Genomic DNA, 144179 nt, shown 5'->3' on the forward strand with positions numbered 1-144179 from the left:
TGCTCTATCCAACTTCTTTCACACCAGTACAGACATTCACCCCAAGAGCACACCTGGTTACACCCTGTGCACATCAGCAACACTTTCTAAAGAATGAGAGTCCAGTAAATTACATTTTAGATATAACATGTGTGAGATGTATGTGAGATGACATCAAAATGGAGGAAGAGGTGATGATGATGATGATGATGATTATTATTACTGAGGGATGATAGGAGTTAGAAGGAGGTGCTGAAGAAAGAAGTGGCCACTTATAGCAACTTTAATCCCTGGCTTGCCCTGGACCTTGAGTATTTTAAATTGTGGGCCCTTTAATACAGGCTCTGCGCCCACATATACATAGTTTCCATCACTTTTGTCCAATGAGGAGTTGCAAGCAAGGAAAATGAAAGAAATCCTGACATCTCCTGCCTATGGCATGCTCTTGGGGAAGCTGGTGAACCCTGTGTTGTGGTCATATGTATCCCCTGGCAGGCAGTGATTAAGTACTGGACTGCACTTTTATTAATAGAAAAAGGGCAGTAATATTAGAAACGGCATATTACCTGTCCATATTATGTTAGAATTTCATTTGTAAATGATTTATTCTAGAGAAAAATCCATCAAACAACTGAAGCTAAGAGGTCTTAGTTATTAAACTTGCCACAAGGGTCTAACTCAGCTTACATTAATTATTAGCATGGATGGGACAGCTGGTTTTCATTGGTTTGTTTTAACTATAGAATATGTCATAGTTTTTCTTTATGAATTACAAAGGAAACATATATTTTTCTGCATAAAATACATGCACATAAAAATTAAACAATATAGAATTATACAGATTAAAAAGTGGCAGATCTCTACCACCTCATGCCCCAGAAGGTCAAACTCATCTGAAACAGTCATCAGGAGGATTTTGGTGTACATTTGAGAGAACGGGTTTTACAAAACTGTGAAACTAACACGAAAACATGGATAGTGAATCTAACTGTTCAACTTCTTAAGCTAATATAGATACATTAAAAAACCTCTATTCTTATACCCATCTTTCTGTTGAGTTGGGTCTCCTGTGTACATAACACAGGAGCCTCACTTATTGCTTGAATATAGACAGTTATCTTTTTGCTTCTTTCCCAGAACAACTTCATGGGAAATCACCAGTGGAATTGTGAGTTTTTTGGAAATTCAGCTGCTTTTGAGAATGGTGATAACTGATCATATTGCAGCCTAGTTAGAAGGACTTCTTATTTCCCTCTTTTAAATATTTTGAGGCCCCTAACTCCTGTGCCACCTAGATTTGCTGCTTTAATTCATTCATATCACTATCAATTAAATAACAACAGAGAATTAGAAACTTTCTGCTTCTTAGACCATTGCAAGTATTTTTTTTCAGTTTGTTGGTACCTGTCAAAACTTGTGTTCTCTTCTGTCCCAATATTGACTGTGTTTCCTTGGACAGATGACAAGAAAAGGCTTCAGTCAGAACTGGAGAAATGATTAAGAAAGAACTCCAGATTTTGAGGTTTGTAAACCATAAAATACACTACTATTGAAAATGATACTGTTTCCTTGACAATTCTAAAACACATAAAGAAAGTATGAACATAAAAGAACTCATCTAATCTCATTTTACTACAGATGAGTTTTTAACAGCACAGCAGAGTAATCTAATATTTAAACAGAAAATGTGTCGGAACCATGAGTGGCTGAGATTCAGATGAATTTAGAGACAAGAATTTAGACAGTTAAATCTGGATGAATAGGTTCAACAATTTGATGATAAGACTGAGCCCTTTCCATCAAGAAAGCAAATGTTAATGCTACTTTAGAATGTTTCCAGCAAACTGGACAGAAACTAGCCAGTCTTAAATAATGCCAGATATGTGAAGAATTTTTTTGAAAGAGGCTTGGCCATAGCTAGAATTGTTTAATTTGAGCTATCCATGTAGATTTTTCAAGTTTAAATCAAAATATATGGTTCCTAATTACAGACAACCACTGTTTTTTCTTCTAAGAAACAAAGGGCTAAGTTATATTTGTGTTTTCTTTCTCATAAAAATTAGGTATAAACATGAAATTGTTCTATCTGCAGCACTGACTATACATAGGATATTTTTTCCAGTTTCTATGAGTCACTTGCACGTCTTTAAAGCCTTGCTTTGGAGTTAGCCTTGTCATTAGAGCCCCTCCTTCAAACAAGTGGGACCTCAAACAAGTAGAGCCCTCTCAGGAGTGCAAAAATGCATGCGTTTTCCTCTGCGCTGGGGGAAGCTCGGTAATATCAGCTGACAACGAAAGGATGCAGCTATGATAGCAATTTCAATGTAAAATGAATCTGTAAAATAAAACTGAAAAACATCAACATACTGCAAACTTAATGTGCCGTATGGTAGAACGCTTGAGAGGGAAGAACAAAAAACTGCAGTCAGTCTGAGAATTAGTGTCTCTGAGACAGGAGACCTGATAAACAGCCTTTTGCGTCATGCATCCCGTAGGCCCAAACCTTTTATCTTAAAGTAGTCATCCTTCCTAAAACAAAGGAGCTGGTAGTCAGGAAGGTGGGTAGTGATCTGCAGAATAAAGATAAGCTACAGGTTTCTGAATTGCCACCATACTTTTGTAACCAGATACCATCTGAATTTTTTCCCTAGTCTAGTATAATAAGCATACTTGAGCCAGTCAAGCACAAGCTTTCATACAATAAATGTTTTGAATGTAGTGGTTATTCAACTTTGCCTTTTATTTACTCATACCTCATGCAGTTGACCATGCCCAATTTAATGGGGCACATTCCTCACTGTAACCATCAGCACAGTCGCTGCCTGGGACAACTCACAACAAATCTGGTTTCGGCTGCCCCAAAGATCAAGGCTGAAAGAATGGTGATTCTACATCGATATTCTGCAGCGATTTCCTGGCATTCATGAGGTTAGAATCTCAGGACACTTAGAAAGAAAAACAGTAAGTACTTCTGAAACAAGGCTGGAAAAGGGCTAATAAATTCCTCAGAATTAACACCTGCAAGACTCATGCAAATGAATTTAATCCCCTTGATGTTGAGGGAGAAATTAAAACTAATGAATTATATGCAAGTCCTCTTTTGTTGCAATTTTCCTTTGCAAATATTTTGATAGCCTTGCATTGTCAACATTATTGGAAATCTACTTTCTAGATACTTTGAATATTTCCACACTGAGCATCTATACAGTTAGAATTTTGATGAGGACTGCATTAATTATTTTTCAAGATCCTGAACTTTTTCCTTCATAAGGTTTTGCTTTTAGAAAATAGACAAAAATATTTTGGTATATTTGTGTGTGTATCACTATTAATAGCTTTTGAAATAAAAATCTTTTACTTTTGCTATAAACATATTGAAAGTTTTTCCCTGCTGTTTTGAGAAAGATATACTAACCATAACATTTTATAAGAAAGCAAAAGAGATTAGGAGTTTTTAGACTTTCTGTCCAGTACCAAAGTATTCACAAGATGATGAGAAATGTGTTCTCATAGTAAATATTTTTTGTTATTGTTTATAGCCAAATGTTTCAATAATGTATTTCAAATTCTGGAATCACTCCCATTCATCTGAAGTCCAAATATATATTTCTCAAGTCATTAATTTGTTAACAAATAGGTGGATTATATCCATGTCATTTGATCCATTACACTTTCCACTGGTAGCACGCAAGGGACTCAGAGAAGGATGAGTAGTTTTTGTGAAGTGGTTGTCCTGATGCAACACGGATTTGAATTTAGTCTAGCGCTCTGCCTTCAAACTGGGGGACTGGATATGTTTGGTTTTGTAGCGTAGCTTGTAATAAAGGCAGAACACGTCCCTTTTCCTCAACCATATTAAAAAATTAGTATCTTTGATGATAGCAGTTCTCGGGCTGGTTGACTTGTTGGTTAAATTTCTTAATCCAGGTTTGGAGAAACCAGAGATTATATCCTCTGGAAAGGTCAATGGGAAGCTGGGAGACAAGATTTTTCCCCAGTGTGTGAATAAATACTATACCTAATAAAATATTCAATGTAGGGATCTTTTAGCCAAGTTCATTAGACATCGCATTTCTTGGTTGGGATGCATGTCACTGTGGAAGGGTTCCTGTGAGTCTGCAGGGATTATCAGGGAGCCGCAGCATACTGGTGCTAGCCTATATGTAAGAAACTGCATTACCTGGAATTATTTTATTTTCATCAGTGAGACCACATAAAGGAGCTTTCAGAACTTTAGCATCCCAATAATGGTCTCTTCTCACCACCCTTCTTTTTCTTGCTTTTGCCTTCATTTTTTAAAACATAAACTCTTCCCTAGAGCAATCAGGGGAATAGTAAATAGTCTCTGCTATTTATTAACTTCTTAAGTGTTACCAACAATGTACTTGGGGATGTTCTAAAAGGTGTGGTAGGAGAGCTCTCTGTGTGCTTTTCAAAAGTGAATTTCTCACCACACACTTCACATAAGATAGTCAGGAAAAATCTGATGGGGGCAACCTCCCCACAGTGTGACGCCTTGTGGCACCAGTCAACTAAAGACTGGAGATTATTCCCTCTGCACTGGCAGGACCGAGCCCCAACTAGGAGGGTTCTCCAGGAACCGAGCACTCGGGCTGGGCCGGGTCCACCTCAAGGCCCGTATTCCCTGGCCTTACTCAGTGTGTTCCTCTCATGCTCAGTGTGAAAGAACCAGGTGGCTCTTCTTTTCAGTTGCTGCCATCAGGAGTCACCTGATGGATCCAGTATAGTTTGGAAACTGGATTTGGAGAAATATCAATCCTCTGTAGAACACTTTCTTAAATTCTCACCTCCTCTGGAAGGTGAGTCATAATGAATCATATTCTAAAAGGGATAATAGTGTTTAAAAAGGAAGTAGGGAAGCAATTTTCTCAGTTTAAGAATACAAATTAAAAATATTATTTTTTCCTCCAAAGAGAATTAAGGGCATTAGGGCTCAGTGCCTGACGGGAGAGAGAGGCACACTGTAGACACTTCCAAAAATATGATAAGTGTATGACTAACTTGTTCATAGGGAGCTCTGGGAATCCGGAGGAAGGTCTCTGAGTTTAGCCTGGTGATGGAAGGTGGGTGCTCTCAGACCAGTGTGCTCTGAACAGTGTTCATAGTATGAAAAGGTGGTTGCAGCCTAAAGAAGCCTGGGGTGTGGAAGGGGAAAGAAGTGTGGCTGGCAAGGTTAGAAGGCAATTCAGGCAGAAGGGACACATTGGGGAGACGCAGAACAGAATTTCCAAGTGGAGAACTGTGAACAGCTATGGGGAATGCAGGGGTATGGAGCTGGAGGGACAGGTCCACTCAGGCCACTGAGGGCCTCATATGCTAGGCCAAGGTAACTGGACTTCATGCTGTAGGTGATGGAAAGGAATAGAATGGGGCTGAATGTTAAGAACTGTGAAGGGTCTGAGATATTACACCTCCTTACAAGCTAACAAGTTAGGTTGCAAGAGTTTCGTGAATACTTGGTCACAAGACTCCTGGGTGAGACACAAAAGACTTTGTTACTCATGGCACAACATGCAGCATGAAGTCCAAGTTCATTTTGGCTCTTCATATCCTCTAAGTTCCATGTATGAAACTGGAAGGTGGGTGCAGGTGGATGTTGTTCACACAGTGGGTTTGCATCACTGCCAGAAAACCCAAACTCTGGATTCCTGAGTATTTCATAAGGGAGAGGCATGCAAACCCGGTGGCCTTCTGCCCTGGGGGGAGATATTATTTTATTGTACTGGACAGCAAACAAATCTTCTCTCTATCCTGGAGGGAGACTGTGGTCGTCCAAGGATGTTTGCTATACAGATGCTCTTGAGAAGACAGTCTGCAACAACAACTGTTGGTAATTCTGCATAGAAGATGTGCTGATGTGTTAGAGACCCTCAAAGAGCTGTCTCCCAATGCTATAACAATCAAATATGGGTTATAATTGTATCACTCTGGTGGTAGGTGTGCAGTTGTCCAAGTGAGAGATCATGGGCCCCAAAGCTTGAGAGGTGGTGGAGCAACGAATTTGAGAAGTGTATAGGGGAGAAAATAGGCAGCTTTTGCCTTTTGAGAGAGAATAGTCTAAAGACGGGTCAGCAAACATTTTTTGGTAAAAGGCCAGATAGCAAATATTGTATGCTCTGTGGGCCATACATCCTCTATTGAACTCATCTCTGTCATTGTATTGTGGGAGCAGCCACCAATAATACACAAACAGATGGCCTTGTGTATTGATAAACCTTTATTTACAGAAACAGATCCATGGACTATAATTTTCCAATACCAGTTCTGGAATAAATGCTAGATTTTTGTCTTTTATAACTAGATAAATGAAAATGCTAATAATTGAGAGGAGACATTTAGCTCAATTTTTTAGGGTACAGGGTATGTTAGGGAGTGGGGAGATATGTTTTTGAAAGGTTTGCATTTAGAAAAGTAAGATGTATTCAGCTATTAGATGTTAAGTTACTAGGCAGCTGGAGATAAATATATATATGTATTTATTTCAAGACATGTCTATATATCTATGTCTATATGTAGTTCAAGACAAGGTCAGTGTTAGAGATAATGATCTAGAAGTTCTAAATGTATAGCTGGAAGTTAAAACCATGGAAGTGAATCTCATCAGTGAGAACATGAAGAGTAGGTAGAGAGGCAGGCCAAAGGTAAAACCCAAGGAAGCACCAACAGTTAAAGGCCAGGTGTAAGTTAGGAGTTACTCTAAAACTTCAGATGTAACACCTCTTTTGTGTGTGTGTGTGTGTGTGTGTGTGTATAAAGAAAAGATTAGAAGATACACTCAATGTTCTAACAACAACCCTCCCCAAGAACTTCAACTCTGACCAGCAGCCTGCTCCAAACTCAGTCATTTATTCTTCATCCGAATAATAAAAAGCTGCTAAGAAATTTGAGGCACAGTCATACTTTTTCCTCTTTTCAATGTGTGAATTTGAGAGTGAAGTTAATTGTGAAGGACCTTAATTAGTCACAGTGAGTTCCAAACTACTTCCAGTAGAATCTAGTTTTCCATTGCATCTGGGAAAAGTGTAGAGGTGGGTTAGTTCGACTCTTCTCTTAGAAGGTTGGTTGCAGTCACTAGTTGTTCATTTATTTGGTCAGTTGCTTAATAAATATGTAGCATGCACTGACAATGTGCATCACTGGCTGCAAGACACAACCTGCCTAGGTTTTGACAAAATAACGGAAACACCAAGCAGAATATGATCGGTGTCCTAAGAGATGGTCACTAAAGCCATAGCAATGTTCTTGGTGTGTTTTGTCTGCTATTCTTTGTAATTACACTTAGAATTTTCCAGAAGAAAAAGCATGAACACATGCTTTTAAGTTGTAGTGATTTATGAGTGCAGGAAGGGGAAATTGTAAATAAAAACCCCACATGATTACACATGCTCCATCAGAAGAATTTGGAGTAGGAGGGGTGAAATTCAGTCACGCTATTGCCATCTATTTGAGTTATGACAATAGTTCTCTTTGGTAGCTTGTTAAATATACTCATATTTCAAGGGTAGAAAATGTGGCTTTAAAAAAGGAAATATAAAATCACGTGGTGAAGATAATGATTGTGCTTACATACACAAAATGGGTTTAACTTTAGTTCAAACAACTACTTCTTAATCTATATGGCAACAAATAACATAAAATCTTTAAAAATATTTTTAAAATTAAAAAATCCTTTGAATGTTTTAGTTATATAAAAAGCAAACAAAAATCAAGCATTCTTTCTTGTTTGCTTTAACTCTAATATGGAAAAATCTAATATTTAGGAGATAGGATAAGTTATATTGCATGGGGGTTTCTTATTTTATTATCAGTGCAACACAAGCCAGATTTCTTAATGTCAAAATCATGTATCTACATTTGAATGTGAAACAAATCCACATATTTCCTTTCTTGAGTTATTACTCTTTGGATCAGATATCATATCTTATTTATACAAACCAATGAGAATTTGTTTTACTGTGAGTACATTCTTTGGTAGTTTACTATTAACCCTACAGAAGAAGAAGCTATAATTTTTAGTTCTCAATTTTGATTTTAATTCAAATAACTGGAGAAGCTCCCAGTTTATGAAAACCTCTTACATGTTCAGTTAGAGAGTCTACAGATTCATTCTCCTGAACACTCATTATGGAAATAGGTAGTGTTAAATCACAGCTGAGTTTACATTTCACACAGGTGTGCATCCATGAATAATGACGATTTTGAAGAATGCCTATTTGTGTCCGGCAGAGTACATTTCTTTGGCCTACTAGTTGGATCACAGATCTGACTGGGCCTTTGGTGAGGGAGTTCTTTCCAGTTTTGAGAGAGGATGGCTCCATCGCCTCACCCCCAACTTTGTTATCTCAAAAGCCGGTTTTGAAACTGCAGGCTAATTCCATAGTAGCCATAACCTGGTCCAGCATGATCAGAATCTTGCAACACATTAGCTTGTTATTCACTGAATTAGTAAAAAAAAGAAGAAAATAAGTGCTATAGTTGTTTTTATTGCTTTAGTAATTTTACTTTTAGTTAAAGTAATCATACTTGTGGGGAATTTAGCCAGAACATGAAAGTGTAGAGAGAAACAGTCATTATAATTTGTTTGGCATATTTGTTTTCAGATTTANATCTGACTGGGCCTTTGGTGAGGGAGTTCTTTCCAGTTTTGAGAGAGGATGGCTCCATCGCCTCACCCCCAACTTTGTTATCTCAAAAGCCGGTTTTGAAACTGCAGGCTAATTCCATAGTAGCCATAACCTGGTCCAGCATGATCAGAATCTTGCAACACATTAGCTTGTTATTCACTGAATTAGTAAAAAAAAAAAAGAAAATAAGTGCTATAGTTGTTTTTATTGTTTTAGTAATTTTACTTTTAGTTAAAATAATCATACTTGTGGGGAATTAAGCCAGAACATGAAAGTGTAGAGAGAAACAGTCGTTATAATTTGTTTGGCATATTTGTTTTCAGATTTATTTTTATGTATATATTTACATGTAGTTGAACATACACAGATAAACAATTTTACTTTCAGCCTTTTTCCTTAACATTGTCACATAATAATTTGCCTATGTTTTTAATTTCTGTTGACATTATTAACAGCTTTGTTGAGATTTAATTGACATAACATACAAGTCACCCATTTAAAGTAGACAATTCAGTGGTTTTTAGTGTATTCACAGTGTTGTGCAACGATCGCCATACTCAAGTACAGAACATTTTTCTGAGAGAGAAACTTCAATTGGCTGCCTCTTGTACATGCCCCAGCTGGGAACAGATTGGCAACCCAGACATGTGCCTTGAATGGGAATCAAAGCAGTGACTTCTCACTTTGCTGGATGATGCCCAACCAACTGAGCCACACTGGTCAGGCCAATTATAATAATCTTAAAAAAATACAGGAGTAAGTATTTGCGACCTTTGGTTAGCCAAAGGTTTTTAAGATGTGACCCCAAAACCACAAGTGATAAAAGAAAGAAAAAGGAATTTATCAAAGTTAAAGACTTTTGTGCTATGAATGATGCCATCAAGAAAGTGAAATGACAATCCTTAGAATTGGAGGAAATATTAACAAGTCATTTGTCTGATAATATACTCATATACATATATTTATCTTAAGTCAGTAATAAAAAGATAACCCATTTAAAAACAGGCTAAGGACCTAAATATATAGTTCTTCAAAGAAGATATAAAAATGGTCAATAAGTATACTTAAAGAACAGAAAAAATTATTCACCCGTGAATAATTCCAGCCCATTCTTTCTGTCTCTCCTAATCCTCTACAGCTCCCCACTCCTATGCAATCATTAATCTACTTTCAGTCTCTATGGATTTACCTGTTCTGGACATTTAATATAAGTGGAATCATGCAACATGTGATCTTTAGTGACTGGTTTCTCTCATCCAGCATCATGTTTTCAAGGCTCATCCATGTGTGGCCTGTATCAGTACTTTATTCCTTTTAATTGTCAAATAATATTCCATTGTATGCCTATATCACATTTTATTTATCCATATGTCAGGTGATGGGTACTTGTATTGTTTCTACTTTTTGACTATTATGACTATTTCTACGATGAACATTTTTGTATAAGGTTTTATGGCAATGTGAGTTTTCATTATCTTGGGTATAAACATTGTAGTGTAATTGCTGGGTCATATGATAGCTCTACGTTTAACATTTTGAGGAACTGCTAAAACAATTTTCCTAATGAACTGAACCATTTATACTCTCCAACAATGTTGAGGGTTGCAATTTCTCTGTATTTTTGCCAATATTTGTTATTATCTGTTCTTTAAGTATACTTATTGACCATTTTTATATCTTCTTTGAAGAACTATATATTTAGGTCCTTAGCCTGTTTTTAAATGGGTTATCTTTTTATTACTGACTTAAGATAAATATATGTATATGAGTATATTATCAGACAAATGACTTGTTAATATTTCCTCCAATTCTAAGGATTGTCATTTCACTTTCTTGATGGCATCATTCATAGCACAAAAGTCTTTAACTTTGATAAATTCCTTTTTCTTTCTTTTATCACTTGTGGTTTTGGGGTCACATCTTAAAAACCTTTGGCTAACCAAAGGTCGCAAATACTTACTCCTGTATTTTTTTAAGATTATTATAATTGGCCTGACCAGTGTGGCTCAGTTGGTTGGGCATCATCCAGCAAAGTGAGAAGTCACTGCTTTGATTCCCATTCAAGGCACATGTCTGGGTTGCCAATCTGTTCCCAGCTGGGGCATGTACAAGAGGCAGCCAATTGAAGTTTCTCTCTCAGATCGATGTTTCTCTCCCTCTCTTTCTCCCTCCCTTCCCCTCTCACTAAAAAAATAAATTAAATCTTTTAAAAATATTTTTATAATTTTAACTTTTACATTCAGGTCTACGATCCATTTCGGGTTAATTTCTGTGTTTGGGGTAAGGAATGGTTCCAACTTCCTGTTTTTGCATGTGGCTATCTGGGTGCTCAACACCATTTGTTGAAAGGACTGTTCTTTCCCCCATTGAATTGTCTTGACTTGTTTCTCAAAATGAAATTGATTACGAATTTATTTCTGGATTCTCAATTCTATTTCATTGATACATATGCCTACCTTTGACAGTACCACACTGTCTTGATTAATGTAGTTTTGTAGTAAGTTTTGAAATCAGGAAAGGTGATTCCTCCAATGTTTTTTAAAGATTGTTTTGGCAATTCTGGGTTCCCTGCATTTCCATATGAACTTTAGGATCAGTCTGTTAATTTCTGCCAAAAAAAATCCAGCAAGGATTTTAATGGGAATTGTACTGAATTTGTAGATGTGTAAATAATTCTCTTTCTTCCTCTTCAGTCTGGATTACTTTATTATTATTCTCAACTCTGTGCCCTGACTAGAATTTCCAGTGTAATATTGAATAAAGTAGTGAAAGTGAGCATTCTGACCTTGTTCCTGATTTTAGAGGAAAGCATTGTCTTTCACCATTAATCTGTTAGCTGTGGGTTGTTCTTAGTTTGAAAAAATTCCCTTCTATTCCTAGTTTGTTGAATGGTTTTAATCATGAAAGGTGTCAGATTTTGTCAAATTCTTTTTATTCATCTCTTAAGATGATAACATGGCTTTTGTCCCTTATTCTGCTAATTTGTTTATATGTTGCTAAATTTGGCTAGCTAGATGTTTTGTTGAAGATGTTTGCATCTATATTTATAAGAGATACTGTTTTCCAGTCTTTCTCTTTTTCTTGTAATCTCTTGGTCTAGTTTTGGTAGCAAGGTAATTGGATTCATAGAATGCATTCTGCCTCTTCTTTTACATCCACACATTTTAAATATGTATATTTGCAAATCAAACAATGTTATTTCTCCTTCAGTGGTTAAACACAATTTAGAAAAAAATCAAGAAAAATACTCTAGTGCGTATACTCATATTTCTATTTGTTCGTTGTTTTTCTTCCTTCCTGATATTCTAGGATTCCTTCATTGTTTACTGTTTCAGGGACCTCCTTTAGTCATTCTCTTAGAGAAAGTTTATTACCAAATCCTCTTTGTTTTTCTTTCCTTTTTTAATGTCTTGATTTCTTCGATTTTACTGAAAGACTCTTTTACTGTGTGCAGAATTCTAGGTTGATGGTGCTTTACTTTTAGCACTTGGGAAATGTTGTGCCACTTAGAAGCCCTCATGGTTTCTGATGAGAAATTTCCTGTCATTTGGATTGTCTTACCCTCTAAGTAAGTTATTTATCTCTTCCTGTTCTTAAGATTTTTTTCTTTGTCTTTAGTTTTCAGAAATTTGACTATCATGTGTCTTGTGGAATTTTTTGAGTTTCTATTTGGAGTTTGATCAGTTTTTTGAAAATGCATGTACTTTGCTGAGTTTCAGAAATTTTTAGCCATTCTCTAAAAATGCTTTTGTAGTAATGTCTCTTTCTCCTCTCCTTCTGGGACAGTAATGACATAAATGTTAGCTCTTAGCCCTGGTTGGTGTAGCTCAGTGGATTGAGTGCAGGCCTGCGAACCAGAAGATGGTGGTTCAATTCCCCATCAGGGCACATGCCTGAGTTGCAGGCCAGTTCCTAGCAGGGGCCAGTTCCCCCAGCAGGAGATGCACCAAAAGCAACCATACATTGATATTTCTCTCCTTCTCTCCTTCCCTTCCCTTCTAAAGATAAATAAATAAAAATTTTTAAAAAATAAATAAATGTTAGCTCTTATCCTTCCCCAGCTATCAGAGTCTGTGCTCATTTTTTAAAGTCTATTTTCTCTGTTATTCAGATGAGGTTAATTCTGTTGTTCTAACTTCAAATTTACTTCCCTGGTAAGTTTATTTCCTTGGTTCTCTTTGTTCTTCTGTTGAGCTTATCCATTAAGTTTTTCTTTTGCTTTGCTGTGATTATTGTATCTTTCAGTTCTAATATTTCCATTTGGTTCTAATTTATATCACCAGTTTCTTCTGTGAAAATGTCTATTGTTTTTATTTGTTTTAGGAATATTCATGATTGTTTAAGTATTTTTATGATGTTGCTATAAAATCTTTGTCAGATAATTCCAGCATCTGTGTAATCTCCATGTTGGCATCTGTTGAGTGTTTTTTTTTTCTCATTCACATTGAGAATTTCCTGCTTTCTGGTATGGCTAGACACTTTTGATTATGTCCTAGACATTTAGAGTATTATTCTGTGAGACTCTGGATCTATTTGAATCTTCTGGTTTAGCAAAGTTTACCTGACGCTGTTCCAGAGGGGAAGGGTGTGGGGAGCCATTTCCTTACTGTCAGGGGCTAACACAGCCTCTATTGACACCAGAGGGTGAGGTGGGGAGAGAGCCCTCTATGTGATGGTGGCCATAGAAATCATATTTTTTGCTACATCATCTCAGCCTGAGGTAAAGCCCTTGTTACTATTCCTACATTTATCTCCTTCAATATTGTTGCAGGGGAGGGATGCCTTATTAACACTAAGTGTTCAGTTCACACGGCCTCCACTGATATCACTACAATGGGCAGGTGAAGGGGTGCTTTATTACTGCCAGGTAGCAACTGAAGACTTGGCTCTGCCTGTGATCTCTACACTGAGGGAAGGGGCTTATTACTGTCAGGCATGGATGAAAGTCCCGGCTCCACTAGGGGAGAGGGTGTGCCTTGTTCCAACCCAGCAAAATCTGTAGTCCTCGCTTAGCCTTTGCTGGCAGTGGTGAAAGGGGGATACACATTTTTTCACCATCACGGGGGTGGTGTCAGTGGAGGCCATGAGGACTGCCCCCCCTGGTAGTGGTAACACGGCACTCCCCCCACAGCAGTGTTGGTGGAGACTAATTGGAGAGCAATAATGAGGAACCTCTGTCCCTGGGGCCAGACTGGTTGGGATAGGGGCAATTATTCTATCTTGCTAGGCTATTCCTTTCCTAGTCCTTTGGTTAGCAACATTGGCTCTTCTTGGGGCTTTATTATTTTGTTTTCTATTGTAACTCCTCCCCCAGACATAGAGCCACAACACAGTGAAGTGGGTTGCCCTGCCCTGTTGAATACCTAAGGCTTTACCCCTTACAATGTAACAGGTGCACCGAGACAAAGAAACATGGCCCAAATGAAAGAACAGATCAAAACTCCAGAAAAAGAACTAAGTGATGAAGAGATAACCAACCTATCAGATGCAAAGTTCAAAACACTGGTAATCAGAATGCTCACAGAAATGGTTGAATACAGTTAGAAAATCAAGGAACAAGTGAAGGCTTTGCAAAGTGAAATAAAGAAAAATATACAGGGGACCAGCAGTGAAGGGGAGGAAACTGGGACAGAAATTCAATGATTTGGAACAGAAGGAAGAAATAAACATTCAACCAGAACAAAATGAAGAAATAAGAATTCAAAAAAATGAAGAGAGGCTTAGGAACCTCTGGGTTGTCCCTCTGTGACAACTTTAAGTGTTCCAACATCTGAATCACAGAGGTGCCAGAAAGAGAGCAGCAAGAGCAAGAAATTGAAAACTTATTGAAAACATAATGAAGGAGAACTTCCCTAATGTGGCAAAGGAAATAAATGTGCAAGACCAGGAAACTCAGAGATTCCCAAAGAAGTTGGACCCAAGGAGGAACATACCAAGGCACATCATAATTACATTATCTGAGATTAAAGATAAGAAGAGTAGCAAGAGAAAAGGAAACAGTTACTTATAAAGGAGTTCCTATAAGACTATCAGCCAATTTCTCAAAAGAAACCTTGCCATAGGTTTCCAGGGGCTGGAAAGAAGTATTCAAAGTCATTAAAGGCAAGGACTTCCATCCAAGATGACTCTATCCAGCAAAGCTTTTATTTAGAATGGAAGGGCAGATAAAGTGCTTCCCAGATGAGGTCAAGTTAAAGGAGTTCATCATCACCAAGCCCTTATTATATGAAATGTTAAAGGGACTTATCTAAGAAAAAGAAGAAAATCAAAACTATGGACAGTAAAATGACAAAAAATAAATAAAAACAACTATCAACAGCTGAACCTAAAAAACAAAAACAAACTAAGCAGACAACCAGAACAGGACCAGAATCACAGAAATGGAGATCACATGGAGGGTTATCAGTGGGGAGGGGAAGAATGGGATGGGGGAAAATGTACAGGGAATAAAAAGCATAATTGATAGCTACAAAATAGACAGGGATGTTAAGAATAGTATAGGAAGTGGAAAACCTTAAGAACTTATATGTACAACCCATGGACATGAACTGTGGGGATGGAGAGATGCTGGGGGGTGGGGCTAGAGGGAAGATGCCAAATTTTCACCGTAATTGCAGACTAGTAAAACTTTCAAATCAACATCTAGTTTTAAAATACGAAGGATTTCTCTCCTAAAAAGCACAGTCCAGAAATCTGGAAACAAGCTGTGCTCAAACTGAGGTTTGGTTGAGGTCGATGTGACTGATGCTTTATTATTCTAAGGGACTAAAAAAAAGGATTTTTTGCTTCTTAGAAGTTTTTGCTCAGGTCCTTTACAGACAAGCCGTGACTACCGTTAAAGCTCCTGTTCTAATGACTGATAGCACTTTGAGATACTCAGTGGAATGAGCCAACAAGATGTTGCCTTTCCGATCTCATCTAATACATTATTAAAATTTGAATCTGAGCCAAGGGTATTATAACAATTACACAAAGTCAAATCCCAGGAAAACCAAGTTTTATTCCTCACATCTAGACTCTCATTTAGTGATCCCCTGAGGAGAGTCTTAGGGTAAGTAGAATGTCCTAAATTAGTGCAGGTCTTTATGCAAAGTGGACAGAGGTATGGTAGTTCTATAAAAAAGAATGTTTATCTAATAATTTGAAAGTCTTGTTTGAAAAATATATCTTTACATACAAAAGGTTAATTAGATACACCTGAAAGTTTTAGTTCAGCTAATTTGCCAGTTTATTAATTGACCCTAAATATGAAGAGATCAATTATTTCTAGTTGCAGTTCTGTGGTATCATTTGAATAGCTCAGATTTGTCTTTTGTGTCACCTGTTAAAAGGCATTAAAATGATGAGGCCTTGTTAGATATAAATCATGTTATAATGAAAATACTGAAATCCAATTTTAATACCCACTCTATTTGCAATAGAAGTGTGATAAAATACATAACCTAGTACATCTAAAGAATAAGTCCATGTAATCAGAGTTCCTGCTGCTGTTAATTACTGTTTTTACATTTAATTTTTGTTGATGACAAGTATTTATTTAGAGAAAAGATAATACCTCACTAAATAGCTTTTTCATGGAATGAAAAGAGAAAGATTATTTGACAACCAGTTCTGGCAAAATGCATATGTTCATTTGAGAAAGTGTTTCAGAGAAATCTTTTGCCTACAGAATATTAAATAGAGTGTTTGCTTATATATATACATATTCATTTGTATAATTTTATATTTATTTTTTAAAAACAGATAATCTTCTGTCCCTGTGAAAATCATTAATATTTTTTCCAGGCAAGGAGGTATTTATTCATGTATTATAGAAGAAATGATATGAGTAACACTTCAGATATTCATTTCATGCTACAATGACATATACTGTATTCCATTGTGACCTTGGGGTGATGGTTAACCCTGATGAAATTTGTCATAGATAAAATGAGGAGGTATAGTCAAAACATGAAAAATGCAAAAGAATCTGATTAAGTTTTGCTTCCTTCAAAGAGATGACATTTTATGTGTAGGAGCTAGAATAATTTATATTCAATATTCGTTCACTGTATTTAAAACTTTAAATGAAATATTTATTTTGGAAAAAATTAATGTAAAATTTGGAGAAATGATATATACAAGTAAAATGACTCACAGCACATTTAGTTGGCAGACTACTTGTCCATAGTTCATAATACCTATGTATGTTTAGGAGGTCTATATATATGTATAGTCTGACCTGAAAGTATCCAGCCTTGTGCTATGAAAAATAGAGGCATTTATTGAACAAAAACCAAGATACCAGAAACATTGTACATGGGACGATGATGCCTCAGTCCCCTATAGAGTAGATACCTTGGACCTCACTCACCTCTCCTAGCATGGTCCACTGTTCAAAGCACTGCAAAATCCTTTGCTGGAATCACCATCAGCTGCCTCATCATAGTTTCCTGAATCTCATCATGGTCTGAAATCTTTTCACTTTCAAAGGTGAATTTAGTTCTGGGAAAAGCCAGAAGTTGCAGGGTGCCAAATCTAGGCTGTAGGGGGCTGAGTCACCTGGGAAATTTGGTGTCTTGCCAGAAAACTCTGCGTAAGATGTGATGCATGAGCAGGTGTGTAGTTGTGATGAAACTACTAATCACCAGCTGCCCATAGCTGCAACCATCTTTGTCATGTTGTGTCTCTTAACTGGTGGAGAACATTGAATTAGTGCTCCTTATTAATTGTTTGGCCTGGAAGTGCATACTCATGGTGGGACAGCAGCCTGTGCATGTTTAACATTTTCAGGTGTTCTGCTTGTTGCAGGCCTTTCAGGATGCGGATCACTTTCAAGAGATTCTCAACTATCTTTGAATTTGTGCAGCACTTGTTGCATCATCCCCGAAAGCCTTCTGAATTATCTTACTAGTTTCTACAGAGGAATGTTCAAGCTTAATGCAATATTCGATGCAGATTCCTTGCTCTACTGGCTCAGTCATTTTGAGTGCAGTAAGCCACACAGTACACATGCTTAGTCAGCAGTGTCTACTGCCCCTACTGGCTAGTACAGTGAAGTTGTCATCATTCAGACATGCCTATTCCAGTCCAATCTCCTTGGCTGCCAGGTTACGTTGATATCATGCAAACTGTTCTCGTTACGTGGAGAGTGACTGGCATGGATTTTTCCCAACAGACTAAAAATACATATGAAATCTCCATTCCACTTTGGAAGAAAAGTTTGACACTGTGCCTTGAGTTTTCTGTGTTTTAATCATTTTTTGAGAATCAAAATATTGATGAATGTAGATGCGGAATTGGTACTTTTTTCCTCATGCTACTGAGAAAAATAAGTAAAATACTGGGAGAAAGTATTTACAACTTACATATTACATTTTTAAAGGTTTTTTAAATTTTATTTTTAGAGAGAGGGGAAGGGAGGGAGAAAGAGAGGAAGAGAAACATTAATATGTGGTTGCTTCTTACATGACCCCACACCAGGGACCTGGCCTGCAGCCTAGGCATGTTCCTCAGCTGGGAACCAAACCCACAAACCCTTTGGTTCTCAGGCTGGCACTCAGTCCACTGACCCACAACAGCCGGGGGTATATATTATGTTTAATATCAAAGAATACCTACACAACAATAAGAGAAAAATAATCTCATTGAAAAATGTGCAAAAGATATGAAGTAGTATGAAAAACAAAAATTGAACCTAAATTGTAAAACATAGATTGTGAAACATAGATTCAAAGGAGAATGAGATATGATATTTTGCCTGATGAATTGATCAAAAATGTATAATATTTTGTGTTGGTTAGTTAGGGTATGGAGGTATGGGTACTGTTGATGAAAGTAGAAAATGGTATAGCTTTTGAGAAAACAACTTGATAGCGTATAAAAATATATAAATTATATACCCTGAATCTCACAATTGGGATTACAGAATTTATCCTTTAGAATTCATACACATGAACAAAGATATGTGTGTATGGATCTTCATTGCAACTTGGTTCATAATACCAAAGAGTATAATAACTAAATGTTCATTTATAGGGTAATGATGACAAAAATAATGGCTTTATAGACTGCTATGAATTCACTAATGAATTAGCTTTCTATTAGAAGAACGTATAATTTATTGTCCACACTAAGCTCCTTTTGATAGTGAAATAGGGCACTGTTAATAATCTAAGAAAACAGGACAGATCTAAACATATGATTGCTGACATCAGTGTTCACCAATGTGGAAAAATGTCCAAACACACTGCTAGGTGAAGAAAGTACTCTGCAAAACTATATATGTATAAATCTCCCTAAACTAAAACTGCATTTGTATTTGTATAAATGCATAGACAAAAACATGGAAAAATATACATCAGAATGCTAACATTCGTTACATCTGGCGGGGGGTGGGGGGGAGTTCCCAGAAGTAACAAATGAATAATTCCACAGTTACTTCTGTGGAATTGGGGAGAAGGGTGAAGGTTTTTTTTTAAACCCTGTGTAAGCCTTCATTAATTTATTTTTTATTTTTTTAAATATTTATTTATTTTTAGAGAGAGGGGAAGGGAAGGAGAGAGGGAGAGAAACATCAATGTATGGTTGCCTCTGGTGTGTCCCCTGCTGGAAACTGGCCTGCAACCCAGGCATGTGCCCTGACTGGGAATCGAACCACGATCGTGTGGTTCACAGGCCCGTGCTCAATCCACTGAGCTACACCAGCCAGGGCTAATTTATTTTTTTACAATAGGCAATCATTTAGGTATTATAACATCAAATAGCAATAAAAACTTTCCAAAAATTAAGACCATTAAAAAAGTGTCCTTGGATGCATTACCTAATAATTTAGCTTTGTTACTTGTCATGATTGCTTCAACTGATATGGTCACCTTCAAGTGAAGAGCCTAAATTATCTAACCACAGAACTGAAGGTGATGGAATTGCAAAAAGCTTTCTCAGTGGCAATGAACAATGAGCATTTTGTTGTTGCCAGATAGAATAGAAAGTTGCAGTTATGAATAAGCACAGATTCTATATTATGCTGAAGAATTTAATGCAGCTTTATAGTCATTAAATGTCAGGTGGAGACTGCTTATAAAGTAATTATTCTTATGAACCAAGTCTTAATTATAGTGCCTTGTACAAAATTCTGTGTCAATGGAAGCAGTTCAGACTGTATCTGACTCTGTTAGTGGCTTCCTGATGGGAGAAACAATAACTAACTGCAGGTTTTTTCCCATGGTGATGATTCTGCCAGTCAGTGGGTGAGGTCTTTAGGACACCATAATTGACAGTCATGCTGAAGTAGCAGTTTGTTTATTTGGTTTCTACCATGTGCCTGACACTAGAGAAACAGTAAAATATTAAAAATCCCAGAGAAAGCCCTAGAGAAACAGTAAAATATTAAAAATCCCAGCCCTAGTGGTATTTGCTTTTTAGTTGTTGCAAATTCGGAGATGAATGCAAAATAAGATAGTAAAATACAAAGTTCAGTAGATTGCGATGACTGTTACAGGAAAATAGAAATGGGCCAGGCTGTGCTGAGTGGGTGGGATATTTTATTTTTATTTATTTATTTTATTTTTATTGTTGTTCAAGTACAGCTTTCTCCATTTTCCCACCACCACTTTCCCCCACCCCTCCCACCTTCAATCCTTCCCTCTTTTGGCTTTGTCCATGGGTCCTTTATACATGTTCCTTGAGGACCCTTTTCCTTCTTGGCCTCTGTTATTCCCCTCCCCTTGCCCCTCTGGTTACGGCCAGTTTGTTCTTCATTTCAGTGTTTCTGGTTCTATTTTGCTTGCTTATTTGTTTTGTTGATTAGGTTCCAACTATAGGTGAAATCTGATGGCATTTTTCTTTCACTGCCTGGCTTACTTTACTTAGCATAATACTCTCCACTTCCATCTATGTGTTTAAATAAAGTAATAAGGGAAGAAAAAGACCTGAAGGAAGTGATTCAGCAAGCCAGGAGGATAACTGGGAAACCAGAGGGGCAGTGCTCACTGCCCAAGAGCACCTGCAGACTGAGAAACAAGGAGGCCAGTCTGGCTTCTCCAGATGAGTGAGGGGAAAGGGTAGGAGGAGTTGAAGCATCAAATTCAGAGAGTCAGGAGCCTGCTTATAGGGTGTTGGGGGTCATTATAAAGATTGGCTTTCAATCAAAGTGAGATGGAAGATAATGAAGGATTTTGAGTAGGAATGAGATGATTTAGTTTGCATTTTCACAGGCTCACTCTTCAAGCCTTTTCCTCTACAAACTGCTTTCATTCATTTCAGTCGACTTGCTAGGGTTTTGATTGATTATTAAATTCTTTTATAGCATATACTTTCAGTTAAGAGTTGATAAAGAATGTTTAAAAATGTGCTCATATTTAGATCTTAATCTCAAATAACCACAGATGAGAAATAACAGACAATCCTATCCAGCCCATGGAACAGGAAAGCCAAAGTAGGTTCTAAGGAGAAATTCAAACTAAGGAGAAATTCAAACAATAGGTATGTTATATAGCAACTGAGAGAGATAAAATTCCTTAAATCCATCTCGCTGTTTCTGTCTCCTCTCTTTTTTTCCCATCTCCACTGCCCCAGCCTTGGTTGAGGACAACATCGTTTCTTCCCTGGAGGACTGCAGTAATCTCCTCCTAAATGGTTAGGGTGCTTTGAACTAAACTTCCCTTCTGCTAAGTACCGTGATTTGGATATCATTTCTTTCCTAAGTACTACAGAGTTTCCCCTAACCTGTCTTTCTGCCTGCATTCTTGCTTTGCCTTCAATATATATTCAGTTGTGTTATCAATTTTTTTAAATTATAGATATGTTATTCCCAATTAAAATGTTCCAATGGCTATGTAGAGGGTTCAGGTTAAAGTTGATCTCTTTAGAAAGGCATAAAGGCTTAACGATCTTGTCTAGTCCTGCCTACCTCTATCTAGCCTGCTGACCTCATCTTAGTATATCTATGGGCATCTTTAAAGAACTACTAAGCCTCCTGAATGTGGGGCCCCTGGATTCCGTGCCTTCTCACATGCTACTTCATTCGTTCGTTTCTCCTTGCCATTAGAGATTCAGTCCACGAGCTACCGCTTTGGGGAAATCATGGTTACCTGCCTTTCATATATGCAACCATAGTACCTTTTACAATTATTATGATTGTTGATTTATTTTACTTCAGAGGTTTATAGATAATTTGAGAGGAGAGTCTAAATACTATTTGCTTCTGCATTTCCAAGACCTAACACATAGCAGGTGATAAATAATTGATCCCTGAAAGAGATAAGGAAAATACCAGGAAGAACAAAGTAAGGAGAGAAGATTAATATGTAGTATAAACATGACCTCTATTCTAGATTATAAAGACAAATTTAATAGAGAGGTTAACAATTGACTGACGTGTGTAAGGCCAAAGCAAAAACAAAATAAAAAATAATAACAAAAGCAAAAATACCTGGCTCGGCACTTTTCCTTTGCCCAGTTTTTAGCTATTACTAAAAATGAGCATATTGAAACGTGCAAGTTGTGGCTGTTTTTACCACCTTTTCCACCAATGTTTAAATGAAGATTTTTATAACACATACACACATCTGTTAGATCTATATTTTATGTGTTTTTTCCTTAAAATTCCAAAGAATATGAAGATGTCACAATCAGTTAGACTAACAGAAGAATTGCCCCTCTAATAGTTTTACTACATTAATTAAAGATATTTCAGTAGCTGTGGGATTCCAGTGTAGGTTTGCAGAGGAATTATGGGAGTCTTCTTGTGACAATGAAAGTCTGTGACAGGTAAATGGAGTTTGTCAATAGAAAACAAAATGCATTCTTTTTTTTCCTTCTTTTTTTTCATTTTTTTTTAAATTTAATTCTTGTTCAAGTACAGTTTTCTGTCCTCTACTCCCATCCCAGCCCACCCCCCAGTGCTCCCCACCTCTCCCATTTCCACCCCCCTTAGTTGTTCTCCATGTGTCCTTTATACTAGTTTCTGTGAATCCTTCCCCTTTTCCCCTGAGATTCTCTCCCCTCTTCCTCTGGTCCCTGTCAGCCTGTTCTGAATTTTAGTGTCTTTGGTCATATTTTGCCTGCTTGTTTGTTTTATTGTGTAGATTCCTGTTAAAGGTGATATCATATGGTATTTGTCTTTCACCGCCTGTCTTATTTCACTCAGCATAATGCTTTCCAGTTCCATCCATGATGTTGCAAAGGGTAGGAGCTCCTTCTTCCTTTCTGTAGCATAGAATTCCATTGTGTAAATGTACCATAGTTTTTTGATCCCTTCATTTACTGATGGGCATCTAGGTTGCTTCCAACTCTTGGCTATTGTAAATTGTGCTGCTATGAACATTGGGGTGCATAGGTTCTTTTGGATTAGTGTTTTAGGGTCCTTAGGATATAATCCCAGCAGTGGAATTGCTGGGTCAAAAGGCAGGTTCATTTTTAGTTTTCTTAGAAAATTCCATACTGTTTTCCATAGTGGTGGTACCAGTCTGCAATCCCACCAACAGTGAACTACGGTCCCCTTTTCCCCACAACCCCTCCAACATTTGTTGTTTGTTGCTTTGTTTATGATGGCCATTCTGACTGGTGTAAGGTAGTATCTCATTGTGGTTTTAAATTGCATCTCTCTGATAGGTTAGGGATATTGAGCATCTTTTCATGTGACTCTGTATCCTCTCTATGTCCTACTTGGAGAAGTGTCTGTTCAAGTCCTTTGCCCATTTTTTTAATTGGGTTGCTTGTCTTCTTAGAGTGGAGTCGAGTAAGTTCTTTGTATATTTTGGAGATTAAACCTTTGTCTGAGGTATCATTGGCAAATATGTTTTCCCAAACAGTTGGTTCTCTTTTTATCTTAATGCTATATTCTTTAGTTGTGCAGAAGCTTTTAATTTTGATGAGATCCCATTTGTTTATTCTTTCCTTTATATTCCTTGCTCTAGGGGAAATATCGGTAAAAATGTTGCTGTGTGAAATATCTGAGATTTTCCTGCCAATGTTCTCCTCTAGGACTTTAATGGTGTCACGGCTTATATTTAAGTCTTTTATCCACCTTGAATTTATTTTGGTGTATGGTGTAAGTGCATTCATTTAATTTAACAAATATTTGACTAGCTGCGATGGGCAAAGTGCTGACCTAGGTCCTGGAGAGAGAATTTTAAATTACACAAAATTCTGCCCTCATGTAACATGTATCAGGATGTCTTCAATTTTCATTCCGATGAGGAAGGGATTAGAAATGGTGTGACACCAAAATATTCAGCAGATCAGATTTGCCCTTGAAATTGGCAGAGAAGTAGGAGAAATCTGAAAGCTTTCTCTCCCACCCCCTGGCAATTTTCCTGTAGAGCATGACTGACCCAAAGCAAACTTCATTCAAAGGAGTGCCCCCTGTGGGTGTGCTTCTCTTGTGAAAGAGACCTCTTTACTTTCAACCCAACATTTTGTAATTCTGCTTTGCCTGAATTCCTTCTCCCATATATGGTTTTTGGTGTTTGTGTTAGAATTTCCAGAAGCTCTTATTTTTTCAGTTTCTCATCTTCATGAATTAGGCTACTTTGTACTTGTGTTAAAATATTTGAAATGTGAGTGATACTACTTCCAGTAAACAGAGTGACATCTTGACATGTTAAACTTTTTTACTTTATATTAAATTCAATGAGAAGCTCAAAAAGTTAAACAACCAATAACTTTTGTAACTAAGTTATAAGGTAAATAAATAGTCTGTTCATAGAAATAAGAAATCCTGTGTATATTTTGCCCATTATTCCTTTGTCACTCATAAACATTCAATTTAAAAATCTAACTAATGCAGTACTTGCGAGGTTATCAGCAAAGCAATAACTGGAAGTAACAGGCGATGTGTTAAATTAGTGAATGGATACAAAGATTTGGTCGATTCAGTTAGAAGTATCTGAAGTGATTTATTGATTTTAGTCATTGTCTAATCTCCAGGAAGAATCTGTAGTAATATTACCAAAAAGGTTTAGAAAGAATGATTCAAAACAAAGATCATAATAGCAAAATATGCTGTAGCTGGTATTCTTGGCCTAAAGGATGACATTATGTTGCACTATGATATATATTTTCTATTCCACTATTCTGTATTTTCTAATCCACTTTTTATATTCTATTCTTTCTGTTATTTTTCTATTACTGTTATTATTTTATTTCTATTACTAATGTTTTCTATTACTGTTACTCTTCCTATTACATTTTCTCATGACAGGCCTGTTAACATAGATTGATAAATTAAAAAAAATTGTTCTGGTTTACTCATTATCTGAAAGAATGTCTAAGACAAACTGCCCCATTCATTTTTATCTCATTAAATTCTTAATTCATAGCAAACTTTGCTCCCATGACCTTAAGAATTGATCATACTTATGTTTTATTTCATTTTCTCTGTTGGGCTTAGATCAATATTTCTAACAGCTTAAAAGGCACTTTTACTTGAAAAGCCTACAGATTTTCTGTACAGCTTGCACACAAAATCTACATGTGCAAAATTTAATTCATTATCATCAGTCCAACACCCAAAACTGTTCTCATCCCCTGAATTCCTAATCTCAGTGTTCACCATTTATTGGTAATCCCATAAGTCAAAGTCATTCTTGAATCCTACCTTTTCTCATTTCCCATATCCTAAGGATCAGTGAACCCTATACATTTTAACTCTATAAACTGTCTCCTAACTTTGTATTCACCTCTTCATTACTAGTGATGTTGCTTTAGTTTAGGAGTTACGTGTGTATTCCTACCTCTATTCTTTTGCACAAAATCCTCAGTCTGCCTGTATGCACTTTTCTTCCTTGCCTGCCTGGAAGGCTCTTATTTATTTTTAAAATTCCAGACTTTGTCTTCTTTAAATGTTTCTTGTTTCCACAACTCTGTTTCCCACCAGAGTTAGTCACTACTTCTTTGTTGCTCCCATATCTTTTGAGACATACTTTTATGGAACACTAATCAATTTAAATCATGGACACTCTAGCCACACAGTAATAAATTACTGTAAAATTTAATAAAGTAATCTTTAACAAGTCATTCTCTGGGTACTAAGTGAGTATTTATTGAACAAAGTAATGAATTACTTATTGAAGCTGGAAAATCAGCAAATTGTTCATTCTGGAATAGAAATAAACCCTGACAGAAGATTACAGACCGTAAATGCTTAGGCAGGAAACTAGTGGGGTAGAGGTCACATTTCCATTGTTTTCATGGGTGTAGGACAGTTGAAAGATAGAGCAGTCTCTGGGGAGGGAACTACAGTTAGTGCTAATAAAGGGGGCAGCTAGTGTTGATGAAACGGTCTTAGATACCTGGACCATGACTTAATATCCTGGTGTGACAGGCCCTTGGCGAAGGTGATGTGCATGCTGCAAAGTGGGGAAGAACAAGCATGTTTCCCCAGAGGTTAGCTGACCTATTCAAGAGGACTCTCCATTGGAAATGTAGAGAAAGCAAAATAAACTCCAGATAAAGCCATGATGCTGATTTCTTTGGAGAACAACAGATGGGGCATGGAAAGAAAAATAGGAGTGAAGGAACTCTTCAGTGATTCACACGAGAAAATGATTAGAAGAGACTGAAAACAGCACTTAGAAATTTGGGCACAAAAAAAGTGTACAGCACATGTGTTGTCAATGAAACAAATATGCGTTGCAACATGTATACACGTGGGGGGGCAAAAGTAGGTTTACAGTTGTTCATATGGAAAATAATACACTAATTAATAAATAATAAGAACAAACTGTTTTGAGTACTTACAATTGCAAACTCACTTTTGCCCACCCTGTGTTTAAGCAGATGGGAAATACTAAAATTTGTTGGAAATATTTTCATGAAATAGTTTATCTGATGCACCAAACAAGTACTAACGAAATCTGGTAGGAGGGAAGGTATAACAGTACTACATGTCAAGAAGATGCACCTTCAGGGAAATCCACAAAATACATGCCTTACAAACATGTGAAACAGGCAGAAATGATAGTGAACTGACCTCAGAGAGGAAAGAGGTGATGTGTCCTTGATATATTTTATATTTTATAAAACTGGCTCAGGATCAAGATATGGTAGTAATAGGGCTATAACCCGGCCATCTGCTGGAAGGCTTAGTCAGCTAAACACAGAGCATCTGACAAGTTCTTGACCTGCTTGATGAAAAGTCTGTCTCCAGGGGGTGAAAAAAATGCCAAAACTTATCCTAGAAGCAGCAGTACTAGTATGTAAACTTTTTTTATTTTTGTAAAAAGGAAAATAAAGAATGTATATTATTATGTGTTTGATATGTTTGTGTATTCATTTATAAAACCTCTCTAAGGACACAGAAGGAACTGGTGACATTGGTCCCTTCTGGGACATGGGGCTGGAGCCTGGGGAACAGGAAGGTCAGAGATACTTCTCACTGCTTGTTTTACTTTAGAAATGCTGAACTATGGAATTATATTGCTTATTCCCAAAGATAAATTAAAATAATCGAAGACTGAAAAAGAGGTAATAAAAAATTCCCGAACAACACTCATGGGATCAAAGAAGCATCCTTTTTTTAAAAAAAAAATTATTTATTTATCTCTAGAGGGGAAGGGAAGGGGAGATAGAGAGAATCATCAGTGTATGGTTGCCTCTCATGAGTCCCCTGCTGGGAACTGGCCTGCAACCCAGGCATGTGCCCTGACTGGGAATCGAACCGTGATCATGTGGTTCGCAGGCCCATGCGCAATCCACTGAGTTACACCAGCCAGGGCAAGAAGCATCCTTTTAAGATATCACATTTGCATTAGCCTTTATTAAACCATTTATATTGTATTGCAATAACATACTATGAGCAGATCTCTTAAGCAACCTGGAAGACTGACCAGAGCATCCCCTGCTATCTGTGAAATAGAGTGCTAGATACCCAAGGCTCACGAGTGCTCCCAGCTGCCAGGCCTCCCTGTCTCGTTCTCATGACTTTTGCCTCCCACCCCAGGGGGAGTATGTTTGCTAAGAGTCAGTCGTGCTTGTACTCAAAACTAATTATGTCCATTGTACTTGATGTTTTAAAACCTGCAACTTAATTACATATTAAACTGGTGAAATAATTAATGAAAGAGTTGTTTCTTGAAAATGTACTTGAATAGTTTGGAAAGACTATAAAGATGAAATGCTAAAACCAGTTCCTGTCAGAATAGGTATGAGCAAGATAATGGAAGAGGTTGAGGAGAAAAAAAATCACAAAAAAAATGGTGTCGGTGCTCAGATATTTCCACAGTGCTGTTATATTTTTACTCTCTTTTAAATAACATGAGACCAGAAATTATAAATGACATGTTATGGCTGTGCAAGAAAGACCATGACAAATTCCAATGGTCAATGAAAGGAAAGTCCTTGACCCCGGTCTAAAGTTTGGTGACTGAATATGTACTTAAGGGTTTAAAGTTAAATTTAAACACTTCAGTTATTTATGTGTTGTGATTCTCCACTCTAACAGTTTTTTTGTTTAACCAGGTGACCACAGTCCTTATTCAGTGCTGACTTAAACTCCCGACTCTCCCACAGCACTGCAAAATTCTTTAGAAGAGGCTGCCTTATCTTGTTATCTTGGTAACCCCTGTGTATCATATGTGGATCTTAGAACACAGCAGACGATCCGTAAATGTTTGTTGAATAATTAATATGCCGACAGAGTTGAAAGCAGCACACATTTCGATGAGTCCTGATACTGGGAAGCCACCAGGCCTGCCAACGAAACTTGAGGAGGGTAGAGTGCAAGAGGCATGAGGCAAACTGAACTCAAGAGCTGAGTTAAGAGAAAGACTATCCAGGCTAACGAAAGGAGCTGGAAAATCTCATCTTAAGCTAGACCTAGTTCTGTAAGTTTGTCGTTAAGGAGGAAATGAAAAATTTCATGGGAGAAAATAACTAATTCATTTTGGAGCTCATGATAACCAGGGCGGAGGAGACTAGATGCACGTGAGAAATGAGAATTTCCCAAAGTGTGTTCCGTGGACTGTAAGATCGAATTATGTTACATTGTACTACACAGAGTACATGTTCTTGTTTATTTATTTTTCCTTTGTTTTCTTTCTCTCCTTCTGAAGTATAATCCTCACAAGATAACTGGCTCTTCTGGTCTGACTTGCTCACTGCCACAGGTCCACAGTCTTAAATAGTGCCTGCTGCATATAAGGTGCCTAGGAATGTTTGTCAGATGAAGATCTAGTGAGCAGCGGGAAGAACCGGGGATCCAGGCAGCACCTGGAACATCAGGGGAGGAAGTTTGCAAACAGGATCAGCTGCAAGTCACTGTGGAGCAGGAAGTGGCATTGATTACCCAAGCCTTCACCACCAAATGGGGGTGTTTTTATTTATAAACAAATAAAATGAGCTTGATTTTTGCCTAGTCTCAGACACTGTGGGGAAGATGCAAGAATCAGGCATGGATGCCGGAGCAGCTGGGGGGGATGTTATTAGGTACAAAGTATATCTCTTGATGGAAGCTCAAAAATGGGCTTTGATTACTCTTGCAGAAATTCTTGTCTGCTTGGGTGTATAGCAAAAAATATATATTTTTAGCTGGTGACCATAGTTTCAATAATTTAAAAATACAATTTATGAAACCATTTCATAGTAACTGTAGGAGTTACTACATCATTCTTCTCTAAGTCACTCAAATGAAAGGACAGAATCATTACGCCACCATTTAAGTATTTTTAATTAAAGAGATCATATTCATGTCATAACCTTTCTTCAAAGCACTGAACTGTGAAACTAAAGGACAAAAGCAAGAGAAGAGCGTTTCCTGCTTGTGCGTGTATAATGCTGCAGAGAGCAGTGGCTCTCTACTCCACTAGAATCACCGAGAATTTTAAGAAACAAACCAGTGACAAACCACCCCAAGGCCAATGTACGCAGGATCTCTGGGGGTGGGGCTCTAGCATTGGAATGCTCCCTGGTGATTCCAATGTGCAGAATGACCGAGGACGATGAAGCCAAGCCTGCTGTGGAGGGCAGAGTAGGAGACTGTCTTTACTACTACCTTTGACCAGTCAAACTGAACTATAGTGAGAACTTGGAACTTAAATTCTCATCCGCATATTCAAATCTGCAGAAATATGACATTTTGTGTGGGACTCTCACTTGTACATTTTTCTCATGAAGGATTCAATGTACTGATCTGGAAGTTGGTCAAAGGAAATAAACCCTCCAAAAAGTGAGAATCGTCAGAGGCAGAATATCATTATGCATTAGAAATGATTGGGTAGAGTATCCTATACCCAATCAGAGTTTCTATCTTTTTGAGGTAAAGATTGTGCGCTTGTCAGGTGAGGTTGTGAAAATTATTTGTCTGCAGATATTTGACTTAAACTCATATCTTTTTATATATTTAAATTGAGTCCTGCCTCGTGGAAGGGAGACAGAATTGATGATTTAGAAAAATTATTTTCAAACCAGAGGGTCTATTTATTTTCTTTCTAAATGTGTGACTGAGCTCCATCAGGGGACTTTCGAAGTCAGTTCAGTGCTGTCTTGCATAGCAACCACATGCTCCATTTTTAGAAAGGCAGCTGACTGGCTAACAGGCCACCCAGTGTGGGTGGGGCCAGATGCCTGTTCTTTGCCTGCTGTGACAGTGTGGCCACTTTCAGTAAAGGGACATGCCTTTTCCTTACTCAGCTCCTCACCTCCCCTGTCAATCAGCTTTCCCAACGTTACTGTTAGTTTTGGGCCACTGTTTTACCTCTACTCCAGGGCAAATACTTAATTACATGCCAGGAACTCACAATAGCTCTGCAATAGAGATACTATTATTATTACCTCTACTTTCCAGATGAGGAAAGAGGGTCATGGACATTTGGAACAACTCTCCTCAGCCACTCAGCTGGTGAATGGGAAAGATACCCTTGGATTTTAGGGTGATCTGACCCAAGCTTGTAAGCACTATATTTGCTCCCTCATCCTTTCACTGTGGATGGGTTTCCCACATCATACTCTGGGCTGCTGCCCACTGGAGTCAGATCCTGTCTGCCAAGTCTGTAAAATGGGGAGAATTCTGTCCCTTCTTATTCCCCACCCCATGGATCAGTCCCGCTGGCCGTGGACACCACAGCAGGATAGGTAGCGTCTAGGGCAATGCCTCCACATGGGATGGATGACTGGGGGTTGGCTGGAAAGTCAAACCATTTCCTGCTGCCCACAGCCCCTGGCGTTGTTCTGAGGGCCAGTCCAGTGATCTTTGGTTCCTCTCAGCAATAATCCTGTCTTATTCCTCCTGGAGAGGTGGTTAGGGTCGCCTTCTGGCTATTCTCATTAAGTTTGCTCCATGTAATGGATCTCATCACTTTTGCTAAGATTTGTCATGTTAGAGTGCCCCATGAGCCTTGTCTGTAATCAGGTCTCCCCACAATTTTTATAACTACATATTTACAATATAAATATATAAGCTGTTACAGTTCTGCAAAAAACAGGTGGTTGGATTTCTTCCAGCATTATAAATATTTCATATTAGAACCATTGATTTATTGGAATGCCTTTACATGTTTTACCCAAAGAAGCAAAAAGTCACCTACTGAGAACCTGGTTAACCATCAGGAGAAATAAAAGCCATGCTCCTTTAAAAAAAAGCAGGGGGAGAGGTATTACTTGTTCTTTCTGCTGACTAACCCTGGTAAATTGGTCTCCTAATAGCCTAAAGGTATCCAGTGGTGCTTAATTGCAACATAAAACTTGTAGGAGGCTCAGAATATCTGGTTCTGTGAGTCACATAAAACTCCAATCCATTCTCATTTGTATCTGAAATGATACCATTCGCCTCAAGCGCAGTAGATCTTGTCTGAGGAGGCTCACTTCGGTGAAGGGTTCTCTAGAGACACAATACCTTAGAGTAAAAATATTTTGGATGAATTACGAAAATGATCAATTATATGCAGTTAAAGTGCTGAGGAAAGTAGAGGTATGACTTTGAATCAGGGCCCTAAATTTGTTTTTGTTATTGGCAATTTCAAATATATTTTAGAGAAGCTTACTTAAAAGGTTCATTTGCTGAAAATTAATAGTTTTAGAAGTACTAAGTGCATTAGAATCCAGCTGCCAACAGGTGTATGTCTATCTGGGCTCTTTAGTGGGTAATGCAGGGATTTTATTATAAGTAGGTAGGAGCTGTAAGCGGATTTCGTAAAGCAGATCCTTGAGGAGAATATGGCGGCAACTATACCAAACAGTTTTTTTCCTATGAAGAGCTTAGTAATGAAAGAATTAGAGGATAAGTAGAAAATTTACTGGGTCCCAAATGTTAAAACTTTGAAACAACATTCAACCTGTCAAATTAAGTTATAAATTAGACAATGCCAATGTAGAGGAGTTGAAAACAATGTATAAAATATTAATACAAGAAATTTTTGTAACATAATGCATTTTATACTTGTTTCTAAAATGTGTAGCATATAAGGTACTACACTATGGAAAATATCGAGTCGATGCCATAAAATAAACACGTTGGACTCGACGGCATTAACCACAGCTGCACGAGCAGATTGGGTACTAGGGAGTGTTGTTCAGGGACTCAGGTCCATGAGGCAGTCTTGGGAGCGAGTGCAGCGGACGCGTGGCAGTTCTGCCTGCCCAGTGTTCCCTTTTCTCCTTAAACATGGCACACCTCCTCTTTGGGGGGATCATTTCTCCACTCTGAGTCCACAGAGCTCCAATCAGAGTGGCCATCGTGACTACAGTAGTTGACAAAAGGGATAGGGTATGTGATCCAGGTGTGGTAAGTGAGAATGCAAGTCTCGGCCACTGGAATTGGTTGAGGTTTGGCAACATGATCCAGGTCAGGCCAGTTAGAGTCCATCCCAGGGGTCCTGGAACTCTCAGGAAAAATGTCCAATTCTGTAACAGTGGGGTTACCTAGTTCACGGGATGTAAAGACCATTAAGACTTGTCTTTACAAGTTTCTAATGGTTGTCATGTTTAATGTGATACATAATATATATGACTAGAAAGAAACCTAAAACAGAGAAAAATAGAGCACAGACTTGGAGAGACAAATACTGAGGACATTTGAACACTTGGTTTCTGCTCTTCCCAAACCTAGTAAGCCCTTAAATCTCCCAGATATGCGAGCCATCATTTTTTGTTTTTGTTTAAACTAACTTCTGTCTCTTGTAAATAGATATCTTATTAATACATCTAATTCAATTAGTAGCAGTAATAAGTAGTTAATTAATAGTATAGTTTCAGAGAAAGTTGGTAATTAGGCAGAAATTTTATTCATTTTTGGGGGGTTCTTTTTTACAAATACATTTTGTTGATTATGCTGTACAGTTGTCCCCTTTTTCTCTCCCCTTTAATCCCCTCCACCCTGCACTGCCCCTCCCACCAGCATTCCCCCACCTTAGTTCATGCCCATGGGTCATACGTATAAATTCCTTGGCTTCTCCATTTCCTATACTATTCTTAACCCTCTGTCTATTTTGTACCTACCATTTATACTTATTCCCTGTCCCTTTTACCCCAATTCAACCCACTCCATCTCCCTGCTGATAACCCAAGTCATCTCCATTTCTGTGATTCTGTTTCTGTTCTGCTCTAAGTTGTTTACTTAGTTATTTTTTAGAGGTTCAGTTGTTGATAGTTTTGAGTTTGTTGTCATTTTACTGTTCATACTTTTGATCATCTTGTCTTTCTTAGATAAGTCCCTTTCATAACTCATATAATAAGGGCTTGGTAATGATGAACTCCTTTTTCTTGACCTTCTTTGGGAAGCACTTTATCTGCCCTTCCATTCTAAATGAAAGCTTTGCTGGATAGAGTAATCTTGGATGTAGGTCCTTGCCTTTTCATGACTTGGAATACTTCTTTCTAACCCCTTCTTGCCTGTAAGGTTTCTTTTGAGAAATCAGCTGAGAGTTTTATGGGGATTCCTTTGTAGGTAACTGTCTTCTTTCTATTGCCGCTTTTTAAAAAATTATTTATTTATTTATCTTTAGAGGGGAAGGGAAGGAGAGAAGGAGATAAATATCAGTGTACAGTTGTTTCTCATGGGTCTCCTGCTGGGAACTGGCCTGCATCCCAGGCATGTGCCCTGACTGGGAATCGAACCACAACCCTCTGGTTCACAGGCCTGCGCTCAATCCACTGAGCTACACCAGCCAGGGCTATTGCTGCTTGTAAGATTCTCTTTTTATCTTTAATCTTGGGCAATATATTTATGATGTGCCTCGATGTATGCTTCTTTGGGTCCAGCTTCTTTGGGACTCTGAGCTTCCTGGATTTCCTGAAAGTCTATTTCCTTTGCCAGACTGGGGAAGTTCTCCTTCATTATTTGTTCAAATAAGTTTTCCATTTCTTGTTCTTCCTGGTCTCCTTCTACCACCCCTATGATTCCTAAGCCTCTCCCTGATTTTTTTGAAGCCTTATTTGTTCTGTTCTCGTTGAATGTTTATTTCTTCCTTCTGCTCCAAATTGTTGACTTGAGTCCCAGTTTTTCCCCTTTACTGTTGGTTCCTTGTATATTCTTCTTTATATCACTTTTCGTAGCCTTCACTTCTTTCTCTATTTTGTGACCATACTCAATCATTTCTGTGAGCATCCTAATTACCAGTGTTTTGAACTGTGCATCTGATAGGTTGGCTATCTCATCATTGCTTAGCTCAGTTTTTTGAACTTTGATCTGTTCTTTCATTTGGGCCATAGTGTTTTGTCAGGGCATGACTGTTAAGTTGTAAGAGATGGAGCCTTAAGTATTCGTCAGGGCAGGGCAACCCACGTAGTGGCATTGTGACTCTGTGTGTGTAGGAGGGGTCCAAGAGGGAACAATGTTGCTTACCTGACTTTCAGCAGGCTTTCAGTCACTTGCTCTGCTACCCACAAATAAATTGGGCCCTTCTGGTGCTGATTCCAAGTTTGATGGGTTTGTGTACATTCTAGGACCTTGTGAGTCTCTCCAATGAACACTCCTGTGAGGCTGGTAGTTTCTCCTGCCACTGCAACCCTCACAAGTTTTTACCAACAGAGGTCTTGAGGCTTTATTTCCCCATGCTGGAACCCTGGTTTGCTGGTTTGTCTTGCTCCCCTGTTGTTCCTCCTGGTTTATTCCCATGCAAATGTGTGACTACCTGGTTTGCCAGCCGCTGCCTTGCCGTGCATCCTCTCACCCCAGCAGCCTATCTCCACCCCTCCTACCAGTCTGAATGAATGCTTCTTCTTTAACTCCTTGGTTGTTGGACTTCCATACAATTTGATTTTCTGGAAGTTCTATTTACTTTTTGTGTTTAAATTTGTTGTTGTCCTTCTTTTGTTTGGGTGAGGAGGCAAAGTGTGTCTACCTATACCTCCATCTTGACCAGGAGTCCCCATAATTGGCAGAAATTTTAAAAGAAAAGATCCATGCACATCAAAGAGCACATGAAGCAAAAATATATTTTTATTAGACTATTTAAAAATTTAGATATAATTATAGGATTTTAAAACTATAGAGGTTATTTCTTCTAACTTTAAATTTATAAGTAAACTTGGGTTCAGAGGAAACATCTAAAATATTCAATGAAAATTACTGACAAATGTTTCTATGTGGTATAATAATGTAAATAAACAATGGACCTGCAAAAAAAAACTTAAAAAAATTAAATTTCTCAAGGCTAACCTTGGATATTAGGAACCATAATTAATGTTATTTTTTAAGCAACTTGAAGTAGCCAAAAGAGAACCATGGGAGTGAAATAAGATGCATTTACTATTTTAAAAATAGTTAATCCCCTTTCCTAAAAAGTGACATCAGTCTTCTCTCAACTAGGAAATGTAGATAAAGTTACAATCAGATACACATCCAAAAACATGAACCAGTTTATTTCATATTAAAATATTAATTTAGTTTTTTTACTCCCTAAAGAAATTAATAAGTACTTACCCTATTGAAATGGAACTATGGTTAAAATTATAAATTGATATCATCTTAACTTTAATTTCTAACCAACTATCAGTATTTTAATGTTACCAAAGGTGATCAAGTCATTAGGAAAAATGATCAACCCATTGTTTGACATCATGTTGCACCGACAGCTGGCTGGCTCAGATAAAGGTTCCACTCTTCCATAAACTGACTGTTGTGATACGCTAGCATCACAGAGGAGGATTTGGGGACACTGCATTTGTCTTTAAAAATTACACTTGGGAAAAATAAAAACCAGATAATAAAATACAGATAATCTGTATTTCGAAATGTGTTTTGTTATATATTTTACTCATTTACCAATTTATAATTGTGTATCTGAGTGGTAGGATTGTGGTTTGTACTTTTCATGGGCAGTTTTGAAAGGTTTTAAAACAGAAGAGGAAACTATTCATCGTGTCTTTAAAAAACAACAAGCAGTGGAAATATTTCACACCATATGGAGATAATACATAAATAGCAAGAGGATTGTGTCAATTTATTATCAATATAAAACACAGGGCACACTTCCTACTCTTTATCTTTTATGAAAAATATACAGATTCAAATGAAGCTAAGCTAATTGTTAGCTTTAATAACTAAAGAGGATATGGCAAATACATGTGCTCTACTGTGAAAATAAGGCTAGTGAGTCTCATTTAAAGTAATTATGTGAAACTCAAAAACTGAAAAATCACAACAACTGAGAACATGAACATCGATCAGAAGAATGTATAAATAGACTTTCAGTGAGAAAGATCAAAATCACTCATATTCATGTTGGAAACCCCAGGATTAGCAGCATCGTTGGTACACAGGCCAGTGATTTGAGCTACTGTAATTATTTTGCAAATGATTGACCACTTTCTGTGTTATTAAAGAATCATTAAAATTTTGCTGAGCTGATTACATGGCAATTATACAGAAACTGTGACCTGGAAGAGCTATTACTAATAAGCACTGAGCACATAATATGAAAAATACCAATAGAAGCAAGTGTGATTACTTACACAATAAAAGTGCTGGCAGTTTTTTCTCTGTTCAGAGTATTAATAAAATAAATTAAAATCCTCGGTAATTATGTGGAACTAAACATGAAAGGCAGTTCAAATATTAGCATGTTGCTACACTCTCCCTAGGCCAACGCAGGTCTTTTGCTGCTGTGCTGTCTCCACTGGCCCCTTGGGTATAAGCCAAATAACTTGCTTCAGGTCACATCCTTTCTTTAAAAATATCAAATAGTAAAGTGAAAAGGGTTAAAGGAAATACTCCTGGACTCATATATAATTCTTCTAAAGGACCTTTCTACACACATGCAAACATATCACAGCTGGACAAAGGTATGGTGAGTGCAGCATCTTGGGTGTAAAATTTAAGGAGGCACTGAGATTGAGTGCCCAAATTTTGCACCCCGGGCACCTTGCTTACATTCCCCCTGGTCCTGGTCTTGAAACATGCAAATGTGTATATACAAGTTGATATAAATTTACATATAATTCAAAATGAAAATGGGATCATACTGTATGTGTGTAACTTGTTTGATATACTCAACAATATATGGCCAACGTTCTTCCTTGTGAGTCTGTATAGCTGTATGTCATTCTTTCAAATATATACATGATGTGTTATAATATAAATGTTAAGGGATATCTTAAGGTGTATGGACACCTATCCCTTAAGATAGGACACTTATCCTTTAAGATACCTATCTTAAGGAATAGGTGTCCATGTGTATGTGAGCGCAGAACTTGTTGGCAATTCTTTTCCCTACATCCAGTCTTGTTGCCTAGAGCTGTGGCAGACCCCCCATTTATCAGCAGCCAGCATGCAAGTGAAGAGCTGACACTAAACAGGTGAGAACACAAAGCTGAATAAGCCTGAGTCTTGGGTTATATTTTTAGCTCACTGATCCAATTCTGAGACTCTTTACTTCTGAAATTCTTGTAAGATAAACACAAAATGTTTTTATAGCTTAATACACCATTTGTATAGTTTTGTTACTTTCTATCAGAATCATTCTTATTGATACAAGAACACTTTTTTTCTATTGTTAGTTTTATGGGTATTATTAAAATCAGAAATAAATGCCATAATTAATCACATATATTTTTGAAAATAACTTTCAAATAACAATAGTAAACACTTAAATAGTGCCTAATATATGGAAGACACTGTTTTAGATTTTTACATTTATTAACTAATTTAATCTTTACATAGATATTATTATTATTAATATCTTAAAGATAAGGAAATCGAGACACAGCAATTAGATAAATTGCCTAAGGTCACATAGCTAGTAAATGACAGAGCCAAGATTTGAATTCATGTAGTTTGTCTCCAGAATCCTGGCTCTTCGTGTACCTTTAGTACTTTCTGTAGTATTGAAAAATAGTGCATGGAATAGGAAATTTATTTTTCAATGCTGTCATTATTTATTACAATCATATGCCACTTAATGATGACGGTATGTTCTGAGAAATGCAGGGTTAGGTGATTTCTTCCTTGTGTGAACATCACAGAGTGCACTTACACAAACCTAAATATTCTAGCCCTCCACACACTTGGGGTACATGGTACAGCCTATTGCTCCTAGGCTAGAAGACTATACAGCCCATTGCTGTGCAAAACAACATGAGATTAAATCAAGCATAAGAAAAAATGATACAATCAAGAGACAATGTAAGCAGGAGCTGTATAAGGCTGCTGCCTGTATAACAGACATACTGTTTTACAGCAAACTTTATACAAGTAGAAAGAATACACTCTAAGGATTAAAAGTACAGTATAGTAAGTACATAAAGCAGTAACATAGCCATTTATTTTCATTATTAAGTATTATTACTGTGCATAATTGTATGTGTTACACTTTTATACAAGTGGCAGTGCAGTGTGTTTGTTTCTACTAGCCCTAATGCAAACCTGTGAGTAAATGTGTGGCACTACAACTTTATGACAGCTGGAGTGTCACAAAGCAATATGAATGTTTCAGCTCTGTTATAGTTATGGGGCCATTACCTGTGCAGCCCGTTGGTGACCAAAGCATCATGAAGTGCACGACTGTAGTTGTCTTTATCCCGAGAGTGGCCAACAGAGCTCTTTGAGTAAATTGACGGCAAGTGAATATGAAGTACTTTACCATGTTACATAATGCACCGTAAAAAGAACACCAGTAAAATTCAATTGATCAAGTTGAATGTAAATGTTAGCTTTTTTTTTTACTCATTTTCTGATTTCACAAATTTATTTCTTAGACTTCCTTTTTTTTTCTGGGACTCAAGAGAACAATATCCTTTTCTTATTCTTCCAAAGTCTGGAATTGTAATAGATGAATTAAGGCAATTTTTCCCGTTGCTGTGACATGTCCTGACTTTGGCCACATTTTCTTCTTTTTCCTACCCTTTGTCTTTGATTGAGCACAGTGATGCTTTTGTTCTCTGTTGTCCAAGAGCAGAGCAAAGAGACAACCAACAGAAAAAGAACATACGGGTTTAATACTCCCACCTGGTCCTGGGTTTTTATGTTCCTCTCATTTGTCCTATTTAGACTGTGTGTAACTCAACACACATAGACAATGTTTTAAAATCCTTCTGATACTCCACAGATAAGAAATGGTAGTAATAGCTTCCTGACAGAGTGATTGTGAAAGTCAATGTGAACCTAGATTATCTACAACACAGAACACAGTGGGAATTACTTTTCAGCCTCCAGAAGTTGACAATAGAAAATTATGTTGGTAATTGATAATCTTGAAAGGCCCTTGGTCTGTTTTTTGTCTTATGTGTCTTTTATGTGTTCACTGGCATCTGGCAATGTCTTTGGAAATACAGTGACATCAAAATCACTAAGTAGAAGCTGTGCCAAAGACAATATTAGTGGCAGGACTATAGTCTCACCATCATCGTAGGCCCATTCTATCTACCATCGCCTAGGGAACATAAGGTTTTTTTGCCCATACGCAAGTATAGTGATATTTAGTTCATAGATTTATCATTACTATTGTCATCATCATCTTAGCATTATCAAAGTGATAATGGTATTATAAATGATTATAATTATCCCCAATATATGATGTTTTTGTGTATTTGCCATTTAATAGAATTCATTTTCTAATAATTTGTAAAAAGTCATTGCTAGATGTACAATTAAATGTCAAATATTTTTATAATTAGTTTATATTCTAGAATAAACACTATAATCTCAATTGCAGATAAGTTCATGAGTTAACAAATATATACATATTTTTTGGCAAATATATGCATAAGAGATTATGTAGTTGTTATCTATCATGTAAATGTGAGGGTTTATGTTAGCCATGCCAGACAGAAAGTTAGAAAAATTAAGATGATGCAGGCAGAGGATTTATAACATTTACAGGGACAGGGGCAGGGGTGGACATTGATAGAGTTCACAATCACAGAAGAAAACAGAAAGAGTAAGATGGACCGTCACAATAAAAGCTATAGAATAGTGAGAAGAAATCGAATAAAGGTGAAGAGATTTAGAGACTTGAAAGAGAGGCTGGAAACCATTGCTTTGATGTAGAATGCAATGGAACCAAATCAAGAATAACATAACAATAGGTAGGTTGAAAAATGAGACATTCTAGGGAATCCAGATAAGGAACTCGGGTTTATTGGGTGTGACAGTGTTTGGAAATGCACGTGTTCTCTCCTTTCAGTCTCATCCATACAGGAAACTGAAGGGAAAAATCAAAGTGGAGCCTATAGTCGGGGGCTCTAAAAGTGTTACCTCATTTTTGTTATTCCTGAAAGAGCACCAACTTTCCATGCTCTTTCGTTTTCTTTTGTTTCAAATGGAATTTAGGTAAATTGCCTGTGTAATACCCTCATTGACCAATTAAGCTTTGGGAAAATTCATTTTCCCCTTCTCTCTGTCATAGATTCAAGGTGGACCAAACTTGGAATGGAATTTGCTGTGTTTGGACCATCGTCATGCACAGCTTCCCATATGAGGGAGTCTAAAACTAACTCTAAAGTGCAAAGGACTGGGTTCAAATCCCCTTTCCGTATGATGCTAAGAGTATGTCACGTAGACGCTCTGTAAGCTTCTCTTCCCTTCTTTGTAAAATGTGGAAAACAATTACACCTAACTCAGAGGCTGTAAGATACGAGATAAGCATAGTGAATGGAACATTGTGAATTCAGCAGCTGATATTATTTCCTTCATATGAACCATCTTACAGCCATGAATTGGGTCTTTATCTACTTATGGTTTTGCTTAAAGGCCGAGTATTGCACCGATGGGAAAGCTCACCCTGCCTAATTAGTTGTTAATTTTTTTTCTGGCTACAATGGGGCATTTACCTTGTTTGTTGCCTTAGGAATATAAGTAATGTTAGTGCATATTTTTGAAAATACTAAAATTACAACGAATCAGAAAATACTATATGTTAAAAGGCATTTGTTGTTTGGAATGGCTCAGAAACTAATCAGTGTGAACTTAGGACTCCAGCAAGATGAAATTGGAAGTATTATGTGGTGTGAGGATGCAAGATGCAGAGAGGCAGGGCGGGGGCGGGGGGCAGGGAATATACTGTGGGAGCTCTTTCCAGCCTAACTGGATCCCACTCAATATTTGGAAATAAGAGGAGCACACTCAAGGAATGAGCAGTTTACAAGGCTGCTTGCAGAGCTGTTTGGGCTGGCAGCTTAATGGAGTTATCTCTTCATTTTTCTTCAGATCATCAAGTTAGTAAAACAAATGCAGGCTGATACGGCTTTTCAGACTGCAACCATTTAATCTGAAAGACATTTATTAAGAGAGTTGTTTTGGGATAGAAACATTTCTTAAAGATTAGGATCATGCTTTTTTCTCACACGGACTGTATATCATGGGCTTTTACAACTGCATTAATGTAATTTTTTAACTTGTGACAAAATGAAAACCTTGCTTTAAAAAAGATGAGTTTATTAAATTATTTGAATTTATTTTTGCTTTTAAAGTTCCAGTGATATATTAGCTTTAATGATAAGGGAATTTCAAAATCATCCTTGTGTTCTCTCTTATCTGCCTTGTCAACAGATTTATAATGCATACAGACTACATGTATTGTCTTTGCTAGTCCAGAGTCAAGATGTATTGATTCCACGTCCTCTTTAGAGCATGCATAGCAGAGACAGTGAATTAGTGTGTAATTAGTCTCTTCACTTCAACTATATTGAAAGTCTCACCAATATTTTCTTTCTACATCTTAGCGACATTAAATAAAAACATAATTAAAGAAAGACAGCTACCAAATCCCTAAAGTTTGTTTTTTAATTTTTTTTAATAGAAGTATTCACAATAAAATCAGAATGTAGATATGTCACCCAGAAATCTCTCAGAAGTCTCTGTAGCTTTTCAAACTGTGGATCAAAGTAAAAGGTCTGGGATTATCATTTTTTAATCCTTGCCTGAGGATACGTTTTATTGATTTTTTTATAGAGAGAGGAAGGGAGAGACTGAGGGAGAGGGGACCAAACCCAAAACTTAGGTCTGTGCCCTGACTGGGATCAAACCCGCAACCTTTCAGTGCTCAGGATGACACTCCAACCAACTGAGCCACACTGGCCAGGGCTTGGATTATTTTTAACATATTTAAAGGAATATGAAAGTTTTGTAAATATGATTTTATGGGGTGTCTTTTTTTTGGTTGGGATGTTCTCAGTGGCCTCAAGGACAATCTGCCTTTCTCATTCATCCTCTTGTAATAAAGTGACAGGCGTTTGGAGAGCTGAGAGTCAGGCTGCCCACTCAGAGGCTCTATCCTACCCATCCGGAGCAGCACCCAAATTAAAGACCCCAGAGATTCCATAAAAAACAATGACATGACAAAGAAGCCAGTACTGCAGAGGGGATCTTGACCCAGGGAGAACAGGAAGATGCCTACAAAAAAAAAAGTAAGTCTGTAGTTTATAACACATGTTCTTTGTTATCTTCTTTGCAGAATTTTGTAACTGCTGTTAGAGTTCACTCCTCCTCCAAGGATGAATCACCACTCATGTTGACTAAAGAAAAATAGATTTTATCAGTCTCAGTGAAAAAGGTAATTATCAGAGTGTACAGACCAGATGGCTTAAATTATTTTGGGGGAATTGGGTTTTGTCTTGGGGTCTTGCTTTTTAACTTACTGGCTATTTTATCTTGGTCACTTTTTAAGTGTCTGTCTACCTGTTTCCTGATGTGTAAAACTGAAATAATAATAGTACGTACAAGCACTTGATAATTGTCAGATGTTAGTGTAAGTATTGTTTTAAATCAATATGCTGGAGTAGTCTTTCTACCTGATGACTTTCTGGTAGAAAATGCCAACGTCTGGTAGGTAAAGGGAAGTGACGTTAACACTGAGCATTACTGTTGGGCCTGGGATCGAGCGAGTCGCTGAGAAAATCAAAAACCTGGTCCTTACTTAAAATCTAACTGTTTTCATGAAAATGTACAGGGGCAAATGTATTGAACTATATAGTTAAGATATTTTTACTTTTATGCACATTTTAACAAATAAAAAATTAGAGCAAAAAATAGACAATTGCTATGGCCCTCCTATACTGTAGAGTATGAAAAAAGAAAGATGCTTGCTGCCTAGTTGAAATTAGTTGGAATTAATAGCTCCCCCTTTTTGGAACCACTGTCTTGGTTATGAAGTAGAAATTATCACGAAACACCACTAACCTGGTTACCTTTCTAGAACTGGGCTCGGTTGTTAAGCTGAAGGATAACCAATGCCTACTTACAGGACAACCAAAGCAGTTGGTTTGCTCTGTGTCTCTGCGCTAATGGAACATGGTCTCTCAGAAAGTTTCAAGGAAATGTCTTACAGAGGAGCAGGCTAAATTAATCTGTGACCCACCAAAAGAAAGAAAGAGGTGTTTTTTTCCCCCCTGTAACTCTAGCAGAAAACCTCTGGGATAGAGTGTTTATCCCTATTCGTATCATGTGCCTGTCCCTGAACACTTGTCCTCAAACGTAGGGGGAGTGAGAAGAACACAGGCAGTCCCCAAGACCGCGTGGTTTGGGGGGGGCTGATTCCTAGAAGGAAGTGAAGCTAGGCAGGCGGCTCAGGCTCATACCTGTTCACATAGTATGTAAAGAAGTTTCGAGACATTCTCCTGGCCGATCACAATTTCAAAGTGGAGACAGGGGTGCTGACTCAGAGATAATTGTGGCTATTTAAGTGAGACCGCTGAGCACAAAAGCTGGGGAGAAGAAAGAGCATGGTGAGGGAGACTGATATTAGGATGTCGTGTCTAGAGCTGCGATTTTCAACCTTTTTCATCTCATAGCACCAATAAACTAATTACTAAAATCCTGCGGCAGATGTGACAAACAAAATAGGTATAATTTTGATTCATTCACATCAACTGGCTGTTGTTGTGTTGTCTGTTGTCATTTTTTTCATTCAACAGTTTAAGGGAAAATAGGTCAGTGCTCCTGACTAAATAGTTAGTATTGCATGTTTTAAAAATTCTTGTGGTATGCTGCTTTAAAATTTCTGGTCTATAACAATAATCAACTCACTGGATGCAAGAGCCAGTGAATAGAGGGAAGAATGCAGGGTGGTTTCCAGACATCCAGCTTGAGTGACTTGGAGGGTGGCAGTGACATTCCTACTGAAAAAGGAGGGCAGGAAGACAAGTCGAGGCAGAACAGAGGACAATGAATTTAATTTGGGACATGTTGTGTTGTAGAAAATAATAGTGAGTTGGAAAAGCATAAGTGAAACCAGGCTGTGAAGTTTTTGAAAACTAGAGTCTTCCAGAACTTTTAAGACGTACTAATTAAAAACATCGACAGAATGAAAAGAAAGGAGAAAAAGAAGAGATCAGTAACTGAGTTTCTTCTGGTAAAATAAACCTATTGTGCACTCTGTTAACTTTGGTTAAGCTAAGCAGTTTTGCCTTCCCTTCAGAATATCTTTGTTCTACTGCATTTTGTTATTACTAAGAATAGTTCTTTAAAGAATATTACTTTTCTCATTTAAAAGTAGTAAGAGGTATGATCCCTTCAATCTCACTCCTTTGAGATAGCCGTGATCAGTATTTTGAGGCATCCCAGGCACACACTCATACACACACAGATTTATTTAAAGGGGGTCTTCTCATCTATGTTCTTTTTTACCATGGACATTCCTATATTTTTAAACTGTCTTATTACTTATATTTTTATGTCCTCTCCCTTTTTTATTTCTTTATTTTCTTTATACTCTCTCCAGAACAACTTATATTAATGTTATATATGTATATACATACATATACAAATATTTAGTAAATTACATATGCACATATTTTATGTTTACTGTATACATACAAAACTGTGGAGGAAATGGTCAGTGTTTTAAAATCATTTCAGAAAACTAGGGTCACATCAATACACACATTTATGTACCTGGCTTTTCTAACTTAACAATGTATTGTAAAAATTGCCCCAAAGTCAGTTGCTTAGGTATCATGCAAGAGTGTGTCATCTACTTGAGACTGATTTCCTTAAGAGCAGAGACAGTGTCATGTTCATTTACTATAAAACCTCATATATCACAACATATAGTAGGAATTTAAGAATGAATATGTTGATATTATCAATAGTTTGAAGCCAGGCTGCTAAGAATGAAAATATTTTGACTGAACAATTTGTGAAAGCTCCTTTATGAAAAGCACAAAGTGACAGAATTCAGTACCCTGTGTGGTTGGTAATATTATTATCCCCATTTCACACATGAGGAAAATGAGGTGCATAGACTTAAAGTAACTTTTCCAAGAGCACAAAATCTATGCACTGTAAGGTTCTCCACCAGGGTCCCACAAGTGCCAGCCAAATGTGTTATCCCTCACGTTCTGTGAAGTGTACAGCAACTGTGATAAAATCAACACTCTCCAAGAGAGTAATTCAATCTTGAAGACTGACAGCGTGCTCTCTGCCTGGAGATTTCCTGTGCTGCTCAGTCTCCCCTTTACAGGTTTTCTCAGTGAATAGTGGACATGAATGCTCACATTCCATTTACAGAGAAAGATGAGATACAGTGAAGTGAAGTCACTTTATCAAATGACATACAGGAAGTCGGTAAAGGAAAGAGAGGAACTAGTTCTCTTGATCTCCAGGCTAGCATTCTGCCTTTCCAGAAAAACCTGATGTCTGGAAAACCCCACTAAGCTTAAGTTTTGTTACAAAAGTGGATCTCAACACTTGGTTAATTTATGACTTTACAGAGAGGAAGTGCAGGAAATGGGGTGCTTCACTCGGAGCTGGGAACACAGGGTCAGGCAGTGTGTGCTGTGCAGGTGACCTGTGTCAGGCTCTCCCAGAGAACATGCTGAAAGGCAGAGCCTAGGTCCGTCCACCGAATTGGAATCAGGGAGGGAGTCTGGAGTCTGGGTAGGGACTCTATGGGCTTCGCTTTTAATAAGCTTGTCAGACAACTTTTATGCATACTAATGTTGGAAAACAACTGTTTTGTTCTCCAAAGGGTATCCTTGGGCATTTTGGCTTAGTGGGAAAGGCAGACACTTATTGTGGGGCTCTTGGGGAAATGACTTAAATTCCCCAATTCTTATTTTTTAATATCTATAACATGGGGATCATAACACTTGGCAACTTATAGGGTTATCATAATAATTAAAAGGAATAGGTTAAAGAGTCTGGCACCCAGTGATTAACTATGATCTAGCCCAAATTAACCATCATAAGAATGGAAACTTATGAGGATATTTTGAAAACATGAATCTGATTAATTTGGATTTCAGTTTGGAAAGAATCTTGAAGAAAGAAAATCAGGAATTCGGTGATACACAGAGATAATCTCTAATGAAGATCAGGATTTTAAAACTCTGTATGATGTACAACTTAGTGACCAGACACATATAAATATCTCATAAAGCAATCACCCTGATTAGTCTAACATGTATCTGACACCACACATAGTTAATAGAATATCACCAACTATATTCCTTCTACCGTACTTCACATCCCTTGACTTTTTATAACTGGTGATCTGTGTGCCTTAACCCCCTTCTCCTTCTGTTCTGCCCATCCCCCAGACTCCCCCCACTTGGCAACCATCAATTTGTTCTTTGTATCTGTGAGTTTGTTTCTGTTGTGTCTGTTCATTTATTTTGTTTTTTTAGATTCCACATATAAGTAAAATCATATGGTAGTTGTCCTTTTCTGTCTGACTTCTTACATGTCAACTGTAATTGGGAAAGAAATTAATTTTTAAAAACACAAAACCAATGTATATTGCGGAAAGGTAAGGAATTATAAAAAGTATTTATACTGCCAATCTACATGTAAAATTCATAATTCCTTAATAACGTCAAATATGCAGTATAATTCTATGATTATTTCATGAATGTTTCTCTTTTATTTTTAAATGATTAGCTTTTTACTTGTTTGACTCAGTATCCAAATAAAGTCCTTGCATTATGCATTGTGACTGGTCAAAAAAAACCCCACACACAAAGCCCTATCTATGTGATTATGTGATGCACCGTCACTCCCTCGTGACCTTCTCTAGGAGCAGGTGGATGGGTAATGGGTTGGGAGAGCAGACCCAGGCAAAGGAATGGAGCAGAGGAGGGCAGCTGTGAAATACGTTCAGATGAGGCGGTGGTATTTAGATAGTGGTGATAAAACTATGACGAGTCATGCCAAGTGGCAAAGCAGTGAGGCCAAAACAAACTGGAAAACAGCAGCACAAACACAGACCTCTAGGGAAAAGCTTAGGACATGCCAATTCGGGACAACAAGAGGAAATGAGGTCTTCACAAATTACAGCTATGTACATGCATGATATGGAAAAATGCATATGTTTTCTCAAAAAGGGATATAACTCAAAAATGAAATTTAGAGCCAATTCTAATGAGCAATGTGAGAATTTTTATCAAGGGAGTTTTTTGGATGTGGTGAGTAAGTCACGCTCTCCCTTAGCTTTAGAGACCTTGACTGTGAAAATAATAATTGTGTCTCTTCAGGCCTGTTTCAGGGGGAGGAACCCTGATTCTCTAACGACACAATGGCACCTTGGCTTTAGTCTCATTTAATTTAAGTCCTATCTGAATTAGGGATTTTAACAAAATATTTCCATTAGTAGGTTTGCTGTGTTATATATCTTGTTTTATGTGCTATTGTGCATTGTTCTTTTATCCAAAAAAAAAAATTAAGTAGTGGGAAGAAAATAATGCCCTGACCGGGTAGCTCAGTTGGTTGGAACATTGTCCCCTTATGCCATGGTTGTCGGTTTGACCATTGGTCAGGGCACATACAAGGAAGCAACCAGCGCATGCATAAGTGGAATGACAAATCTCTCTCTCTCTCTCTCTCAAATCAATAAATACAAATTCTAAAAAAAGAAAATAATAAGTTACCGTTCACTGAGTACTTAGCCAAGGCTGGTTAAATCCTTTTCATATGTTATTTAGGCCCCATAAAAACCCTAGGAGGTGAGTACTGTTATGATGCCCACTTAGGAGAAAATTGAGGAGCAGGTTCTAAATGGTCAAGCTGAACAGGCCCTGAGGAAGAATTGGGTCCAGACCTAAGTCTGTGCACTAATTACCATATGTAGGGAAAAGAGGGGACATTCCCTGTTATCAGATGAAAATAATTTGGAAGGAAAGTTCTTTATTCCATCAGTGACTAGAGGAACCTGAGTGTGGTAGATTCTGTCAAACGCCTGCTCCTACATTTGCCCTGCTTTCTGTGCCTGAAATGATCACCTCAGAGTCCCGAAGCGTGGTGTTGCAGCAATGACATGAGCCATCTGTTACTGAATGTTTTGGCTACAAAGCCTTGTAAAGGATCCAGTAGGAGGGAAAAAGACCTGACAGGGTGAAGTCCGGGACAGGTCTGGTAATGACATCACTGGTGTGAGAAAACCGTTAACTGGTACCCCTAAGGGCTTCCTCATGCCTGCTCCTCAAGTTGATGGTGATCCTCTTGGAATTATTATCAGGGAATGATTCCTTCAACTGTCATATTGCTTAATTTTTTTTATCTAGAGTCAAAGATAATTTACCTAATGACAGAGAGAGAAAAGAAGTAAAGCATTTTAAAAGAGGCTGAAGATGATTTTCATTCTGTGGCTAAGAATACTTAGAATATTCTTTATTTTAAAAAATTAATAAGATTATGCTTACATTTATATTTGCCAAGTTTATTTTTGAAGCAAGAAAAAATAGGGAATTTTTTAAAGGTTTAAAAAGGTGTGGACTGGGTAAAAAAGGTGAAGGGATTAAAAAGGACAAATTGACAGTTAGGGTGTAGTCAGTAGTGTAAAGTATGGGACAGGAATACAGTCAAGAATATTGTAATAACTATGTGTGAGGTCAAGTGGGTACTTCAGATATTTGTGTGGATCACTTTGTAAAGTACATGATTGTCTAACCCCAATGCTGCACACCTGAAACTAATACAGATGCCAATATAAATGTCAGCTATAATTTAAAAATTAAAATATTTTTTTAAATGTGGAATTTCATAATGCTTGCATTTCAGCATAAGAAGCCAAAATAGGACAACACTTTTTTTTAATTGAACGCACTGACTAAGAAAGAATGCTTTATTTTACTTGCATAAATATATCAATTATTTAACAAAATCAAAATAAAATACATTTTTAATAACCACACACACACACACACACACACACAAACTTGCTGACATTTGGCCTCTGAGACGGGCGGGCCAGGGCCTGTACTTACCAGCAGACTATCTAAGAACAACTTTTGTTCCAGTCATACAGGAAAAAACATCTAAAAATTCTTACTTTTTTTAACCTCTCAGCTTCCAACAATGTGGCTGGCAGTTTACCATTTTCAAACCCGAGTTTATCTTAATCTCACATGTTTTGGCTTTGGGCCACATATGGTATTGAACTGGGGAGACCTACCCTGAACATCTCAACCCCATGATTGTCTCATCCCTGGGCAAAGACTTCACAAAGCATTTTCATGTTTGCTTGTACCTTGGTACCATTTATAAGTGAGCATAATTTAAGAGAGATAATCTTGACCCAAACATAAAGGAGCCACAAATCATTTAATAAGCAATTAAATAGAATAAGTAGTGATGTGTTTTTATCATTTAAAAAGGGAAGTGCAGCCCTGGCTGGTGTAGCTCAGTAAATTGAGTGTGGGCCTGTGAAGCAAAAGGTCTCTGGTTTGATTCCCAGTCAGGGCACATGCCTGGGTTGCAGGCCAGGTCCCCCAGTAGGGGACACACGAGAGGCAACCACACATTGATGTTTCTCTCCCACTCCTTCCCTTCCCCTTGCTCTAAAAATAAATAAATAAAATATTTTTAAAAATAAAAAGGGAAGTGCAAATTATGTAAATATTAGATGGCAAACAAAGGAAATTCGAAAGAGTTACAAGTTCAGCCAGGGAAGAACCAGTCATTCTCTGAGGGCAGGTTTCCTTGGCAGGTGGTGAGATGCTGAGAGGTCAATGAGAGGCCCCCCAGCTTGACAGAGAAGTTGCTTACAAGTTGGCCAGATGTGGCAAGAAGTTGGCAAGTTGGCAAGAAGTTCTGACAAGTTGCTTACAAAGTGGCCAGCTGTGGTCAGGGAGGGGCTGCTGCAGTTCATCCCACAGGCGTGGGACACGGGTACAGAGGGTGGTGAACAGGAGCTGTGCTAAGGGGCTCAGGAACTGGGGAATAGGTCAGAGAGGGTGTGCAAGATGAAGAAAGGCTTAATCCCAGACAGTGGCTGTGAGTAAAGGAGAGAGTATCAGAAACTGCCAAATGTGAGGTGTGGGGTCAGCAGGACGACTACGGCCTCTTAGTTTCTGTAAGGCCAGGTTGGATATTTTAGCATGCTTTCCAAAATGAGGTACTCAGGAAAATTGATTGCTAGAGTGTCATTACTACAATACTTTATTCAAAGGCCATTGATTGGTTTCTTTAAGACACTTCTTTGGTGTGTTAATATGATACCATTTCCATCTACCTTTTAAACTTTGAAATTTCCATGTATTGAAATTTAGACATGATTCTCAATATTATTTCCAACTGTTTTTGTCCCTACTTAATAACATCTTTATCTTTTGAAAGATAAGGCAAGCCTCACAATATTTTTGTGAATTCTACTTCCTGGGTATGGTAGGCAAAATTCTAAAAATGGTCCCCCAAGATTCCACACCCAATAGTCCCCAAAACCTGTGAAAGTGGTGTATTATATGGCATAGTGTTAACCTTTTAAAAAGATCTTCCAGGTGGATTGAATCTGATCACATAAACCCAACTAAAAGCAGAGTGTTCTCTGCTGTGTCAGAAGAGAAAGTCACCGAGAGTCAAGTCACTAGGATTCCGTGTGCTATTGATGGCTTAGAGATGAAAGGACCATGTGAGCAGGAGTGTGGGTTGGGTTGTCTCTGCAACCTGAGAGCAGCCTTGGGCTGACAGCCAGCAAGGAGCTATGTTCATCCAATAATCAGAATGCACTTGGGAACAGATTCCTCCCCAGGGCCTCCAGATAAGTGCTCGTCCAGCTGACAGTTTGACTTTGGCCTTGTGAGACCCTAAGAAGATCAAGCCAAGACCACCAGTTGTCTGGCTTTCAGAACTATGAGTTAATAAATGGGTGTTGTTGAAGTTGGTAAGTTTGCAACAATTTCTCACACAGCAAGAGATAAATGTGTTATCTGTGTGTCTAGGCAAATAGGACTCCTGGCTGGGTGATAGAATAAATAAACCTCATCTAAGTGTTTATTCTCTGTTTCCATGATCCTGTGGCTTTATCTTATATCATGTGTCCAATAGCATACATTCTACTTGCTGGGCACAGGAATATAATAAGGCCACAGTGTGCTTCTCTCTGTTGGCCTGAAATGAGTGATGCTACACCTAATTGGGTATCAGCTGGTGTAGGATTTAGCTCTGTGAATGCTGAAGTGAGCTTCACTTGCTGCCCTGTGCAGTGAAGTCACCCAGACAAGCTAATATTTTCCTGAATTGTCACTCACTCCTTGGAATTCTTTTTATTTACTGGAAGAAGATCTAAAATCAAAAATATATTACATGCTATTAAAGATTGAGGTGTTGAGGATGGAAAAAACCCAAACCATACACTGTAATACCAGGGGAATTTTCAAAAGGTCACTGGGGAATGCAGCAGTAGCTGCTGGCGCATGTGGACAAATGTTCTGTTGGGGGGAGAGTGTGCTGCTTGCGTCCTCGTGATTTGCCTCAGTGATAAGGAAAGGCTAGGCGAAGTAAATCAGAAAGGCCTGCCTGCCCTTTAGAACTGGAACTGTGATGTGTCTCCTGATCCGGCCTTTGGGAACCTTGATCTAGAGCAGAAAAACACCTGCTTTATGTTTTATCTTCTTTCTCCCCTAGTCATGGGTGTGCAGGGAGGCAAAAGCCCAAGCAAAACCCCGTCTTTGGGCTTGACAAATTAATAGTGTGGTATTACCCTTACATCTCCTACCGAGGGCTCCACCCCATATGGGTAGAACTGGGTTGGAGCAGTCATGAGTTGCAGCCCCTGCTCTGTTCTCATTAGTGTATAAGAAGTTTCTCATTTTAAAACTGGGGAAAATGATAGTAGCCTGACAGGGCTGTCCTGTCGGTTAGGTGGGAGGAGTGTAGAGAGCCCCCAGCACCGTGCGGCCGCTGTGAGGGCTCTGTGGGGCAGCGAGGGCATGTTCTCCTTCCCTCGTCTCTGGGGAAGCACAGGGTTGCCGGCCTGGAGCACACTGGTCGATTCCTGATATGGCTCCTGCGGTTTAAAAGTCACTTCTTCTGGCTTCCAGTTGGCAATGTCCAAGCAGCACAAGAGTTGCAGGACCGAAGGGCTGTTAAGTCAGCAAAAATGTGCCAGGTACTTTCAAATACTTGAAGGGCAGTGTTTAGAAATAATCCTGAAAAATAAATGACAATCTGTGTATGTAATGATATATTAGAAATACACACATAGTCGCCAATCATTCTCAATTATAATATATGCCATTGTGGAGAAGTACAGAGCCCTGTATAATCCTTTAGCAGAATTTCCTAGGTAACTAATGTCTGTGTTGGATTTTATTGTTTATAAAGTCTTCCACAACCATTATTATAACAATTCTTTTGGTTATAATACAGTGTCATTGTTGTTATTATCCCCATTATATGAATGATGACATTATAATTCAGAAAGGCAAAGTGACTTGCCTGAAGTTGTTCTTTAAATTCTCAGACAATATGATTATTATTTTCTCTCTAAGTATCCTTATGAAAAGAAACCTACTTCCAAGGAATTATTATGTTCAACAGAGAAAAGATGGATTAGTTCTTTTATGCCATCAGGAGATCAAATTAGTGGTTATCACTGCATGATACAATGATTTTAAAACAATCTAAATTTGTTACCAAGACAGATAAATTAAGAAATTAAAGCTATAGACCTTCAGTGTGTTTGTATGTAAGAATGTAATGAGAAATTGGGTTTTATGTAATTGTGACATTTAGACAGGAGAAGGAAACTTGCAAAGGATTTTCTAGGCTGTTCTGTTTCTCCAAGTCATTTATGACATAAATCTTTGAGAAAAAAGAGACGTGCTTTGAAGTTTACTTTCATTTCCAAATGTATATTTGTGACCATAGGAAAATAAATTTGTTACTTGTAAATTCAGTTGAAAAAGATTCTGGAGTCACATCCACTTTGAAGCTCCTTTATTACCACTCCATATCTCAGTTCTGAAACCACTTTCATATAAAAATATCTTCAACGCCCTGGCTGGTGTAGGTCAGTGGATTGAGTGCAGGCCTGCAAACCACAGGATCGCGGTTCGATTCCCAGTCAGGGCACATGCCTGAGTTGCAGGCCAGTTCCCGGCAGGGGACTCACAAGAGGCAACCATACATTGATACTTCTCTCCTTCTCTCCTTCCCTTCCCCTCTAAAGATAAATAAGTAAAATCTTTAAAAAATGTATCTTCATCCGTTTTTCTCCCTCTGTCTACATTTTGAAACAGAATCTCGGTAATAAAAGTGCTAAGGACAATGTTATTATAAATAGTGTAGGAAAAGGAGCCATAAACTGACCCTTTGGAGCGTGTGTTTTAGGAGAGGGCCATCTTATACCTTTTCCTTGGAGATACCATTAGAAATTACAGATTGGTTATGTGAAATCAATATTTGGGCATTTTTTTCCTCCCTTCAACCACTCAGGTATTGCTTCTCCTCCAATAGATACCTTCTCCATTGCTGCTCAGGTGTGAGTGTTTTCCATGGTTACCAAAGCACAGGGCCTGGAGGATTGCATGCAATTTGCCATAGGTTAGCTTTGCATTAACATGTACATTTTAATTTCTGTGATAATGGCAGCTCTACACATTTAACTATGGTTCAACCTAGAACGATGCTGCCAAAACGGTGCCGGTGGACTTCTGCCTTAAGGTGGTAAGATTTAGGGAATCGGACACAATCAATGAAATGGAAAGAAATCTGTCATCTGGGGAAAAGCATAGGCCTTTTAGCTAAGCATGGAAGTAACCATAAACCAGATTCTTTCCTTCCAGATGGGGGAGCTGTAGGGAGTAACTGTGGGCCTTCTGATTGGAGGGTAAAATGAGTACACAGGAGGCTGTGGCCTGGGGCAGGGGAAGTCCTTGGGAAAATGAAAGGAAGAGCTGAGCTATCAGCAGACGTTCTGTTCCTGTCCCTACTCTTTACTCTGTTTGTTGTATATTCTTGTGTTACTAGAGCACCTGAGTTAATGAGAGCTTTTGGTCTTTATCTTGTGATTATGAGAAGAAATGTACCATGTACCAGGTATTGTTTGGGGTTGATGAGAACAGAGAGCTGCCTGACCAGGGCCAAGTGTCCATCAGGAGGACTGAGCAAGGCCAGGATACTCTCAAGTGGGCCAGAGGTCAGGGTGCTGCCTCAGTGATTTATCCAGACCAGTCCACATATAACAGGCTGTGAAATGGGGTTTTCCTGGGGGATTACAGGCACATCCCACTCTCCACAAAGAGTGACCTCACCAGGTGGGCCAGCTGCCTCCCACCAGGGTGCAGTGAGAGGTGCCAGTGCTGAGAACTCGCCCCAACCCTAAGCACTTTCCATGCCCCTCCCACCCCCACCCCCCCATCCTCCCCATTGCCTAGAAGCCTTCCAAATTAACATGGGGGGGGGGGAGATAAAATGCTGCTTTTTAAAAGGTGCTATTTTTGTGAAGAGAATGAATTCTTTCTTCATTAATACATTATCACCTCCCAAGATAAGGAAGGAAAATCCCAGAATAATTGCCATAAAGTTTGTAGGGGTGGGGTGAAGGTTGGAGTGGGGGTTGGGGGGTGGAGGGGAGGGGTGCCTGATGTCTCTGCCCTTCCTGCTTACTCAGGGTCAAAAACTAAGGACATCTTCTTTGAAATTTGAGGCCATTGGACTCTCTCAGTGCTGGTGGCTGCTGAGACACAGGGAAACGGCAGCCAAGAGAGAGACTGGCTAGACAAAGAGGTTGTGCAGGCAAAGTGGAGCGCTCACTGCCCAGGGTGACGAGGACGTGAGAGTTGAGTGGGATGGGGCCAGGCCATTTTGGGGAAGAGGAGTTCTCTGAACCAAGGGGCTGTGGGGCTAATGGCCAGTGGCAGGAGCTGGAGGTGGGCGAGTGGTCTGGCCAGGGATCTCCTCCAGCTCCAGAAGAAGCCTTGCAGTGGGAAGTCTATTTTCCAGACCAGCGTCTGAACCCCTGACACACAGTTGGCCACGAAGCCAGTCATTCTAGATAGGCCAGAGAGGATCCTAGTTTTGCCCAGTCATTGACCCCATTCCTTCATGTTCTCAGGGCTCCCGCACCAGAGGAGCCAGCACCTGGAAAGGGAGAGAGATGTCTGCTAGGGCAGGGCAGAACCTCAACTCCTGTCTCCACCACTCACCTTCTCGTACAATCAGCCCAGCCTGAGTTAAGGAGAGAAAAGGAACAATATTTGAATCCAGAAACACTGAAGTTGTAAAATGAATGGTACTGTGTATTAAATGCAGTTAGACTGTCTAATAAGCACAAGTGCCTGAAATGTTTTATGGGAACTGATCGGCAAAGGGGTAAAGGAGAGCGTCAACAGAAATATTTGGAGGCAGTTCTTTATCAGAAGAAATGAGAGGTTTTTTGCTTATGCACAGAGCAAATCGAGGCTCTCCAACCAATTGGGGCAGATGTAACTGGGCAGACTCAGGAGTGTAAGAACACAGCACACCTGGCCAGATGAGTGCTACCGAGAAGGGAGGGAGAGAAGGGAAAAAGAAAGAAAATAGGCAGGGAGTACAGCTCTTTATCCGCATCTGCTAAGCACAGAGGGCTGCTGGCGCTTTGGTAATGGGCCCGAGGAGCTGCCCTTGATGGCACCCGTGTGGAGGGGGTGCTGCACTTGATCTAATCATCGCGTAATAAGCAAAACCTCGCTCTGTCATAATTGTCATTTAAGTGACTTCCTCTGGATTGAACAGGCATAATTCCTTTCATCATCAAAATCTTTCATCATTTTTATCCCCCTTCCTTTGCTCGCTGAAATGTGGTCCCTTTGGCCTTTTTTTTTTTTAAGTATTTTAACAGGAATCATTTTCTAAGTCTTTCATTTCCCTTCATGTGCATAAGCAATCATTCAATTTCATGCCTTGAATGTAAGAAGCAGCAGCTAAATCAATACTACTGAACACATTTGCAAGAGAAAAGAATTTTTAAATAAGGTTCCCTACTTACACAAGTAGATGAGCTGTCAGGATAGATGATTCCTCCTGTTTCTGGAAAACAGAATAGGAATAGATTCTTTGCACTCAGATGGAAAGAGTTTCTTGTTATTTTTTAAAAACCAAGTATGTCCAAAATATAAGGCAATATCTGTAGTTACTTGGATAAAGTGCTGCCCCTGAGATTGCCTGCTTTTAATTAAAAGAATTTTTTTTTGATCAGGGAAATTTTTATCTTCCTCACTTCCCACCTGGCTAAATGTAACATGAAGTTGCCAACACTAGTTACTTTTAAATTGAGACTTTTATTGGAAAATCAACATAGATGGCTGCTTCCATCAGTGTGAAAGGCCACAAATACATCATCTTGAATGCTGGGAGGAATTTTCTAGAATATAAATTTTACTCCCACATGATTTTGATTTTGTAGGAGACCATAACTTTTGGAATTCCTAATAAAGAGGGAAAAGCCTGTTGTTTTTAGTGGATGGTTTTAGAAAAAATAATATTACGTGTTCTGGCAGCATGAACTCTTAAAGTCTGTGCAGGTGCCTCATAAATGCCCAGGTTCAGCCGGTGTCAGGAACACGTTAATGGCTTTGATACTGTTAATGACATGGGCATTTACTGTCTGGTACGACACCACCGGGAGCGTACAGCAGACACACTTGGATCTCAGATCTAAGAAAAGCCCCCGTGAGTTACACTGGAAAAAATAAAGCAATCACATGTATTATCGGCTATAGATATCGGAGGTTTTCTTCCTGCCCAACAATCTTCTTAATATATAATTTTTAAAAATATCACTTGATTTAAAACTATTATTTTCTAGATTTCCTTTCCATAACATTATTTATTTCATACATCAGTGAGGGTACCCTCTCTGCTAAATAACAATTCTCATGAAACATTTTCAGTGATGGACTAAATTTTTCAAAGAAATTCTTTTTTTATTTGTTCTTTTCTTTACTTTGGGGGGTACGGGGAGGATATTTATTTGAGCCCGTCCAACCCACCTCTGAAGAGGCTGTGCTCTCCGGGTTAATGGAAAGGGCTGTGAGAGTACCTCAGACCTTAGTACCACACTTCTTGGTTCCTATGATCTTTTTTTTTAAGAACGCTATGCACTTTTCAGTATTTTTAAAGTTGACATTTAAATTTTNGTCCAAAATATAAGGCAATATCTGTAGTTACTTGGATAAAGTGCTGCCCCTGAGATTGCCTGCTTTTAATTAAAAGAATTTTTTTTTGATCAGGGAAATTTTTATCTTCCTCACTTCCCACCTGGCTAAATGTAACATGAAGTTGCCAACACTAGTTACTTTTAAATTGAGACTTTTATTGGAAAATCAACATAGATGGCTGCTTCCATCAGTGTGAAAGGCCACAAATACATCATCTTGAATGCTGGGAGGAATTTTCTAGAATATAAATTTTACTCCCACATGATTTTGATTTTGTAGGAGACCATAACTTTTGGAATTCCTAATAAAGAGGGAAAAGCGTGTTGTTTTTAGTGGATGGTTTTAGAAAAAATAATATTACGTGTTCTGGCAGCATGAACTCTTAAAGTCTGTGCAGGTGCCTCATAAATGCCCAGGTTCAGCTGGTGTCAGGAACACGTTAATGGCTTTGATACTGTTAATGACATGGGCATTTACTGTCTGGTACGACGCCACCGGCAGCGTACAGCAGACACACTTGGATCTCAGATCTAAGAAAAGCCCCCGTGAGTTACACTGGAAAAAATAAAGCAATCACATGTATTATCGGATATAGATATCGGAGGTTTTCTTCCTGCCCAACAATCTTCTTAATATATAATTTTTAAAAATATCGCTTGATTTAAAACTATTATTTTCTAGATTTCCTTTCCATAACATTATTTATTTCACACATCAGTGAGGGTACCCTCTCTGCTAAATAACAATTCTCATGAAACATTTTCAGTGATGGACTAAATTTTTCAAAGAAATTCTTTTTTTATTTGTTCTCTTCTTTACTTTTGGGGGTACGGGGAGGATGTTTATTTGAGCTCATCCAACCCACCTCTGAAGAGGCTGTGCTCTCCGGGTTAATGGAAAGGGCTGTGAGAGTACCTCAGACCTTAGTACCAGACTTCTTGGTTCCAATGATCTTTTTTTTTTAAGAAAGCTATGCACTTTTCAGTATTTTTAAAGTTGACATTTAAAATTTTAAATTATAAGTAAATTCATTTTTTTTGTTACTAGGAGGTAAAAAATAGTGAACATCTGATAAAATGAAATGAGGATCGTCTGTAGTTGGCTAAATATTTCATGTGATTCAATTAAATACATTTTAATTACCTCACAAAATAAAGCACAGTGAATAGCAAAGATGGCAAGTATAATTTATAGCTGTGGGTTTTTCCAAAGTATCTTAAATTTTGGGGTAGTCTAAGAATTACTCTGGTTATAATGAAAATAATCAGTGTCTCTGCTCTGTATTTCCTTGATTGCTCTGAATTTAGAAAAATGACAAAATGGGCTAAAATACCTTCCATTTTAATGCAAACTTCACTGTAACAGATACAATATAAGACAGGGGAAGCTAAGAGTCCCTGCTTGTTTAAGGTGCCTTGATAAATGAGTGGAACCTTCTCCCAAACCAGTCTTTCCCTCTCAGCCTTTGCAGGGCCTCGGAGGCTTTCTATCTTAGGGCAATGCCCAGCAGTAAGATTTGGTGTGTGTGTCTGAAGGTATGCCTTCCTTCTCCTTCTCTATTGGGGGAAGGACTGTGGAAACATAACCTTGTTTTCAGGCAAATCAATTTTTGGAAAGAGCACATATCGAAGTTGAAGATTGGGAAACTGAGTCCCTTAGGACTGTTTGCATATGTAAACCCCGAGCATTTGCAAAGACCACCTATCTAGGCCATATCTTCCTCCATCTTTTAAAACCAGTTTTAAAAGAATTTTATAAGGCAACAGGGGAGTGAGTCTTGACCTACTCCCAGTCCATGGCCTTTTTGTTACACTGATTTTGATTAATTAAGAGAATAGGTAATTAATGACAATGTCATTATTCAGCATGTGCTGATAAATGGTTCTTGGGAGAAGGTGGAAGTCTGATTTATAGTGTTTGCCTATTTCCATGGTGTAAATACTCCCACCATGGCCTATTTCAAACTATAATATGAAATAATTTGGATTCCAAAATTCCCGAAATTGGCAGTCAGCTCTCAAGCTCTCACAAGCCGGTGTAAGCCAGCTCCAGCACATCAGTATGTCACGATTTATTAACTACACTGCTCTGATCAGAGTCAGCTGGGGAAGTAGCAACTTTAGGTGTCTACCTGACATCTCCCTGGCCATCTGTACCATTCTCTGACCTTGAACCTAGAATGATGACTGACGTGTTCTTCCTTGATGACAGCTCAAACTGTGGTTTTCCTTCAAGCGCAAGCCATACTGTGCTTCTGGGACCAAAATTATGCAGTTGAGCAAATGTCTAGTTTTTAGTATGTCTTATAAAGCATACTTGTTAATTGGCCTATTATTTTATTTATTTATTTATATTTATAAAATACTATTTGAACTTGAAGGTACCATTGTACTTAATGGACCATGTCCTCTTGATTTGGTCCCCTGGAAGCAGACCCTGCAATGAGGATTTGATGCAGTTCAGGAGGTGCAGGGAGCAATAGGGGAACCGCAACCAGTACAGAGAAGAGAAGGTAACCGACAATAGGTGCCTTATTAGCCAGCTACCAGAATGAGTGGCTGGAGCTCAGACTTGTGGGTAAACCCTAGGAAACAATGTAAACACATGCTTCAGAATTACCCTGCTGGAGAGGCAAGGGTGTCACTGGCTAAGGGGTGCTTCTGAGGTTGCTCATGGCCCTTCCATTTTGCTAGATATGTGGGAGGATTGACCTTCATTTCTTGGAAGTATCCTCTGACAAGAGATGCAAATATTGGCAGCTAGACGAGGCCCAAACACATTGAAAAGCCAAGAAGTGAGGGTGGGCACTGATGATGTCTGCTGTTTTAAAACTTGCAATAGATACGTTGATATTATTGCTTTGTCTAGAAACTCCAGTTCTTTATACAACAAGTGGGTGGCACCTAGCAAACTCAAGTCAATCATATTCTGTCTTAACCAGGGTTTCTCTCATTAGATGGATGTCACACTCTCACAGGAAAATGGCTCCAAACACAAAGCCAGGGACCCCGCCTATTGTTACATGCATGATGATTTGAAAGTCATTGCTTTAGAAATTGATTCCCAAATACTGGCCCACTGAGGGGGAAAAGGGAAGTCTATTGTGAAATAACCATCTGGGGTTCTTGTGTTAAAAATAGATCCAGGGATGCCCTCTAGCCTCTCTTCTCTAGGGGCGTGTCTTTAGATACACGTTTGTCCATTTCGAGCTGACCAAGTGAGAAAATATACCGCTAGTTAGAGGAAAACAGCAGAGTCAGTGCAGTGTTCATGGGACCAGGGAGCACCTTAAAGGGCTGGAAGCAGGAATGGTTCCTAAACAAGACTCTGTAACTATGTTTGTAACGTTGTTGAATTCTTAAGAGCCTGGTGGGGCAGGCTGCACCTTTTCCACATCTGGCGAAACTGAGATCGAAAGTGAATGCATCTCTATTGCCTGAGGGTAAAGATAGCCCACCAGTTCTGCATTCATAGCCTTACCTATCTGATTAGGAGTGGACTGAGGGCGGGGGGGCACCTGCAGACTTGCATTGCTCTAGAAATCTAGACCAGCACAGTGGCCAATTTGATGTTCCTTCGGAAGCTGGCAATGTTTGGGTGTAAATGGAGAGAAGGAAATATAATGGCTGTGGGTAAAAGGGTGAGTAAATGGGCTATGCAGTGAGGGAAATCCAATATATATTAACACCTAGAAATAGGCTCAGAGAAGATGATACTGTCCTTTCACCCAGTTTATCAGATGCCTCGAAAGGCCGTATATTGTTGACGCCCCTCCTGCCTTGGGAACCTGACAAGATGGAAGGAAAGCCTGCAAACTTGAGTGGCGTCTCCTAGAAAACATTTTCATGTGATGCGCTGGTGATGGGCCGGACAGTTACCCATGACTGGGTGGGGCTGGAGTAATGTGCTGGTACCTGTTGACCTTAATGGTTGTTTTGCTATTAGAGATTTGTGTTTGGAGACCAAGGGTGGACTTGATCCTGTGAATTATAAGAAATATACATTTGATCTTTGTCCCCATCTCTGGCACAGAGTTTGTAAAACCCTTGGAATTTCCTAAGTGAAAGGAGTGATAAAGGTGTCTGGATATTCATAACAAACCCCTTTCAATCACACCTGAGTTTGTGTTAATAAGGAGACTTTGGGAAAGCACCTAAGGATGCGGAGGCTGGTTGTTAGGGGAACTGAATGTGCAGTTGGAGGGTTGGAACTTTCAGTTTCTCCTGAAAGGTGAAAACAATCACTATTAATAGTCACTGATTTAATCGATTGTTTCTGTCTAATGAAGCCTCCATAAAAACCCAAAAGAACAGGGTGTAGAGAGCAGCCATGTTGCTGGACATGTGGAGACTGGGGAGAGGGGTATACCCAGAGAAAGCGTGGAAACTCTGCACCCCTTTCCACATGTCTTGCCCTACGCATCTCTTCCATCTGCCTGTTGTCGAGTGATATTCTATTGTAATAAACCAATAAGCTTGATTCATTGTTGCTCTGAGTTCTATGAGCTTCTCTAGTAAATTAACTAGAACTGAGGAGAGGGCTGCAGGAATCTCTGATTTACAGCCAGTTGGTCAGAAGCACAGGTGACAACCTGGACTTGCTGTTGGCACATGAAGAGTGTGTAGCGGGTAGGTGTGCTGGACTGTGGAATCTGATGCTGTCGCCGGGTAGGGAGTGTCAAATTGAGTTGAACTGTAGGACACACAGCTGAGAATTACCTGGTGTGGGGGAAAAATCTACACATTGGAATTGGTGTCAGAACTGGAATTGGTGCCAGAATCTTAGAAGCAGACCTGTGATGTTCACCAGCTCTGTGCAAGCACTGTGAGAGCAACTCTTTTCCCGTAGTCAGTGACACAGCTGAATGATACTTTGCCTCTTTCCCATGTCCAATCCCTCCAATAAGTGCCCTCCCAGATTCTCTGCCATAAACACAGCATGTTAAAAAATTCTTTACATATATTATTTCCTTAAAAATGAGATGAGGAATTTGGTTAATTGTAGAAACGCTTCCTAGGAAATCTTCCCTGACTTCACATTTCTCTGGCCTTCCCCACCCCGGTGGAGACTTCCCTTACAGTACTTGCTGCCTTTCAGGAAATGATGGGGTATGTGTTGGTGGTTCCTGCAAGACTGCACCCTGCAGCAGGGAGGGATGTGGTTTCACTCAACTTTGTATCCTTCTCCTTTAGCAGTATCTGGTAGATAGTACCTATTAATAAATAGCTACTAAGCAAAACCACATTGCTGTTTAGGAACATATGAAGGAAACCCAGGAAGATAAGCATTCTTCATAAAATGAAAACATTTATGAACCCTTTTGGAAAGGGAATGTTCATCTTATAAGCTACAAAAACTAATAAACTTTCATAAGCTTGCAGTTGTATTTAATTCCTAAAAGGATTCATTTGGTTAGTGTTCTTTGGCAAAAATATTTCAGCTACCCATGACTGTGGACCAATCACTCATGCGTGTCTGTATTGAGGTTTTTGTTTTATTTTTTTTTTTAACACCAGAGACTAGGCCTTATATAATAGGACATAGTAGACAGCAACACTGTCTATGATCATCATAAAGGCTGTTTGAAGATGAAACCCTTAACTCAAAATAAAGAATTTTTAGTGAAAATTACATCATATGTTAAAATGCACTAATGGAGGCCCTGGCTGGCGTAGCTCAGTGGATTGAGCTCGGGCCTGCGAAGCAAAGGATCGCAGTTCAATTCCCAGTCAGGGCACATGCCTGGGTTGCAGGCCAGTTCCCTGCTGGCCAGTTTCCAGCAGGGGACTCATGAAAGGCAACCATACATTGATGTTTCTCTCCCTCTCTCCTTCCCCTCTAAAGATAAATAAATAAATAAAGTCTGTAAAAAATATATTTTAAAAAATGCACTAATGGAAAGAGAAATGAGAAGGAGGCTAAATAAAAGACAGTGAACTCATTAAAAATGTCTTCTCAACAACTTGTATAAAATTATGCAAAAATATTGGTAGTCTGATGACCTGAGAAATTGCCTTCATGGAAGATGACTATGAAATGAAAGGTTTTCAAAAGTGGTTTATGGAAATATGTTTTACTATTTGGAGATGTTATATAAATTTTTTTCCCTGTGGAGTTCTAAAGCTAGGTTTGAAACACTGTCCCTGATGGATTCTTAAACGGGTTTGGCTTCGACCGGAGCACTTCTGAGGTTTCCTTCCCATCCACAAACTCTATGATAGTGGCTGTACATTTCAAGTTGTGTCAGAATACATTTAATTCAAGAATAAATTCACTTTTATAAAGCGAGAAAATGCCCCAATTTGGTGATAATGATGCATTTATTTTGAGCTCCTGGGCATCAGATTGCTGTGGAACTGAATCATAGAGAAATTACAGTGTGCAAATGAAGTGGTGGAGATACAGGAGCTTGTTCCCGTGACATTAAAATTAATCTTATCTGGGAAGGGATGCTGAATGTTTCGGGAAAAAACGTTCTCGGATGAATGTTGGATTTCATGTTATGACAGCAAAAACCATCATTTGGTGTCCATTGATTTTGGCTAGGATCTTCTTATGATAAAACAAGATTTTCTCTTTTTTCTCCATCTCTCTTTCTATTTTACCTTAGAGGTTACATTGTTAGCTCTGACTTTGGTCATATTTTTATGCCATTACTGGTAGCAGCTCACAAAAAATAGTGGAATTGCTGAGGCAGTCATAGTATGAAAAAGTAACAGTTATCTCACTCAGTGTTTATGGAGAAAAGAAGAAGAAAGACAATATGAAAACACTGACTTCTTAAACACAAGCAATGATCAAAGCGCTCTGTAAAAAAGGCCAGATTTATGGCCTGGGAGACTGAAGGCCCTACTTACTCACTGAAGAGGCACAGAGGAGTTGTCTCTGCTCACTGGTGACTCATCCTGCTGAGCTGGGAGGTTCGCCCCCAGAGGAGAGGGTAATTTAGTTTCGAGGGTGGTTTAGTCTTCTTGTTCAGTTTACTCACAAAGGTGCTAATTAGAGGAAATTGTTATGGAGTTATTTTTTCACTTTAACATCTGTTTCCTGTGAGCTGGACACAGAAAACTAAGGCATTCTGTAGGAGTAGTGGGAGAAGTTGGATGGCAGTGATTTTGAGTCGGTGTGATAAGAAATAGAGTGTAATGCAGAGGCCTGTGTATAAAATAATCAGAACCTCATCAATCCACAAACTTCTCATGTCCAGGTTAAGAAACTGGTCATGTTAAGATTAGAAACCATATGCCTTGGTTGGTATAGCTCCCTGGATGGAGTGTGGGCCTGTGAACCAAAGGGTCACTGGTTCCATTCCCACTCAAGACACATGCCTGGGTTGCAGGTCATGTCCTCATTAGGGGGTGCACAGGAGGCAACCACACACTGATGTTTCTCTCCTTCTCTTTCTCCTTCCCTTCCTCTCTCTAAAAATAAATAAATGAAACCTAAAAATGAAAAAAAAAAGATTAGAAACCACAGTAGATAATGCTTTAAAAAAAAGAAAAACAAATAGCTTTTGCACAAAAAGGATGTTAGAGGTGAGAAAATACATACATGCTTACTTTTTTTCTTAGAAATTTGGTTAATATTTATGCCTGGCATTATTCTGAGTGCTTTGCATGTATTAACTCATTCAGTCCCCACCGCAGCTAGAGAGATGAAGTAGATCGTTTTATCCTCATTTTGCAGAGGTCAGACAAATGTGTGCAGCAGGCAAGGAAACTGAGGCATGAAGTGGTTAAGTAACAAGTGAGTGAGTGGTGGTTCTAGGATTCTAATTCCAGCGGTCTTACCACTAAAACTAGAATGAAACAGCTCTATGCTTTGTCTGTATAGAGAGAGGAACAATTAGGATACATTACATAATAGAAATGTGGTAGTCTATTAATAAAGAGTTTATCTGAAACTAGCCCAAGTACCTCATTCAAGTCTTGCCTAGCAAGGAAATATATTGAGAACTTAGAATTAATAACTTCCAGAATCTCATACTGTGATACTTTAATACTGGCAAGCTCTCATCTACATCTGTTGTGTTCCCCACAGCTCCTCACCCCACAATGTTCTATATGACTCCAAGTGTGAACAATAATTTGAATATTCGAGCCAGGATCTAGTGGAGAGGTTAAAACCGACTCTTGTTTCCATAGTACATTGCCTGTGGGGAGCTGCTAAATACCTGAGAGAAGTTGTAAAATAATACTCTCCAGATGATCTCTTTTTCACTATGTCATATAAAGCCCATCAGTGTTATTGCTGTTGTTGTGGTTTTAGTCCATATTATATTGTTATAATGCTGGTCATACACACGGGCAGTGAAATCTAGTAAGTCTTTACCAGCTTAGGAAAAAAGGTTGATGGAAAATCATTTGTAGTACAGGAAAATATGCTGCTTAAAAATATGGGTTCCAAGTACTTATTCAGCAAACTTAATGTATCTATAAAAATTAAAAGCCCTGGCTAGTGTAGCTCAGTGGATTGAGCACGGGCCTGTGAACCAGACAATCGTGGTTCGATTCCCAGTCAGGGCACATTCCTAGGTTGTGGCCCAGTTCCCGGCAGGGGCCAGTTCCCAGCAGGGGATGCACAAGAAGCAACCATACATTGATGTTTCTCTTCCTCTCTCCTTCCCTTCCCCTCTAAAGATAAGTAAATAAAATATTTTTTAAAAAATTAAAGATTTAGAGTGTTGATAAAACTCTCCTATAATTTTCTTTCCATTCTATCTATAGGGAGCTGTTTTCTGCTGTTTCACTATTTGTTCATTTGTTGAAGAAAGTAAAAATGTATTACTCTGTCTTTTTTATTATCATCTATTTCTTGGCATAAGAAAACCATTCTCTATTGGAACCAAAGAGACCCTAGTTAAACCTCTACATTACTCTTGGATGCGCTAAGTGGACAGCATTTCACCTTTTGAAAAACATATTTCTTTTTTCTGATTAGATGATATTTTAGATACTGTTAATTCCCTGTGGTACGTGCCATCACATTGACATCATGATTCATTCCTACTGTTGACATAGATGGTTACGATCGGGATGGCCAAATCTTCCGGTCTCATTTTTATAGGACAAGCACAGAATAGTTTTGGAGGCTATGTCAAAATCATATGTCTTTGGCATGCAATGTATTTTGGATTTAATTTTAAATATAATTTATATAGCTTTCTTTTATTTACTTATCCCACTGCAAACACTCAAGTCTCCAGCTGTTTCTGTTCTGGGAGGCTTGGATAGGCTGTTTGTTTAAGGTCATTGTGTTAGTGTGTGATGGTGGGAGTCGGTTTCTGTTGACCACTCAAAAACATGTAACTTTTCCCCAAATAAACCCTAGTGTTGTATATGTATCCACTTTCCTCTATCCGGTCATGCACTTTATCAACAGCCTCAGCTTGAGCCAAAGGGATGAGTCACTATTGCTTGAGGTATGGACATGTGATGCAATTCTGGCCAAGGACACAAGCACTGTTATTCTCATTTCCCTGAACAAGTGACAGGGCTCAGAGGGAGTCCAAGTTCCTAACCTCAGAGCCAACCACTGCCTTTCTTCTGCACAGAGAGGACCCATGGAGATGATACTTTTTTTTAATCATGATTGGATAGTTACTTACCATTTGTGGTGCTATCTTTTGCTGCATAACAAAAACTTTGTCACTAGCAATAACAAATATCTGTTATCTTATCCGGTTTCTGAGGGCCAGGAACCCAGGAGCAGTGCACTGGTGGCCTTGACTCAGGGTTTCTCATAAGGATGTAGTCAAATTGGGCCCAATACCAAGTTTATTTTTTTGTAAACCAATAGGGCAAATAAAGAAGATACAGGGATTACAGTTAAAAGTTCTCTTAAATTTTCTCTAAGTTGTTATGAAATGTCATAAATATCCAGATTATAATCGGTGATAAGGAAAAAGAGATTAGTTATTAAAGATTTCTGTATTTGGCATTTATCATACTATATTGCAATTATTTATACAATATATAATAGATGATACTATTGTATGATAATGATGACTCTCCTTTTAGACCAAGGGTCCTCAACACTGGCCACAAATTAAAATAAATTGGGAGCTTTAAAAAATATTAACTCATATTAACCCGTAATACATGGGCTCTACTCTTATCTGATTGAATCAGAACCTTTAGGTATGAGTCTCAAGGGTCATTAGTTTTAACAGTTTGTCAGGATACTTGTATACTTAGCATTGAGAACAGCTCTTCTCTTAATAAACATTTACCCCTTTGTTTGTGTCACCTACATTTTTGGGAATGAAAGGAAAACTATGGATAATTCTTCTTAGAAAACTTGATCTGTACATTCACAAAAATATTTTGTATGACTTCAGGGGGTCTGGCATCCCTGATTTAGACTGTGAGTCCCTCAGTGGTAAGAACTGTGTGTGCGTGTTTTAAATCTTTGTGTATTTTTGATATGAACTTCTCACTGCTTTTATGTACCTCCACTTCAAGAAGTGAGAATTTGAGTCCTGATATAAGAATAGACATATAGACCAATGGAGTGGGCTTGAGAGTCTGGAGATAATTCTATACACCTATGGCCAATTAATTTTGACAAGAGGGCCCAGACAATTAAGTGGGGGAAAGAATAGACTCCTCAAGAAATGGTACTGGGACAACTAGATATACACCCTCCCTCACACCATATACAAAAGTTAATGCAAAATGTAACTACTACTTAATAGATGAATTAGAACTACAAAACTCTTAGAAGAAAATATAAGGCTAAATCTTTGTGATCTAGGATTTGGCAATGTATTTTTAGATATTATATCAAAAGCAGCAACAGAAAAAGTAGATATATTTGCTTCACCAAAATTTAAAACTTTTGTTTATCAAGGGACACTATTAAGAAAGTAATGAGACAATTTATACAATGGGAGAAATATATTTGCAAATCTTATGTCAGATAAAGCTCTAATATTCAGACTACATAAAATCCTTACAATTCAACAATAAAAGACCAAAAAAATCCAATTAAAACATGTACAAAGCACTTAAATAAACATTTCTCCAAAGAAGAGAGACAATTGGCCAACAAACACCTGAAAAGATGCTCAACATCATTAGAAATTAGGGAAATGAAACTCAATATCACAAAAAGATATCATTTCACGACCAATAGGATGGCTATACTTTCTGTAAAAAAACCCCTACATAAATGAAGAATAACAAGTGTTTACAAAGATGTGGAGAAATCAGAACACTCTTACGTTGCTGATGGCAATGTAAAAGGGTATGGCCCCCGTGGCAAACAGTTTGTAATTCCTCAAGAAGTTAAACATAGAATTGACATATGATCCATCAACTCCACTCCTGGGTAAATATCCCAGAGGATCTAGAACAGGTACTCATATACTTGTACATGAATGTTTATAGAAGCACTATTTACAATAGCTAAACGGAAACAACTCAAATGTCCACCCACTGACACTGAATAAACAAATGTGAGATGTATGTACAACAGAATTACTCAGTCAAAATAAGGAATGGAGTATTGATACATGCCACAGTGTCTGTGAACCTCAGGAACGTTATGCAAGTCAAAGAAGCCAGACACAACAGGCCGTATATTGTATCACCCCATTTATGTGAAATGTCAGGAATAGGTAAATCCATTGAGACAGAAGGAAGATTGGTGTTTGCTAGCTGGCTGGGAGTGGTGGGAATAGAGACAGCAACTACTACTTAGTTACAGAGTTCCTTTGGGGATTATAAAATGTTTTAAAATTAGATAGAGGTTGTGATTGTACAGCATTATGAATGTATAAAATGCCACTGAATTGTACCCCTTAAAAAGATTATTTTTTGTTGTATGAATTTCACTTCAATTAAAAAGATAACCGAGGCTGTCCCAGGCAAACTGGGGCAAGTTTGGCCACCCTATTCCTCACGTGTGGGTCACTTTGTATGCAAAACAACTGGATCTGAGTTATTTCTTGAAACTACTTTAAACACAAGGACACACTACGTGTTCAGTAAATATTAGCTACTATTAAAAATAGAAGTGGGCATTGGAGGCAGTTTATGAAAACCTGATGCAGCCTTCACTCTGTCTCCTGAGCCCCAGCGCAATTTCTGACACCGATACACCTTGCAAATTGACCTGACTGGGAAGCCTCATTCTCTGAAGATATTCCATAATGAACTATATTCTCAATGCTTCAGATCTCTGACAATTGACTGACATATGCATCAGGGGACAACGAAGTTTGGGCAATAACTATTACCCTATATACTACTTCATATAAAACATTGAAATTTCAGGGTAATGAAATAACCGATACAGCACAAAAAGCCATGGTTAGCATTCTATGAGTAATCTTGTACAATTAGTAATTTTTCTTCTAGTCCAGAACTTTCAGTAAATCCATATGTAACCTATAGGAGTCTCCTCTAATAGCACAGACGTCCAAGGAAAATGGGGATAATGTCATCGCTAAAATAATAGACTTTATTCCAAATAAGGCAGTGATACCTTTCCGTATCATGAGTTTGTTTTGATGCTCGCAGGCTCTTAAAGTAGGCCCGGATTTATGAACAAGAGCAATGCCACTTATTAATCTGTTAGAGAAAGCATTTTATGGGGAGGAAACTGTGCTACTATTTTTAGACCTCTTATTTTTAGTACCACTGCGTGCAACAACACATTCCTGTGTACTAAATTAATGAGCCTTCCACACATGTTCACTACTTTCTTCTGAGAAGCTCAAAATGTGTTTTGCATTAAGTGAGACTCATACTTCTCACATAGTTACTGAAACACCAGGTTGAGAGGGATAATTACAGTAGTTTTGTAGTCTTCATTTTATAAAAAAGATATTAAATGGGTCAAATAGGGTCATCTACAAATAGGGTTATTTGTAGATGAATTTCTTTGCCACCTCTGATGCCACCATCCAGTGTCAGTCCATTAAAAGAGCACTAAATGGAACTCTTGGCCTCAATCATCCTATCCTTCCCCGCCAATTCGATTTCCAGTCTCCGGTCTTATTCATGTCAGTGCGTGCCCCCACTGGCCACCCAAGTCCTCAGGGTTGGAACCTGGGAGTCATTGTTGATTCTTCCTTTTTCTTGCATCCCCACACCCACTCCATCAACAAGTTGTATATCTTCGCTTCTTTCCATCTCCTCTGCCCCATCTTAGTCCCAGCTGCCTGATTCTTGAACTAAGACTCCTGCAATAGCCCCTCCCCGTTTTCCCTTGGTGTCCCGAGGTCCATTCTCTGTAAGTCAGCCACGCCTACCTTTGCAGCGAGGAGCCAGTACTGGGGTGTCTGCTCAAAGCCTTTGTTGCCCCTCAGACTCTCCCCTGAAGGGCAGGTTGTGCTGGTTGTTTTCCCCCAGTAAATGCTTCCCTGACTTCCCACAGCCAACTCCTCCTCATTTGGCTTTGAGTATTCTATCTAAAGTGGGTCTCAACCCGCAACATACACAACACCATGATTGTCTTTCTGCCCTCATTTGTTTCTGTCATAACATTTCCAATTTTATTATTGTTTGTTTATGTGTTTGCTTTCCTGCCTTTAGAATGAAAGTTTCTAATAGCTGGGCCGCACCTCTCTGACTGAGGTGTCTCCAAATGGAAAAATAGCCAGTGAGCACGGTCAAGTGCAGGGCCCTCCCACTGCCATTGCCAGGGCCCCACAACCCCAGTCTGCCAACCTCTGAGGACTCAGCAGAAGCAGGGAGAATGGCTGACAGAGATTAACTGCTCTGATCTATTTGCTGTAAAGATAATATTCTTTTATTTAACTTCCTTCCCCACAAAATATATATTTGTATAGGAAAGATGAGGGTAGGGAAGAAGAGTATGGAAGAGTTACATATTGTCTCTCCTAATCTGTGAAATATAGAAATGAGAAGGTGAAAATGTTTGTAGAAAATATGAAAATTAAATGTTTGGAGAGGCAGGTCCAAATTCTGGAAGCAAAATATATTTTCTAGGAGTCACTTTGATTGCCATAGAGCCAGTGTGCAGAAAATGGATCTAAAAAAAGACCCATCAGGCTTAACAATTTGGAAAAAAGATCCTTTACACAGTTTTTCATAAAGTTTTCCCCTAAGTAAGTAGCTGCAATAAAACTTCTCTTTTGAATATATGTGTAACTTCACTATGATACCTTAGAATTATCTTTATTTACTTAATACCGAAAGTGGCAAGGTGTATACTAGCTGTGGAATCTTCCTGCTGGCACAGTTTTCATAACATTTTGTCTACCATCTGGAAAACAGGACTGACCTTCATTTTCTAGTTAGAAGCTAATTTTACCTGGGTGATGTGAGCTATCTGTGAATTCGTTTACTAACCACGTACTATATACATTTACCACTATGGACTGATTTGCCCACTGTCTTCTGCCGTTCTCAGTCCCTCCCTCCCTCCCTTGGAAGAGTGGCCGGCATTTTGTATGAAGTGTGCTGGAATAGGCGTGAAATTTAAACTTAGATCAGCTTGTTTTTTATTTTCTCTCTCAGCTCTTTCACCCTTGTTACTCTTTCCCATATGTGGATCATCTCTTCTCTCTGTAATGTGCCTCATGATTGAGACAGTTTCTTTCTGTTAAAGTTTTGTTTTTATTGTTGACACTGTTACACACGTCCCCTATTTGCCCCCTGCCCCATTTGCCCCCCTTCACCCCTTCCTGCTCATCCCCCCCAGCCCAGCCCCCACCACACTGTTGTCTGTGTCCAAGGTCTACGCATGTATGCACGTATGTTCTCTGGCTAATCTCTTCCAGCTTCCCCCATGCCTCTGAGATCTGTCAGTCTGCTCCGTGCATCCACGCCTTTGGTCCTATTTCGTTCATCAGTTTGTTCTGTTCATTAGATCAGAGAGTTTCTTAAATACCTTTGGTCCCATTAAAAAGATGTATCTTTTAAATTACTTTCCAAAGGAGAACATGTTTCCAGAAAACTTGTGCATATAACATGCCCGGTTTTATTCAAGGGATGAATTTGTAGAAATGGCAGGGGCACTTCTCTGTGGGTTCTTTGGAGGACAGCTCCAAGGAGATGCTCTCCAGGCAATCAGCATGAATGATCTCTTTTTGCTGGTTGGTCCTCGAGCACGGTGTAGTATTTATGAAGGTCAAAGTACCTTCCAAAATTAGTAAGTGCTTTACTCTCTGATTCCTAAGTCATTTTCTTGAAGAATCCTTGTGGTCTGCACGCCCCCCTCACCACCTTTTTTGGATGTAAGTATCACTTGCATTCTTTCTGTTGTGCCTTACAGGTTAAAACTCTTCACCATAACAAAATAAATGGTAGAAAGAAAGCCATAGCAGAGTAAAGAATACATGTTTTAGAATCCACTCATTTTAGGAAAATCAGGTAGAATACTTTTTGGCAGGGGGCCTTTTGCAATATGGTGCACTAATGTCTTTTAGCCAGGAATACATGTATAGTATAGTACAATGTGTTGGCTAGAGACACTGGATCTCACTGCCTGAGAAGGTACCACACCTAGAGCATGGATGGGGTGGGGAAGAATGTACAGATATAGATATAGACAAAGATATAGATATAGGTTACTTTTCAAAGGAAAATATTTCAGAGATTTATAGAAATTTCATAAGTCACATTATCTGCAGTATTATCAAACTGGGTCTGTATATATTACTCTGGATATGAGTTTCCAGAAAGTGCTTAGGTGAATGCCCAACAAATTTTAATTAGGTTTGGGTTTCATTTCTCTTTTGCAATAAAGTTAGTTGACGATGTTGTTATTTCCAATTTACTACTGAGAAAACAATATGAGATACATTATCTAAGGAATTTCACTGGACTTTACTGCCTCTCAGGGTTCAGTAAAACTTGGATATTTGGACAATAAGACAATTATATACAAGTTGAATTTACATTGGCATGTTGTACCTCACAAATCACCTATACACTGCCTACTTACTGCTGTGTGCTGACTTTTAATTAAAATCCTAAAGCAGAACCAGCAAAGTGTGTTATCATTATTATTCATGATCCATTGTTGGCTAAGGTCTTTATAAGAAATGTGTGACCCAAAATTATACATTGTGAATATTTATGGAACCATCCAGTAAAGAAACTGAGATTTAAAAAAATCTAAGCAAGCTATACTTCAAGAGGAAAAATCTAGTTTGTAACATGTAAGTGTATTAGATAACCTATTATAATTTTTAAATGAATGAATTTGTTAAAACATAAATTGGCTATAAAATGTCATAAAATACAGCATATTAAAATACTTTTTTTTGGAAATCTTGCCAGAAATTTAAAATGAATTAATATATTTCTTTTAACAGAGAACTCCTGCGGGCGGAAAAGAAGTTAGAATTGACTTGAAAATTCCCATTATGCTTTATTCTCTGGTGGAATTTTCAGACCCTGATGGGGTTTGTTTCATAATCAGCTTTGGCGTTCAATGGCCTCTTTTATTATAAAACAGAGAATTCTTGCTCAACACACTCTTGTTTCCTTTTTTTTTTACTGGCCTCAGTTTCTGGAGTCACACACACACATTTAAACAATGGTCGAGTCATGCTGCAACAGGCACAGGAAACAAATGAACAACTGCAGCAAGAAATTGCTAAGCTTGGGTCTGAAATCCCAGTACTGGAGAAAAACCCGAGACCAATAATGTTCAAAAGTATGAGTTGATAGAAAATTTAAAATAAGTCTACTGCATTTCATACCTGCTATTTTACTCTTCCTCTTCACAGAATATGTGAATGGTTGGTGTTATGGAAATCAGTACAGAACAATTACTTGCCATTTCTAATTATGTAATATTTGCAAAGTGTCCAGATGCAACTGTGTCATACATTGTTTTTTGATTACTAGGCTATAAAATAATTAGAGGGAGAGAGGAAATCTAATTAATTCAATGGAATGACTATCTGACTTCAATTTGTTTTACAATTGACCCAATAGGTAGTAGGTAGAACTCTGTAAACTCATTATCCTTGAAGTCTCAAATCCCACTGAAAATATGTTGCTCCTTTTGTATTTACTTTACAGCCCAAACATCTTCATGTTCTTCCACATACTATGTTAATTTCTCCAAGATTACCCTGTTGTACTTTTTTTCAGCAACCCCCCCAAAATGTTTTCCCTGAAATAACAAAATGGGAGACTTTTTATGATCATAAGCTAAGATTTACCAAACATATGAAGGTGATATATGTTGTCACCAAATATTACTACAAACTTTTAAAATAAATAATTATTACACAGTAAGAATAATTATTTTGCACAGAAAAGAAATCATCAGTAAAATAAGAAGGTAACCTACTAAATATTTACAATTCATAAATATTTGCAGAATCATGTATCTGATAAGGGGTTAATATGCAAAATATATAAAGAACCCATACTGATCAATAGCAAAAAAATCCAAAAAAATAAACAAAAAACAGCAAAAAAAAATCTGGATGGCCAGAAAGTCTGAATAGATATTTATCTAAAGAAAGCACACAAAAGAACAACAGGTACATGAAGAAGGGCTCAACATCACCAATCATCAGGGAGATGCAAATTAAAACCACGATGAGATATCAGCTCACACCTGTTTGAGTGACTATTATCAAACACACAGGAAGTAAGAGTTGGTGACGATGTGGAGAAAAGAGAACCTTTGTGTACTGGTGGTGAGAATGTAAATTGGGGCAGCCACTATGAAAATCAGCGTGGAGCTTCCTCAAAACATTGCATGGAGAAGCTCTCTAGGCTTCAATTTTCTTATCTCTAGTTGAGACTAATAATAACTACCCTTTAGGATTTCTGAATAGATTTAATTAGGTAATCTGTTTAGCATATTCATCATTTTATACATGCTCATTTATTAGTGGTATTATAATTACAAAGTGAATGGCTAAACCAGAAATCATGTATAGAGATACTTCAGTTTTATTAAAACAAAGTAAAAATTAAACTCTAGGGAAGGTAAAATTTAATCCAATCAGATCTCAGACCTAGAAACAGTAGGACAAATGAGCTGGTCCCACAGCACCAGGGCTAACCCCCCACAAGGAGAGACAAGGGTACAGAATGTCCTCACCTTCTCCATCTGTCCCCAAATCGTTATTAATCGAAGTTGGCCATTTGTTTCAACATTTACCGCTTGTTTTAAAAAGGCAAATGTGTTTTAATTCAATATTTTGCTTCCTATCCAAGTGTCATCAGTGGTAGTCCAACCTGCTACATCAGCTTCGGGTTAATTTGCTGCATTTTCTTTGTCCCTGTTCATCATTGTTTTAAAAAGTAGTTGTTCACGTGATTGACAGGACAGGTGGGCCAGTTCTTCACAGCTTCAGTGGGCAAACCTGACCAAGGTTACTCACATCCGGGCAGTCATCTTCATAGACAGGGCTGAAATATTTCAACTTCTAGTTCTGTACTTCACCCCACTGTTTTCCAGCTCGTGATCTATTTTTGTCTGGGTAGTTTAAATACAGCATTGTGTTAGTGACAGGATGAATGGCCGCCGCAGGGAATGGGGACCCTGGCTTCTCAGGGACAGCCTGTGCGTGCCCCTTCTCCAGGGGGCTTCCCCACTTACCAGGGCAGTGAAGACAAGTGGATACGTGTCCCCTTGGTGCTGCCACCTCTTCAAAAACATCAGTGAAGTATGAATCAAGGTTCCCATTTCTGGAGAAATTGCAAGAACTCTTCAGCCCAGAGGATAGGTACAATTCAAGAAGAATACATTTGCAAAACCCTTTCTTTCAAGAGTCACTTTACATTAAGATACCCAGAAAAACATAGCTGGGGTGACGGGAAAATGAAACAAAACAAAATAAAAGCACCTGCCACTCTGGCAAAATTTTGGATATATCTCTAATTATACAACTTGTTCTGAAATAAAGCTATTATTCTCCCCAGGTAACAAATACAGATATAAATGCCCAAGGAGCGAAATCTTTTTCTCTGAATTTATAGATTGCCATGTTTCCAAGAATGCTGGTTTCGTGAAGGTGTCAGCGGGCATACTTAGAGCCATCACGCACACAACAATTGAAAGGGTGTGCTGTGTGCTCTTTTGAGCTTGGGGCAGGATGCTCATCTAGGCCCCAAGTGAGGCTTCTGACATTCTCTTCGGCTGTTAAAGATAAAACACTTAACCATGTGTGATGGCTCACTTCTGCTTCAGCATCTTCATGCACAGAACGCCTTTAGCCCTCTTTTCTGAGGTCATTAGAGAATGTTGACTACTTCTGACCACAACTGCAAACAATTGGGCATAATAAGTCTTCATTGTCTAAAGAGAGTGACTCCTCTCAGAAAAAGCAATATTCTAATAAAAATAGATACTCTTAAAAAGAGACAAGTCAGAGTACTGATTTCCATTGTAATTCTTGTTGTGTTCAACAAAGCAAATAATTCTAAAAGTAATTAGGGCACACCACTTCTTTGAGGTTTCCTCAATACTTCCTTGTAAAATAATGGCTTAGTATATAATTAAAGTCTATTGAAATTAAATATGAATCTGAACTTGTTTTATTCTAGAGAAAGTAGAGAGGAATCACTTCATATTGATAGGCCCATCAGGAAAGAATATCTCAGTAAGATTTGTTGTAACTTTCCCAAAGGATCTACTTTAGACTCACCAATGGAATATGTGAAGGAATGGCCCAATTCTTTTTTTTAATTGAGATATAATTAACATAGAACATTGTATTAGTTTCAGGTGTATGGACTTGCTCAGTTCTGATAGAGACAGTCAGTTGACTATGGTCCTGGTCTTTTTTTTTTTTTTGGCCCCGTCACCTCAGCAGATGATGTCACCTTGTTGTTGTTACTTCTCTATTAGACCAATGTCTATCAGGTTTCTAGATAAAAATACGTTTCCAGAGGATATGCCTTCTTCTGGTAGAGGGATATGTTAGTTACTAGTGTCAAATATCAGAGAGTTGCTATGTTAAGAAGATGTGAGAATCTGTCTGCATAGCTAAAGAAAGCATCAGCAAAATGAAAGGGGACCAACCATATGGGAAAATATATTTGCCAATGATACCTCAGACAAGGGTTTGGTCTCCAGAATACATAAAGAACTCAGACAACTCTACACCAGGAAGACAAACAATCCAACTAAAAAATAGGCAAAGGACCTGAACAGACACTTCTCCAAGGAGGACATACAGAGGACCCAGAGACATGTGAAAAAACACTCAGCATCACTAGCCATCAGAGAGATGGAAATTAAACTACAATGAGATATCACTTCACATCAGTTAGCACGGCCATCATAAACAAATCAACAAGCAACAAATGCTGGTGAGGTTGTGAAGAAAAGGGAACCCTAGTGCACTGTTGGTGAGAATGCAGACTGGTGCAGTCACTGTGAAAAACAGTATGGAATTTCCTCAGAAAACTAAAAATGTAACTGCCTTTTGACCTGGCAATTCCACTGCTGGGATTGTACAACTGAGAATCCTGAATCTCCAATTCAAAAGAACCTATGCACCCCAATGTTCATAGCAGCGTTATTTACAATAGGCAAGTGCTGGAAATAGCCTAAGTTCCCATCAGTAAATGAGTGGATCAAAAAACTATGGCACATTTAGACAATGAAATACTACGCAGTAGAAAGAAAAAAGGGACTCCCTACCCTTCGTGACAGCATGGATGGAACTGGAGAGCATTATGCTAAGTGAAATAAGCCAGGCAGTTAAAGACAAATACATATGATCTCACCTATAAGTGGATCATATTGACAAAACAAACAAGGGAGCAAAATAGAACCAGAGATACGGAAAAAAAGAACGAACTGACAGTAACCAGAGGGGAGGGCAAAGAGGGACAATGGGGGAAAGAAGAAGGGTCAAGTCCAGGAGCATGTATAAAGAACCCATGGATAAAGACAATGGGGTGAGGATTGAAGGTGGAGGTGGAGGGTTATGTAGGGCAGGGGAGAGTAATGGGGGGAAGATGTAATTGGACAACAATAAAAAAATCTTTAAGTGGAAAAAAAAGATGAGAGAATCCAAATGGCAGGTGGTGGTTGAGTTTTTGGTGCTTTCTGTGATGCTGAGCAGATGGCTGGGCACGTGCCATCATCCCTCCCCATTCATTACTAGTAGACTCTTCCTCACTCTAGGATGTGGTGGTGGAGGGCCAGTAACAGCCTTGGTACCTGGAGTTTGTTAGAAGTGCAAAACCTCAGATGCCACCCTAGGTCTACTGAATAAGAATCTGCACTTAGTAAGATCTGCTGCTGACTTATAAGCACATGAGAGGTGCTTCTGTATGATATCAAAAATTCATTCAATTGGCCTTTCCTCACCCCCCCTTTGCCCTCTTACCCATTCAAAATAGTCTTTGGTATTCAATTTAATGACATAACAGATAGGACTTAAATGTGGATTCCACCTTTTTTAGTAGAATATGGACTGAGGATTGAGAAAAGGCAAGACAAAAACTGAGCTATTCATAATTAAGTCTTGGATATTTTGAATTTGTTACATTGAAATTTATTTTTAATGGATTGGTCTAGTTAAAAACACTGGCCAAATGGAAGGCTTGTTAAATAACAATAATTATAATGATGTTCATAAATGAATAGTGGAATGAGATATTCCTTTCACTTCTGAATTTTTGTATTTTGTGCTTTTGTTGGTGTCATAATTGCCATCACATTGGGAAATAATCATATTGATTTAAAACTGAAGAAAACAGATGAACAGATGCCCAAGTCTTAAGGAAGATTCCTATTAAGGTCCCCTTTTCTCTTTTTGAAGCTCGATACCATGGATAATTTTCGTGTCACATGTGTCTGGACACAAAAGGCCTGGGTTCCTTTAAGGGTTCGTCATTATTCTATTGACTCACATTCAGAATCCTGGGAGAACTTCTGCATTGGACCACCCTGGGGTAACATTGGTGACAGCTATATCAGCTCAAATCTCTGCAAGCACATTATACTACATGTGCTCAAGTTTTCATGGAGAAAACAAAAAATTATTCAATAATAACCAAATAGGCAAATGACAGTACTCTAACACTTCTTGATGAGAATCATTTTCTGTATGCTAATCACCATTAATTACCTCGAGTACATTATCTCCAATTCTATTATGAAGGAGCCATTATTCTTATTTGAGAACTAAGGAAATAAAATTGAAAAACTTTCCCAAGATTATACAAAAAATAAGTGATGGAGCCCATATTCAAACTGAGGTCTGTTCTTCCCACACATATCTCTTAACCACTTCACACAAAATGAGCAATTGCCATTTCAGACATTAGGAGAAGGCCTGCCTGCAGGCTCTCCTACGATACTTGTCAGCACTGAACGCTGTCGGCTGATAACAACAGTCTATTGAAGTCCTGGGTCACAGTGAGCCCAGGTCCCCAAAGGTCCTGTTTGTCTTCCCCATGAGGAGTTAGTGTTCCTTTGGCAATTTGTTTTTATAGCTATAAGAAACTTTTTAATATTCTATTTCTTTAAGGCATTTCTTTATTATTGGTGTCTCATGTTTATATTCCTCCTCTCCATCAGTTCTCTTCTCCCCTCGTACAGGCACACTCAAGACTCCCACCCCAAAGAAACAACCAACCATCACCAAAAAGAGATTATTTTCTTGACTCTGATTCTCCTTCCTACTATTGCTCCATTGTTTTACATCCCTTTACCCTCTTTCACTTTTTGACAGAGTGGCTGTGCCACTAATGTCTATAAATCATTATTTGTCACTCACTTCTGAGCTCATTACCATCTGGCTTTCTCTTCTATCACTCACTGAATCTAATTCAACTATGCCTAACAGGTTTCATTGGCTGAGGTCCAATAGCCCTCTTAATGGAGAAAACTGGGAATGGAAAGAGAATATAAACTCGATTTATGGACTGCCCACTGTGGGGCACCTTTATGCAGTCAACTCTGTGTTTTCTCATCCAACCCTGACAGTGACCCTGTGACATTTTAAATCAGCAGTGTTAATAATAATAATAAATATAATTTTAAATAATATTTAGAATTTAGGAAACAGATTCAGAGACTCTAATTAAAATGAGGTAGAGATACCAGCCAAAAGCAATTCTACCTGACTCACTATCCCACATTCTTTGATTGCACAAGGAAAAGAAGAACTAGAGGAGAGAGGGAAGAAAAACAAGGAAGAATGGAATGAAAAAGAGGAGGAAGAATTGAAAGTAGGGAAAGATTTTAACGCAAGAAAGTTTCTCTGTAACAAGCAAAAGATTCAAGTTGACCACTAGATTTATTTTATTGCACTCTTATCTTTTTATTTATTTATTTAAAAAATTTTATTTCTTAGGCCCTGGCTGGTGTAGCTCAGTGGATTGAGCGCGGGCCTGTGAACCATACGATCGAGGTTCGATTCCCAGTCAGGGCACATGCCTGGGTTGCAGGCCAGTTCCCAGCAGGGGACTCACAAGAAGCAACCATACATTGATATTTCTCTCCTTCTCTCCTTTCCTTCCCCTCTAAAAAGATAAATAAAATATTAAAAAAAATTTATTTCTTTATCTTTAGAGGAGAAGGGAAGGAGAGAGAAATATCAATGTATGGTTGCCTCCTGTGCGTCCCCCGCCGGGAACTGGCCTGTAACCCAGGCATGTGCCCTGACTGGGAATTGAACCTTGATCCCTTGGTTCACAGGCCCACGCTCAATCCACTGAACTACACCAGCCAGGACGCACTCTTATCTTTTGATTTCATTGTGCAGGAATACCTTAATATGGGACTAAAGGTAGATCCCAGAAATAGGGTGAAAAACCTATTAACAAAATGTAGTATGCTTAATGGAAAGACCTTTGGTATTCTCGTCTGCTGAAAAGAAGGCTACATAGGGTATTTACTTGCTAATATTGCCACCTTGCTCAATTTTCTGAGGTTTTGGTTAACACCCATGAAACTAAGCTATAGAACTGATAGTGAATGGTAGTGAATGAAGTTACCAATCTGTGTGTGCTGTTTAAATTTTCTTGAAATTATTCAAATTCCTCTGGCCTAGATATTAGGGTAGATTCTCAGGACAGATGGCTTGGTAATGAGTTTTTCACTTTCTTGGGCTGCCAAGCAATTTGGAAATTGCACTAAGCCAGTCCCCTGTCAGTGCCATTGGGCACTTCAACTTGAAGACTAGTCTGACACCAGGAAGTTGTCATCAGCAGCAGCTAACGCTCAGCGAGTGTGGCACACCAAGTGTCATGAAAATGCAAAGAAGAAACGTTCTGTTCTGTTTGTAACTTCCTAACAAGTTTGAGATTCAGCTGAATTTTTGTGTTGAGCTAAAAGTTCAACTTATATCTTCAGTCCAGACACCCTTCTTCACTTTGGACCCATTTATTTAATTATCCTTTGAACACTTTTAGTTAGATACTATGCAAGTTCCTCCAAATATGCAAACTCAACACTGAATTTTTGATATTACCCAAGAAAACCTCTTGTTCCAGTGCCTCCTATCTTAATGAATAGTAACAGCATCCAACCACATAATGATTCAGACCTGGAATCATTCTTGAGTCCCCTCCCTCCCTGCACCAGACCAATCACCAAGGCCTATTGATTCTCCGTCCTAAATATCTCCTGAATCTTGTCCACTGCTTTCCATCCCAATTGCCATCACCAACAATTCTGACCCACACTTGAGTATAGTCATAGCTCCTTTACTAAAGGTCATCAGCCTTCCCTTTTTCTACCCTACCCACTTTCTCTATGAAGCTAGTATGGTGCTATCCGTGAGATCATGACATTCTTCTGCTGAACACCATTCCAGGCTTCCCACTGGTTGAGAAATAAAGTATAAACATCTCAGCATAGCTTAGAGGGCTGCTATCTGCCTTCTCAGCATTATTTCCTCCAAGTTAGTCATGTGGTCAGCAGGTATTTATTCAGTGCCTGTTGTGTGCCCAACCTTGTTTAGACGCTGGAGGTCCAGCAGTGAACAAAACCGTCACTTTCCTTAAGACACTTACATGCTTTTGGGAGCAGACAGTAATCCTGGGAACACACAAATGAATAATTTTAGGTCTTTAGAAATACCAGAGGGGAGATATTTGTGGGTCACAACTCCTATGAGCTTTCCACATCCCACCTAAACTAAGTTAGATGCTTCTATAAGCACTTTTGTCATTATAATTTAGCATCCTTTATTTCTTTATTTTATTTCTTATTTATCTATCTTCTGTGCTGGATCATTACAGATTTTATGACAACGAAATTTTGCTGTAGATGTTACTATCATGTCCCAGTGCCTAGTTTTGCCTGGCATGTATCGGGTGTCTAATAAACATTTGTAAAAGAGCTGGATGTTACTTTCTCAGTATGAATTGGCTGATAATTTCATATGTCTTATTGGATGAAAATATAAAAAATATATGGTGGAAAAATCTTATGTAAATAAAAACATAGACCTTCTGTAGTTTATAACTGTTCAGATATTTGCAAACTAAGATGAACTATATGTTGAACTTTCAACATCAATTGATTAAACTTATTTACTACAAATCACTAAATTCCTGCAGATAATGAAATTCTACATATTATTTCTTACTTTTTTTTCTAACTTACTGAGAAAGCCAAGTTGAAAAGAACTTTAGAAAATTGTGAGATGGAACAATGGGCTCTGTAATTACAACCTTGCACGGAAAATGCATAGATACTTCTATGTGGTTTTTGGTAAAGAAACAAGAAACTGGGTCAAATAGGCACAATCATTTATGCCTTTGTTGGTAACTTCTGTTTATCCAGTACCCTTGCCTTTCCAAGGTGTATACCTATTAATCCTTTGTATCAAATTTTAAGTGCTTACGAGGATTACCAGAATGGTGTTACGCCCTTCCGAAGGGAAATGAAGCAAGCAGCCTCTCTTCCGTCTTCACGCTCTGTGCAGAAGAGCCTCTGTCACCCTGCACTCCCTACAAAGCCAAGCCAACCACAGCAGAAAACATCAGCTTCAATAAAGGCTTTCACTGGCTTTTATATGTTTTTTTAAAAAATAGTGTGTCACACCCTTAACATGAAGTATTTGGTTACAACATTTTTACTATTTTATCCTGTTATGGATGAGATGAACTTCTGGGAGACTTTGAGTTCTAAGTCCTTTATTATTTTCTTTCTAAACTTTTTCTTACACCATCCCATGATTTTACTGTGGTAACCCAGGTTGTGTATCAGAGTGTCTGGTAGAAATACTAGCTTTCAAAAAAAATTTTGGCACACAGAATCTACAAGAATAATTGCCTTATGAATTTCTCTTAAAAATGAAGAGTGCTTTTTACGCACCACCATTCTTCCCCAAGCTCATGGCTTGCACATGTTCTAACATACATACCTGTGGTGTGGAACTGGGTGCTGGGCCCCAGATAGGAGTAGTGGCCGACAGAGTGCAACACAGTGTCATGGGAAGACCATCTGCTTTGGAATTAAAAGCCTCTAGGCCGAGATATTTCTCTCAGTGATGCACCCCTCTTCTATTTATCCGTATTTCCATTTCTTCTCAACTCCTTATCCGCAACTTACTTCTTGAATCCCTCAGTTCCAAACCAACCAGGGCTTGGTATTGGTTTCTTCACTCTTGTTGGTTTAGCCAGCTTGCTGTCTTTGTAGAAACTCTCAACTTGTAAACAAATTCAAGTATACAAATGTCTACTGCAAATAGGAAACCGTCCACATACTTTCAACTTCTCAGAAATTACAATGTACCCAACAGTTTTCTGGGTTTAATATTAGGCAGTCCATGTCCCATGTCATAGCTTAAAATATGAGTGAAATATGGCCTAGTAAGAACCTGGTCTGGAAAACTGTGTGGCTTGGCTTATGAATTCTGTCAACCTGTGTGACAGTAGGACTTGACAGAAAATCTCAAGTCCCAACTGTTTAACAAACGACAAAAAAATATGTACACAGAATGCAATTAGCAGTGACATCAAAAAACACATGGAGTATGCCAGTGGCAAAACTCCGAGAGACAACTTTTCCAATGTGGGAAACATAAAACAAAACCTTTATTTATGATAACTAGTTGAATTTCTAATTCTCCTAACCTTACAGGTTTTATGAAAACCAAATTCAGTTCTCCTAAGGGGTGAGAAAGAACCACTTCCTATGGCATAAAGTTACAGAATAGCAAATGTTCAAAGCCCTTTAATTTGTTCGTGGGGCAACATTATGTTGTCCTCTTCTGAGTTACATAAGTCTGTCTTGGCATTTCAAACACAGTAACATTTTACCCTTGACACTATTTGGAATTTGGAACTGCCTGTGAAAACATGAATGACTTTATTTTTCCATTTGAAATGTCCCTAAACACAAATTGATAAATTCTCAAAGAATTCCAGTACAGAATTTGCAGCCTAGCATTTCTACTGCCAAGACCTATATTCAAAGTGTTTGAATTGCCAGAAAAAACACAGCTGTTGGTCTATATCTCAGGCAATCTGTGCACCATCTTTCAAGCAGAAGAGATTACTAAATGGGCCGAAGGTTAGGTACAAGTTTCAGAGAAACAAAGTGCAGTACTGGAAGTCAGAAATCCACGTAAATCCCAAATATTAATACTAACTCAGAAATGAGAAGTTTTAAATCACTACTTATTTTGAAAGGACTCCATCTTTCCCCCCACAAAAGTCACAGACATCCAAGATGCAAGTTTTCTCCCAACCTTCAATCCTACTTTTGATAAATGGTCTTGTGTCTTGTTTTAGCTATAATTTAAAGGATTATGATGACCTAGAAGTTGGCCACCTTGGATGATGGAGTCAGGATTGGGATTGAGGTTACAGTGGCTACAGCAAAGACAGTTTCTGACACTTTCATAAACTAAATTGGATTCTTGGCACAGTTGGAGCTTGGATAGCATGAGTTCCCAGCCCTGTTCCCCCTTACCTGTATCAATTATGCTTTAATTTCTGCCCTGATAATATGATAAAATGAAGTGGACCATTTTTTATTGAAATTTGGCAATGGTTTGAAATACAACAAACTGCACAAATAATGAAGGACTTTGTTTTTTAAAATCTATAAATCATCTTTAGATTTTCTCAGTGTCTTTTATTATGAGGTATATGCTCATATGTCTCACTGCTCCCCTCCCCCATGGTTGGTTCAGATTTTGATGATTTGGCCGCTATAAAAATAAGCTTTGGGCTACGTGTAATTTGCTATGCACACACTCCAACTCTATTCTCTTCCCACCACTGGTGCAACTTTGCAGGGTGTTGGGATATTCTCCTGAGAAACCCTGCCCTAGATTTCCCAGAATCTTCTAAACAAAACCATTTGGTTACAAACACTTTCAATTCAATGACCATTTGTTGAGTATACCTACCTTATGACATTGTTTTACATATAATGTTTTGATTAATCTTCACAAAAATTTGGAGATGAAAAAATGAGTCCAGAGAGTTTAAGTAACTTGCCAAAGAATCACAACAAATACATGACATGCCAAGAGGTCAATGCTTGTTTCTGGGGCTATTTTTAGATACCATTAATCATTTTGAGACACCTTAAGCATATCACAGTGGAAGCTATGCATCTTCTTTTGTGCCCATGGGGCTGGTAATATAATCTGGCCCAGTGACTGCTCTCAAGGACCTGCTTTGCACTGATCATGTAAAAATTTTGTCAATAATACACCACACTGACCTTTCCATTTCATAAAAATATACAACTTTCAGTCATTATTAATGGCATCAAGTATCAAAGGTCTATTATTTCATAGGTCTCAAGAGAATTATAAGTGGCATCTAAACATATAAATTTCCTAATTTAGAATTTAATGAACTTCCTGCTAGTTTCTTATTACCAGCTACTTTATCAAATATAATGAATGGCTTCTCTCAGGGTGAGTCTTTTTTCAAGATTCAGGTAACATTGAGCCTCTCTCTCTCTGGCAGCTATAGCTGTGATTTTAACTGGAACCGTACCACAGTGATCCAGATCTCAGGCTTTCCTAATGAAATTCATACTGCTTGAGCAGAGAAAAACCTTAGAAATCAACTAGTCCCAAAGTTTCAAACTGACAGCCCCCCTGCTTCAGCTGCTCCCAACCGTACATGGCGTGTTTCCACAGTGGTGGTTCTAGTTGAGTTCTTACAATTCAATGAATCGTTGCCAAAAATTTAATGTGAGTGAACTTCCAATAAAAGTCCATATGTGAGCCCATATCTTACTAATTTGCAATATTAGGTAGCACTGGCCCAGCATTCTAGCCATAGTAAAAAATGAATGGGTGCTTCTTATAGATGGAGCTGATGTCTCCAATGTGACTCCATCCCAGCATTTCCTGATGGGTTGGCAGTATCATAGTCGATGGTCTGTTGACATTGGTCATTGTGTTTGTATTATTATTTTCTTATAGTAGAGTTAAAAAGAAAGACAAATATTTTTGACTCTGTCAGATATGGGAAACAAAATATAATCCGAGAGGGCTTTATGTGGGAAAAAATAGAAGACAGGGAATGTCTTTGTGGAAGGAAAGAACGTGCCTTTTTGGTTAATGTGTGTACATGAAGAATCTCAGCTTCAAGTTCATTGATGATATTTGGTTGGCCATGTTAGCACTTGAGAGCCATGATTTTGTCTTCTTTGGTGAGCTGAACACAGAGACAGAAAGAAGTTAAATAACTTCCCAGGGTTTGTATTTTTAGGCCACAACTAGAATGAAGTTTTTCTCACCTTTTAGTACAGTGCTTGGCATGTGGGACATAAATACAATTTAAGAAGAAAATTATCTTAATGTCACAAAATGTTTCTTAAAAAAAGAAATAAGACATAGTATTGAAGAATTTATAAAATCGAAAGTGGGCATGAGTCCTGGAGAATGCAGGCATTGTGCTATGTGGACCTCAGAGTCAGTGAAATCTTTCCACTTCTATGCTATTTAACAAGGTCCATACTAGTTATTTCATCTAGAGAGCTTTTATTGCTTCAGGTCTTAAAGTATTTTCTAGAGCAGGCTATTTAACAGCCGACATCTCCGACGGAAGGTCACAGCAGCTGTTTTTGTTCAGACTGGTCCCTCCTTCGTCTCCTGTCCCCTTGCTCTGGGGAGGAAGAGAGCACAGTGGTGGTCAGGAGCAGACCTACTGGGCAGGCACTGTGGCCATCAACATCAAGTTAAATACAATGAACAATGCAGCTTCTCAGTAGCACCGGCCACCTCTCCCATTCTCAATAGCCGTAGGTGGCTAGTGGCTGCTGTATCTGACAGCGCAGACAGAATATGTTGATGATCACAGAAAGTTCTTTTGGACAGCGCTGTTCTAGCGCCCGGCTGATTGGATTTAAATGGTATCTTTAACACTTACTGTCTGTGTGACTTGAAGCAGGTAATTTAATCTTTCTGTGCCTTGAGAATATAAATATCCAGTTACTGGGATCATGTGTGAGAATTAAATGAGTTCATATATACAATATATTTAGAGTAACCTTTAAATACCATCTGATATTTTCTCAGTAATTGTTAGCAATTACTATTAATCAAAAACAGTATAAAACAATACCTCTTTCATAAAGAAAATGCAGCACATACAAGTGAAGGGAGGGTGCTCAGAGTAGCTGCCCATCACCTGCGTTCCCCAGTCCATATACATAATTGTTATAGAACTTATCATAAGATATTATCATTTTCTGCGTCTCTTTTCTCTACTAGTTTCCGTGTTTTGGGAATTTGAGGACTGGGGCCTTATTTTCCTTCATACACTTATCACCTACTATGGTGTCTTGAACAGAGATGACATTTAATAAGTACTTTTTTCCCAGCAGAATTGAACTAACATAAGTGCTTATGAATGAACAGGCTTCTTACTTATCAATAATTAGTGGGAATAGTGGAATTGGAATTTTGCTAATAACCATATAGAGACAATGAACTTACAATTAGGTTAAAGACAATGGGGAGAATACTTAAAATCAGAAATGGAAGGGAATATCCAGAATGGATGATCACGTCACATGTTGGGAAGAGAGATGGAGGAAGGAAAAGGGGGAGAAAAAAAACGAAATAGAGTCGATAGGTCGTATGGGAGAAAACTCAAAGACAAATTTTACCTGCTTTAACTTTTTACCGCAGACAGATCCTGAAGCCCTAGGTGGAACTGCCTGTGCTGAAATGCCTGGGCTAGTGTAAGTCTGACCATGTCAACACGTTATTTAGTTAAGTAGAGTAGGTGGCAATGTGAAAGCAAAATCATAATAAGCAATAGGATAACGTGATTGAAAGCTTCAGCGGTGATGGAATGGAGGGAGTAAGACATCAAAGAAGAATTACACAGTACTAAGGACCAGTCTAGGGCCTTGGTTAGCCAATGTGAAAAATAAAACAAAAAATAAGATTAAAAATGGAATTATATTATTCAAGAAAACAGTTCTTGACTATAAATGTAAATTTAAAAGCAATTGAGATTAAGCCCTAATTTCAGATAAGTCAAGGGTCAGGAAAAGGACTGCAAGTGGCATTAAAAGGGGTCTCAGGATTTGTGCTGTCATCATAAATGTGACAGTTACAACTAAAAGCAGAAGTAAAATGATTAAGTATAAAAGCTAGACATGAGCAGATGTCCAGGCATGCACCTTGCAAGGGTGCTAAAAATGGATGTATTTTTACTTCATTCCAAGTTAACAAATATTAGGACATTAAAATGCATGAAGCATGGTGTGTATTCCATCTTGCCATGTTTTTATTACTAAGTTAGAAAGAATTAGGCTTCAGGGAATGTATGCAAATCCACCAGTTTATGAAAATGCTGAGTCAAGAGCCACGAGGAAGGGCAGTGAGATTTCTATTTTCCAAAGAGGAGCCTAGTCCATTGTATGCTAAACACCCTTTGTAGGGCACTTCTGAGGTGACCACCCTCTTCCAGCAAGACTGAACAATGTGAGATTGCTGGAAGACACTTTCTTTAAAGGTGGCCAGTGGCCAAGCCTCCTAGCTTGTTATGTTTTCAGTACTAGTATTAAGTGTAATGAGTATATAGAATGTTTGCTCTGTACATGGATGGTGTTTTCATTGGACTTTAGTGTGTCATTTACCCTAAGCAATCATTAATGCAAGGGAGCTGCCCTATGGACAAGTAGACTATCGATGATACCAGACTGTTGTTACCAGATCTGTTTCTCACCCGTTTCTGTTGACTCTGGAGCTTTCTGCATAGACTGATGGGGGCCACGTGGAGAGAACAGGGTTTTCATTGGTGCACAAACTATTGATTAAAGAGTGTGAGTATGTTCGAACTAAGTGATCTTTCCTTGACTTCTGTGTTTGATCTTAGTCCATGTGGGGTTCTGTAATTAGATCATGACTGTTTCTCTAAAGGAGAATTGTCAAGTTCTTTTTGTATGAGGGAGAAACAGCATGTGTGTTCTGGCTACTAGACTCCTTTCTCTGTCTTCAGAATACATGGTGCTACATCCCTGAAAATGAATACAAAAATCTTCTTCTCTACTTTTCATTTTTTACTTGCATTATATGCATTCAGCCAGTCACTTAATCTGTATTATTGGAGTGCCTACTATTTGCTGAGGTCGTAGCCAGGAGCTGGGATAAAATGGTCTTTGCAGTTATGTTTTTAAAAGGTACAGCTTTCTCACAGCTTGTGTTTATCAACCCTGACCTCTTTTGACATAATCTAAATGCGGTGTGGAAAACCATCTAAACCAAATATCCATGGGGGCTGCAGCTGCACATGTAAAGAAACACCCAGGAGAGTGTGCCAGCCCCCTGTTTCCATCCCACCTGCTCCAAGGTACAGCCTAGAAAGACTGTACACAGAAAGGGGGTGTCCGTGGGCACTCCCTCGGGCCCTCAGGTTGTAGGGCGATTGGAAGAGTACTTAGCTCCCATCTGGAAGGAAACCCATTTCTGATCAAAGAAATGAAAAGAAAATTGTAGTACTATTCATAATTGTATACCTTTTATGGATATACCTAAGAATATATATGTATATACATAATATATTATCATATATATAATTTACTTATGTACAAACACAATAGAAAATAACACATAAGTTTTAAAATATGGTTAAGGCAGCCCTCTCTGTGGGCATGAACTTGAAGTATAGCTGCATTGTTGTGTGTATTTGTGTCTGTGTGCATGTGTGTGCATGGTCCAGATGGGTGTGTTGGGATACGAATGGAGGGTAGGAAAAGATGAAGAGACAATGAGAAGGCATGCAGAGTGTAGAAACACAGAATTTCTTGGTATCTCCCGTCATGATTTTTGAATGGGCATGGATGGTGTGATAATCATGACCAGTCGCGATGATAGTAGAAGGAAGAGTATGGAAAGGAAAGATGATTAGAGAAGTGATTAGAGAAAGATGGTACTTTGACAGCATTAATCTGCTGCTAATTTAAATGTAATACTATGTACTTATATGTAATATATGGACATATATACACACATATCCACAGATAACACATGGATAAATTATGCACCAATTGTAACTAGAAATGTCCTCCACATTCTTGAAGTTTAGGAATTAACAGTTAGTTTTATTTAGATAGTAACAGAGTTAAGCCATCTTATTTATAAACTATATGTTAAGTGTTGTTTTAAAATTCATCTATATGAAATCTGCTGCAAAGAATAAGTGTGTTTTAAAACAGATGAAATATGTATATCATTTATATCCATACCTGCCTGTAATTACATGATTTTTAAAAAACCGATAATTATTTCAGGATTCACCTAAAATATTCTGATTGAATGAGGAGATAAACAAATCTGCTTTTAGAAGATGAAAGGAACATGTACATGTAAAATCATCAAAGAGTATACTTCAGAGAATTGGACAAATGCTTGAGGAAAATTTATGTAAATACCAATTTTTAGTGACTGAAATGCAGGAAAGTTCCTAAAGTAGCATGCTTTGTCATATTATGTCATAAATATGTATCATTTTCAAAATAATGCAGAAGGCATAAAGCATTTGTCCTTTGGATAAACACTGTTTAATGAAAATACAAAAAGTATCATGATTGCTAAGCGTTTACATCAGCTACAACTATTGTAGCTGATTAAAAAATAGTTATGGCCAATATAAAAAATAAACAGATATTTCAGTAGAGAGAATAACTGAAGTGTGTTTTTTTTCCTGAAAATATGTGGCTTAAGGAGTAGATATTTCAAAAACATAAATAATTTTAAGGCCTTAAAAATAAGACCTATAAAGTTAAATGGTAGACTGTTTGCCGAGACATTTTATAAGCTCCCTTCACTAGCTGTGCAGTTACTCTCAGTCTCATCCTGACCTCCTGGTCTAGAGTGCACAGGACAGAGGCCATGGGCAGGGTCATGGATGAAAGCAACACGGTGCTTAGGGTGTTGTGTACCTATGAATGCTAGGAACTCGGGCGGGGTGCATTTTGTAAAAATGAATGGCTAATGCTGTGGAAGATGGTTTTCGTTGATATTTAAGTGCAATGTTTCCCAGACCCTGTGAGAAGTTGTGTATTAGCCCCACGTTGCAGGTGAAGGAACAGAGATGTAGTGATTTACGTTAACTTGCCCATATGAGCAAGTACACAATGACAGAGCAGGACTAGAACTTAGGATGCTATGCCTTTAACCACTGCTCCATATGGCTAACTGTATTAAGCCCAACCATAGCTCTTTATGGTTAGTTTTTTTTTCTCTCTAGAAATCAGAGAACTGTAAAATAACCTGCCCAAGGTATTTTTTTACAGATCAAATGTCAGAGTAGGATTTAAACCCAGCCTGTCTGACTACAAAGCCACTTTCTACTCTGCTTTGCTACCTTTCATTTGAGATGTTGCCAAATACTTGTGCCACATACTGACACCTGCAGTTTATTGAGCTGGTGACATCTGTTCAAGGACTCTCACAGGATGCTGATGCATTTGTAAGAGGCCACAGGAGGGCCCCTACCTAATGCTCCACCCAACTTGTCCAGTTGCAAGTCAAAATCTGTTAATACTGTGCCATGGTGGCCCCCTGATGGGGCCTGTATGCTGTATAACACAGAACTGACCACAATACCTCAAATGAGTTAGAATGTGTGTGTAACCATATGTCATGGACAGTTGATTTGAGTCAAAAAGTCAAACTAGACATATAATTATTAATAATAAGAATTAAATGAGCCCTGGCTGGTGTAGCTCAGTGGATTGAGCACAGGCCTGCGAACCAGAGGATCGCGGTTCGATTCCCAGTCAGGGCACATGCCTGGGTTGCAGGCTGGTTCCCTGCAGGCCACCTCCCAGCAGGGGACACACAAAAGGCAACCATACATTGATGTTTCTCTCCCTCTCCCCTTCCCCTCTAAAGGTAAATAAATAAATTTAAAAAAAGAATTAAATGAACATTAAAATGTTATCAAACCTATTGTGCAACTCAAATATTGACTATTGTTTACAAACACATTTTTAAATTAATGTAGCCTTATATAAATAGTAACCATAACACTGGGGATTATCATGGATAGTAATCAAAATAAACACTATTCTTTGGAAGGACACAGTGTGAATAATATATATAGTATATAACTGAAAAGGAATTCTTCTGCCTCAATGCCAGTCATGCAGATTTGTGGAAGAATTTCTTCAAAATAACTCTTGAGGATCTAGATACTTGTATGTGCATGTTTCAAAATCATTTGAATGTGGGTATGCTAACAATGAAAAGAAAAACTTGGGAATTAGTAGAAGTGCACACCCCCAAATACATAATTTTCAGTGAATACGGAGACTTTTTGAACTTGGCCAAAATAGATGATTTGTGCAGACAATGCTAAAATTTCATGAGACCAAATGCTAGAATTATCAAATAGCCATTAGAGAAATTGTAGGTAGAAAGAGTCTATGGAAGGACAGAATTTGATGAGACAAATGACCTTTCAGCATTGCTAAAGAATTCATGTAGTGGATTTTCCCCTTCAATAGCCAGCAAATAAAGCAATAAATCTAAACATGCCTAACCAGTAGGAAGTCATTTCTCCTCCTGAAAGGAGTCATTATAGGAAGCAGAGCTCAGATGGTCGAGTTGATAGTGTTCTGCTCCCACGGGGCCCATTCTTCGGGGTGAGCTTTCCTAAGAGCTCTGTGGCTGATAAACTGCTCACCCTGGAATCCTGTCCTAGCTGGCTGACATTAGTGCCCTGGACACAGAGCAGACCTGGGCTCCTGCATCAGCCCAGCTAACCCTTCTTACCCAGGCGGGAAGGAACTCCTGGGCAGTAAATGCAGACCTAATGCGACACAGGGGCTTCTGGCATGCACTCCCCTCCCCAAACTATTGATTCCTTTAAGCCTGGAGGCCTGGAAAATATTCCTAAAAAAGTATATCAAACTTTTTCATTCCAGGGGACACTATAACTCAAGAAAAATTATTCTTTCTTCAGTAAGGAGTAGATGTTAGTTAGATTGTATTAAGACGCTTTTTATTTTGATGAAAACCATTGTAATAAAATTACTTGGCACATTATGTGCCAGAGAAAATGAAACAAATAAATATGTAAATAAATTAAGTAAAGGCTCCCTAAAGGGTACTTTAAACCCAATGCTCCTACGGTGCATCAACATACCGTTTAACTGCACCATTAAAGTTGCTACCAAGGGAGTCATTATTAGGGATATGGTTATAACAGGAGTCTGGGCTCCAGATCAAGGGTTTATTTTGTTTTCTTTCTCTTCATAACTTCATTGTTCTATATTGCAAGAAAATCTGATTAGGTTAACTCTGTACAGAGTTCCATTCTTCTTTTACCTGGATTACCTGTTTGAGAACTTTCATGATGATGAAAGATTAAGGCCTATGTCCTGTAAGTGATTTAATCACACTGTGAGAGAAAGTTCTCTAAATAATAGAAGAAAAGAGAGGTGAACTTCAAGTACTAATTCACTGATAAAGCTATTACTCTATTCATTATCCAGCTATGGTTATCGGACAAATCTTCCTTTCAATGTCTTGCTCAAGGTACATCCATGTGACTGCTTAGCTCTTGAAGTTTGTTAACACACATAAAATCTGTATCTGCTATGGGAAAAAATGTTAAAGCCAAAGCTCTAGGAAAAAATGATGTGAAACAATGGGTTTTCAAGAAAAGAAAAAACCAACAACCCTGTTTCTTCTTTTAAATTATATTTGTTGATTACGCTGTTACTGTTGAGCCAATTTTTGCAATTTGTTCCCCTCCACCCAGCACACCCAACTCCTTCAAGCAATCCCCCCACCATTGTTCATGTCCATGGGTCATGCCTGTACATTCTTTGGCCACTCCATTTCCTATACTGTGCTTTATATCTTCATGGCTATTCTAAAACTACCTTTTTATACTTCTTAATCCCCTCAATTCTTCACCCATTCCTCCACACTCCCTTACCATCTGGCTACCATCGATATGCTCTCGATGTCCATGATTCTGTCTTTGTTCTTCTAGTTTGCTTAGTTTATTTTTTAGATTCAAATATTGATAGATATATATTTATTGCCATTTTATTGTTCATAGTTTTAATCTTCTTATTTTTCTTGAATAAGTCCCTTTAACATTTCATGTAATAATGATTTGGTGATGATGAACTCCTTTCATTTTTTTCTTGCCTGGTAAGCTCTTTCTTTATCCACCCTTCCATTATAAAGGATAGCTTTGCTGGGTAGAGCAATCTTGGCTGTAGGTCAGTGGTTTTCACAACTGAATATTTCTTTCCAGTCTCTTCTAGCCTGCAAAGTTTCTTTTGAGAAATCAGCTGGAAGTCTTTTGGGAACTCCCCTGTAGATTACTAACTTTTCTCATGCTGCTTTTAAGATTCTCTCTTTATCTTTAAACTTTGGCACTTTAACTATGATGTGTCTTAGAGTGGGCCTCTTTGCATCCATCTTGTTTGGGACTCTTGTGCTCTCTGGACTTGCATGTCTATTTCCTTCACCAAATTAGGGAAATAAATTTTCATTATTGTTTCAAATAGATTTCCAATTTCTTGTTCTTTCTCTTCTCATTCTGGCATCCCTATGATGCAAAGGTTGGAATACTTAAAGTTGTCCCAGAAGCTGCTTTCACTATCCTTGTGTTTTTTGGATTCTGTTGTTTTTATTGTTGTTCTGATTACTTGTTTTTTGCTTCCTTCTTTTCCAAAACATTGATTTAATTCTCAACTTTATCCATTCCACTGTTCTTTCCCTGTAAATTGTTCTTTATTTCAATTAGTGAATACTTCATTTATGACTGAATCTTTTTTACGCTGTTGAGGTCCTCACTAAGTTCCTGGAGCATCCTTATAACACAGTATTTTGAACTCTGCATCTGATAGATTGCTTATCTCACTTTTATTTACTTATTTTTCTGGAGTTTAGATCCATTTTTTCATTTGGGCCATGTTTCTTTGTCTCCTCATTTTGGCAGCCTCCCCATGTTTGTTTCTATGTATTAGGTAGAGCTGCTGTGACCCCCTGTCTTGATAGTGTGGCCTAATGTAGTGGGTGTCTTGTAGGGTCCAGTAGCACAGACTCCCCATCACCCCAACTGGGTACTCGAGTTGTGCCCTACATATGGGATGATTATACCATCCTGTTGTAGTTGAGACTTGATTGTTGTTGGCAGGTCAATGGAAGGGATTTATCCAGGTCAGTTGGCTGAAAGGACTGGCTGTGACCACTGAGCACCAACCTTCACCCTCTGTGGAGGATCAGCTATTCAGGGGGAGGATGGTTGTATTCCAGTTTGGTCTGTAGCTGTCCACTGAATACACAGGCTACTGGGTTTCCCAGGTTGTGCATGTCAAGGTCAGCCCCTACTGGTATTCTGACCAGAGCAATCCTGCATCAGTTATAAAGCAACTTGCAGATCTCTGTTACTTGTCCTGGACTTGGAGATTCTCAAGTAAAGCCAAGTGGTGAATCTAGGCTTGCTGCTCCTAGTGGTGGGCCTGAAGCCACTTAGCAAGTGGTACAGGTGCTAGGGCCTCACTAAAGTAAGCTGTTGCTTTTTTGAGAAGATTTAGGCAGTTGTGAAGCATGAGCTAAGATCAGCTATTCATATGGAAAAGCTGCTTGGGTGGTTCCATAAGTTGGATGGGATGGAGTCTTGGGGATCTCCAGGGTGGGGCAGATAGTGTTTTCCAGGTTGATGGAGTCTCAGATATGGCACCAGTCTGTCAGCTCTGTGGCTCTGTGGCAGGGGGAGGGTTCAGAAAAGGGACAATGGCTTCTGCCGACCTTTCTGTCTGTGAGAAACCTGTCCCCCAGCTCTTGCCTTGATGGCAGACATTACATTTTGTCTATGCCACTGGTGCCTTTCAAGCTGCTACTTTAGTGCTAGAGCTCAGACAGCATGAATAGGTCCATGTATAGCTCTTTAAGAGGAACTGCTTGAGACTCCAGAAGTTTCTCCACCAACTCAATCCCCACTGGTTTTGGCAGCCAGAAGTTATGGAGGCTTATCTTCCTGGCACTGGAATCCTGGGCTGAGGGGCTTGGTGTTGGGCTTGGACTCCTCACTCCCAAGATATTCCTCCCAAATTTTTATCCACCACACATGGATGTGGGAGCAGCATTTTCTGTGTCTCCACCTCTCCTTCAGTCTGGATGGATGCAGTTTCTTTAATTCCATAGTTATTGGACTTCCAATCAACTGGATTTCTGGCAGTTCTGAATGAAGATTGTTCTAGATTTCAGTTGTGATTTTGGTGTGGTTGTGTGAGGAGGTGAGCCGTGTTTACCTATATCACCATCTTGACTGGAAGTGTCCAACCCTGTTCCTAATGAGGCTAAGTCTTTTGATCCAGCATGGAGAGGCTCCCAGGTCAACAGGGGTGACATTGATTAAATCTGGAAAAGCTGCGAGATCAATTCTGCAGACAGGCAACCTGGGGTATTGAGCTGGGAACTACTAAACTTGGTGTCTAGTTCTGAATTTGCCAGTAACATGCTGTGCCACCTTTGGCCACATTCATCTGTCTTTCCAGCTTTACATTCCATGTTTATTAGACGAGGAAGGACAGGGCTTATGAGCAGAGAGCTCCATGGCTATTGTCAGCCTACAGTACTAGCGTCTCAGATTGCACTCGAAATATCTTAAATACAAAAGTCCAAAGTATTGTTTAATATTAATTGAAAACATGTTTTGCATTCTCATTAAGTATATTTGAAATTATACAGTATGGGCACACCTATGTTTCTTTATCTGCTTCTTTCTAAATAATTATGAATTAGAGTTTTGATACATTTTAGTTTTAATGAAGAGAACACAGTTGTAGGATAGTTGGGGCAGGTTCTGTATTTAAGGCACAAAGTCACTTTTACTACATCCTTACCTAAAATTCTACCTAAAATTGAATGCTATATTCTTAAAGAACTAATGGTCCTATGGGATTTTGTAAAACATTCCTGAATTTTATCCAAGAAGAGGTCTCATATGAAATTGGTCAAAGTCTATTTCTTTTTTTTAAAGATTTTATTTATTTTTTATAGGGAGGGAGAGAGGGAGAACAACATTACTGTGTGATTGTCTCTTGCATGCCCCCTGCAGGTGACCTGGCCTGCGACCCAGGTGTGCACCCTGACTGGGAATTGAACTGGCAACCCTTTGGTTTGCAGTCTGGTACTCAATCCACTGAGCCACACCAGCCAGGGCAGGTCAAAGTCTATTTCTTAAAAAACGATTTTTTGACTTTTTTTCTAACCAAGAAATTGGAATAAACTAATTCATTCATTTCACTATTTCTGCCTTCTAAATGCATGTCACTGTGTTAGGGACTATGGGGATAAGAGATACAAGTAAGATACTTACTGCCTTCTGGGAATTTGTAATCAGCAAGTATAGGATTATACTCATATGCTTACAAGATTCAGACATTCAAAGAACTAACTGTATCAGTTATTTCAATATTATATTTCTTTATTTTTCTGCCTTTACTCACCTTATCTCAAAAAGCGAAGAAGAAACATATATCATTTTTATGAGCCTGCACTCACAGAGAAATGCTTTATCTTTAGAAAGTTGGTCGTACAAAGAGGAGGCTGTAGTCATTTCTTTGTCTGGTGATGCGAGGGCTGATACAGTGTCCCCTACGTCTGTTTTGAAACAAAGCATGCCCCAATCCTCGGGCATCAGGGTGTGCCTGCCGTTCATGTCAGCACGGCTCTCGAAGGCTGCTGTTGTGCATCACAAAGCACCTTAAGGGAACACTTGCGTAGGTGTGCGGAGCACTGCTATCTAATTCTCCAGTGACTGCACTCTGAGTCTTCTCTTGCATACTTAAACAGCATGGGAAATATCAAAGGGCAGAGGGTCTGAGATGCTGTAACACTGGACAGGAGTCTGTTTTCTGTACCCTCGGGGTGTGGACGAAGAATACCTAATCTAGAATTTCCCTGCCCCCGCGTTTCACACACTGAACTGCATCAGAATGTAAGACTCGTCTGCAACCCTCAGTCAGTGAAGGGCGGCACCAGGGTTCACAGGGAACAAGTGAAATGGTCGGTGCCCACACTGGGCTGCAGCGAAAGGCTTGTTTTACTGGGGCTTGGTGACAAGAACTGACTTCGTGGATTAATTTACAGGGGGAAGGAAATATGTTAGAAGGTGAACAACTTCTTAGCAGTTAAGGGTTTTGTGAAGGTGGAGTTGGGCACCCATTTGGTATTCACCAGCACAGACCAGGAATGTAGTACCGTGTGGTGGCGAGGGAAATCAAGTGGCCACTGAGGATCTGAACTGCCTCTGTTTTTAGGAATCTGTGAAATGACTCTTTGAAGGTCTCTGCTGAAGGAGACTTCAGAGCAGAGGAGTGCCGTACAGATTTCCCTAAATGCTGCGCCGTGCAGCGAGTCTGTGGAGATTCTGGTTATGCCAGAAATGAAGGAGCTCGGTGACAAAGCAGGTTTGGAAAGTGCTAGACACTAGACACTAAAACCCTTAGTCGGAGATTAGTGATGCATGTTACCAGTGCATTTGGACAATAGCGGTAGCAAACTTATTTAAGCTATGTCTAACTTGGTATTTTCCACACATGTTTGTTCTAAACCTCGTAGCTCTTACTGTTCTATAGAACTAATGTCCTCAATCTGAGAAGTGTTCTGCGGTAAAAACGACATGCCTTTCTGAGATATGTCAGCGTGGGTGGAGGTTTGGCTAAACCACTGATTACTCGCTTGAGCTTAAAGAAGCGCCTTGCTGTGACAAACTCCAACATCCTCCTCTGAAAAATGGGGAATTACTTCCCTTTGCAGGGTCTTAAGAATACAAGATAATTCTTGTAAGGTGCCTAACAGTGTCTGGCCAACACCAAGTGCTTAATAAATGGTGGCTATTTCTACCAGTGACTAATACTTTTGTTCACTAGGGCATCTAATCATCCCTTTTGTAGTTTAAAATCCACTTCTTTTTGTCTGTCTGATAGAGCTAGAAATTACATCATTAGTCATTAAAATAATCATGATTGCCTGATTTGGTGAGACAGCCGAAGCTTCATCGCCCAGTGTCCGGCCGTGGTGACAGAGGCCTCAGCGGCTGTAATCCCCACCCCCTACTTTTCGGAAGAATCTCAGCTTTATTCACTCTTCTTAGATAGGCTTTCAGCAGAGGGGCACAGTATTACTAAAGAATCCTAAGCAGGTGCTTGGAAGTTGAAGAACACTCACTCAGACTTCTTTGAACTTACACAAAATTTTATTTGAACTCCAATAATGGGACTAACGTTGTAAAATTGTGATGAGTTGTGTATCTAATGCCTCTTCCCCCTACGCACATGAAATATTGTCTTGGCCAAAAAGTCCATTTGTTTTTTTCCAGTGAGATGGCTCTCGATGTACTTAGTTATCTTTAACTTCATTTGAAACAATTTTGTTAGATTGTATTGTGCTCTTATATCAGCATGCATTAAACAAAACATCAAAATTGGTGAATTTTTGTGTAGCCATTTTAATATTGAAGATGGGAGGAAATATGCAATATTTTGGCATATCATGCTTTATTATTTCAAGAAAGGTAAAAATGCAATTGAAAGGAAAAAGAAGATTTGTGCAATGTATGGAGAAGGTGCTGTGATTGAATGAAGGTGTCAAAAGTGGTTTGTGAAGTTTCGTGCTGGAGATTTCTCTCTGGCCAATGCTCCACGATTTGGTAGACCAGTTGAAGTTGACAGTGATCAAATCGAGACATTAATTGAGACCAGTCAACGTCATACCACATGGGAGACAGTCAGCATACTAAAAATATCCAAATAAATAAAGTTATTGAGAAAAATGAAAAATGTGTGTCTTATTTCACAGGAAAAAACTAAACAAACCTTTTGGCCAACACAATACTAAATATTTGTTATTTAGGATGCAAAGGTGGTCCTTCCGACAAACCCATGATCTGGGTCCCCGGCCTCAGCCTCAGAACTTAGGCTATCATCTCCATTTCAGTCTTTATAGGAACAGAATTCTAATTAAAAAAGCCTAGTACTATACATCATTTCAATAAGGCTTTTTTTTTGCAGAACATAACTTCCTGAAATGAGAGAATTAAAAAGAACAATCCATTATTGTCAGCATGAGGTCAAGAAAACACCTCAGAGTGGATATCTAGTGTACTCCGGGACTTTCAGTGCTCAGTGGTTGAGGTGCAAAATTAACTATATCTTTTGTTTATGACTAGTTCCTGCTCTTTGACAGCAATCTCCCTGTGGCGCCCCCACCCTATTCCTGCCCCCAGGGCACTTTCTTTTGGGAAAACATGGTAATTATGGGACCAGATAGGCCTGTTTCAAGTGGCCTTGGGCAAGTTGCCTTCTGTGCTTCTCAGATGTTTCATCTGTAATAGGAGTAATGATTCTAAGAGGTACTTTTAAAAGTAGATTTGTAGTCATATGCTCTACCACTGAGCTATACAATGGAATACTACTTAGCCATAGGAAAAGGTGAAATACTGCCATTTGTGACAACATAGATGGAGCTTGAGAGTATTGTGCTAATAAGCAAAATAAGTCAGACAGGAAAAAAAGAACCATATGATTTCACTCATATGTGAGATATGAAACAAATTAATAAATGAACAAACAAAGCAAAGTTTTCAAGAAACCCTGATCAACATAGACAACGGCATGGTGGTCACCTGATGGAAGAGAGGGTGGAGGGAGGAAGAAGAAGGTAAAGGAGGTCAAATATATGGTGACAGGAGGAGACTTGACTTTGGGTGGTGAACACACAGTGCAGCACGCAGTTGATGTAACACAGAGTTGTACACTCGAAACTGACATAGTCTTATTATCCAATGTCCCCACAATAAATTTAATAACATTTTAAAAAGTAAATGTGAAAATAGAAGTGCATACCTGCATAGTTCTTGACATTTTGGAAATGTTCAATGATAGCTGGCTATCGCCATTATAATTGTATTTCTTAACAAATACTCAGATGATTATCATTATATAACATTTTATATGTCATGATATCACTTATTATGAGATGATTAATTAATACAAAGAAGGTTTCACTCCCACTAGGAGTTTACAGTCTGCTGTAAATATAGTTCAGATGAGTCATTTCATCTAAACAAAAGGGAGGAGAGTGGTTTTCTGAATGGGCTCATGGAATCCGCATACTACCATGAAATGCAGATTTTTCACTTTTTCTATCATAGAGGAATATAATCTAAAATTATAGATATATAGAAAGGAGTATTTTATAAACTGAAACTTTATCTAAATTCTATACTCGGCCTTTAAAATATTTTATTCATCAGATTATATTAGTGATTTCAAACTTTTATTATTTCTTTCACTCCTTCTGGAAGTTCTTCTATGTAGGGATCAACAAATATGTTTTGAATAGAGATTCGTAATTAAATAAAGTTTGGTGATTTTTTAAAAGATTTTATTTATTTATCCTTAGAGGGGAAGGGAAGGAAAGAAGGAGAGAAATATCAATGTATGGTTGCCTCTTGTGAGTCCCCTGCTGGGAACTGGCCTGCAACCCAGGCATGTGCCCTGACTGGGAATCGAACCGCGATCCTCTGGTTCGCAGGCCTGCACTCAATCCACTGAGCTACACCAGCCAAGGCAGTTTGGTAATTTCTAGATGGCAAAATATATGGGCGTATCTCTGCATTGTTTTTCCAGAACAGATATTTAACACCAATAGCTAGGAGGGGGATAAGTTGATCTTGGGAACAATCCAAATATAAGGTGACGAGATCGGCTGACAGGAAAAATGGGAAAGGTCAGGCCGTGAGAAGAGGCTTAGAAGGGTGAGTTTTCCTGCTTTCATCCCCGCCAAACAGCGCTTAGGGTTTCCAGAGCCCCAGGTTCCTCACTTTGCTTGAGGAAGAAATATGTCTTATGTCAACAAAAATGTTTCATCATTTCTAAATTTTAAAAATGATGACAAATGATCCATAGTTATTCTAATTTTTTTCTAAACCAAAATATGAGTTAAGCTGTGGAGGCACCTCTGGTCTTACTGATTTCCCTTGTAAATTACAAGGAGAATTAGGGAGCTTTGATAGGGAGGTAGACAGGGATTGTGGCAACTTGGGTTACCAATAATTAATATTTGAGAATTCTTTATTAGAAGTTCCCAACTTATTTTCACATTATAAACTGTATAAAAATTCTCTCGGTATCTCAGAATAAGTTATTCCTGGGACATACACCTAGTGCAGGGAAATTACTTCCCTCCCCATGCCCTTTACAATATCCAGAATTTCCTTATTTTAGTGAACTTAACATATTTTCCTCTTCTTCAACTAAAAATCATACATTGATTCCAACCTCACACATCTAAACAATGATCCCACTTAGCGCTTTCTCATAAAAACATCATGCTTAGGGTGAACCTATATGTTTTGCATCTTTCTCAAAACTTCCAAGAAATACTTAGTATAGCTGGCTTTACTACCAAGATGAATCAGATTAGTTTATTTTTTCTTTGTTAATACATAAGAGCTCACTACTTCAAAATCATTTACTTTTCTAACTACAAGTATACAACAAAAACCAGCATGTCATTAAGTAGTGTAATCCCAGCTGCCCGGGCGATATAGAACAGCTAGGACATGGAACAAGTGGAGGTCGGGTATGCTGCTGGTGGGAGTGTGCATTGGTGTAACCACTTCAGAAAGCCACTTCTCAGTGGCTCAGCTAGATATATGCATACCCAATGATACAGCATGGATTAAAAACTGCATAGGTATATTCACAAAACATGTATAATTCTTTTAAAAAACATGTGTGAGGATGTTTAGAGCAGCACTATAATTGCTAGAAACAAATCTAGCCAAATTAGAATGAATAGGTAAATTGAAGTATGTTGATGTGATTACATACAGCCCAGCAACGAGACTACACAAACTACAGCTACACACGCAATATGGATGCAGCTCACCCACCTAATGTTGGGCAAAATGACTACTTTAGTGTATGATTCCATTTGCATAAAATTTAGCAATGCAGTCAGGATAGTGATTGTTCAGGGGCACTAGTGACTGGAAGAGGGAACAAGGTCACTTCTGGGTCACTTCTGGGAGGCTGAAGACACCCTGTTCTTAAACTCAGCAGGCTGTGTACACATGTGATTTGTGCCCTTCTCGGAACATGAGCTACACTTCCTTTAAAAGACCTTTTTAATGCTGTAGTATGACTGTTAAAACATTGACCAGACTGCATCCAAACCATGCCGTGAAAATTGGTTGTAATTTTTTCCAGAAGAATCTTAAATGATTCAGCACATTCATGACTCAAGTTTCATGAGCTTTCTCCCTTACCCTGAACATTATTCCGGGTATTTTGAAGTCCTTTTTCCTTTAATGTATGGTAAATTAGTCATAGCTCCTGGCAAGGATTGTTAATTTTATAACTTTTGTTTACCATAAATACTCAAGGTCATGAATAGCATTTGCTCAGTTTTGGCCATGCTGGGAGATAGTGACAATGTGACCCCTAACACAGCTTTCCTATAATGAGATTAAACAAGATGGTGTGTGTAAAAGTGCATTGTGAACTTAGGCCAATTCAGATGTTTGATGCAACATGTTTTGTTATTGGAAACATCTCTCGGTAAAGTGTGCAGCATTAAGAGATCAGTAAAACAGCCATCAGAAGTGAAATCTCCTTTCAGTGCAAGGACCAGCCAGAAGTCTCCAGACGGTGTCTGTCCACTTGCATGCATGGACTGGAAGTGTTTTAACATTTGAACTAACCATAGAAAGGAGTTGCATGTGCTTGACAAGGAAACATCATTCACCCTCCCTGTACTTTCTGCACTGTTGCCATCCAGTCATTAAAGGTCAAATATTCTTTTTCACAGAATGTTCTTTTTAAATTGGTGGTTCACAATTTTAGCATTGTATTAATGAGAGAGCATCACACTCTAATGAAGAAGTTCCTTAAGTGCCAGACATGGTTCTATCACTAGCTAAAAGGTCTTTGAAAGAAATTTGGAAAACCAGGTGAAAAATAATCATAGTCCCATCTTGCCATTTTGAAAATAAGGATGCTGAAACTGAAAAATATCAGGTAATCAAAAAAGTGCTTATTAGTGGTGCATCTAGGACTCTAAAATCAGTATGCCATTTTTATAATACTTTGCCCAAAGAGAACATTATTTTTATTTTGGTAACTGAAAAAAAAGTAGAAATCAGTCCATCTTAAAGCAGTAAAACTCACATCTGGCTTTATTTTCTAAAATTGTTCAAACTTTTTATTTTTTAGTTTACTTTTATTGGACTCTGAATAGTTGATACACAACTAAGATTTTTTCTGCTCTGCATTAAAGCATACTCTTCTCTATATCAGAAGTTGAGTACCACACAGTCACATACTCATACATATACACACGTACACAATTTGAGTTGAGAGAAGTAACTCATTTTATTTTTTTGTAGTTGGAATTCCCCAGAATTCAGAACTGTGATTTATTTTAGCACTAAAGATTAGTGAAGAGTTGAGGGTCATAGGAAGGAAAACCAGAACAGAAAAAGATATGTTTTCCTCCAGATCCCATAAGATTTCTCACTTACATGTCTCATTTTTTATCAAAAGTGGGAAAAAGTTCCCGTGTATTTTATTGCATAGAATGGGCAATGAAACTTAACTGCTTTGGTGTTCTAAACAATTTGGTTGCTAGCCAAATGGAGAAAATAAAGGTATAACTTTTCTTTTTGGCAGAACAGATGAAATGGTATGAGAAACAGTTCAAAGCTGATATTTTTATGTAGATACTTAATAAATAATTATTGTTTACTAGATGCATAATCTTGTGATGACCAATGAAGGCTCAGAAACAGTGAAAAGAACAATAGGAGTTGGGTCTGAGATAGCACCCTGGCTGTCTTAGGCAAACTGCCTGGTTTCTCCACAGGTTTCACATGACAATTCGGTAAGATTACATCTGTGAGAGTTCCTTGGAGAATGGATAGCAGTACATGATTGTAAAATGGTATAGTTGTCAGCAGAAATCAGGCTCTTCCATGGGATCACAAGGAAAGCAATCCAAGGACCCATGCATGGGAGATTGTGCTGTGGCAAGATTTACTTGAGTGGAAATATGCCCTTGAGTTTTTCATATTTTATCTCCACCCATTTTCCCATGGAAAAAGTCCAGTCGTGTCCTCAGCAAGGCCAAAACAGAGACCAGTGTCCAGAGTTTCTGTTTCATATTAAAGCTTGAATCTTTGGAGCCCATGTGGTCTGCTGCTGGCTCTGGTAGCTGCTAGACCCTTATGGTCATGTGTTCCTGGGTAAGAAAGAGAACACATGAATGAATGGAGTGTGCATGAGTCATAGAGAGACAGAAACAGAGAGAGAGAGAGAACTCGCTTCTTTGTTCCTGTGGGATTATATCAGCTTGGATTTGGGATGGACCAGGTACTTTTTCAAAATAACCAATCAAATTCCCAAGCTTTTGCAGGGTTTTGATAGGTCTACCCCCTAGTTAGAGAAACAGGCCTCTATAGCCAAACACCTGCCCCTGTGTCCCAACCATCTGGTACCAGAGTGGGGGAGGCAGGAGTGTTTATCTCCTTGGTGGAGCAATGCTATGATCCCCTAGGGTGTGAAGCTGTAGCTTCCTGCCTGGTGAAGCAAACAAGCTCATGCTCCCAGTTTATTAAGCTCAGTCTCTAACTCACTTTGCTCTCTTATTAGTAACTAGTTGACTATCTACAGTAACTATTATTGTTATTAAATGTGTCTGGTAAAAGCATGGCACTGTTTTATAATACTGGGAAGTCCTTTTCTACTTTAAACTTTCCTATTTTACTTCCAAATTTTCTTTAAGATTTTTTGTTGGCAAAAATATTATCCTGGCTGGTCCAACTTTAGTACTTAGTAGGAGAAAAGGGTGGATTCCTAATACCTTATAGAGAAAAACTATTAGTCCAAATGAGAAAATTATTGGAATGTTTTAAGAGATCTCATCAAAAACTCCTGTATAAGGAAGAAGATTCAGTCTGAGTTACAGATCCACCCCTAGATATCACATGGTAATATTATTATCAAACTTCATTTCATCACTGATAGTTTCATGAATTGAAGCACAAGGAGAAATGTACCTTGTGGAGTGTATTTTTGCTACTGATTACAATGTTTAAGGATAGCTGTACACTACTATAGAACAAATATTTGCATTTTCGATGGACATATAATAGCATGCTTTGTATTTAAAGAACTAGATGTATAGGAATTATCAGTAATTTAAACACACCTAGAGGCAAGACTTATTCATAGAAGCTGTATTAATGTTATAACAGATTCTGCTACTGATATTTGCAAGTCATCCATCCATTTATTTATGTAACTAATATTAAGTACCTTAGCAAGGCATTGGGCAAGGTACTAAGGCTTGGCGTAGGTGGTGAAGCGTATTAGATATCAGAAGTGGTAATTGGTGATTTACATACCAAGGAATGAAGTGACGGAGGAGTGAAACACAAATGGCAGGAAAAACTTTTGCTACGCAGCTCAGAAACAACAGGACGCAAGCAGGGATATCAAGCCTATCGGACTTAGAGGTTTCTTGACTAATGCTAGGGTATATAGTTCCTAACGTGACTAGGTCAAGGCTCCCCTCTGAAAGCAGGATTTTCTATCTGAATCTTCTTTAAGACAGAGGGAAAGTAAAAAAACAAAACAAAGAAAAAAACCAACTCTTCCTGAGTTTGTTGGGCTCAACTGATTTTAGCTGGAAATAATCGGCATGCCCAGGTGGTGCATTTGCTCCCCGCACATCCACATCTGGCACTTAAAAACTTGCCATTTGGGGGGAAAAGTTGTTCAACATAAAATTTGGGTCAAGCATAATGTGGAAATGTTCAACATTAAAGAAGAGAATTGGAAATTAGTCTGTTAAGGGCCAGTTGTCTCTCAACAACATTCCAGATTCACAAATGCAACTGTGTACGTAATTCAAACAACATATGTGCACTTCATTTGCACTATAAAATACGTGGCATGAGTACATTTCTGGGAAAGGACAGTAGCAGCAACCAGAGGCACAGTGAGCTCAAAAGTTTGAGTCTTTGAAATTAGAAATCCTTCAGACACCTAGCGTAGTGTCTTTCAAAGGCAAAATGCTAAATAAATGTTTGCTAGGTCTGAATTGAACAAAGATGGCTCATACCCATGAGTAAATTATTTCTGGGAAAGTTTTGGAGAACTTGAGTGCTTGCCTGATAATTCTCCAAGGCTGCCACTCCCATGATGATCCCACCGAACAAGTATTGCTCTCAGGCCCTGGGGCATTGTCCTTCTTATCGAGAGTGAAGTTGTGTCAGAAATCAGCACCTGAGTTAACTGCTTGGTCAACGTCAGCCGGTGAGCGTTTGTGCAGTCCTCAAGTTAGCCACATGATTAAATATGTAATTTAAACTTCTGTGGTACCTCACTAGGACAACTTGAAACAGTTCAAGTTGTAGAAGAAACTGTACATGTCTTTCCAGTTATATGGAATAGCGTAGATGCTCCCTTAGATGTAGGAAATGGGAAACAGTCTGTCCCCATTTACCTTTTAGGAAAATGATTGACAAGCAGAAAAAGAAATGTACTCACTAGTTGATATCAGAAATGATAAAATGTGGTTGTATGTCTGTGGTAGGTTTCAATTCAAGTAGCAAGTCAAATTTAAGAACGTATTACAGTGTATCTTGTGATTTATAGATATTCCTAAATGGGAGTTTGCTTGGGATTGTGGGAGTTAGAGGCTTTGGGATTAGGAAATGGAGTCAATCATCAATTGATTTTGTTAGGTTGTTGTTACATACCTGCATTGTCACACCTTAATTCCTTCAAATGTCTGCTTAAATGCTGTGTGGTAGAGAGGGCTTTCTTTTTTTTTTTATTTTTTTTTTATTTTTTTTTTAAAGATTTTATTTATTTATCTTTAGAGGGGAAGGGAAGGAGAGAGGAAGAGAAACATCAATGTATGGTTGCTTCTCGTGCATCCCCTGCTGGGAACTAGTCCCTGCTGGGAACTGGCCTGCAACCCAGGCATGTGCCCTGACTGGGAATCGAACCACGATTGTGTGGTTTGCAGGCCCATGCTCAATCCACTGAGTTACACCAGCCAGGGCGAGAGGGCTTTCTTGAGCACGCTTTGTTTTTATCTTGCTCCTGACTCTGTTACTCTTCATTCTCTTTCTCCCTACTCTATTTTATTTTCCTATTAGCATTTAAATCACCTAACATAACATGTATTATATTGATTTACTTATTCCACGACAGTGGGGTCTTTAGTTCATCTACTTCTATGTACTTAACATGTAGAATAGAAGCATGTAGTAGACCCTCAATCAATCAATCAATATTAATTAATATAACTGAATATATGGATGACTTATTATTTACACAATACATGTGTTGAACTTGGCATTAGGTAGATAGTAAAGGACCAGAAGTTCAAGATCCTGGATGCCTTCATGAAGTTTACCATTCTGTGGGATGATTAAGTGTCACCTGAGATAGTCAGTTTTTGTAATAACCTCTCTCTTTATTTTCCCCTTCCAGAACTTAGCACTGCTGTGTGCCTCACAGATTCACTGACCCTCATGCTGTCTTTTTGACTTCTCCCTTTGACTTCCAAAACTGTCTTTGAGGTCCATTTCAGTGTCTGAAGAAGCTAATGGTGAGCTCTGCCCCCACATCTGTTCAGCTGACCTTATTGTCCTGTGCTTTCTCTCTTAGGCTACAGGACACATAAAGGACAATGACTGTGTCAAAGGGGTGAAATATTTGCCTGACCCTGTCCTTTCCCAGAACCTTCTATCTTGGCTCACCTTAGTGTCTTGGGCCTGAGGTTAAACTATTCAAATGACATGGTCTGGAAAATTTATAAGCAGTTTTCTCAGAAGACAGAATCACTTCCAAAATATGGAGGACAAGTTATTCCACTTGGAGACAGAAAGACATTAGGATGACCTGAATAGAATGGATTGTTTTGTTAGAGTAGGTGATTGGTACACTGGGGCAGCATAACTGTGATAAAATCAACTGATAGGCCAGAAGGACAGGTATTTGAATCCAGGTTCTACCTCTTGGCAGCTCTGAGACCCTGGCCATCTATCCTCTCTAGGCTTCAGTTTCCTGTGCTGAATAGATGCCAAGGATAATAGTAGTACTTGTCTCCTATGAAAGTTTTGAGGGTTAAATAAGAGAATACATGTACAATGCACGTAGCACTTGGTATGTATCCCATTCAAAATGTTTGCCATCATTAACATTACACCAACAGTTGAAATTTGTTAATATTAGACATTTGGAATAGAGCATAATGTACATACATACTAGATTCCAGATTAACTCAAGCAGCATCTTCATTTAGATTTAAATTACAGTATTACAAATGAGAGATTTGTGTTGCATTTTCCACTGCTATATGTCAGTACGTGTCTGTAGCTCTTCCTTGTATGTGAACATTTGCATGTTTGTGTATCTATTGATATGTCAATGAGTTGAACAGTTGGTCAGTTGGTGAGGTTTATGTCCTGATGACTCTAGTCACGTAATTCTCATGAGCTTTTTGCCTCTGTCATCTTATACATCCGCACACCTCAGACTTCACGAGAGGGCCTTCTTATGCAGAAAGGGACCCTGCATTCCTCCACATGTATGCAAATTAAGTAAAAGTAAAAGAGAGTCAACTGGGTGAGATGTCCTATAATTTAAAGATTATCATTTTCCGACTTAAAATGACCAGTGTCCAGGGTCCCTTTCCTATTATTCACTGGCTTGAAGTGACCAGTGTTCCAGAGAGAAGGAAATATAATTTCCATTGCTGTACCTCAATACCAAGGGGAGGGTTGTTCTATTTTTTACAAGAATTATTTTATGTTAAAAATAAATTAGCATAAAAGTTAGAGTCACAGTAGTGATAACCTCTGCAAGATCTGAGTGTTCAAGTGGAACCAAAATAGCACTCTGGGGCAGAGCATGCCCTCTGTGCTTTTGACTCTCTGGCTGTCAGCGGTCAAGTATTTCTCCAGGATGACAGAACAACGTTCTGGAAGTCATGTGGGACAAAACAAATAAGATGGAGGTTGAAGTGGGCGTGAAGAAATGAGTAGGAACTTTATTTCCCTGCGAAGCAAAGTCATTTTAGATTATGAGGGCATGGACTTGGCAGTCAGAAGGTTTGCCTGCTGAGCACTCTTTCTATGATCTTGAGCAAATCGTTTAACTTCTCTGCCTGTGTTTTCCATTCTAGGAACTAGGACATGGGAGCCAGGACACTGGGAACTAAGAAAAGTAGTCAGCACTTAGGAAGTTATCAGAATATAAAGTAGTTCTTGGTAAATATTACTTGGGTTATTTATAGTAGAGGGGGAAAAACTTTAAAAAATGCAGATTTTATGTACTGCAAGTTCATTTAAATTCTCCCCAGGCCCCAATTATATTATATGAAGATTTATCATTAGGAAGAAGATGATGTTCTTGGTTCTTAAATCACTGAATTTTGGAGGCACAAGATTTCAGTTCTTGCACCCAAGACTATGTGAAAAACTTTAATCCTTCTGATTTCCCTCATCTTAAAAATTGAGTACCAGTGCCTTCCCTAGAGAGCTATTGAGAGGATTAGATGGGAACATTTTGTAGCTTTGGGAGCAGAAAGACTCAGACTCTGGAATCAAAGAGAACTTGTTTCAAATTCTCAGCTCACCACTAATCATCCTAAAAACCCTGGGGCCACAATTTACACATCATGAATCTATCTATTTCTTCACCTGCAGGAGGGGGTAAATTATTTATTTACCTTACAGTAGGGTAAGATGAATAATGTCTAAGTATTCCTGGTATATATATGACCTCAGGAAATTCACTCCTCCTAACAATAGTATTCACCTATAGAAATTATAATGGTGCAAGGAATCTCAGGAAGCTAGCTTTTTAAACATTTTTATATTAATGGATGTTTACTGTATGAGTAGTGTTTGTAAGAGTCATCTATGTTGTTTAGCTGCCGATTAGTCATTTTCACTACTATATGTTATTTCTTCATATAAATATACCACCCTTTTATTCATCCACTCATCCACTGATGGTCATTTGATTTATTTCCATAGTTTCAATACTACAACCAATGCTGCCAAAATGGAGCTGTAGGTAAACATGGCTCACCTCCTCGCACAACCACACCTAAATCACAACTAAAATATAGGACAGCCTTCACTCAGAACCAACAGAAATCAAGTTGAGTGGAAGTCCAAGAACTTCAGAGTTAAAGAAACCACATCCATCCATACTGGTAGCAGGGTTGGATATGCGGAACAGGCTGGTCCCAAACCCACATGTGGTGGATAAATTTGAGAGGGGTGTCTCAGAAGTGAGGAGTCCCAGCCCTACACCAATCCCCCAGGCCAGGGTTCCAGGGTTCCAGGGTTCCAGGGTTCCATGGCTCAGAATAGTAGTCCCCATATCTTCTGGATGCAAAAACCAGCGGGGAGTGAGTTGGTGGAAGAAACTGCAGGAATTTTAAGCAGTTCCTCTTAAAGAACTCACACATGGAGTTACTCAGACTCACTCCCTCTGAGCTTCAACACTAGGGTAGCAGCTTGAAAGGCACCAGTGACATACAGGGAGAAAACATAGTGTCTGGCATCAAGTTGAGAGCTGGGGGACAGCTTTCTCCTAGACAGAAAGGTGGGCAGATGCCATTGTCCATTTTCTGAACCCTCCCCTCATACAGAGCCACAGAGCCAGCAGGCTGGCATCATATCTGGGATTCCATAAATCTGGCTAACACTATTGGCCTCACCCTGGAGATCGCCTGAGGCACTGTCCCACACAACTTATGGGCCCACCCAAGCTGTTAACAGTGTCTTTTCCAGAAGAATGGCTGGTCTTGGCTCTTCCTTCACAACTGTCTAAATCCTCTCAAACAAGCCACAGCCTACTTCAGTGAGCCTCCAGCCCCTGTATCTCTTGCTAAATGGCCCTAAGCCCAGCACTAGGAGCACCCAGCTTTGGATCACAGTCTGGCTTTGCCCGGGAACCTCCAAGCCATGCACAAGTAGCTACTGGGTAGGCTTCTGGGGATTAGGGTAGGCAAGTGGTGCTAGAGTGGCTAGAATATGGTGCCCCAGCCCACATAGGTTAAGGAGGGACTCCCCATGTGATGGCAGCCTGGCTTGGGGTTTGGGGTTTGGGGTTTGGGGTAAGAATGGCATCTGTGCCTGCAGAGAGGAGAGACAGCGGTAGTAACGAGCAATTGGTTGCATGTGGGAAATTGACCAAAAATAGATAAATACATTTAAGATAATGGTAGCTAGGTTTCTTACTGTCAAAGAACAGAGAATACAAAGATGGAAAGAGAAAAACTAGAAGAACTCTATGGCATTGGATTGGAATTGGAAATGTCTATTTGAACTCATATTTTTCAAAGTATAGAGGCCAATATAGAAATGTATCTGTGTTAACATGTTTATGTAGTAGCACAAAGATCTCTGTTGTGAGAGTGGTGATTCTCCACTGAAATGAACCAAGGCTCCTTGAAAAAACTGCCCAATTCCAGGATTAGTATAAGATGCCTTGAACACACATGTGCCAGAAATAAAGATGTGTTCAAAGAATGATGGAGACATGTGAAAAGGACATGGACAATGATGTGCCACTCTGGTGGGCAATGTCAATAATGGGGGAGGACACGCATGTTTGAGGCACAGGAATATATGGAAAGTATCTGTACCTTTCTCTGTACTCTCTGTACCAAAATTTCTTCAATTTTGCTATGAATCTTAAACTACCCATTTTGGTTTGTTTGTTTTTTTTGTTTGCTTGAATAAATTTCTTCATTGAATAAAACACATTGGGAAATAACTTGTTATATAGTATCATGATAAAAAAACTTAGTTTACACTTCTCAGATTCTTACAAAGATAGTTCCTTTCTTTTATTATTGTTGTTCAGTTACAGTTGTCCCACATTTTTCCCCATTGTTCTCCCCTGCCCCACTCCCCACTCCCACTCCCACGGTCAATCCCCACCCTGCTGTCTATGCCAATGTGCCCTTTATACGTGTTCCTTGACTTACCCCTTCCCCTTCTTTCCTCTATTTTCTCCTCCCCCATCCCTGCCAATCACTGTCAGTTTGTTCTTTATTTTCATGTGTCTGGTTCTATTTTTCATGTTTGTTTGTTTTGTTGATTAGGTTCCACTTATAGGTGAGACCGTATGGTATTTGTCTTTCACCACATGGCTTATTTCACTTAGCATAATGTTCTCCAGATCAATCCATGCTGTCACGAAGGGTAGGAACTCCTTCTTTCTTTCTCCTGTGTATTATTCCATGATGTAAATGTAACAATTTTTTTGATCCATTCATTTACTGATGGGCACTTAGGCTGTTTCCAGCACTTGGCTATTGTAAATAACGCTGCCATGAATATTGGAGTGAACAGGTTCTATTGAGCTGATGTTTCAGGATTCTTAGGGTATAATCCCAGAAATGAAATCACTGGATCAAAAGGCAGTTGCATTTTTAGTTTTTTGAGGAAATTCCATACAGTTTTTCACAGTGGCTGTGCCTAAGAAAAAGGTCTTATTGAAAAAAGAATGACATAGAGAACAGATCAAAGAGACTACCATTGGCCAAATCTGTGATAATTTGAACATCAAAACAAACATTTAGAGTACTGGATTAAAACTGATGAATAAAGTATGAACCCATGATACAGGCATACCTGAGATATTGTGGATTCGGTTTCAGTCCAGAGCAATAAAGTGAGTATTGCAGTAAAGTGAGTTGTAACCCTTTTGCTGGTGGGGGGTCTTGCCTTCAATTTGCAAACCACACAACACTGAAGCACAGTAAAGTGAAGAGCGATAAACAAGGTACACTTGTATAAACAACAAAGAGGTTGATAGTTTGATGAAAAATGGGATGTTTTTATAGCTTCCAAGTGTTTTCTGCCAAAATTCTCATTAATTTTGATGGGAAGAAGTGTAGCTTAATAGTGGAGAATCCTGGCAGACACCTTCATGCAGACAAATAGAAGTTGACAGAATAAGATGAGAACACAACATCATTTTCATTATGTTTCTGTTAAATAATCTGAATCGAATCAGAAGAAAACATTGGATAAACCCAAAATGAGGAGCATGCTACAACATGACTCGTTATCTATAATCCTTAAAAGTATCAAGACTTTCAAAGTTCAGGAAAGACTGAAGCACTTTCTGGGTGACGTGATAATTAAATGTAATATGCAATTCTGGACTGGATCCTTCCATTAAAAGGCATTATTGGGAAAATTGGCAAAATTCCAATGGAGTCTGAAGGTTAGTTGTTAGAATATGTCAATGTTAATTTCTGTATTTTGGTGCTTTAATGTGCTTATATACAGGAAAATAACCTTGTTTGAGGAAATTCCCAATAATATGGGGATTATCAGACATGAAGTCAGCAGCTAACTCTCAAATAGGCTCAGGAAAAAGTTTTATACAGTTTTTGCAATTTTTCTGTAAGTTTTAGGTTGTTTCAAAAGTAATTAATAAAAAATTAATTTAAAAAAGCTATATACTTAAAGAGGCAACATAAATAAAATCAAGGCAACTTATTTTAATTAAATTTGCACATAATATTTAAAGCCTAATGCTCAGAAAACACATGTATCTTCAGCCAATTAAATCATATCAGACATGAGTAAGAACAGAGAGAATGGAGAGTGATGTATGCTTACTGAGCATTAAGTCCAGGGGAAGGAAATTACGTGCTTCAGTATAGACTCTGCTGCCAGACAGATTGAGTTCCGTCCCAGCCCCATCAGTTACTGGCTCTGTCACCCTGAGGAATTCACCGCTCTGGAGCCCGTTTCCTCATTTGCAGGATCATAATGTCTGGTTCCCAGAATTTGTGTGGATTAAAGAAGATGAACAACTAGCACAGTGCCTGAAGAATAGCAAGTGCTTAAATGGTATATACTATTCATGTTATGGCTGCATTTATGTTTATATTCCTACTTTGACTATTAGGAAAACTTACCTTGCATCACTCTCTTTCCCTTCCCCTGTGTTAACTTCTTGGGCAGAAAAGATCCACAGATAGAAACCTTCTAAGTGTTTCTACCCTCAGAAGATGGTGGAAAGATAAAAATAATAGTAGCAGCCTAGACTGGGTATGTTCAGCATACAGGTGGACAAAGAGGGGAATGGGGACAACTGTAATAGTGTCAACAGTAAAAATAAAGTTAAAAATTAATTGTGACAACACAATCAACATTTCACGTGCATCCTTTCATTTAATCATTTAATCTATGTGGTTAAGAATTCTGCTTTTATCCCTGGCTAAGTATGGCTCAGGGGGCCGAGCGCCAGCCTGTGAACCAAAAGATTGCTGGTTCGATTCCCAGTCAGGTCACAGGCCTGGGTTGCAGCTGGGCCCTGGTTTGGGTTTGTTGTGTGAGAGGCAACCCATTGATGTTTCTCTACCTCTCCCCCCACCCCTTCCATCCTCTCTAAAAATAAATAAATAAAATCTTTAAAAAAATAATTCTGCTTTTATAGATAGGGAAACACATGTGTAATATCCAGTAGTTTCATGACCTCTAAATATATGCTACATAACAACTAAGGTTACGTTCAAGAAAGCTTTGACTCAAAGCTTTCTTCCTTTTCAAACATACGTAACCCTGCCTCTAAAACCATGCTCATTTGTTCTGGAAGCTTTAGGGTAATAGGGACAAACAAAGCCTGATTTATTGTGTTGAACTGAGGAGTAATCGTTTGTGTTAATAATCTAAGTTATTTGCTATAATATAAATTACTTTATCAGAGCTTTTATTGAGATTTGATAAGGTAGGCAAAAAAACCAAGAGTCTTCAGTGCCTCACAGAATGGGGAGATAGGCTTGCTGAGTTGGTAAAGATGCACAAAAAGCCCAAGGATGAAACAAACCTCTTGTTCGATCATGTCCATGGATAGGGCCAGCTTTACTCCCTCCATTGTTCATGATGCAACCACCTGACCCAGACTCAGGTTGAAACATTTTTTAAAAATTTACATGAAATTATTTTTCTACCAATATTTCCTTGAGCCTGTGGGGGAGAGTGGAATGGGGTGGGTGGGGGAGAGAGAGAGAATATCTAACTACCTTTTTCCTGATAACTATACGTCACATACATGGGGTCCCTGTGCGAAACAACTTTATTTTCTAAGCTGAGTAAGAGCAATTGTCTTCCCACTTGATACATTTTCCAATAATTGAACGTTTGTCAGTTTCCTTTGGGATGGCTTCCAAACTTCCCTTTTCTTTACATGTTGAGCTTCCAGGCTGTCTCCAGTGTTCTAACAGGATCTTCACTCAGCTTCAAATTCAGGACAGAGAGGGAGAGCCCAGTTTTATTCATCTGTTCATCTCGTCCCAATGTGAACAACATCTGTGTTTTATTATTTATCTTCAGATAATTTTATTAAGCGTCTGTGGGTGTGACTTTGCCATGTTGGGACAATACATAACAAATTAAATGTATAAAAATCTCCCTTTCTAAGAAACAAAAATAAGTCAGGTAATATGATCCAAAAGACCCACAAAAATAGTGAGAAATTTTAAATGGTAGATGAAATAGAAGGTTACAAAATAGAAACCCTCAAATTAAGAAATTATTAAGTATAGTCTAAATTAAATGCTCTCTTTTTACCCGTAGCAAACAATATTATATAGGGATAGTTAATATTATTAGGAATGAATGAGATTTGGAATACTGTCTCAAGCCATTGGAATTAGAGCCATGTTCATGAAATGGGTTTGTGACAGTCTTTTCTGTTTCTTGCCCAGTTTATTTCACAAAGAAAACTCTTCAACAATGTGTAAGAGTGATTTACACTGATTTACATAATTACAAATTATAATAACAATTTCCTAAATAGTAAAATCATTAGCATATTTATTTCAGCTTTATTGAGATGTAATTGACATACAACACTGTGTCAGTAACATTAACATTTTAAATTGGAATTCTTCCCTTTGGCGGTATTAACAACTTAGGAAGTAAGACAAAATATGTTTTTGTCTATTGCTTGAGGAAATATTTTATTTATATTGTCAGAAGGAAGACAGAAATCTTTTATCTATGGTTGCCCAACATTTGGATCTCCTTTAAATGTGACTTAAAATCCATGAAAGAGAAGCTGTGTTGGTGTAAACAATATGTTGGATGAACTTGTCTCAGTCTTTCTGTATCGAGTACAGAGAGGACCCTTGTCCACAGCAAGGCACAAGGAAAATCAGGCCTACTCCCTTTGCTAAATCGAAGCCTATTGTAAAGCTCCTAGACAGTTAATTTTGGATTAATGAAACCTATTTGTGGAGATAATGAGCCACATAATGAGCATAATAAAGGCTAAGACAATAATCCCTCTTTCTTTCTTTCTTTTTTTCCTTTTGAAAACCAGCAGTCTAACTGGTTTGTGGATATCGTCTACAGGAGGAGTCACATTTAATCCTGATATAAAGCATTTAGCTTATAGAGTAAAGGAAAATTATTCCTCTGGTAATTGTTCCTTAGAGCAGATTTATTATGAATAGAACATTTGTGTTTGTGTGTGTGTTTGGGGGTGTTGTTTTCCCCAGCACACAGGGAAGACAGATTGTTGACAGTAAATGTTTAGTCAAGGGTGAGAATACTTTTGTTTTAGTTACAGATCCTCTCTTCCAGCCAGATGATATTTTCTCCTTCTAATCAGTGCCACAGAAGCTTTTGTGCATTATAGGAGGACTGCTAAATATGATGGAACAGCCGCATCTTTTAATTTAGCCCCAGTAGGAGAATAAGCCATTCTTCTTTCACTCGGCGACAGACGGGACTTTTTATGTCACCCAAAGCTCAGCTGTGTAAAGCTTTTGAAAGATGGTGCTATCATGTTGGACTTTCTTGAATCATTTACAAGAGGCAAATGGCTGCCTCCGTTTTGCACAAAGCATTGCTTTTGAATCGGAATGCTCTTTGGCAAGGAGCCCATACGAGCAACTTGCACACATTTAAGGCATTGTGTGCCTGGCTTTAATAGGTATGATACAACAAAAGTAATTAATATGAGGAAGGTTCAGGCCTGGCCTGCTCAAGTCCCTACCCTTTTCTACATACAGAGGAAGGCTCCACTTCCAAGCAATTCTTTGGACCTCTATGATGCAAAATTTATGGAATGATGATGAGATAGACTGGCTGAGAGCAAAGCAGATAGATTTTTGACAGGAAATTAGAGCATAGAAAAGAACTAGTGTCCAGGGGCCTGTAGACAAGGCAGTACCCTTTGCCTGAAGGCTCTGGGAAGAGATGGTGAATGCTTTGAAGAAAGAAATTGGGAGGACAGAATGATATGGAAGCATAAACAATTCTTCTGGGAAAGAAAACAGGTTTTCGGGGACTCAGGCATTCTAAGAATTTTAAGGTGTTGTTGCTTATATGCTTGTATCCTCTTTAAGGATGCTGAACTATGTAGGTATACATGGACATGCTGTCTGGTTTATACTTCTCTGAATGGAACACACTTTCTTGGGATTTATCTGTACCAGAGTAGAAAATGGGCTTTTTCGTTTGTTACTTCCTACCTCAGACACATACTGGTATATCAGAAAATTTCCAATGATGAGAGGTTTTTGTGGGCATAGGAATATATTTGAACTGATAGAGTTATTTATCTACAAGGCCATTTTAGATGCCTGTGAAATATTCTCTATGTCACCCAAGTAGTGTATCTGCTGACAATGCTATATCATAAAATAAGATTTGTGATACTGTTAGAGATACAAGATGATGAGTGATGATGACGAAATACAACATCTTTAGAGCCTGAAGGTAAACTGGAAAAAATAAAATCAAGTTTCAGGAGATTTATTTGCCAATATAAGTCTAGAGAAAACTTGTCAGAATGTATACAGACAAGTAACTATGCAAGTGAGCTATCAAATCACATATTTTTTTGTTATTGTTGAAAATCTTCTGATTAGGTAGAATTCTTTTTATTTTTTTATTATAAGAGAAAGTTTATTTCGAAATTTACTGAGTCAGTAGAGGTGAGCCAGTCGGGTTGTGTAGGCTCAAGACACAAGTTACAGAGGCAGAAAAAGGGCCTTTGGAGCTTTGGAGAGAAAAGGGCACGTATGCCTGGGGCGGGGGAAAGAAGAGGAAGGGAAAGGCGTGGGTGGGTGCCCGCAGAGAGATCCTTTGTTTTGAGGGTTTTGACGGCTCTGAGTTTAAGAGCGGTCTTAGGGGAGATTCTCAAAAGATTATTCTGAGAATAATCTTTTGAGAATCTTCAGCTTTATGCTGACCTGCCAAAGTGAGATTTATTCCCCTGACTTCATCCATCCTTGGGTGTGGTTGGATCTCCCTGAGGAGGGTGGTTTTTACCCTCTGGTTGGGAAAAGTGTAAACATTTACTCTTGAGTGGCCTTGGTTATGGAAGATAAGATTTTGTGATTTACTAGATGTGTGCAAACTCCTTGGCTCTTTAACTGTCTGTCTGAGTTTCCATACTCCATTTCTCCTGGCTTACTAGCCTGTCTTATCATCCCCCTCAGAAATTTCCATCATGAAATCTTTTAGAGGGGATGAGAGAGAATGGTTGGCTCTCAGTAACTGCATCCTGCTGACAAGGGCCGTAGCTGCTGAATGTATAGGGTGTGGAAGTCTCTCCCTGCCTGATCTAAGGGAGGCAAAGGAGTGGGATCTGAGGCTGGAACAGAGAGCCTGTTAGCTGAATTTTCCAAAGCAGAGAGGGGCTGAAATCACTGAAGCATCATCACCTTAATAGGGAATTGTATCCAGAAGCAAAGTTGGTAGATTGCTCCATAGTTCATTGACTTAATTATGTAGTCCTGAGAAATAAGTCAATTCAGTTAAATTGTTGAGTCTCATTTCAGGAGGTGGTGATTCAGATAGGCTTCCAAAGTGAGACCATTTTCTGAGTCTGTACAGCTCTCAGTTGAGATATTTAGAAGTAAGTCTCAAAGCTTCTAATGCAATTTAGGTAAAATTTTTGTGTGTAGGTATGTGTGTGTGTTAGGTCCTTTTTAAAAAATAGTTTATTTTTATTGTATTTTTCTGTTACCATGTATCTCATTTATACCCTCTTCCACCTCTACCCATCCCTGCTCCAGGTAGAATTCTTAATTGATCACTTGCTGAATGTTCTCTTGAATCTCTGAAGTTTTTCTGGGACTTTGACTTTACAGCAATAAAAAAAGATTTTTCAAAGAAAAATCTAATTATTTCTCAAGAATGATTTCCATTTCTAATCATGCATCTCTTCTTTTTTTATAGTTCAACATCATTTTTTAAAATTTATTTAATTATTTTTCAAGTACAGTTTTCTGTCTATTACTCCCATCCCATCCCACCCCCTGTTCCCCCTCCCTCCATTTCCTTTCTTCTCAGTTGTTGACTGTGTATCCTTTATATATGTCCCTCTAAATCCCTCCCCTATTTCCCCTGAAATTCCCTCCCCTCTCCCTTCTGGTCACTGTCAACCTGTTCTCTATTTCAGTGCCTTTGGGTATATTTTGCTTGTTTGTTTGTTTTGTTGTTTAGCTTCCTGTTAGAGGTGAGATCATATGGTATTTGTCCTTCAACACCTGGCTTATTTCACTCAGCATAATGCTTTCCAGTTCCATCCATGTTGTTGCAAAAGGTAGGAGCTCCTTCTTTCTTTCTGCAGCATAAAATTCCATTGTGTATATGTACCATAGTTTTTTGATCCATTCATTTACTGACGGGCACCTAGGTTGCTTCCAACTCTTGGCTATTGTAAATTGTGCTGCTATGAACATTGGGGTGCATAGGTTCTTTGGGATTGGTGTTTTAGGGTTCTTAGGATACAATCCCAGCAGTGGAATTGCTGGGTCAAAAGGCAAGTCCAATTTTAGTTTTCTGAGAAAATTCCATACTGTTTTCCATAATGGTTGTACCAGTCTGCAATCCCACCAACAGTGGACCAGAGTCCCCTTTTCCCCACACCCTCTCCAACATTTGTTGTTTATTGCTTTGTTTATGATAGCCATTCTCACCGGTGTAAAGTGGTATCTCATTGTAGTTTTAATTTGCATCTCTCTGATAGCTAGTGATATTGAGCATCTTTTCATGTGTCTCTGGATCCTCTGTATGTCCTCCTTGCAGAAGTGTCTGTTCAAGTCCTTTGCCCATTTTTTAATTGGGTTAGTTGTCTTCTTAGAGTGAAGTCATGTGAGTTCTTTGTATATTTTGGAGATTAAACCTTTGTCTGAAGTATCATTGGCAAATATGTTTTCCCATACAGTTGGTTGTCTTTTTATTTTAATGCTGTTTTCTTTAGCTGCGCAGAAGCTTTTTATTTTGATGAGATCCCATTTGTTTATTCTTTCCTTTATATTCCTTGCTCTAGGGGACATATCAGTAAAAATGTTGCTGCGTGAAATATCTGAGATTTTCCTGCCAATGTTCTCCTCTAGGACTTTAATGGTGTCATGCCTTATATTCAAGTCTTATTATATAATCAATTTTCTACCTTTAAGCCTTCTCTTCTGCCCACTTGCTGTAGGAGTCACAGCTTACTACTGATGAGTCTGAATCTACCCAAAAGCAAGTCAGTGGGTTGTTACAAACTCATTCCCATTGGATTAAATCTTCAGGAAGCCTGTGCAATCATGTTGGGAAGACCACACCACATGGATCCTACAGCCCTGACTGCAGACTAAGGTTAGGGGGCCCTGGGAAGAACAAAAGGAGAGAAGTGTTTTAGCACCACCTTTTGAACTTTGCCAGCTCATTTGTTGGCTCCCTGCTATTCTGCTTATTTTATATAATTCACTGACACCTATTTTGGGGTGCAAATAGATTGTATTGCCAATCACAGTAAGATTTCTTAAATAGAGAAACATGGTTTCTGATGTGGTCTGCATTATCCTCTAGCCGTAACAAAGAATTTAGAAAAAGAGAATCATAGAGATACTCCTATGTTTTGGGGGCACATTTATACCAATACTTTGTAGATATGTTAGTGCTTAAAGTATCCCTATCAGGTAAGTATTTATGCTAGTTAGAATAAGTAATTTAATTGCTCTAATAAACCCCTAATTCTCAATGGTTTAACACAATAAACATTTACTTCCAGTTTATGCAAAGTACAAAGTGCATGGTCCTGCCTGACAAAGAAACTGAGGTTTAGAGAAATGAAGTTACTTGCTTAATGTTACAGTGAGAGAGCCCAGGACTTAAGGCTAGATAGTCTGGCTCCGGTGTCCCACCTGAGCCACCTGGTATTGTGCATCAAAGTCCTCCACAGAGGACAGAGCTCGCCTGTCCTGTGTTCCACCAAATCTACCCCCGGCACTTCTATAATGTTGTGATTTGTAATAAGAAATATATATTTGGTCTTCAGCTGAGTTCTGGCACAAAGCTCCTAAAACCATTGAAATTTCCTAAGTATTGAAAATAACTGTGTCTTCTGTTATGGTAATGAGTGACTTTTGGAGTCACTTCCGGTTGGGGGCTGGTTGCCAGAGAAGTCAATCATGTGATTAGAGGGTTGGAACTTTCAGTCTCACCTCCCTGACTTGGGGGTGGGCTAGGAGAAAGGGGTAGAGGTTGAGTTCAATCCCAAGGCCAGGTTGGGGAACACATGGGCGGGAGAGTGGCATGCTCAGAGGGGGCATGGAAGCTCCGTTCTCCTTAAGATTCTTTTATAATAAACTGATACTCTAGTAAGTAGAATGTGTCTCTGAGTTCTGTGAGCTGCTCTAGCAAATCAATCAAACTCAAGGAAGGGGAATATTGGGACCTCACACCTATAGGAGGCTGGTCAAAAGCCCAGATGACAACCTGGATGTGTGATGGCAGCTGAAATGAAGAGCATTTTTGTAGGACTGAACCCTCGATCTGTGAAATCTGATATTATCTCTAAGTAGATGGTGTCAGAATTGAGTTGAATTATGGGATATCCAGCTGGTGTCTAAAAATTGCTTGATCTTGTGGGAACCACCCCTCCCCCCCACCCCCAACACACACATTGGAATTGGTGATCAAAACATCTTTAACCTTATACAAGACTTGGCAAAATTAGTATGTGTTGAACTTCAAGTGAGTAAATTTTGCTGTACACCCTATTCTACTTGTTATAAAAGTAGAAATCCTCATACCTACCTAATAGAAACACTGGAGCCCAGTCTCTTGTTTTAGGGGGAGCTGGAGGCAGGGCCCCAGCCAGGGCTGCCCCGGAAATCTGATTGGGGAAACTGCAGTGTAACCAACCCCATGGCAAATCCTGCATGGAGTCTTGAAACATGTCCAAGGGTGGCTTTCCAGGGAGTTTCTGAGTTAGTCATAAAATAGGCAGTCTGGTGCCAGGTTACTACCTGTAAAGGGGACAAAATACAGTCCTAGATGGAAAGCATAGCGTGAATTAACAGATCTCTTCGTACTTGTTACACCATCAAAGGTGGGCATAGAAAACTAAGTCTTGGATTGAGTTTCTACTACTTGCAGCTGAGTACCAGATACTGGCCTCCCCCAGAGTCTTCTTCTCTGCTAGACCCCCTTGGAGCTCCCGCAGCATTCTGTACAAACCTGGATCTCTTCACTCATCACATTACATAGAATTCCACTATTCATCTGTCTCTCATCTCCTCCAAATGGTAAAGTCCTTTAATAATACAATGTCTAGCTCATTCTTTGCATACCATGACACAGTTAATAACATATGCTGACTAATGTCTTCTGAGTCAGTCTGACCTATCTTAGATTTCCTCTCTGAAAGTGAAGTAGAGAGTCACAGAGAGATCTGCAAGTTGTTTTCCAGCTCCATGTGCTGTGTCTATCAGGTGAGGGCTGTGCCTTGCCCTTATTTTGGATTTAGGCCCTGCTACAAAAAGATGAGCCTTTGTCTGCACTAGAATCTGGCTGTGTCCTAACTAGTTCACAGCAAGGTGAATGTGCCCTTTCAATGTTCTGTTCCTGTTTGTCCCTCTATCTCTTCTGCATTGCTGGTTATTTATATATCTAGTATGCAAATGAAGACACACTCGTGCATCAGAGGGGCCTATTAGAAGCAGATTTGCATATCCTGACCAAAAGTGAGTCTATTCATCTGGTCTTGTTTATAAGCTGGGACTTCTCTGTCTACACCTCCTTTACTTCCTTGGTATTACTGATGTTTGTACAACCATTGTGCTTTTCTCATTTATGTGGCTATCTGTTCTTCAGCTATCCACAAAGAAAAGAAAAACCTAACTTAAACATATCAACAGCACCACCACTTTTTCTCACTCCCCAGGGAATTTAGACCTGTTTGTATAGGTGCTGAATGTGAAGACACTGTGATATATCATTTGTATAATTCTAACACTAACTGTGAATGTACTGGGTGCCTTAAACAAGTTTTATGATTTTCTCAGTCATCAGCTTCTTTACCACTGAAGATAAATAACAAACTAAATCACTGTCTTACAGCATTACTCCTAATAGGGGGAAAACCCTAGGCAGAGTTGTTTTGGGAGTGGGCAGGATACCTGTCCTCTGCCCCTGCAGATCCACTGTCTACCCTTCTTCATTTTCCTCAGCCCAGGAGGCTGACCTCTACAAAGTACATCAGCCAGTCTCCTGCTTTCTGGCTTTCCAGGGATGTTCAGTGATGATTCAGGGAAGAGGGCATCTTAAACTCTTTGGATTCTTTCACCAAGGGTCCCAGCTCCTGTCAGTTAATCTTCTTCACCCCTCTGTCTATCTGTACCTCCTTCTCTTTCTTTTACTCCAGTTCTCTTTTCCCTCTTGTGACAATTGTTTCCTCCCTTTACTTCTGTACCCTTCGGAGTTGGTGGGACAAGAGCCACTTTTGTCAGCACTGGAGTATTATTGCATTATCCTTACTGGTTTTCCTATACCCTGTAAATAGTTTCTTTATTAAACTGTCCTCAAATTACCTTAGTTAAGAGGGAGATCTGTTAAGTGAGACAGAGCTATGAGGAAGATCAGAAATTTGATTGTGGATATATGAAGTCTGAGATACCAAAGGGGAGATGCAGTTGGGTATTGGAGTCTGGAATTCAGGAGAGTGACATAGCCTGGAGATGAGAACTTAGAAGTCGTTAGTAGAAAGAGGATAGTTAGAACTAGGAGACTTGATGAGATCACTGAGAGAGGGAGAGAAAGAGAGGAGGACTGAGACCTGAGTCTTGGACATTTTAACCTGAAGAGGCTGGATAGGTAAAGGGGAACTAGCAAAGCAAAGTGAGGGGAAGTAGCGAGGGAGGTTAAAAGGAGGACCAAGGGAGTGTGTTCTGAAAACTAACTGAGGGACATATATCAAGAGGAGACTGTGTCAAATATCACTGAGGCCAGGTATAAACAAGACTAAGAATTGGCCATTGAATTTAGCAATGTGAAGGTCATCATTGGCCTTGGCAAGAACATCTTTAATAGAGTGGTAGTAAAAGTCTGTTTAGAAGTATTTTAAAACTGAACTAATAAGCAAAATAGAGACAGACTCATAGAGAGCAAGCTGCCAGCTCTCTTGGGGGGTGGGTGTTGGGATGTTTGGGGGGTGGAAGGATCCAGCAAAAAAGAAGAAAAGAGAGTGCATGGACATAAACAATACTGTGGTGATCGTGGGAGGTGAGGGGTGTGGGTGGAGGTGGAAAAAGATGTAGGAGGAATAAATGGTGATGAAAAACATAAAATAAAATAAAATATTGTTAAAAAGAATAAGAAGAACTGGAAATAGCAAGTATAGACAAATCTTGAACTTTACTCCAAAGGGAACAGCATATGGCCAGTGGCTAGAAAGGGAAGGAACATTTTACTTTTGTGTTCGTTTATTTAGTTTTATTACAATGAGAAACTAACAGCATGTTTGTATGCTGATAAGCATGATTCAGTAGAAGGGAAGGAAAAAATAATGCAGGCGAGGAATGGGGGGGTTGCTGGAGGATTCTCTTGAATAGAAGAGGGTGGGGTCTAAGGCACAAAGAGAGGGATTGTCCGAGACAGGGACACAGAGCAATGGTTCGTCCATAGCCACAAGGGGGAAGGCAGACTGCAGATTCAGAATTTCTCCTCTGATTGTATTTTCTCTGTAAAGGAGGAAGCAAAGTAATTAGCTCAGAGCGAGGCTAGGAGGGAGGGGTTGAAAGTTTGAGAAGAAGTTGCGACCAAAGGAAGTGTAGTATGAATGCTGCCTGCAGCTTGAAGAAATCCCTAAAGGTTCACAAAGATGAATTTAAAGTATGATCACGCTCAGCTGAATGGATGCAGATATAGAGACAGCAGAGTCAGATTCAACAAGGAGCTGCGGTTTTAATAAACACGTGGCCTTATGTATAAAATGGAGATAATAATACTGTGAGTGTTGCTATATGTCATAAATGAGATAACACAAGTAAATGTTTATCACAGTGTCTGGTATGCAGTAAAGTGCACAATAAACCTCTGAGAGAATTATTGTTAATGTACCATCTAGGAGGGCTAGGAAAATTTCCAAAGTGGAAATAGTTGTTTTAATCATACCACATGCTTCTTTTGGCTAATTGCAATGTGGTTCAACTTTTTTAGCACATGTCTTTTAGAGACTGTTTCTACGTTGCCTTTGCAACATTTCGCTTCTATTAGGCATAAACCTGCAAAAAAAATAGCTTGGGGAATCATTTATAGAGCTCTGCAATGCTTCAGCTCCCATTGTAGAACGACAATTGGAAAGCCTAGCTCCTTCAGTTTGTTAGAGACTTCTGACATTTGATCTTTTTGCTAAATTCTTGGCAATGGCCTTAAGGCAAGTAAGGATTGAATTGCTTAGATTAGTATAACTTTGAAGTTACTCCTCTGTTCCTAACACTAGTACACTAAAAATAGGAATTCCAAACAAGCACAGATAGCTTATGTGCCTTGCTTGACCTTTCAAATATCATTTCTTTTGTTCTGGACATTGATTACACTTGTTGAAGGGTCTATATCACATTACTTTGGCTATACTTACTGTTATTACATCTACTTCAAAGACTTCACTTTGAAGAAGTAGAAATTATCCAGTGAATAATGCTATTCAGTGTAGTAATACACTGGATGCATTCCTGAACAGAACTGACATTATCTCTTTACCAAGATTTTCCATTATTTCATTTGTTTCAGGAGAATTTGTACTTGAAAAGCATTTTTATTATGGTTGCTTTAAAGACTTCTCACATAACTTCAACATCTGATTCATGTCGGTGTCGGCATCAATTAATTTTTTCTCATTCCACTTGTGATTTGGTATGAAAGGTAATTTTTTTAATCGTACCCTGAACATCTTGTCTGTTGTGTTAGAAGACTTTGGAGCCAGTTTACATCTTTTACGTTGGCAGATTTAGGTTTAGTGCGTGGGTCTTGTCTCACTTTATGTGTCATGGTTCCAGTCACAGTCAGGTTTGCAGAGCCCTGTTTTGGTCTCCTCGGTCTATCTGGTGTCCCTGGTGTTCTCGCTTGTCCCTGCTGGTGCTGCCTGCGAGGGTGAAGAGTGCTCCCAGGCCAGTCCACTGGGTGTCTTGTAGTCTGAGGGTTAAAGAGGCATTCCCCCATCGGTGCTCTCAAGCTGCCCTGGTGTCTCTGGCCGGGGAAGGACATGTGACCCTGTGGGGACAGCCTTCTGAAGTCAGATCACTGGCTAGAGCTGAGTCTTCTTGCCACTTCAGCATTCCCTCTTCTATCCTGATATCTTTTGGCAGTAAATCCAGTTTTAGGCCATGAATCATCTCCCTTTTCTACACAACAAAATTTATAATTAACATGAGGAAGGCTGACAGCATCACTAAATAAGAATATAGAAAACAATATTTTCATTAAATTTTTTCTCACACTCACAGAAAAATTGAACGAAGAACACCAAACAGTCATCTACCCCCATCTTGATTCATCTACTATAGAGTTGTCAGGTAGAATACAGGACTCCCTGTTGAACTTGAGTTTCTGATGAATGATGAATATTTTTTTAGTATGCATGCAATATTTGGGTCATACTCATACTAAAAATTATTTATTTTCTATCTGAAATTCAAAGTTAACTGGGTATTCTCTGTTTTTATTTGGCAAATCTGAAAGCCCCAACTTACTGCTAACATCTGCTCTTACTTGTGCTAATCTTTTCTTGAATACACTTCTTTGCCAAACCATCTGGGGAACATTTGAAAACTAAAATCCCAAATAGGTTTTGTATGTGTATGGGAAGCAGACTCATGTGCATTAACTTTTTTTTACTAGTGCTTGAAACTGCATTTTCCATTTGTTATTATAGAGCACTGATTCTCCACTCTGGCCTGAACTGTAGGCTAGTTCTAAGTGCACATTCATAATATAGTTACAAAAGCACTTTGACTCTCACATCACAAAGTGCCCACTGTCACCAATGGAAGTATAAAGTGGCCTCTGACCACCATCCTTCCAGAATTAGTGCTAAAACCATTTCAAGCTAAAGAGTGAATACCCTATGGAAATTCTTGTATTCTGAGTAACGAACATTGCCTGGTTCTAGTAGAACATTGCCTGGTTCTAGCTTTTCTGCTTCTTTAGTATGAGAAATGTTATCCAAACTCTCCTTTCTAAGATGTATCCATATCTGTAGCTACAGTAATGTAATGTTTAAGAGCACATTAACCATTCCAGGAGTCAGACGGTGGTGCAATTAAAACCCTGTCTTCTGCCATTACGTCTAGTTGAAGGAAGTTGATTAACTTCCTTGTGACTCATTTTTCTCTTCTGCGAGATACAGTGAAGAATCTACTTCATACCCTTGTTGCAAGGCTTAGATGAGCACTGTGCTTGGCACAAGTCAGCTGGCAGTTATCTTACATCTCTCCACCATAATTTATCAGACTGTTATGGGGGCCAATTTTACCTTATATGTTCCCCATCTTTTGCTGGAAATAATTTCCACGTTGGTTTGTTCACTTGCAAACCATAGTTGCTGCTCACAAACTTATTTCAACGCACCCAAGTAGTCATATACAAAAAGCAGAATGGAGGTTAAATAAAAGGACTGAGGTCTCACTTGTATTATTACACTCCACCGACACGGGTATGGGTCAGGGACCAGCACCTAGATAGAAGTATAGCAGAAAACAAATTGGGCTTTATCATCAACCACCTGATGTGTGTGCATGCTTTTGTGCATGTGTGTATGTGTGTGCACACATGTATGGTAAGAATGAAAAACGATACTGACATATATAAACAAACCAAGTGACCTTAGATCTCCTTAAAGCTGAACAGTTTCGAGTTTAAAAATTTTTATGTAACACTTGCATATCTGTGATTCTCTTTTCTGCATCTGTTCCAGTTTCTCCACATTCTTTTAATGGTTTCATGCCCCAGACTGGACTCATTGATTTGATAAGTACTTGACAATTCTGAGGTATAAAGAAAAGTGAATTTTCCATATAAATAGCAAGGGACCACATATATAAGGTATGTTGCACAATTAAAAATCTGTTAAGCAATCAACTATGGAAGAGGTGGGTCAGGCACAAAGCAGAGGCAAGTGTTTTAACACACTCTGGCTGTTACACAGAGCATAACACGAGACCCATCGGTCTCCTTCTGACAGACAGTTCCAGGTCAGCCAGACAGACGGGATTTTTAGTGCTGATTGCCCTGACTTCGCTGTTCTGAAAGAGACAGCCAACATTTTCTTAAAACATAAATCAGTGCGCCTGCACTGACCCATAACCCATGAAACAAACAAAATAAAAAAGGTTGTCATTAAACTAATATTTCTCGGTATGGCTGGGAATGCTCCCCTTATTAAATTCAGAGTGGATTCATGCTAGGGATGGTTTGGGTGTAGTGGCTCCACTTACTGCAGATTGCTTTCCGTGCGCTGCCGCCAAAACACTTTGGCTCATTCTCAAGCCCCCAGAATTGCAAAAGTTTTTCCTCTCCTCATGCTCCAGAGCCATTTATAAAACCTCTAGAGGTTTTTCCTTCTCACTGTATTTACTTTTGTCTCAGGTCTCCTACGAATTTCCATATACTGTTTACACTGTAATATGTTAATGATGGTCCGTAGCCTTGTATTGATTCATGTGATCATCTCAAATTTGTGAGCCTTTGTTTGTTCACTTTGTTTATATGTTTTCTTATTTAAAAATTTATTGAATGCATCGGGTGACATTGGTTAATAAAGTTATATAGGTTTCATGTGGTTGTATAATTTACCATCTGTATATTGTATTGTGTGCTCACCACCAAAAATCAAATCTCTTTCCGTCACTATATATCCCCCTTTCACCTTCTTCTACTCCTCCTGCCCTCATTTCCCTCTTGTAATCACCATTTTGTTTGTGTCTGTGAGTTTCTTTTCTTAAACCTTCCTCTTTTTTACCCAGCCCCAAAGCCGCCCCCCATGACAGCTGTCAGTCTGTTCTGTGTATCTGAGTGTTTCTATTTTATTGTTAGTTTATTTTGTTCACTAGAATCCACATATAAGTGAGATCATATAGTATTTGTTTTTCTCTCACTGGCTTATTTCACTTAGCGAAATACTATCCAAGTTTATCCATGCTGTCCCAAAAGGTAAGATTTCCTTCTTTTTTATGGCCAAGTAGTATTCCATTGGGTAAAGGTACCACAGCTCTTTTATCCACTCATCTGCTAATGGATACTTGGGCTGCCTCCAAATCTTGGCTATTGTAATGCTGCAGTGAATGTTGGGGTGCATATATTCTTGCAAGTCAGTGTTGCAGGTTTCTTCAGCTACTTTCTCAGAAGTGGAATCACTGGGTCAGAAGGCAGTTTCATTTTTAATTTTCTGAGGAAACTCCATACTGTTTTCCATAGTGTCTATACCAATCTGTATTTCCACCAATGGTGCATGAGGGTTTCCTTTTCTCCACATGCTTACTAGCACTTGTTTGTTGCTTTTTTAAAAAATTACAACCATTCTGGCAAGTGTGAGGTGATATCTCGTCATGGTTTTAATTTGCATCTCTTTGACAATTAGTGACATTGAGCATCTTTTCATGTGTCTTTTGGACATCCATATGTCCTGTTTGGAGAAGTGTCTATTCATGTCCTTTGCCCATTTTAAAATTGGGGAGTTTTTTGATATTGAGTTTTATAAGTTCTTTATAAATTTTAGGTATTAACTCCTTGTCAGATCCAACATTGGAGAATATGTTCTCCCATTCAGTAGGTTGTCCTTTCATTTTGTTGATGGCTTCCTTTGCTGTGTGAAAACTTTTTAGGTTGATGTAGTCCCATTTGTTTATTTTTTCTTTTGTTTTCCTTGCTCAAGGAGACATATCAGAAAAAATATTACTATGAGAAATATACAAGGTTTTACTGCCTATATTTTCTTCTATGAATTTTATGGTTTTGAGGCTTACATTTATCTTTAATCTATTTTGAATTTATTCTTGTGTATGGTATAAGAAGGTAGTTTAAGTGCATTTTTTTGCATGTATCTGTCCAATTTTCCCAGCACCATTCATTAAACAGACTATCTTTACCCCATTGTGTGTTCTTACCTCCTTTGTCAAATAATAGTTAACTATAAAGGTGTGAATTTATTTCTGGGCTTTCCTTTCTGTCCCATTGATCTAAGTGTCTGTTTTTATGCCAGTATCAGATTGTTTTGATTGCTATGGCTTTGAGTATAGTTTGATATCAGGTAGTATGAGTCCTTCAACTTAGTTTTCTTTCTCGAGTGCTGTGGCTATTTAGGGTCTATTGTGGTTCCAAATAAATTTTTGGAATATTTGTTCTAGTTCTGTAAAATACACTATTGGTATCTTGATAGAAATTATGTTGACTCTATAGATTGCTTTCGGTAGTATGGGCATTTTAGTGATGCTAATTCTTCTTATCCATAAACATGGAATAAGCTTTCACTTATTTATATTTTCTTCAATTTCTTTCATCAGTGTCATAATTTCTGAGTAGAGGTCTTTTACATCCTTGGTTAAATGTATTCAAACTATTTTATTTTAATGTGATGAAATTGTAAATGGAATTGTTTTGTTAGTTTCCCTTCCTGAAAGGTCATCGTTAGTGTATAAAAATGCAAGTTATTTTTGGGTATTTATTTTGTATCCTGCTACTCTACTGAATTAATCCAGAAATGCTAGAATTTTTTTAGTGGAATCTTTAGGGTTTTTTATATACAGTATCATGTCATCTGCAAATATTGACAATTTTACTTCTTCCTTTTTAAAATTGATGCCTTTTATTTCTTCTTCTTATCTGATTGCTATGGGTAAGTCTTCCCATATTATGTTAAATAAGAGTGGTGAAAATAGACATCCCTGACTGGTTCCTGGTCTTAAGGGACATGTTTTCAGTTTTGGCCATTCACTGTGATATTGGCTGTGGGTTTGTCAAAAATGGTTTTTATTACATCGAGATATGTTCCTTCTATTCCCACATTTCTGAGAGTTTTTATCATAAATTGGTGAAGGATTTTTATCAAATTCTTTTTCTGCATCTATTGATATCATTATGTGGGTTTTATCCTTCATTTTCTTAATATGGTATGTCACATTTATTGACTTGCGAGTGCTGTACTACCTCTGCATGCCTGGAATAAATCCCACTTGATCATGGTGTATGATCTTTCTAATGTATTGCTGGATCCACTTTGGTAATATTTTGTTGAGAGTTATAGAATCTGTGTTCATCACGGATATTTTCCTATAATTTTCTTTTTTTATAGTGTTCTTATCCAATTTTTGAATTAGGGTAGTGTTGGCCTTGTAAAATCAGCTTGGAAGTCTTTCCTTCTTTCATACTCTTTAATTTTTTGGAATAGTTTGAGAAGGATAGGTGTTAGTTCTTCTTTGAGTGTTCAATAAAATTCATCTGTGGAGCTATCTGGTCCTGAACTTTGTTTGTTGGGTGTTTTTTGCTTACTGCCTCAAGTTCTTCTGTTGTAATCATTATATTCATTTTTTTTGTTTTTTTTCTGATTCAGGTTCTAGGAATTTATCCATTTCATCCAGATTGTTCAATTTGTTGTCATATCACTATTTGTAATATTTCCTTATAATCCTTTGTATTTTTTGGTGCCAGTTATTACTTTTCCACTTTCATATCTGATTTATAAGTATTGCTACTCTAGCTTTCTAAAACTTTCCATTATCATGAAATATCTTTTTCCATCCTTTTACTTTTGGTTTGTGTATATAATTCCTTTTGAGGTGAGTGTTTTATAAACAGCTTATATATGGGCCTTTTTTTCTTTTCAATTCAGCTACCCTATGTGTTTTGGTTGGAGCATTTAAGCCATTTACATTTAAAGTGCTTATTGATAGATATGTATTTATTGCCATTTTATTCTTTTAACTGTGTTTCTCCATTTTTTTCTTTTTTCTTCTTCTCCTTAAAGAAGACCTTTAGCTATTCTTGGTGGTAACAAACTTCATTAGCTTTTCCTTATCTGGGAATCTCTTTATTTCTCCTCCAATTTTAAGTGATAGCCTTGCTGGGTAAAGTAGATTATAGGTCCATGTTTTTCATCACTTTAAATGCTTCATGCCCAATCCCTTCTGGCCCAAAATGTTTCTGTTGAGAAATCAGCTGACAGTCTTATGGTAGTTCCCTTGTAGGTAACTATCTTTCTCTTGTATCTTTCAAGATTCCCTCTTTGTTTTTAAACTTTGCCATCTTAATTATGATGTGTCTTGGTGTGGACTTCTTTGGGTTCATCTTGTTTGGGACTTTTTGTGCTTCCTGGACTTGTGTGTCTATTTCCTTCACCAGGTGAGGGAAGTTTTCAGCCGTTATTTCTCAGATAAGTTATGATTCCTTGCTCTCTCTCTCTCCTCGTCCTGGTAGCCCTATGATGCAGATAGTATTATGCTTTATGTTGTCCCAAAAGTCTCTTAAACTGTCCTCATTTTTTTTAATTCTATTTTTTTGCTGCTCTGTTAAACATTTTTTTCTTCATCCAACCAAGTGTTTATTACTTTTAGTGTATTCTTCATTTTAGATATTTAGGTATTTTCAATTTCTGATTAGTTCCTTTTTATGGTTTCTATGTCCTTTTCTATACCTGCTGTCTCTTTGCTGAAGTTCCCACTAAGTTCCTTGAACACCCTTATAATTAGTTATTGAACTCTGTATGTGGTAAATTGCTTGTCCCTATGTCATTTAGCTCTTTTTCTAGAAATTTGTCTGTTCTTTCATTTGAGACATGTTTCTGTGTCTTCCCATTTTGACTGCCTCTTTGTATTTGTTCATGTGTTTAAGGTAGATCTATTATTATTCCCAGTCTTGGTAGGGTGGACTTACGTAGTGGGTGACCCAGTGATGCAAAACCCCTTGATCACCTTCTCTGGGTCCTTCAGGAACATCCCTTGTTTGGGTTCTGTGAGTAATCCTGTTGTAATTTGTACATAAGAGTCCTTGCTTACAAGACCAAAGAGTCCTGTTTACTTTGGCTGGTTTGTGTGTGGGATCAACCCTCAGGTTGTGTACTATGAGGATCAATCCTACTACAGTGTGTAAGTTGCTGTGCAGGAACTCACAACACAAAGTAGAATTCACCTCAGTGACACCTGGTGACTGTCAATTTCTCCCTTTTGATATGATGCTTATGGAGCTAATTGGATCTTGCTCTAATGTTGTCTGAAGCTTGCATTGGGTGTGTTTATTCTGGGGTCTCTTGGGAAGGACTCTTGTTCAATCACTGCCTATGACTAGGCCTAGGCTACACAGTGATCCACTGTTTGTGACTGCCTTTGTTGGGCCTGCATGTGACAGGAAGAACCAAACGGTGAGCCAACACTGACTTTTACCAGCATTGGACCCAGGAATAATTCAGCAAAAATCTGAAGGCACCCCAAGATCCACCCTTGCCTGCCTCCACCTGCCTCTGCCTGCCAGCCGCCTGATAGGTTCAGTCACTGAAAGAACCCTTGACAGTACTCAAGTAGAAGGAGGTAGGTTTACAGAGTCATGAGGTAGGGTCTAGTGGTGTTCACCAGATTGATACAGCTTCCAACTCAGTACCAGTGCTGGGTCTGAGGCCACTCAGCAAATGTTTCGTGCTATACCAAGTCTAGCTTCCATCTGTCAGGTGCCCACACCTTTGTGGTGGGGCTGGATCTCAGGGAGTTGTGAGGGTGAGGCCAGCAGAATTTATCAGGCCCAAACAGACCAAGATATGGCCTCGAGAAGGGAGGGCTATGAACCAGTTGGACATGTGAGAAAAAACAGCACCCATTCAAGAGCCACACAACTCAGTCTGTCCAAGATTCTTCCAGGAGCCTGAGCTCAAGAAGGGGAGCAGTCAGGAGTTGGGAGAGTGGGGCAAACGGATCTCCAGTTTCAGGGTGGCTTCTTCTGTGAATGCTTGGTTTAAGACTTCTATTCATTTAGTCTTCAGTTTGTTATTTAGGTTGATTGCTTTATATTTTAGTTGTAATTCTAGTTTGGTCGTGGGAGGAGGTGAATGTAATATCCACCTAGTCAACTGCCATCTTGAATCTCCTATGTTTTTTCTTAACTTGTCCACAGTCTTAAATAAGCATCTTCTCAAGTTCATACTCCTTTCACTCGTACACAGGCTGATACAGATATTGACAAATGAAATATGTTCTTCAAACAGTATTCATTGTCTCTGACCAAATCTAAAGGACTTGATTGGCTGCATTTATCAAACAACAAAACAACAATAGTAATAAAGCAAACCAAAACAAAAAGCTTGTGCTTACAATTAGCCAGAACTTTATTTATCTCCCACATGAAAAGGTCTGAAAGTTACAAGTTCAGTGCTGATAAAGCAGCTCCAGAGTTAAATGATTTTGGACTGCCCCTGTCCAGCTGCTCTGCCCTCCTCAGTGCCTGGCCTCATGGTCCAGGCCTATGGTCCTAACTTCTGCCATCACATCCCTCCCAGGAGGCAGGGTGGAGGAAAAGAAAAGGCAGATGCTGTCATCAAAAAAAGTTTTTGAAAGTCCCAGACATCACGTCTAGCAGCTTCTCATTGAGTAGTACTATCTGGCACTACCAGGAGCAAACATGGTTGAGAAGTGTAGTTTTTCTACCCCAGATGACCATGTGCCCCACTATCATAGAGAAAAGAATCAATGGATGACGGACGATGAGCAGTCTTCACCAGAGTCCAAATGTTGTGTTGGCATTTCAACTAAGATGCAGTGGTTTTACAATGTCAGTGTGATGTGGACATTGTACTGTGCATAGGTTAGTCATTAAGTGCTACAGCAAAAAAATCTTTAGGAAAGCCTAGGAAGCGTACTACTATTAGGTCTCAAGGCTAAATTGCACTTCACAGGTCATAAGACTGAAGTACAAAGAGGATTCATACTATAGCCCAAGCCACATAGTTCATTGCAGCTTGGTCATTGAACCCAAGCAGTCAGATCTGTAGGCCTGTGCAATTAACCATATCACTGTGTTGCCTGTAAAACCCTGTAGGAGCGTTGCCTTTCTAGGAGTTTGTCAGCATGATCATGGCAGAACTCTCAGGGATGCTGAGCCTTTACTGTGGTAGCACATGAGTGTGTGTATGCACATATTTTGAAAAAGTGAATATTTCTGCCTTTATTTGTATATAAGATGTAATTTTTAGGAGAGGCTCTGAATCCATATCATTCCTCAATGGTGACATACTACTCTTATCTCATCTTTCATTTGTCAAATGTTTTCTTTCTTAGTGTGGGACTGTGTTAAGTTTGTTTTCATAAAACCCTGTTGCTGCAATACATTCGTTCTTTTGAAGCCTTTTAATCTTACAGCTACCTAGGAAAACTGAGACATTGTCGTGATTCAAGATGGTGATGTGAGTCTGTTGGGTGGGGCATGGCCAAGCTGTTGTGAAGCATTGTCAGCTTAGGCCCAGGATGAATGGCAGGCTCATTGTAGAAATCAAGATTAACAGGCTTTGGGAGATTGGTTTCAGTCTAGAGAAAGATGTTTCATTGTTTTTACTATACAGAAAAAAAATCAAAATTTTAGTTACTATACAGTGACACATGTTTGGCAAATTTGAAAATATACCTTGTCTTACTAAGGATCAAATAATAGAATGTTACCTTAGGGAAAACTAATCTCAAAACAATCTGTGTTTTTCAAAAAAAATCCATATTTTTTCTAACTCAATTATTGTATTTCCTTCATATGAAATTAAAACCTTCTAGTCAAGTCTCCATTATATGAATCTTTCATGTCAGTTGATGTGTGAAATAGTCTTCTTTTTAAATAACTGATGAAAGGTAGAGATTGAATGTGTACAAAATTCATTATTATTTCAGACTGTTCTGAAAAGAGATTTTCATAGTCCATTATTTCTGTAAGTCATGGTATGGCTTTCCAGAAAGAACTGAAAGAAAATGGAATAAAGATATCCAAACAATTTTTAGTGTTTATAACAGAAATTGTTAAACATATAAAAGTAGGCGCAATATTGCTATGAACTGCTACACACCCATCCCCCAGCTTCAACATCTGCCAACACATGGCCAGTCTGTTTTGTCTCCCCTTCACCCTCCCCATCCCCTTTCCTTCCACCTGCTGGGTTATTTTATTTTGGAGTAAATTGCAAACATCATCTCATTCATTGTTAAGTACTAGACTTTTCAGTAGTAAGAACTAGGAAAAGAGTTGAAAAGTTCATACTAATATTTCTGGTCATAGGATCCTTATTTATTAGATTTATATTGATATCTTTTTCCTCTTTCATTGAAAACCTCAATTTCCAAATGGAATAATGTAATTATTTATTTGCTGCATTTTATAATAGTTCCTGAAGGACAATATATTAATAATAACAGGATTATTGAGAAGAATTTTGATTACTGAGAAGACATTTTTGCATTTCTTTTGTCTTTAGAATATATTCCACCAAGGATATATAGTAAAATTATGCTTTTAAAAATTACTCTTCTCTGGGTGGTTAAGCCACCAACTCAAAAAATAGGTTATTATTCTCCTTTAGCTTTCTAATTTTTTAGATTCATTTTAAGTTTTAATTTTTTAGGGTCTAATAAACCATTTATATATTTCCAAAGTAAAATCTGTAGAAACATTTTGAAAATCTTACTTCTGTCCCTATCCCCTCACTCAATTCCCATTCTTGCCTAAAGGTAACCAGTGTTACTAGCACTTGACTTAATTTGGCATTTTTTAAATAAAGAAGGTATGTGTGTGTGTGTGTTTGTGTTGTCTCTCTTTCTTAGCTATAAGAGGGCATAGTATGCACACACTATACACATTGCTTTTCTCATTTAGTAATTTATCTTTGTGATTACAGTAACAGAGTAGTCGTTTTGTTGATGTGACCTCAGTTTACTCAAATAGCCCACACTGAAAGGCAGTTGGGTTCTTATGATGTTATGGAAATGCTACAATAAGTAGCGTTCTTATTGTTCTTATTAGTCAAATTACGATGTATTTGACTAATATTTTATAAGGATGTTGGATTATTTCAAATCTTTCCTTTTATAAAGCAAAGTACGATAAAGATCCTTGCACAGGCAATTTACTAGATTGTAAGCTCCCTGAAAGTAAAACATTTTATTTCTGCTGTGTATACATACATAACACAAAGCTTATTAATTTTGGATTTATTGACTGTTTAAGCTAAATAGGCATAAAAACACATCAGGAAAACACATTTTTAAAAAACATACACACATCAAAGTATTGCAATGATCTACAAGGCCAACAAAATAAGGATTCTTTTCTATTGATAGATTTTTATCTGTATGTTGTTTATAGGAAAGTATCTATAAAGAGAAATTATTCTCAAATAAATGCTGAACCAAGTTAAGTGAAAGAAATAAGAGAAAGGGTACTACTAGCTATTGAGAAGCACAAATTATTCAGACCACAAAAATTCATTGTGATTAATTAACCTAGGTCCTGGGAATAGTGTTTAATTAAACATGTGGCAATCTTGTCGTAAGGAGCTTACTTTCTAGTGGGAAATCCGAGGTGGGAAAGCGTAGGTAATAAATACATAGAGAAATACATAATATGTCTTAGGAAACTGACGATGGTTGGAGGGGAATCCTTGGGGAGGGGAGTAGGGTGAGATCCGGAGCACAACTGGTGGTTGTAGCCTTAAATAGGGATGTGGGTTGGTGGATTCGGGGGAGGGAGAATGTGTTTTCCCAGGGAAGAATGCAATGAGAGAGGATGGGGAGACGGTTCTAGAGAGTGTGACATAACTGATTTGGAGAGTAAGAAAATAAAGTTACTAGGGGAATATTGTTCTACCATACTTGGTCCTTCAGTTATGAAAGATCATTTTGCAAGCTCTGTCCTTCCAACACCCTAGGTTAAAGGAAATTTTAGTGCTTCTGGTATGGCCAAGAGGGTTAAGAACATTTTTTTCCCAACCCTTGCAAAACTAAGAATTAGCACCAGACTGGTAGGCAACCACAGATTGCAATGTCTGGCTTGTGGTGTATGACCTTTGACATGGGCATGCAGTGATCTCCAGCGATCAGTTTCCTTTCTTAGAAATTTGGAATTATGAAACTGAGAGAATGAGGCAGTCAGCAGACAGTGCAGAAACCGAAAGAGTGCAGTAAGGATTCTATTGGAGGTGGGGACTGGGAGAAGCCAAAGTTAGGAGTAAGCAAAAATTATGCTTAAGCTGAAGAAATCTTTCAGAAAGAAAGGAAGGATATGCAGAGAGGCAAAGAAGGAAAAGAGATGGAGCAGGATCTTTATAGCGGGCTCATTTCCTCAGAACATTCTTGGCCCACTTCAGTCAGCATATTTCCCTAGAGGAAGTCCCCTTAGACTTGAACTAGGTGGTTTGAGTCTGCCCAGTGGACGGCTGCCATCTCAGTACACCCAACATTTACTTCCTGTCTTTGGCTAACAGCACATTGAGTTTTCTCTAGGAAAAACATTCTTCCTTACTGAAGTCCATGAAATTTGAATACAGTTAACCTTGGGTAGTTCATCCCCTTTCTCCACTTTACTGTAACTTTTTAAATTTATAACCAAGAAGGCCCCAGAGCTGGCCTCTATGGCTGGAAGAGAAAGAAAACTGGTACTTATGTTTTCCGTCTCCTCTACTGATCCACCTCGGCCTGGCCTACGAATCACTGAGCACATTTCTGCCTTGGGTAACACTCATGAGAGATACATCCTGTTTGCTTTACCTGCCTGAGATTACTTGGAACCCTGAATTGTGTAATAATTCCAATGAGTAATTTGCTGAAATTTAATATTTTATTATCTTTACCTTCATCTCCTGTGAATTAATTTCTTTTCACAGATAATTGGCAGCACTCAGGAAGGAAATTCAATCTTGGAATTTTTAAGTTTTGTCTAAAAGTTTAATATTAGGATATGGGTTATGTACATGACTTCTAGCAGATTTTACCATTTAGTAGATCTAAAAATGAACAGATGAAGCCATTACAGTGAATATTTTGCCAAATAATTCTTTTCTTAAGAAACTGAAGCTTTAATGCATAAGTTAGAATGACAACATTGCCTTTTATAGTCACCAAAGCTTAAAATACAGTTATCTATGGTTACACTTAACACTGACTCAGTCACCTGCTATTGGCTATATCAAGAAACCCTTCATTATTTCTTCATGATGATTTCCATTGCCATCAGCCTGGTACAGGGCCTTGATTTGGTCCATAACTGCTTTTCACTCCTTTGCATGAACTTTCTGCTTAGTTCATTGAATCATACAATCAATAAGTACTGGTGGAGTAGCAGGATCTATGCTATGGCTGGATATGCAACTATCTGCCATCCCACAGCCAATATTCCCCCTGGGGCAGCCTGACAAGGAAACAGCAGATCAGATGCACTGGAGTGAATACTCTCACAGAAGAAGGTATGGAGAATTATGGATCGCAAAAGTAGCAGCAACTCATCCAGTCCGAAGACCCCCCAAAGGACTTGCTTGGCAACATGGTATCTCACTTGAGTACTGCAAAACAGGCAGAGTGCTCTGTTCATTGGCCCTACATACAAAAAACACTTTGCAGGCCCAGCTCAAACCTCAGCCCATCAAATGCTTCTTAACTACCTGGTTAGTACCACTGGTGTCCTCTCCCCACTCTGAGCAGCCATAGCATTCATTTATTCATTCACTCAACAAATATTTATTGTGTCATAATATATACCAGGAACTGACTAGGCCCTGAGATAAATACAGCAGTGAATAATTAAGTCCCTGCTCTCAGGAACTCACTTTCAAATGGAGCAAGGCAGATGATGTCAAATAAACAAATATATCAGGTGACAGCAACTCCTGTGAAGGAACATAAAACAGGATAAGAATCAGAGAGTGGGGGGCTGCTATTTTAGGTAAAGTCTCCCTGCTAAGATGACATCTGAGCAGAGAGATACATAAAGTGTAGAGAACGGAGAGAAGATTCCAGGCTGAAGGAATGTCAAGTACAAAGGCCAGGTGACCAGGTGTGTGTTTGGAGTTGTGGAAACTACATGGACTTGATGTCCTTCATTTTACTTCTCACTGGATATCACCTCGATTCATGCTCTTTTCATGCTCGATTATTGCTCTTTTCACATTGGTCTGAGCTGTTCTTTCCAATCATATTTACAGTTTATGGAGGCCACAAACTGTAATTTCAGCCTCTTTATAATGTTGGTGCCAATTTCCTTACTACCAAATTCCCTGCACTCAATCCAGCCTCTTTCTGAGGCTTTCAGAAAGTACTCACTTCCTTAATGTGAAGTGGGAGTTATTCATGCTCTTCACGAATTCTTCACGCTACAAGGCACTCCCACTTTCCTTACCTGCCTGATATTAAAAGAGAACGCTTCTTCACCACCAAAAGAAAAGAGTGTGTGGTCAGGAAAGGAGTACAAATGTACAAAAAATATATACTCAGAGTACTAATTTCAAGGTCCTGTAAAATGCTGGAAACCAGGGTTGCATGGATGCCACAGAGAAAAAACAATCAAAAACTGATTTAGTAAATTGTGGTCTGTAGCTTGATTAAGTATTGATCAGTGACTCTGCTCAGCTCCAAGACAGTCTTAGAACTACCTTCTGAATAAGCCATAAAGCAAAAAAAAAAAAACCTGTTCATTGACTTAACTGGCAGTCTTATTGGAGATGCTGTGAAATCCTTAGAAATAGCAAGTTAAGAAAGTTTGAAAATTCACTTAAATGTTTGACTTTCAAAAAACTGACACTCCAAATATTGTTAAGGTAAGTAAGATTAAGGAATAGGTGGCCCTGAAACCTCTAGACTTACTCTTATTTGAGGTTCAGAAAGTGCCTAATTCAGATTTTATCGGGCATTTTAGGATATGTGTAACATGTAAATTCTCTAGGTGCTGAGGGAATAGATTTCGCCACGTAGAGTGGTCGACTGGCAGTGTGGTCTTCCGACTCCTGGGGATTCTGCAGCCTCGACACTGTGTTCCTGGTGGTGCTGGGATGATACTTCCTCCTGACCGTGTGGACGCCTGCGCTGACGGTGTGGAAACTTGCTGGGGGTGTTTGCAGGAATCTAGGCCGGCACCAGACGTTGTGTTCTTCACTGCCCTGTACTCACCATTTAAAAAGATGCAGGTCTTACTTGAGGATATCGTTGATGAGGCAGTGAAAAAAAATTTAAATCTCAGCTCTTGAGTACACATTTTGTTGATATTCTCTGCACTTTAAGCACTTCTGCATACCAAAGTACAGTGGTGTCTGCACAAAAGCCAGCGTTTGAGTTGCAAGCTGAACAGCATTTTTATTTGAAAAAATGGCTACAAACTATCACTTTATCAATAATGGGTGGGGTGGCTCTGCCTCTCCAAGAAAAATAACTGACATTTGATGCCAATGATAACATTTAATTTTTCAAATGAAAATTCAAATTTTAGAAAAATTTTCTCTCTCACTGTAAGCTTAAAGCTTCCCAAAACTTAAAAGGGACTTTTAGGATGGAGTTTGTGTTTATGATGTGGATATTAACAAATGTGCAATTTTGATAACATTTAATATAATTTGTCAACGTTGGGAAGACCTGCATAATATTTTTCAAATGATCAATGCATGCTGCTACAAAATCATGCACTGGTAAAAGACCCATTCAAGGGATGGCATGATTAGTGGGTTTCACTGTAACAGGGTATGAAAAGTTCACTGATATGGTGACAGATTCCAGTTGCAGTAACCACCAAACACTAGCACTGGTCAAGTTTGAGTGCAGCATCAAACAAGAATATTCACAATATTTTTGAGGGCAATCATAATATTCCTCCTTTTCCCAACTACATACCTGTGTGAGGCCAGATTTTTTCCGTAGACGTGAACCAAAGCCACGCATGGCAGTAGGTACACTGAAGAAGCAGACGTGTGAATCCGGATGTCTTCAGTTAATCCCAACATCAAAAATATTTGCAAACATGTAAAAAATGACTCCTCTTACTAAAATTTTTGTTTTAGAAACTATAGTTACTTTTCATTAAAAACAGGTTGTTTGTGTTTATATATATTGGGCTGTCACTGCTATTTTCAAATTAATAAATATTTAAATATTCTCAATCTTAATTTCTCACGTGGTAAATATCAATAGAT

At 38.6% G+C, this 144179-nt stretch overlaps 1 long non-coding RNA gene across 5 annotated transcripts; it reads left to right on the forward strand.

Moving 5' to 3' along the window:
- The first annotated feature begins 2837 nt into the window (after positions 1-2837).
- LOC118978386 (uncharacterized) lies at positions 2838-100815 on the forward strand. Of its 5 annotated transcripts, none has more exons than XR_005064704.1 (3): positions 2838-2940; positions 42428-42526; positions 100722-100815. It is a non-coding gene; the product is annotated as an uncharacterized LOC118978386 (long non-coding RNA). The 5 variants fall into 5 exon arrangements; XR_005064700.1 differs by lacking the exon at positions 100722-100815 and adding an exon at positions 75856-76136; XR_005064701.1 differs by lacking the exon at positions 100722-100815 and adding an exon at positions 73812-73957.
- The last annotated feature ends 43364 nt before the right edge of the window (positions 100816-144179 follow it).

The sequence above is a fragment of the Sturnira hondurensis genome, unplaced genomic scaffold (assembly GCF_014824575.4).
Source record: "Sturnira hondurensis isolate 20B ecotype Veracruz unplaced genomic scaffold, ASM1482457v3 Scaffold0021795, whole genome shotgun sequence".
In the NCBI taxonomy this organism is placed as follows: domain Eukaryota; kingdom Metazoa; phylum Chordata; class Mammalia; order Chiroptera; family Phyllostomidae; genus Sturnira; species Sturnira hondurensis.